General features: G+C 44.0%; 3 protein-coding genes across 3 annotated transcripts; 2 read left to right on the forward strand and 1 right to left on the reverse strand.

Annotated features, from left to right (window-relative positions):
- Positions 1 to 12,089: 12,089 nt before the first annotated feature.
- On the forward strand, positions 12,090 to 50,875 carry galm (galactose mutarotase). Its single transcript, XM_070890072.1, has 7 exons — positions 12,090 to 12,463; positions 15,768 to 15,922; positions 34,595 to 34,801; positions 39,310 to 39,391; positions 42,593 to 42,734; positions 47,700 to 47,874; positions 48,349 to 50,875. Exons 1-7 carry the CDS (start codon positions 12,277 to 12,279, stop codon positions 48,433 to 48,435), a joined length of 1,035 nt encoding a protein of 344 aa, XP_070746173.1. The 5' UTR covers positions 12,090 to 12,276; the 3' UTR covers positions 48,436 to 50,875.
- Positions 50,876 to 55,634: 4,759 nt separating this feature from the next.
- LOC139273314 (serine/arginine-rich splicing factor 7-like) lies at positions 55,635 to 94,864 on the reverse strand. Its single transcript, XM_070890073.1, has 9 exons — positions 94,796 to 94,864; positions 79,104 to 79,284; positions 74,659 to 74,835; positions 73,640 to 73,714; positions 73,466 to 73,543; positions 60,819 to 60,872; positions 59,648 to 59,710; positions 58,856 to 58,891; positions 55,635 to 56,051 (listed from the first exon to the last, which is right to left on the reverse strand). Exons 1-9 carry the CDS (start codon positions 94,821 to 94,823, stop codon positions 55,997 to 55,999), a joined length of 747 nt encoding a protein of 248 aa, XP_070746174.1. The 5' UTR covers positions 94,824 to 94,864; the 3' UTR covers positions 55,635 to 55,996.
- A 16,812-nt stretch (positions 94,865 to 111,676) lies between these two features.
- On the forward strand, positions 111,677 to 113,612 carry LOC139272747 (ADP-ribosylation factor 6-like). Its single transcript, XM_070888853.1, has one exon. It carries the CDS (start codon positions 112,128 to 112,130, stop codon positions 112,656 to 112,658), a length of 531 nt encoding a protein of 176 aa, XP_070744954.1. The 5' UTR covers positions 111,677 to 112,127; the 3' UTR covers positions 112,659 to 113,612.
- Positions 113,613 to 121,896: the final 8,284 nt, after the last annotated feature.

A 121,896-nucleotide genomic window follows, 5' to 3' on the forward strand; every position in this document is an offset into this window, starting at 1 on the left:
TCTCGTACTCCATTTTCCCTGCCCTAATCAAACCCTTTGTCCTCCTCTGCTGAGTTCTAAATTTCTCCCAGTCCCCGGGTTCTCTGCTATTTCTGGCCAATTTGTATGCCACTTCCTTGGCTTTAATGCTATCCCTGATTTCCCTTGATAGCCACGGTTGAGCCACCTTCCCTTTTTTATTTTTACGACAGACAGGAATGTACAATTGTTGTAGTTCATCCATGCGGTCTCTAAATGTCTGCCATTGCCCATCCACAGTCAACCCCTTCAGTATCATTCGCCAATCTATCCTAGCCAATTCACGCCTCATACCTTCAAAGTTACCCTTCTTTAAGTTCTGGACCATGGTCTCTGAATTAACTGTTTCATTCTCCATCCTAATGCAGAATTCCACCATATTATGGTCACTCTTTTTTGCCACATGAACCCGCTCAACTTCAGCGTCCATTGATTTGCCCCAAGAGTCATCCTGCCTCACAGACCCCTCTTCTGGTCCATTCACCTCGTAAATTAGCCTGGTTACAGGCTTCCTGCACATTCGAGCTAAATGGCCACTGAAGTTGCACTTTCTGCAGACAAATTGTTGAAATCTGCAAGTCTTGGCAAAGTGTCTGCCCCCACACCTCCAGCATGAGCTGAGATTCCCATTGTTGTGAACAAAGGAGCTATGACCTGGCATTCCTCGCTGATTGAACCTTTGACTGCTCTTGAGCACCCTGTTAGTGGGTGTCAATGGCCCCATCCCGGACCGCATTGTCCACTGGGATGGCGTAAATGTCCGTTCAGCCTGCCATTGTCTCTGTTGAAAACCTACTCTGGGGTCTATTGCTGCCTGGGGTGTGTCGAACTGCCCTTGCCTGCCTGTGGGGTGCTGAGTCGCGTTTATGATATTGACTCCCTGATCCACCGCCACGTTGGAGTCAGAGTTGCGCGCGTATATTATTTTGGTTTCCTCCTCCCCCGTCATAAAAGTCTGAGCCATCAACGCCGCCGCTTCCAAAGTCAAGTCCTTGGTCTCAATTAACTTTCGGAAAATCCCGGCATGACCGATGCCCTCAATAAAGAAATCCCTTAACATCTCCCCCCTGCAGGCGTCTGTGAACTTACAGAGGCTGGCCAAACGCCGGAGGTCTGCAATGAAGTCCGGTATGTTCTGTCCTTCACGACGTCGGTGGGTATAAAATCTGTGTATGCTGCTCGCCGGTTTGAGGTGCTCACTGATTAGCTTGCTGAGCTCTTCAAAGGTTTTGTCCGCCGGCTTCTCGGGTGCTAGCAGGTCTTTCATGAGCGCGTAAGTCTTAGATCCACAGCTGGTCAGCAGATGGGTCCTTCGCTTGTCGGCCGCTGCATCCCAGCCAGTCCTTTGTGACAAAGCTCTGCTGGAGCCTCTCAATGAAATTGTCCCAGTCCTCACCAACACAGTACCGGTGCTACCGGTGGCCATTCTCGTGGGTCGTTGATTCCCGTTTCTCATCGCCAATGTAATGTCCTTACTCAATAGCACAAAACCCACACGAGGCACATTCTATGGACAAGGTCACTCTATGACCTGAACCTTTATTCACAGGACCAAGAAGTGATGACCCTGTGTGGGACCTCCCTGATGACCAGGTAAGGAGTGTCTCCCACAAGTTCACCCCCTGTGGTCAAGGTGTGCATTGCTTAAGTATATACAGTATTGCAATGGTGTTACATAGAGGTTACTTACATGACAGAGCCTTTCACGACCATCGGACATCCCAAAGTGCTTTGCACAGGTACTATTTGAAGTGTAGTAATGTAGCTGTTGTAATGTGGGAAACGCATCAGCCAATTTGTGCACAGCATGCTCCCACAAACAACAATGTGATAATTGACCAGATAATTTGTTTTTCTAGTGATGTTGATCGAGGGATAAATATTGGTTAGGACACTCGGGATAACTCCCTTGCTCTTCTTCAAAATAGTGCCATAGGATCTTTTACATCCACCTGAGAGGGTAGATGGGGCCTTGGTTTAATGTCTCATCCAAAAGATGGCACCTCCAACAGTACTGTGCCTTCAGTACTACATTGGAATGACAGCCTAGACTTTTTGTGCTCAAGTCCCTGGAGTAGGAATTGAACTCACAACCGTCTGACTCTGAGGCAAGGGTACTACCAACTGAGCCACAGCTGATACTGCTAAGGAGATATTAGGAGTGTGTGACCAAAACTTGGTCAGAGATAAATTTTAAGGAGGGTCTTACTTATAGTTTAGGGAGGAAATTCCGGAGTATGGGCATGAGGCCTAGATCGCTGAAGGCATAGCCTGTCAATGGCAGAATGAAGAGGGGGGAGGGCTGCATAAGAAGTTAGAGTCAAATGAATGGAGAGTTTAAGGGGGGGTGTAGGGCTGGAAGTGGTTACAGAGATAGGGAGGGCCAAGGCCATGGAGGGAATTAAACACAAGGGTGTGAATTTTAAATCAGAGACGTTGGGAGAGCGGGATCCAAAGTGGGTCAGTGAACACAGGGGTGATGGGTGAATGGGACATGGGTGCGGGATAGGATATGGGCAGCTGAGGGTGGAGGATTGGAATAGTCGAGTCTGGATGTGATGAAGACATGGATGAGGGTTTCAGAGGTAGATGAGCTGTGGCAGGGCGGAGGCTGGTGAAGTTACAGAGATTGAAGCAGGTGGTCTTGATGATGGAGAGGGTACGGGGTCAAAAGCTCAGCTCAAGATCAAATAGGACATTGTGATTTCAGTCTGGTTCACCCTGAGACACAAGCCGGGGAGGGGGTTGGAATCGATGGTGACCAGGCACCTTATTCTTGCCCGTTCCAAATGGTAAATTTTTTTAAATTTCAAAATATACTTTATTCATATAAAAATTTGTACAGTATATTCAAAAGCAGTTCAGTACATTTAGCTGCGGTCAGCAATCCCATACACTACATTTGGGTGCTGACGGCAGTTCCGTTCGATACATTTCCTTGCTTTTCGGTTCAAGTACAATTTGGTACAATACGGGATACATTGTAGTACATTCAGCAAATTACATTACATGTGTCACTATACAGTACACGGAATGGGTGACGGTACATTTACATTTTTCTTTTCAACGTGCATTACGAAACAGACCTTGCATTGTACATGGCACTACATAGGTGTTTACAGATCATGGTGCTCCATGTACACAAAAAGTAAATTACACGTACAGCCCGAGGGGAGTTTTGTACTGATTCCTGCCCCCGGGTTTACCGTGACAGAAGGGCTTTAAACTGTGGCCCTTCCCCACCGTGCCTTTGCGGCGACTGCACCAATTTTAAGTGCGTCCCTCAGCACGTAATCCTGGATCTTGGATTGCGCCAGTCTGCAACACGCAGACGTGGACATCTCCTTGCTCTGGAAGACCAGCAAGTTTCGGCAAGACCAAAGAGCGTCTTTGACCAAGTTGATGGCCCTCCAGCAGCAGGTGATGTCTGTCTCGGTGTGTGTCCCTGGGAACAGCCCGTAGAGCACAGAGTCCTGTGTTACGGAGCTGTTTGGGATGAACCTCGACAGCAACCACTGCATCTCTTTCCAAACCTGCCTTGCGAAGGCGCAATCCTGAAGGAGATGGGTGACAGTCTCGTCCGCCCTGCAGCCGACTCGGGGGCACCGTGCCGTGCTGCTGAGACGTCGGCTGTGCATGAACGCTCTGACAGGTAAGGCCCTCCTCACTGCCAACCAAGCTACGTCTTGGTGCTTGTGTGAAAGCTCTGGCGATGAGACGTTCTGCCAGACTAGTTCGTCAGTCTGCTCAGGGAACCACCCGACAGGGTCCACCCTCTCCTTCTTTCGTAGGGCGTCCAGGACGTTACGTGCTGACCACTGTTTTATGGCCTTGTGGTCAAAAGGGTTTTTTGTGAAAAACTTTTCCACAAAGGACAGGTGGACAGGCATGGTCCAACTGGTGGGGGCGTTTCGCGGCAGCATGGCCAGGCCCATCCTTCGCAATACCGGGGACAGGTAGAACCTCAGCACGTAGTGACACTTGGTGTTTGCGTACCGGGGGGTCTGTGCACAGCTTGATGCAGCCGCACACAAAGGTGGCCATCAGGATGAGGGCCACATTCGGAACATCCTTTCCTCCACTGTCCAGAGATTTGTACATTGTGTCTCTGAGGACACGTTCCATTTTGGACCTCCAGACAAAGTGGAAGACGGCCCGGGTGACTGCCGCGGCACAGGAGCGAGAGATGGGCCAGACCTGTGCCACATGCAGCAAACCCGAGAGCACCTCACTCCTGATGACCAGGTTCTTTCCTGCCATGGAGAGGAAGCGCAGCTTCCACCATCCCAGTTTTTGCTTCACTTTGGCGATACGCTCTTCCCAGAGTCTATGGAATGTTGGAAAATGACTGTCAATGCATCCGCTATTTCCAAGGCCACCTCCTTAAGTGCTCTGGGATGCAGTCCATCAGGCCCTGGGGATTTATCGGCCTTCAATCCCATCAATTTCCCCAACACAATTTCCCGACTAATAAGGATTTCCCTCAGTTCCTCCTTCTTACTAGACCCTCTGACCCCTTTTCTATCCGGAAGGTTGTTTGTGTTCTTCTTAGTGAATACCGAACCAAAGTACTTGTTCAATTGGTCTGCCATTTCTTTGTTCCCTGTTATGACTTCCCCAAATTCTGACTGCAGAGGACCTACGTTTGTCTTTACTAACCTTTTTCTCTTTACATATCTATAGAAACTTTTGCAGTCCGTCTTAATGTTCCCTGCAAGCTTCCTCTCGTACTCTATTTTCCCTGCCTTAATCAAACTCTTTGTCCTCCTCTGCTGTGTTCTAAATTTCTCCCAGTCCCCGGGTTCGCTGCTATTTCTGGCCAATTTGTATGCCACTTCCTTGGCTTTAATACTATCCCTGATTTCCCTTGATAGCCACGGTTGAGCCACCTTCCCTTTTTTATTTTTACGCCAGAAAGGGATGTACAATTGTTGTAGTTCATCCATGCGGTCTCTAAATGTCTGCCATTGCCCATCCACTGTCAACCCCTTAAGTATCATTCGCCAATCTATCCTAGCCAATTCATGCCTCGTACCTTCAAAGTTACCCTTCTTTAAGTTCTGGACCATGGTCTCTGAATTAACCGTTTCATTCTCCATCCTAATGTAGAATTCCACCATATTATGGTCACTCTTCCCCAAGGGGCCTCGCACAATGAGATTGTTAATTAGTCCTCTCTCATTACACAACACCCAGTCTAAGATGGCCTCCCCACTAGTTGGTTCCTCGACATATTGGTCTAGAAAACCATCCCTTATGCACTCCAGGAAATCCTCCTCCACCGTATTGCTTCCAGTTTGGTTAGCCCAATCTATATGCATATTAAAGTCACCCATGATAACTGCTGCACCTTTATTGCATGCACCCCTAATTTCCTGTTTGATGCCCCCCCCCCAACATCACCACTACTGTTTGGAGGTCTGTACACAACTCCCACTAACGTTTTTTGCCCTTTGGTGTTCTGCAGCTCGACCCATATAGATTCCACATCATCCAAGCTAATGTCCTTCCTAACTATTGCATTAATCTCCTCTTTAACCAGCAATGCTACCCCACCTCCTTTTCTTTTTATTCTATCCTTCCTGAATGTTGAATACCCATGGATGTTAAGTTCCCATCCCTGATCATCCTGGAGCCACATCTCTGTAATTCCAATCACATCACTTTCTCATCCCCAATCTCCTCAAGGCAAAGTATGACCTCTTCAACATCTTCTGACCTAATTTTTCAGAAGGGGAAGAAAGTAGTTTTTTTTTGTTATTAGAACAAAGTCATACTTTAATTTTAAATCAACACATTTTCATATGTTTACATGAATCTATCTGACGCTTTTTCAGTTGGTCAAATAGAGTACTGAAGGCGAAAACCTGTTAATTTAAGAAATATTGCAACAGGGGAAGGGATGATAATTGAATCTTTCTGGGTGAATGAAATAATGTGAGCCAAATTGTCTTCCTCATCCCCATTTCCTACATTACCACAGTGACTATACATCAAAAAAAAGTATTTAATTGGCTGAAGAGAGCTTTGGGACATCTCAAAGCGCTTTACAGAAAGGATTACTTTCTCCTTTTCTATCCAGCCTGTCACCATAAATCTCATTCCTAATAACCTCCTAATATGATGGTACCTCCACCGCACATGGAACATCATCGCCTCCAAATTCCCCGCCCCCCCCCTCCCCCCAGTCACACCCATCCCAATTTGGGCGCATGTTGCCATTCCTTCATCATCAGCTGGGTCAGAATTCTGGAAAAAAATCCTCCACCCAAGAGCACCTACAACACATGGCTTGCAGCGTTTCAAGAAGATGCCTCACCACGACATTCTCAGGGGCAACTGGGAGACGGGCAATAAGTGCCGGTCTTGCCAGCGACACATACATTCCAGACATGCCAACTGTCATGTATCTTACATTATTATATATTACTGTATCCCAACATGCTATACATGACTGTAATAAGATATGACCAGTAACCACCAGCATACCTTACCACCAGGGGTGCACTTGCAAGAGACAGGTATATAAGGACAGGTCTCAGGCAAGTGCAGCATTCCAGAGCTGTGAAATAAAAGGTGCAGGTCCAGAGTGACCTTGACTTCACCATATGCCTCGTGTGAATCTGTACTGAGGGGACAGGACTTTACAGTGGCGACGGGTTACGGGATTACAGAATCCACAGAATGGCGAACAATGGATCAGATGAAAAGTACAATGCGGGAGACAATTAGGAGGACTTTATAGAAAGGCTCCAGCAAAGCTTTGTAACCAAAGACTGGTTAGGCGACGATACAGCAGACAAGAGAAGAGCCCATCTCTTGACCACCTGTGGCTCGAAAACATACGCTTTAATGAAGGATCTGTTGGCACCTGAGAAACCGGCAAGCAAGTCGTTTGAAGAATTGAGCACACTGGTAAGAGACCACCTGAAGCCAGTGAGCAGCCTACACATGGCCAGACACAAGTTCTACAACTGCAGACGCTGTGTGGGCCAGAGCATACCCGACTTCGTGGCGGAACTTCGGAGGTTGGCTAGTTTATGTGAGTTCTCCGATGAACTGAGGAGAGAAATGCTGAGAGACTTTTTCATTGAAGGAATAGCCCACGCAGGCATATTCCGAAAGCTCATAGAGACCAAGAACCTGACCTTAGAGGCAGCAGCACTGGTTGCACAGACATTCTTGGTAGGGAAAGAAGAAACTAGGTTGATTTACAATGCAGGTATGACAACTAACGAAATAATGGAACAAGGAATTCACAGCATTAGAAAAGCTGCTACCCCCATACACAGACAAAACCGGCAGAACAGGCTTTCGACAGCAAGCAGTGGCAACAGAAGCCATCAAGGGCCACAGGAACGGCCGTTCACACCTCATCAACCCACAATGAGAGCAATCAACTACAAACTGAGAAAAGCTCAAGAGAGATCAGCCAGACGCAGCTCATTCTTTGCAAGCAGTCTGTGCTGGAGGTGTGGGGGTGGGCACTCGTCAAGGGGATGTCGATTTCAGCAGGCTGTTTGCAGGAACTGTGAATATGCAGGGCATTTGGCCCGCATGTGCAAAAAAACGGCAGCTCAGCTGGTATACGAATCGGATGGGTCGGAAATAGGACCAGAAGACGGTGGGGACAGTACCTGGGACACCGATGTATAGCGGGTCAACACGATCAATGGCCGCTGCTCCTACGACAGGATGCCTCCTATAATGATGAGGGTCCTACTCAACGGGATATCTGTCAACATGGAGCTGGATACAGGAGCGAGTCAATCTCTCATGGGTGCTCAACAATTTGAACAACTGTGGCCGCATAAAAGAGACAGACCAAAACTCACAAGGGTCGACACCAAACTAAGGACCTATACCAAAGAAATCGTACCAGTCCTCGGCAGCACCATGCTCTCTGTCACACACAAAGGGACAGTGAACCGACTTCCTATGTGGATTGTCCCCAGAGAGCCCCCAGCACTGCTGGGGAGAAGCTGGCTGGCAAAACTAAACTGGAAATGGGATGATGTCCATGCCATGTCATTAGAGGAACGGACCTCCTGCTCAACAGTTATAAAATGATTTGAACATCTCTTTCAGCCAGGTGTGGGCACTTTCAAAGGTTCCAAAGTCAAAATCTACATCACACAGGATATTAGACCGGTCCATCACAAGGCCAGAGCTGTACCCTATGTGATGAGGGAAAAGATTGAACATGAACTAGACAGGCTTCTGCGGGAAGGCATTATATCACCTGTGGGATTTAGCGACTGGGCAAGTCCCATCGTCCCAGTCATGAAGCCTGATGGATCCGTACGAATCTGTGGGGACTACAAATCTACCATAAACAGAGTCTCCCTACAGGACCAGTACCCGCTGCCCAGAGCGGAGGACTTATTTGCCACACTGGCTGGAGGTAAACTTTTCTCAAAATTAGACCTCACATCTGCGTAAATGACGCAAGAATTGACCGAGGAATCCAAGCTACTCACCACCATCAACACACATCGAGGCCTTTTCATGTACAATCGATGCCCATTCGGCATCAGGTCGGCAGCTGCCATATTCCAGCGCAACATGGAGAGTCTGCTCAAGTCCATCCCGGGGACGGTTGTATTTCAAGACGACATACTTATCACAGGCAGGGACACCGACTCCCATCTCCGTAATTTGGAGGAAGTACTAAAGCGGTTGGATCAGGTAGGCCTACGAGTCAAGAAATCCAAGTGCCTGTTTCTCGCACCCGAGGTTGAATTTTTAAGCAGAAGGATTGCCGCTGATGGAATCCGCCCAACAGAGTCCAAAACAGAAGCAATTCGCCTGGCACCCAGGCCCCAGAATGTCTCAGAACTGCGCGCCTTTCTCGGGCTACTCAATTACTTTGGGAACTTTATGCAGAACTTAAGCACGCTGCTGGAGCCTCTCCACGTGCTACTCAGGAAGAGGTGCGATTGGTTTTGGGGGGACGCCCAGGAACGCGCCTTCAATAAGGCACGCAACCTTCTGTGTTCCAACAGTGTTTTGACTTTTTTTGACCCAGGTAAAAAGCTAGTTCTCACATGCGATGCGTCAGCGTATGGGGTCGGGTGCGTTTTGCAACATGTCAATAGTGCGGGCAAATTACAACCCATAGCTTATGCCTCCAGGTCACTTTCGCGGGCAGAGCGCGGGTACGGAATGGTAGAGAAGGAGGTGCTCGCATGCGTGTACGGTGTCAAAAAGATGCACCAATACCTTTTCGGAGCCAAGTTCACGTTAGAAACCGACCACAAGCCCCTCACGTCCCTCCTATCCGAGAGCAAGGCAATAGACGCCAACGCCTCGGTGCGAATTCAACGGTGGGCAATCATGCTGGCGTCCTACGACTATACCATAAGGCATAGGCCAGGCACAGACAACTGTGCCGACGCGCTCAGCAGGCTACCCCTGGCGACCACGGAAGGGTCTGACGAACAGGACTGTGAGATAGTCATGGCAATCAATGCCTTTGAATTCACAGGTTCGCCCATGACGGCTCGCCAAATCAGAGCCCGGACGGCCAGCGACCCCACGTTATCCTTAGTAAAAAGATGTGTCCCAACTGGTGACTGGGCAGAGGCTCACGATGCCTGCCCCGAGGAATTAAAACCCTTTCACAGGCGCATGCATGAGCTATCACTACAAGCAGACTGCCTGATGTGGGGCAGCCGAGTAGTCATGCCTCTGCGAGGCAGAGAGGCATTTGTCCGGGAGCTCCACCGCAAGCACCCGGGGATCGTTCTCATGAAGGCCATAGCCAGATCCCACGTCTGGTGGCCTGGTATTGACGCGGACTTGGAGTTCTGTGTCCGAAGGTGCACCATTTGTGCCCAACTCAGCAATGCCCCCAGGGAGGCTCCACTGAGCCCCTGGCCCTGGTCTATCAAACCGTGGTCGCGGGTGCACGTAGACCATGCGGGCCCATTCAAGGGCAAAATGTTCCTCGTAGTTGTAGATGCATTTTCAAAGTGGATCGAATGCACCATTTTAAATTCGAGCACAACCTCCACCACTGTGGAGAGCCTCGCAACTATGTTTGCAAAGCACAGAATCCCTGACATATTAGTCAGTGACAATGGTCCATGCTTCACCAGCGCAGAATTCCAAGATTTTATAATTGACCACGGCATAAATCACGTCAAGACGGCACCGTTCAAGCTGGCCTCCAACGGCCAGGCGGAGAGAACAGTGCAAATCATTAAACAAGACATGCTTAAAATCCAAGGTCCCACGCTGCAGGGTCGCCTGTCGAGACTGCTGTTGGCATACAGATCTCATCCGCACTCACTGACTGGGATCCCCCCGCGCAACTGTTGATGAAAAGGACTTTAAAAACAAGGCTCTCATTAATCCTCCCAGACATGCACAAAATCGTTGAGGCAAAGCGCCGTAAACTGACTGACTACCATGACAGAAATTCGAGGGGGAGATGGAATGAGATAGGGGACAAAGTGTTTGTACTAAACTATGGCAGGGGTCCCAAATGGCTTGCAGGGACAGTAACGGGCAAGGAAGGAAACAGGCTACTGGTAGTACAAATGGACAATGGCAAAACCTGCCGGAGGCATATAGACCAAGTCAAAAGCAGATTTACCAACAGCACTGCGGAACCAGAGGCAGACTACAATGTGGAACGCGCACCACACCTGGTGGACAGACAGAGGGAACAACCTGAGGAAAGGGCAATCCCAACAGACAGCCCAGGCGAGATACCAGCAACCACACCCAAAGAAAAACAGACACCAAGGCAAACAACTGAACCACAACTCAGACGCTCCACGCGAGAGTGCAGACCACCTGAGAGACTGAACTTATAAAGACAATAAGACCTTGGGGGAGGGTGATGTCATGTATCTTACATTATTATATATAACTGTATCCCAACATGCTATACATGACTGTAATAAGATATGACCTGTAACCACCAGCATACCTTACCACCAGGGGTGTACTTGCAAGAGACAGGTATATAAGGATAGGTCTCAGGCAAGTTCAGCATTCCAGAGCTGTGGAAAAAAAGGCGCAGGTCCAGAGTGACCTTGACTTCACTACATGCCTCGTGTGAATCTGTACTGAGGGGACAGGACTTTACACCAACTCTTGCAAATTTATCGTGAGAGATGCGATTTCAATGTAAAATTAAGCTTCACTTGTGACCTTTTTTCCTCTCTCTCTCTCTTCGAGGGAGCCAGGGCACGGAGACAGTTGAACTGCTGCGATTTCTCGAATGTGCCGCAAATGCAGCACCACGTGCGAGAATGAAGCGCGGTTTCCAGCTCAGTGTGAATATACTGCAGGCAGGCTCATTAGTAAGCCACCACTAGAGCAATCCTGCAAAAAAGCAACTATCTGCTCCAAATTAAGCTTACTTGCACTGGCTTCAACCAATTTGGAATTTTCTTTTCTTTTTCTTTTTCTTTGAAACGACAGCGATGGGGGCAATCAATAATTAATTCATACAGATTACCTATCAAAGAAACTACAAGTGAACCAGACTGGATTTACTTGGGAAAAAAACCACTTGTGTACGGTTTGCGTTTGATTTTAACGTTTGCGTTTTCCCACATTGGCTGTAAAGCGCTTTGAGGTGCCACCGCGGCGGTCGTGAAAGGCGCTGTATAAATCCAAGTCTTTCTTTTGGATACATGAAATCAAATAAAGCTTGAACAAAGCATGCGCAAGAGCGCAGGTGTAACTACCTGTAGCAGTATGGTACTGAAAATGAAAAGTGCTGGCTGCTCCCGTGTGAGCAACGAAATAAAACAGGTTTACACTTGCCCGCCTTTGTGGGCACAAGTAGAGGAATAAAGGAAACAATGAAATGAGGCACTTGTCAATCGATATTGGAACAAAATAGCAATATACCAAAAATCTCTTGATTTTTATTTTTTTTAAAGAGTTTGTCCCTTGATTGAAGGGAGGGTGGGGTTGGCATGTTGACCTGACTGGCAGCCTTTGGCCAGCAGCCTCCCTCCCCTCTGTCCCTCACACACTGACTGGGCGCAGGCTCAGTATTTATCCGCGGCAGGGGAGGCTTTCTGTTTTGTTTCAGTGAAGGAGCGGAGGCCGAGTTAGTCAGAGAGCGGCGCGGCAAGAGGACGGAAAATAGACTTATTTTGGCCAAAATCCGAATGAACTTTTGACCGTGGAGCAAACAAAGTGTCGCATCGGCGTGAGAGAAGGAACAGGGCGGAGAGAGAGAGAGAGGGATCCCGATTAACTGAGTGAAGGGGCTCCCCCCTCCCCCGGCCCATGGCGGAGGTGCACAGCGCCGTGCTCGGGCCGCTGGCCGACGGGAGGCTGGTGCGGCGCTTCACGCTGCGCTCCCGGGCCGTGACTCTCAGCGTCATGTCCCTCGGCGCCATCGTGACGGGCCTGGAGACCCGAGACCGGCGCGGGCTGGCCGCCGACATCGTCCTGGGCTTCGACTGTCTACAAGGTGGGGCCGCGGCCGGGGCCTGGGGCAGGGGCCGGGCTCCTGTCCACAAGCCCCTCACTACCAGGTCCCCTCACTACCAGGTCCCCAGGTCCCCTCACTACCAGGCCCCTCAACTACTAGGTCCCCTCACTATCTGGCCCCCTCACTACCAGGCCCCTCAATTACAAGGCCCCTCAACTACCCCTCAATTACCAGGCCCCTCAACTACCCCTCAGTTACCAGGTCCCCTCACTACCAGGCCCCTCACTATCCGGCCCCCTCAATTACCAGGCCCCTCAACTACCCCTCAATTACCAGGCCCCTCACTACCAGGCCCCCTCAATTACCAGGCCCCTCAACTACCCCTCAATTACCAGGCACCTCAGTGAAGCTGCTCGCTCTGAAACCAGGCAACCGGGAAGATCCTGGGTTTGATCCCTGGCCTGTGCCAACTGTTGCCAATTGCCGATTAAAAGTCGAGCATGAGCCCTTCCCCCACCCAAAGGTCAACAACAACTTGTATTTATATAAAAGCAAAATACTGCGGCTGCTGGAATCTGAAATAAAAACATAAACTGCTGGGCATCAAGGGGTATGGGGAGGAAAGTGGGAATATGGTGTTGAGATAGAGGATCAGCCATGATTATATTGAATGGCGGTGCAGACTCGAAGGGCCGAATGGCCTACTACTGCTCCTGTTTTCTATGTTTCTATGAATCTGAAATAAAAACAGAAAATGCTGGCAATCTCAGCGGGTCAGGCAGCATCTGCGGAGAGAGAAACAGAGTTAAAGTTTCGGGTCGATGACCCTTCATCAGAACTGGCGAATGTTCGAAAAGCACATATTGCACTGACCGGGGGAGGGGAGGAAAGAACAGAAGGGAAGGTCTGTGATAGGGTGGAAGGCAGGAGAGATTAGAGAGACAACAGGGATGATGGGCTGACTTGAAATGGTAATGGCAGAAGTTAGAAAAAGGTTAGTCTAGATAGTGTGTGAATTGTGGGATAATGACCAGTTGCCATTGGAGACAGAGAGAAAAAAATTACATAAGATCGGCGGCCCGGGGGGGAAGGGAGCCAAATATGGGCAGAGGTTACAGTCTGAAATTGTTGAACTCGATGTTGAGTCCAGAAGGCTGTAAAATGTCTAAACGAAAGATAAGGTGCTGTTCCTCGAGCTTACGTTGAGCTTCATTGGAACAGTGTAGGAAGCCGAGGACGGAGATGTCGGAGTGGGAGTGGAGCGGAGAATGAAAGTGACAGGCGACCCAAAGCTCGGGGTCACACTTACGGACTGAACGGAGGTGTTCCGCAAAGCGGTCACTCAGTGTAGCGCTGCGCATGGACGGAAACCCGGAACTTGCGATCTGTCAAGGTTCGCCTTGACAGATTTACCGCACCAACACAAAAATCACTTTTGCTGGCGTATAGCTGCCAACTGCTGCCCAGCAAATGCCCACAAAACCCTTACGGTAGAGTCTGCTTTCACCAGCATAAGGGTTAATATGAAAGTTAAATTAAAAAGCCACAAACATTTAAAATTTGTTTATTTAAATTTTGGCCCGGATTAAAATGTTTAAAATTAAATATCAAAAGATTACATTTTTATTGTAAATGCTTCATTAAAGGGACTTTTAATTAAATTTGAAAATGGCAACATTTATTTTTAATTCCAGTTGTGTAAATTCTTGAATTATTTGGGGATCCCTCAAAGCAGGGAGGTCCTGCTGCAACTGTATAGGGGATTGGTGAGGCCGCACCTGGAGTACTGCGTGCAGTTTTGGTCACCTTACTTAAGGAAGGATATACTAGCTTTGGAGGGGGTACAGAGACGATTCACTAGGCTGATTCCGGAGATGAGGGGGTTACCTTATGATGATAGATTGAGTTGACTGGGTCTTTACTCGTTGGAGTTCAGAAGGATGAGGGGTGATCTTATAGAAACATTTAAAATAATGAAAGGGATAGACAAGATAGAGGCAGAGAGGTTGTTTCCACTGGTCGGGGAGACTAGAACTAGGGGGCACAGCCTCAAAATACGGGGGAGCCAATTTAAAACCGAGTTGAGAAGGAATTTCTTCTCTCAGAGGGTTGTGAATCTGTGGAATTCTCTGCCCAAGGAAGCAGTTGAGGCTAGCTCATTGAATGTATTCAAGTCACAGATAGATAGATTTTTAACCAATAAGGGAATTAAGGGTTACGGGGATCGGGCGGGTAAGTGGAGCTGAGTCCACGGCCAGATCAGCCATGATCTTGTTGAATGGCGGAGCAGACTCGAGGGGCTAGATGGCCTACTCCTGTTCCTAATTCTTATGTTCTTATATGTCTATGGGGATTCCGTTTGTAAATTTAAGGGGAAGCTAGATAAACACATCAGGGAGAAAAGAATCCTCCTTTCTGAGGAGGACATGGCCCACAACATCTCCGGGTCGCTTTCGAACCACCTGCGTCCCTGGGCTGTGTGGGTACGCCTGTGTAAAGGACCGAAGTTCCCGAAGCCTGGGACCCAGCAGGTAGATGCAGATTTTTTTCCGGGTCGGAGGCGTACTCCAGAGCGGGAATTCACCACCACGAGGAGTAGTTGAGGCGAATAGCAGAGATACATGCTAGATAAACACATGTGGGAGAAAGGAATGGAAGGTTATGCCGATGAGGTAGATGAACTAGGGTGGGAAGAGGTTTTTGTGTGGAGCATAAACACATGCATGGACCTGTTGGACTGAATGGCCTGTTTCCATGTTGAAAATTCTATGTAACACACCCCCAGACAGGCCGTTCCTCAGTAGAGTTTTATTAGTTTTGTGGCAAACATTCCCCACAACCCTTTATGTTTTTATTTCAAATTCTAATGACAAAATAAGTGAGCAGTTTCCATTGCTCATTCCAAAGGGCAGTTTGGAAGAAGTAACATTTTTAGAGAGGAGTAAGCTGGGACGAAAGGGGACAGGGACAATAACAAGGTAATTTGTAGAGAACATCAAATTGTTATGAAACTCTTTTGAGTTTACCTGCGAAAACATAAAACATTAAACGGTGCCACCCGACCTGGGTGACACTCCAGACGTTTACAAGGCCCTTTTTTTTTTTTCCCCCTTTTTTTTTTGGGCACTAAAATCACAATTTTTCCCCAGTGCCCCCTATAAAAGGGAAGGGGACACTAAAAAACACCGGCAATTAAAACAAATTAACTTTAAAACGTAAAATCAAATTAAAATTTGGTTGCCGGGCGTGATGATGCACTCCAGTCCCTCCGGTGCTCAAATTGTTATGAAGTCAAAATCCCACACTCCATGGTGATAACAACTTGCTTCAATTATGTTTGCAGGATATGTTAACAAACACCCCTACTTTGGGGCAGTGATTGGCCGTGTGGCCAATCGAATTGCAGAAGGGAAATTCAGTATAGATGGGAAGGAATATCAGCTGCCCGTTAACAATGGGCCTAATAGTATACACGGTGGCCTGAAAGGATTTGACAAGGTAAGGCAGATTTATTACTGTACTGACCAATTAAATACAACAATTCAGTGATGTGAAGAAACTGGAGAAGCTGGGGTTCTTTAGAGCAGAGAAGGTTAAGGAGATTGGATGGAGATGGTCAAAATTATGAGGGTTTTTGAGAGAGGAAATGAGGAGAGACTATTTCTATTGATAGGATGGTCAGTAAACCAGGGGACACAGAGTGTAAGATAATTGGAAAAAGAACGAGAGGAGAGATGAGAATTTTTTTAACACAGCGAGTTGTGATCTCAAATGCGCTGCTTGAAAGGGCGGTGGAAGCAGAATCAATAGTAACTTTCAAAAGAGAATTGGATAAATACTTGAAATGGAAAGAATTGCAGGGATATGGCGGAAGAGTGGGGGAGTGGTACTAATTGGATAGCTCTTTCAAAGAATCGCCACAGGCACGATGGGCCGAAAGGCCACGTTCTGTGCTGTAAGATTCTATGATTCTATAGTAGCAAAATAATGATTTGTACTTTATTTTGTAAGTACTACACTAAAATTTAAATGTTCGATTTGTGAGAGGGGCTGTACAGTCTAACAGGTAAACCAGGTGGCCTTAGAAGAGGTCTGTGCGATGTCCTTTTTTTAGGACATTACACGTTTCCCGTACCAAATACACTTAATAGATGCCCATTAGAGGAAGACAGCTAAGTTAGAAAATAGAAGGATTTGGATTTGATTATTGACTCGTTGAAAGGGAGAAGGTCAAGAACTTGGGCCGGGGGAGAAGGACAGGAACGTGGGTGGGGGAGGTCAGGAACTTGGATCAGGTACAGGGTGGAGTGGGGCTAGGAGATCAGGCACTTGAGCAGGGTGGGTGGGGAGAATGTCAGAAACTTGGCGGGGGGGAGGTTACGCACTTTGGGGTGGAGGCAGGAAACTTGTTTGTGGGGGGGCGGGAGAAGATCTTAACCCATGAGAGTGAGTCCTGCCTGCTCCAAGTGAGCTTTGTTCTATCTGTACTCAGCAGTCAGAATGGCTCGAATTACACTTTACAAAGTCACTGATTACGTAGACAGGGCGGTTCTAATTACACATTCCTGAGAAACTGCTGGGTGTGTTTTATCCTCCAAGGGGACCAATCAGCAATCAGGTCTTGTGATCAAGGGGACCCAATCAGAGCTTTAGGTGTTGCAAACTAACGCGTCCAAAAATGGGTTCAGAGGTTATGGTTGGAAATTGTTCAATGCGATGAGTCCAGAAGGCCGTAAAGTGCCTAATCGAAAGATTGGGGGGGGTGCGGTTTGGAACAGAGGAGGCTGAGGGGAGACCTCATTGAGGTGTATAAAATTATGAGAGGTCTGGATATAGTGGATAGAAAGGGCCTATTTCCCTTAGCAGTGAGGTCAACAACCAGGGGGCATAAAGTTAAAGTAATTGGTAGGAGATTTAGAGATTTCAGGGGAAATGTCTTCACGCAGAGGGTGGAGGTGGTCTGGAACTCACTGCCTGAAAGGGTGGTAGAGGCAGAAACCCTCACCACATTTAAAAAGTACTTGGATGTGCACTTGAAGTGCCGTAACCTGCAGGACCTAGAGCTGGAAAGTGGGATTAGGCTGGACGAGTCTTTGTTGGCCGGAGCGGACACGATGGGCCGAAATGGCCTCCTTCCGTGCTGTAAATTTCTATTCTATTCTAACCTTTTTATTTATGCATTCAGTGTTTGTACAATAACATTGATAACCGTAATGTTTTACTGGATATTGTCTTGAGCTCATCCAATACTCTGCTGCTTGTGTGCTAACTTGCACCAAGTCCCGTTCACCCATCACCCCCTGTGCTCGCTGACCTACATTGGCTCCCAGTCTGGTAATGCCTCAGATTTAAAAATCTCATTGAATGTTGTGCAGGAATTTTGCACACTTTCTCATTAGAGAACCTGCTATAATACAGATTGCACAATAGTGGCAGGCGTATACAATGAAGGTCACGTAGAGTTTTACAGTTCTAGACAGTAGTGCTTAGTGATGGGACTGAGATCATTTCAAGGCAGGAGGATGGAGGCTTGATATATATATATATATATTTGTGTGTGTGTGTGTATCGCAGTGTGGGCTGGCCCGTGCTGCCCCTGGGTCCTCGCCTCTCGCCTCTTCTGGGCCCCAAACTTGCTAGGTGTGCGCGCTAGGTCCGTGCAGCAGAGCTGGTCTCCAGTTTGTCTTGGATAATCCTTGCCACTGGACCAAGACCTAGCTCTGTCAAGCCCGTGTGGTGGTTGGTGTGCAACAGTCACCACATTTTTTTTTAAATCCACGCACAGGCATCTTGCACCCTTCAAGATTTAGTTCGGACCTGGAATTTTAGGTCCTTCATTGAAACACCTGTGAACTTTTTGATGTGGAAACAAGTCATCCTCGATTCGAGGGACTGCCTATGATGTCTCCTTGACGGTGGCCTTTTGAAAGTAAATTGAAGAGCCGAGAGATGTTGTTTATGCCTCACGCCTTCCTGGCATGATAAGCATCTCAAACCAGTTTGAGGATGAAGAACAAAGAGCATTTTCAGTAGGCCAGACAAGCTGGCACTTGTCGGCCATCTTAATGGTTCAAGGCACATGTGCGTAAGCCAATCTGCTGCCAGGAGGAGGGCTATCTATTTAAATATTATAATGAGGCTTGGAGCCTCTGCCTTAACCTCTATTTTGAATTTATCTTTAGCTAGTCAGGTGTTGTAGGTCTCGTGAAACTCGCCATCTAAAGAAAGGCGAGGACTGCTGGATGCAGGAAGTAAGTGAGTGATACCCGCCTTCCTGCATGGCTCAGAGACATGGACCATGTACAGTAGACGCCTCAAAGCGCTGGAGAAATACCACCAACGATGTCTCCGCAAGATCCTGTAAATCCCCTGCAAGGACAGACGCGCCAATATTAGTGTCCTCAATCAGGCCAACATCCCCAGTATTGAAGCACTGACCACACTTGATCAGCTCCGCTGGGCAGACCACATTGTCCTCATGCCTGACACAAGACTCCCAAAGCAAGCGCTCTACTCGGAACTCCTTCACGGCAAACGACCCCAAGGGGGCAGAGGAAACGTTTCAAGGACACCCTCAAAGCCTCCTTGATAAAGTGCAACATCCCCACCGACACCTGGGAGTCTCTGGCCCAAGACCGGCCTAAGTGGAGGAAGTGCATCCGGGAGGACGCTGAGCACCTCGAGTCTCGTTGCCGAGTGCATGCAGAAATCAAGCGCAGGCAGCGGAAGAAGCGTGCAACAAACCAGTTCCACCCACCCCTTTCCCTCAACGACTGCCTGCCCCACCTATCACAGAGACTGTAATTCCCGTATTGGATTGTACAGTCACCTGAAAACTCACTTTTAGAGTGGAAGCAAGTCTTCCCCGATTTCCAGGGACTGCCTGTGATGATGATGTTGATGATGGATTGAGCTGCCTAACCGACCCCCCCTGCAATCAGAGACCTCCCCCAGCCTCTGAATCCCCCCCTCCAACCCTCCGACTTCCCTCCCCAGGCCTCTGATGCCCAGTATGAAGCCTCCACCTGCCCCCCCCCTGCAACCCCCATTCACCTGTGGCCCTCCGATCTTGTCTCTCTCCCCTATGCTCCTCTGACCGCCGATCTTTGCTGACAGCGCCCCCCTCCCCCCGGCAGCTCCTCTGTCCCTCCCTGCACTGCTCCTGGCCCCCAATTCTCACCCGACTCTCTTTCTCCCCCCCCCGTGCTCGTCATGGCCCTTGATCCGATCTCAAACCCCCGTCTGTTCCTCTGGCCGTCAATTAGTCCCACTCCCTCTGCTCGTTCCCCTTGGCCCTGCAATGTGCGTTTGTATAGCACCTTTAACATCCCAAGGTGCATCACAGGCTCCCAGTCCACCAGTGCCTTGATATTAAAATGATCATTACCTTGTTTCCAAAGCCCTCCATGGTCTCGCCCCTCCCTAGCTCTGTAAACTCCTCCAATCTTGAGATAATCTGCATTCCTGCAGTTCTGGCTACTTGTGCTTCCCCCACTTCGACACCCTTCCTGTGGCAGCTGTGCCTTCAGCCGTCTCGGACTTTACGCTCTGAAATTCCCTCTGCACCTTTCCACCGCCTCCTTTTAAGACTAGGCTTAAAATCTACCTCTTCAACTAAGCTTTTTGTCACCTGCCCTAAAGTCTCCATTTTATTTTGCGCAATGTCATTTTCTGCCTGATTAAACTCCTGTGACGCGCATTGGGATGTTTTACTATGTTACAGGCGCTATACAAATGCAACTTGTCGCTGAACTGGTTAACTAGGGATGTGGCAATGGCTTGATGTGATCCAAACGTCTATGCCTTGTTACCTCCTTTAAAACCCTCCTTAAAATCCAAGCTTCTGGACACCTGCCCTAATATCTCATTATGTGGCTGGGTGTCAAATTATGTTTGATAACGCTGTTTGATTACTGTGTTAAAGGTGGCTATATAATGCAAGTTGTTGAATATGGAGCAACAGAAAAATATGATCATACTTTAAGAGGACATTACTTCATATCCATTAATAACCACGGAACTATTTTCTGAGCTTGGGTAACTTTTTGTTAACATCAATTCTAATGTCAAGTGGAAAAGGCAGACTAAGTATTGGGTGTTTCAACATGGTTTTTTTGACCTGATGTTTACAGTGATGTTAAAAATGACCCTTAATAGATTAAAAACACTAACTGAGACAATTATTGGGAGAAGAGCCAATTAACTTTAGTAGGTCAGCCATTTTGCGATATTCTAATGTGTCTTTACACCATCTGCAGCATATTTGTCGTTGGGAATGACTGAAGTGACTTGTCCTGCAAGACTGAAGTTTAGCTAGGAGGCTGTGCTATCTGCTTAGAGCTGGCAGGCTGGGCTGGGGAAGGTGGAGAGCAGATCCTCGGGTGGGCAGGTGGGATTGTGAGAACAGGCCCCACCTTAATAATTAAAAAAGACGTAACCCTTTCTGAACAGTTCCTTTCATGACTCGCCGATTAGGCCTCAGTGCCTGGATAAAGTGGGACCAGCATGCTCCTCTGGATGTTCGTCCCAGGCAAATTGCACTCTGGGTCCCACAGCCGGCATAGGACCCCCGGTTGGCATATTTAAATAGCCTTCTGCCTGTTTTGGGCGGGAGCACTGGGCGCCTGCTTAAAGTCCCGCCTCAGAATTGAATCAGGCAGATTCATGGACGCACAAGGTCTTCACTAGATCTCCAACTGCTGATCACCAGTTTTTCAGACACCAAACAGACAGCCTCAGTTTAAAAATCCCCCACCTGCATGTTTAACAAAAGCTGCAAACTACTTTCAGTCTCTGGATTAATTTAACCAACTTTCTGACAGCTGAATAAATTTGCCCCACGCAAAACTAGGTCAAGAGAAGCACAGTGGTGTAAAGTTAGTGCCTTAACTGCTCCACTTGCTCTGTTTGCCTCATTAATTTGAGATTCCAGCTGTATTTACTGGGCCCTTTAACAGTGATGCAATTATGAATTAATTGTGTTTCCCTTTCCATTTAGCTGAGATCTCTGTGCATTCTCTGTTTTCTCTTGCATCAATCATTTTGGTTTGTTTCTAGATATTTATGCAGCATCCACCTGTCGGGTTGAAGTATATATAGAAAAAAGAAATACTTGCATTTATATAGCACCTTTCCCGGCCACAGGATGTCCCAAAGTGCTTTACAACTACTGAGGTACTCTTGATGTGCAGTCACTGTTGTAATGTAGGAAACGCGGCAGCCAATTTGTGCACAGCACGCTCCCACAAACAGCACTGAGATAATGGGCAGATAATCTGTTTTCGTGATGTTGATTGAGGGATGAATATTGGTCAGGACGCCGGGGTGAACTCCCCTGAAGAACGCAGCAGGGCTTGTCCTGGTGACACAGTTTTTGATGTTTTCTGGCCCATTATCATGATTAATTGAATGGGCAAAACTGTGGATTTCAATACAGGGTATAAACAAATGTGAGGTCACCCACTTTGGACCTAAAAAGGTATTTTTTAAATGGTGAAAAGCTAAAAACAGTCCAAAGAGACTTGGGCGGGGTGGGGTGGTCCAGGTACATTGATCATTAAAATGTCATGACAGGTACAGAAAATAATCAGAAATGCTACTGGAATGCTGGCCTTTATATCCAGAGGACTACAATACACGAGGGTAGAAGTTATGCTGCAGCTGTACAAAGCCCTGGTTAGACCACACCTGGAGAATGTGAGCCGTTCTGGGCACCACACCTTAGGGAGGGTATATTGGCCTTGGAGGGAGTGCAGCGTAGGTTTACCAGAATGATACCCGGAAGCCAAGGGTTACAGTACGAGGAGAGATTACACAAACTAAGGTTGTATTCCATGGAATTTAGAAGGTTAAGGGGTATTTGATCAAAGTTTTCAGGTTATTAAGGGGAACAGATAGGGGAGATAGAGAGAAACTATTCCCACTGGTTGGGGAGTCTAGGACTAGGGCCATAGGCTAAAAATTAGAGCCAGACCTTTCAGGAGTGAAATTAGGACACACAAAGGGTGATAGAAGTTCGGAACTCTCTTCCGCAAACGGCAATTGATGCTAGATCAATTGTTAATTTTACATCGGAGATTGATAGCTTTTCAGAGGTATTGAGGGATATGGGACATGGAGTTAAATTTTAGATCATCCATGATCTCACTGAATGGCGGAACAGGCTCGAGGGTCTGAATGGTCTACTCATTTTCCTATATTCCTTCTGCCAAACAGTCCTGTGCGACATCCAAAAGATCACCCAAGTGCAGAATGAAACCAGATCGAGCACACAATAGAAAAAATAACAGCACCAAAGACCGACAAGTCCCCAGGACCTGATGGTTTCCACCCCAGCGTTTTAAAGTGGGTGAGAGAATTGCATTTTGTTTAGCAATAACCCAAAGCACCCTCGATTTCAGGAATTGCCCCTTTTAGGTTGGAAAATTGCAAATGTAACTATTATTTAAGAAAGGTGAGAGAGAGAAACCAGGAAATTATAAACACATAGGTCTTATTGGAACCTATAATTAAGGACAGTGATTGAACACTTGGAGAAATTTGAGCTGATTAGAGAGAGCCAACGCGGATTTTTAAAGGATACGTCATGCCTAACAAACCTAATTGAATTTTTTGAGGAAGTATCTAAAGTAGTGCACAGGGGAATGTTTATGGATGTAGTTTATATGGACTTCAAAAAGGCATTCAATAAAGTTCCACATAAGAGACAGTTAGCTAAAATGAACGCTCACAGAATTCTAAGGTAAATTATTGATCTGGTTCGGAGATTTATTAGCTGGTAGAAGTCAGAGAGTAGGGATAATGGATATGTAATTTAATTGGAAGGCCGTGACGAGTGGTGACTCGCACATATCTGTGCTGGGACCTCAACTATTCACTATATTTTATAATGATTTGGATAATGCACCGAGAGCCATATACCCAAGTATGCCAGTGGCATAGTAAGTAGTGCGGACGGAGCATAAAATTATAAAGCGACATTGATAGATTAAGTGAGTGGCCGAAACTGTGACAAGTGGATTTCAATGCGGGTAATGTGTGAGGTCATCTATTTTGGGCCTAAAAAGGATAGATCCAAGTATGTTTTAAATGGTGAAAGGCTAGGAAATTTGGAGATCCAAAGAGATTTAGGGGTTCATGTACACATTATTAAAATGTAGTAGGCACATAGAAACAAATAATCATAACGCCTAATGGAATGTTAGCGTTTGTAACTAGAGGGCTAGAATGTAATGGGGAGGAAGTTTTGCTACAGCTGTACAAAGCCCTGGTTAGACCGTATCTGGCGAACTGTGCACAGTTCTAGGCACTGCACCTCGGAATGTATATATTGGCCTCGGAAGGAGCACAGCCTAGATTCACGAGAATGTTACCAGGCTCCACGGGTTAGATTGTTAGGAGATGTTACATAAACTAGGCTTGAATTCCCTGGAATACAGAAGGTTATGAGGTGATTTGTTTGAGGTTTTCAGAATTTTGAAAGGAATTGATTGAGTAGATAGAAAGGATCGTTTTCCGTTGGTGAGTGGGTCTAGGACCAAGGGACATAACTTTAATATCAGAGCCAGGCCATTCAAGAGAGAAGTTAATAAGAACGTAAGAATTAGGAGCAGGAGTAGGCCATACAGCCCCTCATACCTGCTCCACCATTCAATAAGATCATGGCTGATCTTTAACCTCACCTTCACTTTCCTGCCCGATCCCCATATCCCTTAGAGTTCAAAAATCTATCTATACTCAACGAATGAGCACCCACAGCCCTTTGAGGTAGAGAATTCCAAAGATTCACAACCCTCTGAGTGAAGAAATTCCTCCTCATCTAGGTCTTAAATGGACAATCCTTTATCCCGGGAATATGTCCTCTAGTGCTACTTCAACCAGGGGGAACATCCTCTCAGCATCTACCCTGTCAATCCCCCTCAGAATCTTACATGTTTCAATGAGATCACCTCTCGTCCTTCTAAACTCAAGAGTATAGTCCCGATCTACTCAATTTCTCCTCAATCATAAGAAACAAAAGGGGGGTAGAAGTGTGGAACTCTCTCCCACCAAAAGCAGTGGATGTTAACTCAATTTTAATTTTAAATCTGAGATCGATAGATTTTTGCTCGCCAAAGGTATTAAGGGATATGGAACCAAGATGGGTGGACGGCGTTATGATGCAGATCAGCCATGGTATCATTGAATGGCGGAAGAGGCTTGAGGGGCTGATTGGCCTACTCCTGTTCTATATTTCTAATCCAGATCAAGCACACAATCAAACCGAATCCAGCACACCGGACCTGGCCATAGCAAATTAGCCTCCTTCCCATCCCCAATGGTATGTGGGTAAGTGCTGCATAGGTGTTTGCAGAATACTGTTAGCCCCCTTCAGTAGCAGTGCGGGAGGTGTGTGGGTGTACGGCAGCAAGATAGAAGCATTGACTAGCCTTTAATTTGGAATCCTTTTATAGCATTTTATATAAAGAGTAACCGGGTAGCAAAAAATACATGCGTCAGGTCATAATGACTGTGGCTTTGAGTCACACTGATGGGTTAAATTTATAACGCAGTTGTTGTGCTCGAGTTTAATTGCAAACAGAGAAGTGCACGTTTATGGGAAATATGCTGAACTCTTTACCGGCCTTGCCTTGTGCGAGCACAGTTTCTTATAAACCAATATGGAAACTGGATCAGAGTGCACTTTGACAATGAAGGAGTACCATTGACAGCAAATGTTCCGTAATCCTGCTATCTATGGCACTTTGCAATATGGAAGACTCAATATCTAAAGACACAAACTATCGTAACTCTCAGAAGCTGTCACCAGGTCTACATTTAAAGTTAAACCTTGGGAGTTAGATTCCCTCCTTTTTTAGCAATGGGAATTACAAGACCGAAAGGGGTTGATCAGTCTAGTTGGTGTTTACCTGTCCATGAGCAGTCGTTCTAATCCCTTGTGCTTGCCCTGTTCTAAAACCATTTCTCTGCCTTTCCTTCAACCAGCCATCTAAACATAAAAATATTGACATGATCTCAAAATGAGAGCTAGGTCAGTTAGGAGTGAATTTGAGAAGCTCTTTTTCATACAATTGGTAGTAAAAATCTGGCATTCTCTCTCCCAAAAGACTGGATACTGGGGGTCCATTGGAGTTTTCAGGAGTGGAATTGATAGATTTATGTTGGGCAAGGGTATCAAGGGACATGCAGCAAAGGCAGCTAAATAGAGTTGAGCTCCAACACACAAACGTATATTTATATAGCGCCTTTAATGTAGTAAAATGTCCCAAGGCACTTCACAAGAACATTATCCAACAAAATTTGACACTGAGCCACATGAGATATTGGGACAGATGACCAAAAGCTTGGTCAAAGAGGTAGGTTTTAAGGAGGATCTTAAAAGAGGAGAGAGCTTTAGGGAGGGTATTCTAGAGCTTCGAGCCTAAGCCGCTGAATGCACTGCCGCCATTGGTGGAGCGATTAAAATTGGAGATGCGGAAGAGGCTAGAATTGGAGAAGCAGAGAGATCTCTGAGGTTTGTAGGGTTGGAGGAGATTACAGAGATCGGGAGGGTGAGGCCACAGAGGGACTTGGAAAACAAGGATGAGCTTTTTAAAATGGAGGCTTTGCTGGGAGTCAATGTAGGTCAGCGAGCACAAGGGTGATGGGGGAACAGAACTTGGTGCGAGTTAGAATAGCAGAGTTTGGATGAGCTCAAGTTTATGAAGGGTGGAAGATGGGAGACTGGCCAGGAGAGCGTTGGAATAGTCAAGTCTCGAGGTAACAAAGGCCTGGATGAGGGTTTCAGCAGCAGCTGGGCTGAGGCAGGGGTGGAGCCAGGCGATGTTACGGAAGTAGGTGGTCTTGGTGATGGAGCGGATATGTGGCCGGGATTCAGATAGGACACCAAAGTTGCGAACGGTCTGATTCATCCTCAGACAGTGGTCAGGGAGAGGGATGGAATCGGTGGTAAGAAACAGAGTTTGTGGCGGGGATCGAAGACGATGGCTTTGGTCTTCCGATATTTAGTTGAAGGAAATTTCTGCTCATCCAGTACTGGATGTCCGACAAGCAGTCTGACAAATTAGAGACAGTGTAGAAACATAGAAAATAGGTGCAGGAGCAGGCCATTCGGCTTTTTGAGCCTGCACCACCATTCATGGCTGATCATTCACCTCAGTACCTCATTCCTGCTTTCTCTCCATACCCCTTGATCCCTTTAGTCATAAGGGCCACATATAAGGAGTAACTTGGTAGCAAAAAATACATGTGTCAGGTCATAATGCCTGTGGCTTTGAGTCACACCGATGGGTTAAATTTATAACGCAGTTGTTGTGCTCGAGTTTAATTGCAAACTGAGAAGTGCACGTTTATGGGAAATATGCTGTTCCTTTTGAATATATCTAACAAACTGGCCTCAACAACTTTCTGTGGTAGAGAATTCCACAGGTTCACAACTCTCTGAGTGAAGAAGTAGGGGTTGAAAGAGGTGGTGGTGAGGTAGAGCTGGGTGTCATCGGCATACATGTGAACCTTTTGTGCTAGAAAAGAGAATGTCCTTGAGGAGTCAAAGAGAGAATCTATTTAGTTGGAGTTGAGAAACCACACAGGAACTACTTGATGTAATTTATAGGCCAACAAATAGTAGGAAAGAGCAGATTTGAAAAGAAGTTACTGAGGGATGCATGATCTATACAGTAGTGATAATAGGAGACTTTAATTACCCCAATATTGAATGCGGCAGTGATTGGGTCAAGGGCAGAGAAGGGGAGGAATTTCTGAAGTGTGTTCAGGAGAATTTTCATGTACAGTATGTTTCCTGTCCAATGAGGAAGGAGACAATGCTGGATCTAGTCCTGGGAATGAAGTGGGTCAACTGGAGAATGTCACAGTTGGGGAGCATCTCGGGAATAGTGATCATAATATCGTAAGGTTCAGATTAGTTATGGAGAAGGACAAGGCGCAATCTGGAATAAAATATTTAACTGGAGGAGGGCTAATTTCAGCGAATTGAGGAGGGATCTGGCCCGGGTAAATTGGAGTCAAAGACTTGTAGGCAGAAATGTAATGGAGAAATGGCCGGCCTTTAAAGAGGAGATGGTTTGGATGCAGTCTAGGTACATCCCCAGAAGGGGAAAAGTGAAGGCAACCAAAGTAGGAGTTCCCTGGATGATGAAGGAGTTAAAGAGTAGGATGTAGCAGAAAAAGGGGGCTATTACAGATATCAGCTTGATACTGATACCTAGCCAAAGACCGCCCTAAGTGGAGGAAGTGCATCCGGGAGAGCGCTGAGCACCTCGAGTCTCATCGTCAAGAGCATGCAGAAATCAAGGGCGTGCGGCAAACCAGTCCCACCTACCCTTCAACGACTATCTGTCCCACCTGTGACGGGGACTGTGGTTCTCGTATTGGACTGTTCAGCCACCTAAGGACTCATTTTTAGAGTGGAAGCAAGTCTTCCTCGATTCCGAGGGACTGCCTATGATGATGATACAAGGGAGAATCAGGCTAAATATAAAAGGTACAGGGAAGTGAAAAGGAAATAACCGAGACAAAGAGACAGTTGAATAGATTGGTGGATATCATAAAAGAGAATCCATACGTCTTCTAAAAGGGTTGTCGGAGGAGCGTTGGGGCTGATTAGGGACTGAAATGGAGATCTGTTGATGGAGGTAGAAGACATGGCTGAAGTACTGAATGAGTACTTTGCATCAGTGTTTACCAAAGTTATGGTAAACAAAGAGATTGCTGAGATACTGGATGAGATAAAAATAGATAGACGAGTTACTAGAAAGGCGGGCGGTACTTAAAGTGGACAAGTTATCCGGATGGATGGGATGCACCCTAAGTTGCTGAGTGAAGTAAGGGTACAAATTGCAGAGTCAGGCGAGTGCAGTCCCACCCAGCTGGACGATGGTGGCGAGGTGTTCGAGGAGGATTGTCTGGTCAAGCATGTCAAAGGCTGCAGACAGGCTCAGAAGGATGAGGACGGAAAGCGCACCATGGCCACAGTCACATAGGATGTCATTTGTGACTTTAATATGGGCCATTTCAGTACTGTGTGGGCGGAAGCCTGATTGGAGGGATTCATAAATGCGGGAAAGATGGGCACAGATTTGAGAGGGGACAACACGTTCAGGACTTTGGAGAAGAAAGGGAGGTTGGAGATGGAGCGGTAGTTTGCTAGGACGGAGGGGTCCAGGGCAATATTCCCAGTCAGTTATCTTTGGGCCACGTAGCCCCCTTTAACGGGCTGCATTGCCCATTTGAAAGGCTGCACATATGCGTTTTTTTTTCAATTTAAAAGCCAACTTACCGGCTGCATGAGACTCCAAGAGCATTGCATAGCCCCGCAGGTTAAAGGGAGCAACAGGGTGGGTTTTTTGTGGAGAGGGGTAATGACGGCAAATTTGAAGGGGAGGGGGACAGTACTTGAAGAGAAAGAACTGTTAACAACATCAGCTAACATGGGGGCCAGGAAGGGAAGTTGGGTGGTCAGCAGTTTGGTGGGAATAGGGTCAAGGGAGCAGGAGATGGGATTCATGGAGACATATGGGGAGATAGGAGAGAAACTAGAGAAAGATGCGATTTCAGGGCTAAGGCAGAAGGGGAGCCTTAGGGGAAGTTTGGCCCAGTGGGCTCGGGCAGGGAGGGGAAGTGGCAGAGGCAGCTGAAAGGTTGGTCTCAATCTTAATGACAAAGAAGTTGATAAGGTCCTCGCACTTGTTGCTGGAAGTGAGGATGGAGGAGGCAGGGCAGAGGGATTTAGGAAGACGATTTGTAGTGGACAAGAGAAGCTGGGTTTATCTTTGCATTCAGGATGATCCTGGAATAGTAGCAGTTTTGGCAGCAGAGAGCAGGACCCGATAGTGCTTTCTGTGGTCCAGCCAGATCTGGCGGTGAATCGCTAACCCAGTTGTCCGCCATAAACGTTCAAGTCTGCGTCTCTTGGACCTAAGGGAGCGGAGATGAGGGCTGTACCAGATCAGCTATAGTATAATTCAGTGGCAGAGCAGGCTCAAGGGGCTGAATGGCCTACTCCTGTTCCTTTTTCGCTGCTTCAATTACTACGGTAATTGTGGGTCTCCAGTCTCCAATGGGCCCTGATCAGGAGCAGTAGTACGAGCTAAAGAAAAGGGGAGTAGCACCTGCAGGTGTGGTTTCTGAACAGCGCACTGCTCAAAATCCTTTATACAGGCGCAACGTCCCGAATCCAGAATTCCGAAAACTGGAATTGTCCGAAAACCGGACATTTCGGCAAGCGGCGAGGTCCAAAATCTGGCATGGACTCAGTCCCAGGGATTCCGGATTTCAGACGTTGTACCTGTATTGGTGTATGTGTGTGTGTGCGTGTTACCTATATATGTCACATGATATTGGCTGTTGGCTTTATGAAGAATATGACTTTTTGCTCATTGAACTTGTGTGTCGCAGCCCTGTAAAGAAAGCAGTTGAAGATAGGTTTCTTTTAAAAGCTGATGCTGTTGAGTTGGAATTAGGCGAGAACAATACAAAACCTCAGCTGCACAATTGTGTGCCTCAGGTGCTTCCTATCGCAATGAGAGACTGCTACAAATTAATTATACATGTGGATTCTGCAGCTGTTGCTCGGGAGATGTGTGACAAAGATTGCATCTTTAGCCACAGACAATGAATAACATTTCCCTTGAAACCTAAGATAACTTCGATAAAGCACCTAAGCGCCTTCCGCCCTACTACATGCAGGTTTGCACAAGCTAACAGAGTGCATCTCCAACATGCCATAGTGAGAATCAAATCTGATCCACATTGCAGAAATGTGTTGTGCCTCTTCATTGAAAGTGTTTTTTAATATGGCTCTTAAGAAATGTTACTACCTCTAACTTGCAATTGATTAGCACCTTCCATAGCGTCAGGATGTCTCAAAGTGCTTTACAGCCAATGAAGTACTTTTGAAGTGTAGTCACTGTTGTAATGTAGTAAACGCGGTGGCCAACTTGAGCACAGTAAGCTCCCGTAAACAGCAATGAGACAATGAGCAGATAATCTGTTTTTTAGTGATGTTGTTTGAGGAATAAGTATTGGCCAGGACACCGGGAGAACTCCCCTGCTCTTCTTCGAAATAATGACGTGGAATCTTTTACATCCACCTGAGAGGGCAGACAGGGCCTTGGTTTATCGTTTCATCTGAAAAACAGCGCCTCCGACAGTTTAAACCAATTCATACAAAACTCTGCTGCCCATATCTTATCCCACACCAATTCCTGCTCACCCACCACTCCTGTTTTTGTGACTGGAAAGCTGTTTCCAGTGGGGTTCCGCAGGGCTCAGTATTAGGTCCCTTGCTTTTTGTGGTGTACATCAATGATCTAGACTTGAATATAGGGGGTATGATTAAGAAGTTTGCAGATGATATTAAAATCGGCTGCGTGGTTGATAATGAAGAAGAAAGCTGTAGACTGCAGGAAGATATCAATGGACTGGTCAGGTGGGCAGAACAGTGGCAAATGGAATTCAAGTGTGAGGTAATGCATTTGGGGAGGGCTAATAAGGCAAGGGAATACACAATAAAAGGTAGGACACTGAGAAGTGTAGAGGAACAAAGGGACCTTGGAGTGCAGGTCCACAGATCCCTGAAGGTAGCAGGCCAGGTAGATAAGGTGGTCAAGAAGGCATATGGAATACTTGCCTTTATTAGCCGAGGCATAGAATACAAGAGCAGGGGAGTTATACTAAATCTGTATAAAACACCACTTAGTCCTCAGCTGGAGCACTGCGTGCAGTTCTGGTCACCACATTACAGGAAAGATGCAATTACACTGGAGAGGGTACAGAGGAGATTTACGAGGATGTTGTCGGGAGTGGAGAACCTTAGCTATGAGGAAAGATTGGAGAGGCTGGGTTTGTTTTCCTTGGAACAGAGGAGGCTGAGGGGAGACCTTATTGAGTTGTATAAAATTATGAGGGGTCTGGATAAAGTGGATAGGAAGGACCTAATTCCCTTAGCAGAGGGGGCAAAGATTTAAAGTCATTGGTAGAAGGTTTAGAGGGGATTTGAGGGGAAATGTCTTCACCCAGACGATGGTGGGGGTCTGGAACTCACGGCCTGACAGGGTGGTGGAGGCAGAAACCCTCACCACATTTGAAAAGTACTTGGATATGCACTTGAAGTACCGTAACCTACAGGGTTACGGACCTAGAGCTGGAAAGTGGAATTAAACTGGATAGCTCTATCGGCTGGCACGGACACGATGGGCTGAAATGGCCTCCTGCTGTGCTGTAAATTTCTATGATTCTATGATTCTGTCCTTGTTGACTACATTGGCTCCCGGTCCCCCAATGCGTCCAATTTAAAATGATCAAAACCCTCCATGGCCTTGCCCCTCCCAATCTCTGTAACCTCCTCCTCCAGCCCTCCAAACTTCCATGAACTCTGACTTCCTTCAGTTCTAGCCTCCTGTCCATCGCCCACTCCTTTCAACCTGAACATTGGCAGCTTTTCCTTGACCCAAAACTCTAGAATTCCCTCCCTAAACTTTCCAGCTCTCCACTTCTGTCTCTTCCTTAAAACCCACCTCTGTGACCAAGCTCAATAAGGCCACCTTTGGTTTAACATCCATTTTTGTTTGATGACGTGTCTGTGAAGCACCTTGGGACGTTTTTCTACGTTAAGAGTGTTATATAAATGCAAGTTGTTAATGTTGCTGCCTGTAGGGAGGTTGCTGAGCAACAGGACACACGGCTAATAATGGGAGCTCTTTCGATTCAGACAAGAATCTCTGCGCCTTTGAGAGCGGCTCTGTGTGCTTTGACTGGGAATAATTGCTGCCATAGTTTCTGAAACATTGCTGCTCCTTCCTTCTCTTCCCGGCCATTGCTGGCCTTGCCTTCAGTTGTGGAATTCCCTCTCTAAACCTCGCTACCTCTCTCTCTAAGGCCCTCCTTAAAACCTACCATCTGCCCCAAAGTCTCCTTCCTTGGCTCGGTGTCTTTTTTTTTGTGTGATTACTCTCCTGTGAAGCACCTAGGGATGTTTTACAATCTTAAAGCCGCTATATAAATGCAAGTTGTTGCTGAGTTTGCATTGAGCACTGCCTAGGTTCAATGCATTCACCTGTCCTGCAGGAAATGGCTGAGTGAGGTGTCAATACAATACCCTGATAAAGAAACTTTTTCATGGAACATGCCATTTCTGGAGTCAAGAAGTTAAACCAGGGGATATAGTCTAAGGATAAGGGGTAAGCCATTTAGGACTGAGTGAGTGAAGAAGTTTCTCCTCATGAGAGTTGTTAACCTGTGGAATTCCCTACCGCAGAGAGTTGTTGATGCCAGTTCGTTAGATATATTCAAGAGGGAGTTAGATATGGCCCTTACAGCTAAAGGGATCAAGGGATTTGGAGAGAAAGCAGGAAAGGGGTATTGAGGGAATGATCAGCCATGATCTTATTGAATGGTGGTGCAGGCTCGAAGGGCCGAATGGCCAATCCTGCACCTATTTTCTATGTTTCTATGAGTATTTTACTAAAATATGATCACACCATCTTGCACTTGGATCACTGTAATTCAAACTGGAGTGTAACTGGACTTCAGTGTGATTACTCACTGACCACATTCAATGCTGTTGAGTTGTTTGACTATTCTGTGGTAACAATATAGAGATGGATTGTGCTGAGCAATTCTATATCTGGAATGTGTCAGCCATGGATCAATGGTAACGCTCTCGCCTCTGAGTCAAGTCCAGTCCCACTCCAGGGACCTGAGCACAAAATCTAGGCTGGAACTCCAGTGCAGTGCTGAGGGAGTGTTGCACCGTCAGAGCTGCCATCTTTTGGATGAGACGTTAAACCGAGGCCCCATCTGCCCTCTCAGCTGGAAAAGATCCCATGGCACCATTTCAGAGAAGAGCAGGGCCGTTCTCCCCGGTGTCCTGGCCAATATTTATCCCTCAACCGACATCACTAAAACAGATTATCTGGTCATTTGCACTTTGCTGTTTGTGGGACCTTGCAGTGTGCAAATTGGCTGCTGCATTTCCTACATTACAACAGTGACTACTCTTCAAAAGTACTTCATTTGCTATAAAGTGCTTTGGGATGTCGTGAAGTTGTGAAAGACTCTATATAAATCCAAGTCTTTCTTTTACTATTACTGTTGGTATAATTCTCCAACTTCCCCATATCAACCTCATTCCATTAGCAGGAATTTCTCAAGTCATTATATGTTGTGGTTTTCCAGTTAGGGATCATCATCATAGGCAGTCCCTCGGAATCGAGGAAGACTTGCTTCCACTCTTAGCATGAGTCCTTAGGTGGCTGAACAGTCCAATATGAGAATCCCAGTCACAGGTGGGACAGACAGTTGAGGGAAGGGGTGGGTGGGATTGGTTTGCCGCACGCTCTTTCCGTTGCCTGCGCTTGATTTCTACATGCTCTCGGCGTTGAGACTCGAGGTGCTCAGCGCCCTCTCAGATGCACTTCCTCCACTTAGGGTGGTCTTTGGCCAGGGACTCCCAGGTGTCAGTGGGGATGTTGCACTTTATCAGGGAGGCTTTGAGGGTGTCCTTGTAATGTTTCCACTGCCCACCTTTGGCTCGTTTGCCATGAAGGAGTTCCGAGTAGAGCGCTTGCTTTGAGAGTATCGTGTCAGGCATGCAAACAATGTGGCCTGCCCAGCGGAGCTGATCAAGTGTGGTCAGTGCTTCAATGCTGGGGATGTTGGCCTGGTTGAGGACGCTAACGTTGGTGCATCTGTCCTCCCAGGGGACTTGTAGGATCTTCACCTGTGACCTTTGGGTCAGAGCAGCAGAGTGGCTCAGTTTAATGCTGCCTGAAATAGCAATGGCAATATAAGAAACTACATATCATGTATCAAACTGCAATTCCCTTCTCCCAAAAGCTGAGATTGCAGGCCAGGGTCAATTGGAATTTTCAAGACTGAGATCAATAGATTTTTATTGGGTAAGGGTATCAAGGGATATGGAGCAACGGTAGGTAAATGGGGTTGAGGTACAGATCAGTCATGATGCATTTGAATGGTGTAACAGGCCCGAAGGTCGGAAACGCCTACTCCTGTTCCTAATCTTGAGATTAGATCCATTTCAATGTTTTGCAACCATTGTGTCGATTTAAATTGGTCAGTAATTTCAGTTGCTGTTTAATTATTTTTTTTGTTAAGGTGAATGCACATTTAATGTGTTTTTTTTTTAAATTGTAGGTGCTTTGGACACCTGAAGTTTTGCCGAATGGAGTGAGCTTTTCAATGACGAGCGCTGATGGTGACGAGGGGTATCCTGGGGAGCTGAAAGTCTGGGTGAAGTACACTCTGGATGGAGAAGAACTGGCTATTAATTACAGAGCCCAGACCACCAAAACCACTCCAATAAACCTGACCAACCATTCCTATTTCAATCTCGCAGGACATGTAAGATCAATTATTTTAACAAGTTAAAAGCTATAGATAGATCTGTTTTTAATACTGGCGTGGCTGGGGTGACGATACAGTCAGAGATGCTTTTAATAAGTCAGACCTTTCATTCATGAGCCATTGAATTTCCCTCACCGTGTCCATCTGTTTTGATTCACCTGAATCAGGCCCCAATATTTACGGGGAGGATGCGCAGTGGTGGGGGCAACTGGAAATCCCAGGGGTGTGGAAGTCCTGCCGAATTTAACCGCAGGGCCTCATTATCATTTTCTTCCGTTTCCCGCCCGGCAGACAGCCAGATTGACCGCCCGGCCAGCTGCCGGTCGGGATAGCCAGCAACCGTTGGGGACGGTCTCCGGTAATCGGAAGCGATTGGGGCTTGGTGGGGGTCTTTACCCGCTCGTAAGACACCAAGGGTGTGTAATATTCTTCATGTAAATGTGGAAAAAGCCTGTGCCAAAGGAACTGACTCTCACTCAACCATCAAACATTTGTCAGAGCCCGGTAAGCAGGAGGGAGGGCGGGAAAGATGGGAGCACGGTATTGGAGCTTGGTGGAGGTTGGAGGAGGGTCAGAGCCCAGCAATGCTGAGGGAGGGCGGGAGGAAAGATGGGGGGTGGGGAGATTTGACTGATTGCAGCAGTGAGGAGAATCCGGGGGAGCACTTGCTCCTCGTGGCCCACAAGGAGTGCTCTTATCTGGTCAAAGACCGCCCTAAGTGGAGGAAGAGCATCCGGGAGGGCGCTGAGTACCTCGAATCTCGTCGCCGAGAACGTACAAAAAACAAGCGCAGGCAGCGGAAAGAGCATGCGGCAAACCAGTCCCACCTCCCCTTCCCTCAACCACTGTCTGTCCCACCTGTGACAGGGACTGTAATTCCCCTATTGGACTGTCCAGTGGATTTCGAGGGACTGCCTATGATGATGATCTTACCCAGTGGCGACGGCTTCATTGCCCATCTTCATTTTGTTGCTGTTAAATTGAACGGAGTGACTCCTGCCAACGAACCTGGAAATTTCGATGATGTTTCTACTTGCCCCGCTCTGTTTTCCTGACATTTCAGCCCCAGCTCCGTTTTCCCGACATTTCAGCCACCGCTCCCTGTTCCTGACATTTCCGCCCCGTTCCCGACATTTCAGTCCCTGTTCCCGACATTTCCGCCCCTGTTCCCGACATTTCAGCCCCCGCTCCCTGTTCCCGACATTTCAGCCCCCGCTCCGTTTTACCGACATTTCAGCCCCCGCTCCGTTTTCCCGACATTTTAGCCCCGCTCCCTGTTCCTGACATTTCCGCCCCTGTTCCCGACATTTCAGCCCCGCTCCCTTTCAATTTTTTTCAAACTGAGCCTCCAAATTTTCTCTAGACGACATGATGTTCACGTTATTTTATAAAGTTTCATCCCAGTTAAAAAGTAATCAGAACCTATTAAAAAATAAGCACATCTGATATGATTTGACAGTCTTCACCGAACAACGAACAGTCGCTGCAAATGGCTTCACAGCATAGTTTCATCCAACAGTTTTTTTTTCCAAATCGGAACCATCAAAAAAAACACTCAGACTGCGCATACGCAACTACTTCCAGTTCATTAGGTTCTTCCAGTTCACTACTTCCAGGAAACTATAGGCCAGTTAGCCCAATATCTGTAGTTGGGAAAATGTTGGAGTCCATTTTTAAAGAAACAGTAGCAGGACATTTGGAAAAGCAAAATTCGGTCAGGCAGAGTCAGCATGGATTTATGAAGAGGAAGTCATGTTTGACAAATTTGCTGGAATTCTTTGAGGATGTAACGAACAGGGTGGATAAAGGGGAACCAGTGGATGTGATGTATTTGGACTTCCAGAAGGCATTTGACAAGGTGCCACATAAAAGGTTACTGCATAAGATAACAGTTCACGGGGTTGGGGGTAATATATTAGCATGGATAGAGAATTGGCTACCTAACAGAAAACAGAGAGTCGGGATAAATGGTTCATTCTCTGGTTGGCAATCAGTAACTAGTGGGGGGCCGCAGGGATCAGTGCTGGGACCCCAACTATTTACAATCTATATTTAACGACTTGGAAGAAGGGACTGAGTGTAATGTAGCCAAGTTTGCTGACTATACGAAGATGGGAGGAAAAGCAATGTGTGAGGAGGACACAAAAAATCTGCAAAAGGACATAGACAGGCTAAATGAGTGGGCAAAAATTTGGCAGATGGAGTATAATGTTGGAAAGTGTGAGGTCATGCACTTTGGCAGAAAAAAATCAAAGAGCAAGTTATTATTTAAATGGAGAAAGATTGCAAAGTGCTGCAGTACAACCGGACCTGGAGGTACTTGTGCATGAAACACAAAAGGTTAGTATGCAGGTACAGCAAGTGATCAGGAAGGCAAATGGAATCATGGCCTTTATTGCAAAGGGGATGGAGTATAAAAGCAGGGAAGTCTTGCCACAGCTATACAGGGTATTGGTGAGGTCACACCTGGAACACTGCGTGCAGTTTTGGTTTCCATATTTACGAAAGGATATACTTGCTTTGGAGGCAGTTCAGAGAAGGTTCACAAGGTTGATTCCGGGGATGAGGGGGTTGACTTATGAGGAAAGGTTGAGTAGGTTGGGCCTCTACTCATTGGAATTCAGAAGAATGAGAGGTGATCTTATCTAAACGTATAAGATTATGAGGGGGCTTGACAAGGTGGATGCAGAGAGGATGTTTCCACTGATGGGGGAGACTAGAACTAGAGGGCACGATCTTAGAATAAGGGGCCGCCCATTTAAAACTGAGATGAGGAGAAATTTCTTCTCTCAGAGGGTTGTAAATCTGTGGAATTCGCTGTCTCGGAGAGCTGTGGAAGCTGGGACATTGAATAAATTTAAGACAGAAATAGACAGTTTCTTAAACGATAATGGGATAAGGGGTTATGGGGAGCGGGCAGGGAAGTGGAGCTGAGTCCATGATCAGATCAGGCATGATCTTATTAAATGGCGGAGCAGGCTTGAGGGGCCGTATGGTCTACTACTGTTCCTATTTCTTATGTTCTTATTGGCAGCAGTCGCGTCCCAGCTGCATTGTGGTAGGCTGATTTAAATATGAAAATGAAGTGTCCCCAGATGGAACATATACACGCCATGCCACCATAAAAATGGCGGCAGGCAGTTTGGAGACATGTTTTCCAATTTTCCTTATTTTTAACCCCTGACCCTCTCCCTCCCCACGTGGGTGTGGGATATCGACCCCGTAGAACCGTAGAATCACACAGCACAGGAGGAGACCATTCGGCCCATCGTGCCTGGGCAGCCTCTTTGAAAGAACGATCCAAGTAGTCCCACTCCCTCTGCTCTTTCCCCACAGCAATGTAAATGTTTCCTTTTTATCTAACTCCCTGAATCAAGTTACTACTGAATCCACTTCCACCACTCTTTCAGGCCATGCAGTCCAGATCATCATAACTCGCTGCGTAAAAAAATGTATCCTCATGTTCCCAAGTTGTTTTGCAAATTACCTTAAATCTGTGTTCTTTGGTTATTGACCAGTGGGAATAGCTTCTCCTTATTAACATTTTTTTTTAAATGGTGTGTGCTCGAGGGGCCGATAATTAGGTCGGGGATTGGGATAAGCCAGAGTCGGAGTATCTGAGAGTGACTCCTTGAGGAGCAGGGAGCCTATAACTGGCCCCCAAACAAAGCTATCGGGGCAAGAGGGAGTGGGGAATCCCTGTGTTGGGTATACCCGCATCCCCCGTCCTTAGTGTCCGCAGAGGTGAGCCTGAGCGTACCATACATGTCGCCGGCAGATGTGCGCCTACCTAGGGTACCTGGCCTGGACCCCTGAAAAAAGGTATTCGTTTATTTTTGGGAAACAAAATTGTTCCCTTACAAAAGGACTGTTTGATTGCGAGGGCCAGTTTCCTTTTGGTTCACTCGAAACCTCCTCTCCACCTTAAACCTCTGACAGTAAAGTCGCTTGCAATCAAAGGTGAAGGAAAGAAAAAACTTGCTTTTACATCACGACTTCAGGACATCCCAAAGCACTTTCAGCCAATTAAATACTTTTTGTGAAGTGTCATCACTGTTGCAATTTCTTCTCTTCTCAGTCCTGAAAGATCCCAAGACACTTCACAGGAACATTATCAGAGAAAACTTCACGCCGACTGCACCAAAGGAGACATTAGGAAAGGTGACTAATGACTTGGTTCATGAGGAAGGTCTTGAGGAGCATCTCAAAGGAGGAGAGTGAGGTGGATGGCTGGAGAGGTTTAGAGAGGGAATTCTGGAGCTTAGTGCCTGGAGGGCTAAAGGCACGGCCACCAACGGTGGACTGAAGGAAGTCGGGGTTGTGCAAGAGGCCAGAATTAGAGCAACACAGATTTCTCGGAGGGCTGGATAAGGTTACAAAGATAGAGAAGGATGAGGCAACGGAGGGATTTACACAGCAGGGTGAGATATAATACTATTAATGTTGAGGAAGCAGTTCTAATATTTGCATTTTCTCCTCTTCCTCTTTTTCCTCTTTCCATTTAGGGAACCCCTAACATCTACGACCATGAGGTTTCTGTAGCAGCAAAGAGCTATCTGCCTGTTGATGAGACATCAATTCCAACTGGTAAAAATATACACGTTATTTTGTTTATCTTTCAGCCCCTATATGGGGAATTATCAAAGAACAGAAAAGTGGGAATGCTGAAAGTGTATTAATTGAATGAAACTGGAGAGATGCAACCGGCCAAACGCAGTGTAATTTGGCTATTTCTTTTTCTCACTAAGCACATATTTGTTCAGTAAATATTCCACCCATCCATCTTGTTGCTGCTACGTTGCGTAGGATTACCAGAATGATGGGAATGTGCTTTTATGAGGTGAGCCTTGAGATATTTCCATTGGAGCATAGAAGACTAAGAGAAGATTTAATGAGGGATTTTAAAATGTTGATGTGTTTTTATGGGACGCACAGGGAAGAACTGTTTGGTCTGGTTGGGATTCAGTGATGAGGGGTCATCACCCAGAGAGTGAGGAGAGAGGTGAGGGTTTATGCAGAGGGTTGTTGAAGCACGGAATGCTTTAGAACAGGAAGCAGTTGAGGTTGTGAACATTGCACCTTTTCAGGGAAAAGTGGATCGAAGCATGGGGAGACCACGGGGCAGTGGGGAGACCACGGGGCTGTAGGAATAGTTTTGGCAAAGAGTGGGCACAGACAAGATGGGCAGAATGGCGTCCTTCCAATGCTGTAAATTTCTATAACAACAACAACTTGTATTTATATAGTGCCTTTAACGTACTGAAACGACCCAAGGCGCTTCACAGGAGTATTATGCGTTAATAATTTGACACTGAGCCGCATAAGTAGAAATTAGGACAGGTGACCAAAAGCTTGGTCAAAGAGGTTGGTTTTAAGGAGCATCTTGAAGGAGGATAGAGAGGTGGAGAGGTTTACGCAGTGAGTTCCAGAGCTTGGGGCCCAGGTAACAGAAGGCACGGCCACCAGTGGTTGAGCGATTGAAAATCAGGGATGATCAAGAGGGCAGAATTAGAGGAGCGTAGACATCTCGGGGGGTTGTGGTGTAGTTCTAATGCGTGTCAGTAATGTACTGTAACATGTGTATATATAGCACCAGCTATCATGTACTGCTTCTCAAATGGAACCACGTGTTGGAAATGTACTGTAATGTGCACATCGCTAGCAAGGCCAGCATTTATTGCCCATGTCTAGTTGTCATGAAGAAGGCTCACCACCATTTCTCAATGAACCGCTAGTCCATAGGGTGAAGGTACTCCCACAGCGCTGGTAGAGAGTTCCAGGACTTTGACCCAGCGCTGCTGAAGGAATGACAATATCTGTCCAAGTTGGGATGGTGTGTGACTTGGAGGGGAACTTGTACCCACTGCCCTTGTCCTTCTAGGTGGTGGAGGTCACAGGTTTGGGGGATGCTGTAAAATAAGCTTTGGCGAGTTCCTGTAGTGCATCCTGTGGATTATTGTTGCTTGTTATATGCAGTCACTGCCTCTTAACAACTTTGTAACAAAACTTCCCTCTTAACTGAAATAGCTCTTGTAAATTCACCTCGTCACCATCGGCAGTTGATCTAAAAACTTGGCATAATTCAATAAATTACTTTTTAATCCCCTTGCTTTTAAGTAGAGTGACTCGTAAAACCATGGTAGTGGATTGCTAAAAACTAAAGCACGAGTGTGTGTTGGTCAATGAGTCATTCTGTGGGGGGAAATTGGAGATGTTGCAATATCTGTTGGCGGAGCTTTGCAGTATGTCATGTGACACTTGGAAACTGATGCACACCATGTCGTGAAATGAAATGTGGTTGAGAACGGGTTCAGGCTTCAATGTATTGCTTCCTCTGGTTAATCGGTCATCGGATATTCACCGTCCAGACACGCACTTGAAACAGTGGCCCCTTGGGCAAAGTAGCAGAGGACATCCAGCACCCAGAGGATCACACCCTGCTGAGTGGTGTCAATATCTTTAGGGGAGAAGCTGGCACAGGATCACCAAAAGTTAGCAAAAAAATGTTTGAAATGAAGGAAAGAAAACCTATTGAAAGCATTCCTGCTATAAAATAAAGCACTTTGTTTCACCTCTGCGGGATGTCCCAAAACGCTTTACAGCCAATGAAGTACTTTTGAAGCGTAGTCACGGTTGCAATGTAGGGAAACACAGCAGCCGATTTGCACACAGCAAGCTCCCACAAACAGCATAGAAACATAGAAAATAGGTGCAGGAGTAGGCCCTTCTAGCCTGCACCGCCATTCAATGAGTTCATGGCTGATAATGGCCAGATAATCCGTTTTTAGTGATGCTGATTGAGGGATACATATTGGCCAGGATATCGGGGAGAACTCCCCTGCTCTTCTTAGAAATGAGCCAACAGAGAGGGCAGACAGGGGCTTGGTTTAATGTCTCATCTGAAAGAAGGCACCTCTGACAGTGCAGAACACCCTCAGTACTGCACTGGAGCATCAGCCTAGATTTGTGCTCTGGAGTGGGAATTGAACCCACGACTTTCTGACTCAGAACTGAAGAAGAAACTTCTTGCATTTATATAGCACCTTTCATATTATCTTGGACTGCCAATCAACGGCTGTTGAAGTGCAGTCACTATTATATAGGCAAACACTGCCAACCAGTTTGTATAACAAGTGGAGCCTATAAACAGAAAGTGAGATAAATGACTAGTTAGTGTTGATTCAAGGATATACAGATGACCTTCAGAGAAGGTAAACATTAGGACACTGGTTACAAGTGCACTACTGTGAAGGATTAAAGAAAGACTTGCATTTATATAGTGCCTTTAACGGCTTCAGGACTCCCAAAGCTTTACAGCCAATGAAGTACTTTTGAAGTGTAGTCGCTGTTGTAATGTAGGAAATGCAGCAGCCAATTTGTGCACAGCAAGCTCCCACAAACAGCAATGTGATGATGATCAGATAATCTGTGATGTTGGTTGAGGGATAAATATTGGCCAGGGCACCGGGGAGAAGTCCCCTGCTCTTCCTCGAAATAGTATCATGGGATCTTTTACGCTCACTTGAGAAGGCAGACTCTGTTTAACTTATATTACCAAAGACGGCACCTCCGACAGTGCAGCATTGGAGTGTCAGCCTAGATGTGCTCAAGTCTCTGGAGTGGAACTTGAATCCACCTTCTGACTCAGAGGTGAGGGTGTTACTCACTGAGCCAAGGCTGACACCTGAAGGTTATGAAGAGTATCAACATGTTTATTCCTTTTTTACACAAGGTAAGCAGATTGTTTGTATGATGCAGTGCTTTAATACATATTTCTGGTTTATAAAGGGGAAATTGCCTCCGTGGAGAACACATGTTTTGATTTGAGAAACCCAGTGGTGCTTGGAAACCACATTGAGAATAAGCTAGCCGGAGGCTTTGACCACAACTTTTGTTTAAGTTTCTCAAAGCAACGATCTCCTTGTGCAAGGTAACCTGCCTGGGAAAGTGGATTACAATTGTTTTAAACTTATTTCCAGATTGTTTTTGCGCAACCCATTTTCACAATGGAACTTTTTGTGTTGTTGCTAACACTTGTGGATTTTGTTCGTTTGTTTGGATTGGCGTCGTTTTTTTTTAAATATATGCAATTCACAGATTGAAGGGCGAGACAAAAAATGTCTTTCTAACACTAATCGTGATAGATTGCACACATTATAGGAGCAGCGCAGAATCAACAAAACCACGGGTGGTGATATTGCTGCACTTGCGTCAATCTTCTCACAAGGCAAGCTATGTTCTGTGTTTTTTTCCCCAAAGTTGGCTGCTGGGATTCATTTGCAATAGTTTAGGGGACAGTAATTAAAGAGAAAGAAAGAACTTGCATTTCAATAGCGCCTTTCACCACCCCAGGGCGGCCCAAAGCACTTCACAGCCAATGAAGTACTTTTGAAATGTTGTCACTGTTGTAATGTAGGAAACGCGGCTGTCAGTTTGCGCACAGCAAGCTCCCACAAACAGCAATGCGGTAGTGAACAGATAATCTGTTTTGGTGATGTTGATTGAGGGATAAATATTGACCAAGTCACAGAGAACTTCCATGATCTTATTCAAAATAGTGCCATGAGATCTTTTACGTTAGCCGTGAACCAACATCTTTCTCCTAGTTTCTCTCCTTATCTCCTCGCGTGCCCTCTCCAAGCTCATCTTGTCTGTGAGACCAACCGCCTGCTCTCTCAACCCCATTCCCACTGAACTGTTGATCACCCGGCTTCCCTTCCTGGCCCCCATGCTAGCTGATATTGTTAATGGTTCCCTCCCCCCCCGGGTTTGTTCCCCATCCCATCAAATCTGTCGTCGTCAACACCCTTGATCCCCTCTGGCCTTGAAAACTACCGCTCCATTTCCAACCTTTTCTCTCCAAATTCATTGAACACGTTGTTGCCTCCCAAATCCACGTCCATCTTTCCCGCAGTTCCATGTTTGAACCTCTCCAATCAGATTTCCACCCCTGCCACAGCACTTAAACAGCCCTAATCAAAATCATAAATTACTTCCTATGTGGCTGTGACCATGAACCTTTACGGCTGCTGACCAAGGGCCGTGCGACTCTTTGTCGCCCGGCACGGACACGATAGGCCGAAATGGCCTCCTTCTGCGCTGTAAATTTCTATGTTTCTATGAAGCACTATCCCTCCTCATCCTTCGCGACCTGTCTGTAACTTTTGAAACGGCTGACCACACCCTCTTCCTCCAACACCTCTCCTCTGTTGTCCAACTGAGAAGGGACTGCCCAAGCCTGATTCCATCCTTATCTATCCAGTCGGAGCCAGAGGAGCTCAGGCAATGGCTTCTCTACCTGACCCCACACCATTAGCCCAAGGATCTACCTCTTATTTTCCATCTACATGGTGCCCCTTGCTGACATCATCCAAAAACATATGAGGTTCCACATGTATGCTGTCAACCCCAGCTTTTTTTTATTATTCAGTGGATGTGGATGTGGATGTAGCAGGTAAGGCCACATTTATTGTCAGTCCATAATTGGCCTCGAGAAGGTGGTGAGCCGCCGCCTTGAATACAACTGACTGGTTGAGGGGCAGTTAAGATTCAACTTCTTGTTGTAGGTCTGGAATCACATATAGGCCAGAATGGGTAATCCCAGCAGATTTCCTTCCCTTAAGAACATTAGAGATGGGTTTTTACAACAATCCGCTAGTTTCATGGTCATTGGCTTAGAACATAAGAACATAAGAATTAGGAACAGGAGTAGGCCATCTAGCCCCTTGAGCCTGCTCCGCCATTCAACAAGATCATGGCTGATCTGGCCGTGGACTCAGCTCCACTTACCCGCCCTCTCCCCATAACCCTTAATTCCCTTATTGGTTAAAAATCTATCTATCTGTGATTTGAATATATTCAATGAGCTAGCCTCAACTGCTTCCTTGGGCAGAGAATTCCACAGATTCACAACCCTCTGGGAGAAGAAATTCCTTCTCAACTCGGTTTTAAATTGGCTCCCCCGTATTTTGAGGCTGTGCCCCCTAGTTCTAGTCTCCCCTACCAGTGGAAACAACCTCTCTGCCTCTATCTTGTCTATCCCTTTCATTATTTTAAATGTTTCTATAAGATCACCCCTCATCCTTCTGAACTCCAACGAGTAAAGACCCAGTCTACTCAATCTATCATCATAAGGTAACCCCCTCATCTCCGGAATCAGCCTATTGAATAGTCTCTGTACCCCCGCCAAGGCTAGTATATCCTTCCTTAAGTAAGGTGACCAAAACTGCACGCAATACTCCAGGTGCGGCCTCACCAATACCCTGTACAGTTGCAGCAGGACCTCCCTGCTTTTGTACTACATCTCTCTCGCAATGAAGGCCAACATTCCATTCGCCTTCCTGATTACCTGCTGCACCTGCAAACTAACTTTTTGGGATTCATGCACAAGGACCCCCAGGTCCCTCTGCACCGCAGCATGTTGTAATTTCTCCCCATTCAAATAATATTCCTTTTACTGTTTTTTTTCCCCAAGGTGGATGACCTCACATTTTCCGACATTGTATTCCATCTGCCAAACCTTAGCCCATTCGCTTAACCTATCTAAATCTCTTTGCAGCCTCTCTGTGTCTTCTACACAACCCGCTTTCCCACTAATCTTTGTGTCATCTGCAAATTTTGTTACACTACACTCTGTCCCCTCTTTCAGGTCATCTATGTTTTTTGTAAACAGTTGTGGTCCCAGCACCGATCCCTGTGGCACACCACTAACCACCGATTGCCAACCCGAAAAGGACCCATTTATCCCAACTCTCTGCTTTCTGTTAGCCAGCCAATTCTCGATCCATGCTAATACATTTCCTCTGACTCCGCGTATCTCTATCTTCTGCAGTAACCTTTTGTGTGGCGCCTTATCGAATGCCTTTTGGAAATCTAAATACACCACATCCATCGGTACACCTCTATCCACCATGCTTGTTATATCCTCAAAGAATTCCAGTAAATTAGTTAAACATGATTTCCCCTTCATGAATCCATGTTGCGTCTGCTTGATTGCACTCTTCCTATCTAGATGTCCCGCTATTTCTTCCTTAATGATAGCTTCAAGCATTTTCCCCACTACAGATGTTAAACTAACTGGCCTATAGTTACCTGCCTTTTGTCTGCCCCCTTTTTTAAACAGAGGCGTTACATTAGCAGCTTTCCAATCCCCTGGTACCTCCCCAGAGTCCAGAGAAATTTGGTAGATTATAACGAATGCATCTGCTATAACTTCCACCATCTCTTTTAATACCCTGGGATGCATTTCATCAGGACCAGGTGACTTGTCTACCTTGAGTCCCATTAGCCTGTCCAGCACTACCCCCCTAGTGATAGTGATTGTCTCAAGGTCCTCCCTTCCCACATTCCCGTGACCAGCAATTTTTGCCATGGTTTTTGTGTCTTCCACTGTGAAGACCAAAGCAAAATTATTGTTTAAGGTCTCAGCCATTTCCACATTTCCCATTATTAAATCCCCCTTCTCATCTTCTAAAGCTTGATTGAATTTAAATTTCCCAGCTGCCGTGGTGTGATTTGAACTTGTGTCTCTGGATCATTAGTCCAAGCTTCAGTAACATAACTACCTTACCTCCTGCTCTAGCTCATCATCACCTCTCTAGACCCCTCCTCTGATTTGTCACACTGCTTGTCTGACATCCAGTATTGGATGAGCTGAAATTTTGCTCTACTTAAACATTGGTAAGACTGAAGCCGTTGTCTTCAACCTCTGCCACAAACACCATTCCCTAGCCACCGCCTCAGGCTGAACCAGACTGCTTGCCGCCTTGGCGTCGTATTTGACCCGGAGCTGAACTTCTGACCCCACATCCCCTCCATCACCCAGACTGCCTAATTCCTCTTCTGTAAGGTCACCTGTCTCTGCCACTGCCACAACCCATCTGCTGCTGAAACCCTCATCCATGTCACTTCTCGACTCGACTATTCCAATGCTCTCCTGGCCGGCCTTCCATCTTCCACCCTCCAGAAACTTAAGCTCATCCAAAACTCTGTTGCCTTTATCCTAATTTGCATAAAGTCCCGTTCACCCAACATCCCTATGCTCTCTGACACCAGCACCTCCATTTTAAAATTCTCATCCTCATATTCAAATTCCCTCCAGACCTCGTTCCTCCCTATCGCTGTAAGCTGCTCCAGCCCTACAACTCTCTCAGAACTCTGCATTCCTGGCCTCTTGTATATTCCCCCACTCCCCTTCACCCCACCATTGGTGGCTCTGCCTTCAGCCACCCAGACACCAAGCTCCAGAATTCCCTCCCTAAACCTCTTTGCCTTTCCACTCCTACTTTAAGACTCTCCTTTAAACCTACCTCTTTGACCCAAGCTTTTATTCATGTCCTAACATCTCCGTTGGCTGTCAAATTTTGTTTGAGTTACGCTTCTGTGACACGCCTTGGGACATTTTCCAACATTAAAAGCACTATAGCAATGCAAGTTGTCTACCTGAGAAGGCAGGCAGGGCCTCGGTTTAACGTTTGATCTGAAAAACAGCACTTCCAACAATGCTGCACTCCCTCAGGACTGCACTGAAGTGTTAGCCTGGATTTTGTGCTCAAGTCTCTGGAGTGGGACTTGAACCCATTGTATTAGCGAAACAAGGTAAGTTGGTGCAGACGAGCTATGTAATAGAATTATTAAAGCAGAGCTGTGTGGGGGCAGCTGAATAATGGAGAATTGTCAGTTTTACCGTGAGGGATATTGGACAGAGAAAAAGTACTGTCCATGGATGTGTCCAGGTATCAGTTGCTGATGGCCAGGTTAGAGCAACCTGCTAGCACGAAACTCACGTCCCATCGAGCCATGAGTAGAATGTAGACTAGGGAGAAAGTTTGGGGAATAAATCTTAAAACACTCTCAAAAACGAGTAGCCAGCGAAACATACTGTTCTTGTTCACAGGGTTTACCATCGCCCAAGTGGCAGGCTACTGGAGGTCGAGACTACACAGCCGGGAATTCAATTCTACACTGCCAATTTTCTTGATGGGAGCTTGAAGGGCAAAGGAGGGGCCGTATACCCTAAGCATTCGGGGTTTTGTCTGGAAACCCAGAATTGGCCTGATGCTGTCAACAAGGTTAGTTGAAGGCAAAAGAAACCGTTGAATATTTTTTGTGTGTGTGTATTAATTTGGATATATTCTAAGAATTTTGCTTGAACAAAGTATCTAGTAACGTGCTCTAGCTTGCCATCTGGATCATTGCCCTAAACCATTATCTCTAATTTGCAAACAAAACTTGTTACCACACTGCTCTTCTGCAACTCATCACCGCTAAAATTAAGAAAAACAGACGATTTGGTAAATTAGGACCAGTTGAAAATTGTTGCACAACTTGCATTGATAGCATCTTTAATGTAGTAAAACATCACAGGCGCATTATCAGACAAAATTTAATACGGGCAGCAGAGATTCTGATGAGCTTATGGAGGGGACTAGGCACGAGGCCAGCCAGAGCATTGGAATAGTCTGCATATTGCTTTTTGCGCACAATGTTTACTATTTCTGAGAGTTAGATTTTAGTTTCATGCTTTCAAATGTTTTATGTTACAGACAAATTTCCCAGATGCATTGCTGAGACCTGGCGAAGAATATAACCACACAACATGGTTTAAGTTCTCTGTACTTCCGGAGCAATAATTTGAGCAGCTATGTTGCAGTTGCCATATTTTAATCAAAACACTTATTCTTAAATTACATTAGTTAGAACAAAAAAATAAAATCACGCTTAGTGGAGGGGGTGGTAAGGAAAGAATTTAACGCTCTTTTTAATAAATACCGAGGAAAGTTAAATCATGCATTTACCCGATGTGTCCACAGAGGGCGTGTTCATACAAAGACACCCAAATTGAGCAGTGCCAACCTAGGATGAGGCCCAGCTTAGATCTTAATTTAATGTTTTTCCCCAACATCAAAGTTGCCACTAGGTTACATAGCTGTTCCAATTCAGTTTATTTGGGAAAGTAGGAACAGATTAGAAGACTGGATGTTTGAAGTTAGCTAAGCACTTGGGTTAGTATTTGGCACAAGACTTAGGAACAGGAGTAGACCATTTAGCCCCTCGACCCTGTTCTGCGACCTTACTCCATATCCCTTAATACGTTTGGTTAATAAAAATCTATCAGTCTCAGATTTAAAACAACAATTGATCTAGCATCAATTGCCGTTTGCGGAAGAGAGTTCCAAATGTCTATCACCCTTTGTGTGTAGAAGTATTTCCTAATTTCACTCACTAACCAGAGTATCTCTAGCTACCCATTCTGTTCCCCTTACTATCTTTGAACACTTAGATCAAATCACCCCTTAGCCTTCTAAATTCCAGGGAATACAACCCTAGTTTGTGTAATCTCTCCTACATTGAAATTCATTTGCTCATTTGTTTACTCTATCAGTATGTCTTTATAATTTTATGCTTCCATTTACACTGCTTACAATGCCGCCTATCTTTGTGTCGTAGAAAAATTTGGCTTTCTGTCCCAACATGTATGTTAATAAGTACAGTTAATATAAGGCCCCAACACAGAGCCCTGTGGGACACTAGTCACATCCTGCCAGTTAAGAGTACCTGCCTATTATCACTACACTTGTCTTCTGCTGCTCAGCCAATAATTTGCCTTCAGTTCCATGGGCTTCAACCATAGTTAACAGTCTCTTATGAGGGACTTTGTCAAATGCCTTCTGGAAGTCCATATAAATACCATTCATAGACATTCCCTTGTCCACTACTTTAGACACCTACAGAAAATTCAGTCAGGTTTGTCAAGCATGAACTACCCTTTACAAATCTATGCTGGCTATCTCTGATCAGCTGAACATTTTCAAGGTGTTCAGTCATTCTATCCTTACAGACTTTAGTCATTTCCCAACAACCAATGTTAGGGGTTGTATGTGTAATTTCCAATCTAAAGGAACAGTTCCCGAATAGAGAGAACTTGCATTTATATTGTGTCATTCATGACTTCCGGATGACCCAAAACACTGCACAGACAATTAAGTACTTTTGAAGTGTAATCACTGTTGTTATGTCGGAAACACACAGATAGGTCCAACAAACAGCAATGAGATAATGACCAGATAATCTCCTTCAGTGGTGTTGATTGAGGAATAAATATTTATCAGGAAGAACTCCCCTGCACTTCTTCAAAATATCTTTCACGTCCACCAGAGGGCCTTGGTTTAATGTCTCATCCTAAAGACGGCACCTCCGACAGTGCAGCACTCTCTCCATACTGAACTGGAGTGTGAGACTAGAGCTTGTGCTCAAGTCCCGTGTGCACAAAAATATCCTCCAAACGCAATTGATTACGCTAAAGATATTGATTCAACTATTTGTATTAAACATAGACATTCTCAAAAACATAAGGGAAGGCCAGAGATATTTATGGCAAGAATGTTGGCTAGACCTTTGGCCCATTACATCACCCCACCCTTTGTCTTTGAGCGTTACAAAATGACAGAACTCTCAGAAGAAAAAGATAATTCATTTAAAAAAATAATAAAATCTTATCACAGGAAGTCAGTAGCAATCACAAGTGTTACTTACATTGCTATTTCTGCTTCACCTACTGCATTCTAAGTGGCAAACTTAATACCCTACCTGCCGTAGGTCATTGTACTTCCCCTAGAACCAAAACAAATGAGTAAAACTGGTACAAAATTTTAGCCTATGTAAATTGGTGAGGCTCTTTTTAAAATACTTTTGTTTAAATTGAAAAGTAATTCTGTTTTCTTTCACAAATGAAAGGGTAATGTCAGATTTCAATGACCTTGCAACTTGATGGTTTTCCCAGTAGTTGTTAAAAGCAAGCAACTCTGAAATAAGTAGCCTTGAATGTTGTAATAGTTCCTTTTTCAATGATAAATGGCATAAACTTTATGCCCAGTGACCATGACTTTTTAAACAGTATTTCCACATCACATCTATACTGTGCAAGGCACTTTTATTTTTCTGTACCTCTTTGATCATTGCCCTGTATGGTTAAGTGACAGCACATTAACGAAAGAATGAAATGACAATATTAATTCAAAAAGTGCATTCCAGATTATAACATGCTGCATTAAAAAAAATCTTTTCATCTCTCCTCTTTTGCCATGTGATGTGACTTTACATTGGATAGCTCTGGCACAGGCATGGTGGGCTGAATGGCCTCTTTCTGTTGTGTGTGTTTGTATGATTCTATGAAACTTTTGTCCTATTAGTTTAGGTTGGATTTGAACTTAATCTGTGACTCAGTTGACCTCCCTAGACAGACACTCAGCTATTGCAACTGCACTGCTATTTTGGTGAGCTGAGCATCACCCATTCCTTACATTAGGCTGCCCTATTTCTTACATTGTTCATGAAAAGGTTCATTTTCCAGGCTATCAAGTCTGTAACTATGAATATATAGCGATGTATATCCAAGTCAGGATGGTGTGTGACTTGGAGGTGACATTACCGCTGCATGTCCTTTTTGGCAAGGGATCGTGGAGGTGCTGTCAAAGTAACATTCCATGGTTAGCACACACTGCAGTTAGTCTGCCAGTGGTGGAGTGGGAATTTAATGGCAGGAGCAAAATGTTCTGTCTTGGATGGTGTTGAGTTTCTTGATGCACCTATCGAGACAAGTAATGTGGATCCTATCACACTCCTAGCTTGATACGAATGTCTTCACTGGCAAGGATTCCCAGTGAAAAGGATGGCCGAGCTTAATTCCTGCACTCAAAAAAGGAAATTACCATCTATAAAGGTTTCTCAGCAGGGACGGCGTGATAGACTGGTCACTTCCAAGGTAATATGGAGAAACAATTAAAAGCAAATCGAATGTAGATGCACAAGCAGAACTGTGGAGACTGTAAGGCAGACCAAGACTTGCAATGCACTAATCAGACCTCACTTACAATACTGCTTGTATTCTGGTCATCTCACTTCAGAAGAATTGTTTAAGTATTTAAAAGTTCAAAGACAAGAACAAGAACAATGATGTGTGTCTAAACTATTAAAGAGTAGGCAACTTTAAATTCTAGTCTCGATAGATATAGCACCTCACGCCATGTCTGCGACTGTTTTAGATTAATTGAGATTGATGGCTATTAGTCAATAACTCCATTATCATTGGATTATGCAACTACCACAATTGTAGAAGGCAAACTAGATAGACCGTAGGTTTTTTAAAAAAAAACTAGCATTTTTATACATTTATCCTGCATGCTCAAATTATGCCTTTAAAGATGGTTCTTTGGTTCCTTTTATCATGGTCACCTGAGTCGGTAGCACACTCACCTGAGTCAGAAGGCTGTGGGTTCAAGTCCCACTCCAGGAACTTGAGCACATAAATCTAGGTTGACACTCCAGTACAGTACTGAACTGTCGGAGGTGCCTCCTTTCAGGTGAGACGTAAAACCGAGGCCCTGTATGTCCTCTCAGGTGGACGTAAAAATCCCATGACACTATTACAAAGGAGCTGGGGAGTTATTCCTGTTTCCCACATACTTATGTGCATAAAGGGCGGTAGATGTGTTTGGGGAGAAGGCTGATGGGGTGGAGGTTTGATGGTTCAAAAGGAGCCAATAGCAATTTGGGTCCTAGTAGCCTGGACCCCGCTACTTTCCTCCCGCACACTGGAAGATCCCAGCAACTGCAAATATTTCTGCACTTTGGTCCCTAGTGTTAAAAACACCCCTACCCAATTACTGCACAACCCCAAGATACGCTTCCTTCTCCCTCAGCGTTCACAATTCCCTACATAACATTTCCACTAATCATGATTCCACAACTACCCCGATGCTTCCAAATCCCAAAATTGCCCTCATCAGTATTCCCAGATCCCCCTCCCAATGATCCCAAGACCTGCCCCCATGTGCAGTAATTCCCAAGACCCCTGCTCATTCCCAGAGCTGTTCCCAAAGACAGAAGTCAGTGTCTCTGGAACTGCTTGGCATAACACCCATTCCAAAACCTCTAACTCCCTATGAGGTGGACAAATTAACTGCGCAGATAGCTGTTAACGGATACGATGTAATTGGCATCACGGAGACATGGCTCCAGGGTGACCAACATCCAGGGGTATTCAGCATTTAGGAAGGATAGACAGAAAGGAAAAGGAGGCGGGGTGGCGCTGCAGGTTAAAGAGGAAATTAATGCAATAAGTAAGGAGGGACATTTGCCTGGATGATGTGGAATCGGTATGGGTGGAGCTGCAGAATACCAAAGGGCAGAAAACACTAGTGGGAGTTGTGTACAGACCACCAAACAGTAGTAGTGAGGTTGGGGACAGTATCAAACAAATGAGGGATGTGTGCAATAAAGGTACAGCAGTTATCATGGGCGACTTTAATCTACATATTGATTGGGCCAACCAAACTGTCAGCAATGTGCTGGAGGAGAATTTCCTGGAGTGTATTAGGGATGTTTTCTAGACCAATATGTCAAGGAACCAATTAGAGAGCTGGCCATCATAGACTGGGTGATGTGTAATGAGAAGGGACTAATTAGCAATCTTGTTGTGCGAGGCCCCTTGGGGGAAGAGTGACAATAATATGGTAAATTCTTTATTCAGATGGAGTGACAGTTAATTCAGAAACTAGGGTCCTGAACTTAAGGAAGGGTAACTTCAATGGTATGAGGCGTGAATTGGCTAGAATAGACTGGCAAAGGATACTTAAAGGGTTGACGGTGGATAAGCAATGGCAAACATTTAAAGATCACATGGATGAACTTCAACAATTGTACATCCCTGTCTGGAGTAAAAATTAAACGGGGAAGGTGGAACAACCATGGCTAACAAGGGAAATTAAGGATAGTGTTAAAACCAAGGAAGAGGCATATAAATTGGCTAGAAAAAGCAACAAACCTGAGGACTGGGAGAAATTTAGAATTCAACAGAGAAGAACTAAGGGTTTAATTAAGAGGGAGAAAATAGAGTACGAGAGGAAGCTTGCAGGGAACATAAAAACTGACTGCAAAAGCTTCTATAGATTAGTGAAGACAAACGTAGATCCTTTGCAGTCAGACTCAGGTGAATTAATAATGGGGAACAAAGAAATGGCAGATCAATTGAACAAATACTTCGGTTCTGTCTTCATAAAGGAAGACACAAATAACCTTCCGAATGTACTAGGTGCCAGGGGTCTAGTGAGAAGGAGGAACTGAAAGATATCTTTATAAAGCTGGAAATTGTGTTCGGGAGATTGATGGGATCGAAGGCCGATAAATCCCCGGGACCTGATAGTCTGCATCCCAGAGTACTTAAGGAAGTGGCCCTAGAAATAGTGGATGCATTGGTGAACATTTTCCAACAGTCGATCGACTCTGGATCAGTTCCTATGGACTGGAGGGTAGCTAATGTACCACCACTTTTTTAAAAAGGGAGAAAACGGGTAATTATAGACCGGTTAGCCTGACATCAGTTATGGGGAAAATGTTGGAATCAATCATTAAGGATGAAATAGCAGCACATTTGGAAAGCAGTGACAGGATCGGTCCAAGTCAGCATGGATTTATGAAAGGAAAATCATGCTTGACGAATCTTCTGGAATTTATTGAGGATGTAACTAGCAGAGTGGACAAGGGAGAACCAGTGGATGTGGTGTATTTGGACTTTGAAAAGGCTTTTAACAAGGTCCCGCACAAGAGATTGGTGTGCAAAATTAAAGCACATGGTATTGGGGGTTATGTACTGACATGGATAGAGAACTGGTTGGCAGATAGGAAGCAGAGAGTCGGGATAAACGGGTCCTTTTCAGAATGGCAGGCAGTGACTAGCGGAGTGCCACAGAGCTCAGTGCTGGGACCCCAGCTATTTACAATATACATTAATGATTTAGATGAAGGAATTGAGTGTAATATCTCCAAGTTTGTAGATGACACTAAGTTGGGTGGTGGTGTGAGCTGTGAGGAGGATGCTAAGAGGCTGCAGGGTGACTTGGGACAGGTTAGGTGAATGGGCAAATGCATGGCAGATGCAGTATAATGTGGATAAATGTGAGGTTACCCATTTTGGTGGCAAAAACACGAAGGCAGATTATCTGAATGGCGGCAGATTAGGAAAAGGGGAGGTGCAACGAGACCCGAGTGTCATGGTTCATCAGTCATTGAAAGTTGGCATGCAGGTACAGCAGGCGGTTAAGGTGGCAAATGGTATGTTGGCCTTCATAGCTAGGGTATTTGAGTATAGGAGCAGGGAGGTCTTACTGCAGTTGTATAGGGCCTTGGTGAGGCCTCACCTGGAATATTGTGTTCAGTTTTGGTCTCCTAATCGGAGGAAGGATGTTCTTGCTATTGAGGGAGTGCAGCGAAGGTTCACCAGACTGATTCCAGGGATGGCTGGACTGACATATGAGGAGAGACTGGATCAACTGGGCCTTTATTCGCTGGAGTTTAGAAAGATGAGAGGGGATCTCATAGAAACGTATAAGATTCTGACGGGGCTGGACAGGTTAGATGTGGGAAGAATGTTCCCGATGTTGGGGAAGTCCAGAACCAGGGGACATAGTCTTAGGGTAAGGGGTAGGCCATTTTGGACTGAGATGAGGAGAAACTTCTTCACTCAGAGTTGTTAACCTGTGGAATTCCCTGCCGCAGAGAGTTGTTGATGCCAGTTCATTGGATATATTCAAGAGGGAGTTAGATATGGCCCTTACATCAAAAGAGATCAAGGGGTATGGAGAGAAAGCAGCAAAGGGGTACTGAAGGAATGATCAGCCATGATCTTATTGAATGGTGGTGGTGCAGGCTTGAAGGGCCGAATGGCCTACTCCTGCACCTATTTTCTATGTTTCTATGAGCAACACCACAGGAGATCCTCCAGCCAGTAATTTTTTCCGAACACAATGGAAGTACAAAAATTTAGACACACCGCTCAGGACAATTTATTTATTTCTATTTCCAGATACAAAAATGTGATACACTTCAACTGGTTTGAGAGGAATCTGACATTAGAACAAAAGAATACAACACAGTTATGCAGGAAAAAAATGCAGGTTACTGGATTTAGTCTCTACTCTAAGATGTGTACTCTTTTTTAAAAAAACAAAACATCAGTCCTACCCGCGCCATATATTTTTTCCACAAAGGAGGAAAAAGGAAGCATGAAAAATTAAGTTAGAAACAAGCCCTTACATTTAAAATCAAATCAAAAAACCCACAAAGAATCAAAAGATTCCCGTACAACTTCAAAGAATGTAAACAAAAAACATTCATTCTAAAGTTTTGCCTTGCAACTTAGTCATTTCTGTTGGGACTTGCACTTCTACGAGAATTTTCAGATGGTGTGCGACTGAGGAAAAAAAACAAAAAACAGTAATCAGAACAGTATTTCAAAATAGTTCATCTTCTACATCATCATAGGCAGTCCCTCAGAATCGAGGAAGACTTGCTTCCATTCCCAAAGTGAGTTCTTTGGTGACTGAACAGTCCAATACGAGAGCCACAGACTCTCACAGGCGGGACAGACATTCGTCGAGGGAAGGGGTCGGTGGGGCTGGTTTGCCGCGTGCTCCTTCCGCTGCCTGCGCTCGACCTCTTCATGCTCTTTGCGTTGAGACTCGAAGAGCTCAACGCCCTCCCAGATGCACTTTCTCCACCTCGGGCGGTCTGTGGCCAGGGTCTCCCAGGTGTCAGAGGTGATGTTACACTTTACCAGGGAGGCTTTGAGAGTGTCCTTGTAACGCTTCCGCTGCCCACCTTTGGCTCGTTTACCATGAAAGAGCTCCGCATAAAGCATTTGCTTAGGGAGTCTCGTATCTGGCATGCAAACTATATTTCAAGGGACCGTCAATTCCCCCTCTGCTCATTCTCAAAATAAAAGTATTTCTCAGGCATTTCTGACCAATAAAGCAGTCAGGTGTCCCATTCCAAGGCTTTTGCCAATATTGCTTTATAACCTATTAAGGCAACAATAACAATACAAAAGGAATTTGGAACTGAATTAGTTGCAATGACAAGGAGCAGTAATGCACAATTCCATAAGCCAAAACAACTGAGTTAAGCAGGAGTATAGAATTTGTATGCCATAGCTTCATGTGGATCCTGTTTGTATGTTGGGTAATTTATGTGCTACTGAAATAAAATGTAGATGATAAAATAGCTGATGGGGCAGCGTGTAGTATTTGACAACTCCCCTTCCATCCTATCCTAAGTAATGTTGGTTTGTTAGAGAAAATTTTTTGCAGAGATGCCACAAGTAAATTTTTTTTTAAGGTAGCAGTCAATTTTTTAAAGCAATAAAATTCCTTACATCCACATAAGAATTTGCTGGCGTGAAATAAAGCACAATTATTTCAGAGGTTTTAATAAATAACCTCAATCAATGGGCCATACAAATATTTACAGAAATTAGGGAAGGAGAATCCACTGCATTCTCAAAATCTGAATCACTAACAGCAAATATCCCCAAGTAGCACACAACCTTTACAATAACCACAGCAGTTAATGCAGCGGACACATCTGCAACACTTAGTTTTTATCTAAAGGATGCGATTGCTGCCAATGACGAAGTAGTTGCGCATGCGCCGTTCCAGTGGTTTTTCCTGTTTGTTCTCGCTCGTCTGCCCAAATTAGTGAGAAAAAGGCAAGTGGTGGGAAATTTCAGGTATTGAGAGGTCTGTGGCCTGTAATGAGACTTGAGGGTGCTATTAGGATGTTGTCAGCTTGAGAGAGTTTAATTGTACTGTGTTTATCGCCATCAGGTCTTGTGTCTTGTGATTTGAACACGCGCCTGGTGAACAAAATGCAGACACAGGATATTAGGATTTGATCGGCTGGGAAAAGGATCATTGAGAAAAAGAGTAGACAGTGTGGAGAGAGAGAGAGAGAGAGAGAGGGAGGGAGGGCAGAGAGTGGCAGCAATGTGATTCTGATGAATTAATGAACTGCTAAAATTTCCAGTACAATTTAATGAGGAAATGCAACTTGAAGGTGATATTTAGATGTTGTCAGCTTGTGAGCATTTCATTGTACACTGGTTGAGTGTGCTTCTCGCTATCAGCTCCTCTGTTGTGGTGAATGTTACTTTTTCGTATTTGGGACTTGACACTTATGCGCAGAATGCTTCTTCGCAGCTTCCGGTTTGTTGGCAGCAGTCACTCCGTTATCTAAACACCAAGTGAATTCACCTAACCAGATTAATGAAATATCACCTCGGTCACATCCAATTTGACACATAGCAGGTAGGTCTTAGATATAATTAAGTAGGACTTGCAGCCCAATACTTCAGGAGACACATCTTCAATGTTACATTTTCTACTGCTTCCATTTGCTAAATATGATGCCTAATAAAAAAAACACAAAATTAATGTAGGGGGACTATTTTATGCAAGTGCCGTTATTGAGTGGGTGGGGGAGAAGTACTGCGTGCAGTGTTCCAGGGCTCAGTAGTAAGATCACTGATTTCTAATTTACATGAACGACTGATTCAGAAACTCAATGCAAATTTGTAAGTAACAGCAAACTAGATTGGAGAAGTGGCTTAAGAGGCAATTTAGAAATTACAGAACGAATTGGATATCATACGGATTTGGGTAAACAATGGCAGGTGAAATTTAATGCAGACAAGTGTAAAGCACTGCACACAGGGAAAAAAAACCACTTAAGCAATCATGCATCAGCAAAATGTTCTAAAATCTCCTTATGCTTTTGAGCAAGTTAAACACCCAGCCTCCACAATGAACAGCAATAGATGGAAAGTGGAAACAGTCTCCAAGAACAGCAGCACAGTCCCAGTTGGCTCTCAAAATGGAAGGCTGCCACCGCAAATTGCCAAAGAAAACAATTCAGCAACAAAATAAAACCACAAATTATGTACAATTCTCAATGCACAAATTTTCCATCTTTAGACTTAGATCTTCTGTTTTATGTTTTAATTGCCAATTACTATAATAAATGAAAAATATAAAAGACCAGAAATGAAACCCATTCAACCTTTTAAATTATTTTGGAATTCCACGCCTTTCTCAGTCATTCCTTCCTCTGACCATGTTCAGGCTTTTAAAACGCAGTCACCATTTACCCCACCCTCATTGTGCCCCACACTGCAGATACTTCACCTCGCTTTCTAAATTAAAAAAAATAGTAATTCCTTACCTTCGCTTTGGTGAAAGTGATCTAGACTTTGAGCGACTGTTTTTGGAAAGGAAGGTAAACAGGTTAGCAAAGCATCTAAAGACCAATAATACCACAAATATTTCTGGATAGAGAGAGACGAGGGGATACTACCAGTTGTGAGAAACTGAGTAAGTATCACTCCCCAGGTCAGGTACAGCACAGCAAACTGCAGAGTAAAGCTCCCTCTACTCTGCCTTAACAACAAGTCTCAACTCTGAGAAGATTCTACCAATATAAATTTCCCTATACAAGCCATCTTCGACATTTAATCTAGATAGCCAACTTACAGACAATGTTGTGCTGTCCACCTATTAGGTTCCAGGTTCACACTGCCCACACTTACTTCACAAAGAGCTCAAAGATCAGTCTGGGCTAGATTCAAATCCAGGTCCCAGATGAAACAATATCCAATTAGGACCTCGTCCCCATAACGTAGGAGCAGCACAGCAGTATTCCAATATACTATGACCAGAAATCCCAGCATCACAAGTTCATGATTGCAGTTATGTCATCAATATTATCAACACTCTCAAATGGCACCAAACGAAAATAGTCAATCCATACTATTTTCACACACCTAGCAACTGGCTCAAAAATAATTTTAGACAGCTGGGAGCAGGCTAACCATTTAGTCTGTGGCTCGGGAATAGCATGCACCACAGGAAATCCCATTTAAAAATTACTATGGGAGGGGGAATAGGGTAGGAAGACAGAAAAATGTTTAAATTGAACAAAAGCAATTGGTAAGAATGCTGGTTTTGGTTTCCTCACCTTCGAACAGGAGATCCAGACTTGGATCTTTTTACAGGAGATCTTCTTACAGGAGATGGAGACCTACAAAAAAAAATCAAACTGTTAACAGACAGCAATAAAAACATACTCAATTTATCACACACGTGAGGATCAATTATTTCACAACTACAGAAGTCTCAACTATAATTTCCCATCCTTGGCAGCATGGTGAATCAACAAAGTTCACAATGGCCTTAATGTCATTTCTGCTTGCAGAACACACTGTACTGAATTATAGCCAGTTTTCATCTCTAGCCTGCTTGGACCAGATACTTTACTCTGTGGATGCTGCGACAGGGTGAATCTGGCGTGTGAGCTCCCATTATTCAGCCCCAAAATACCCAGTTGTAGTTTCAATTCAAATTTAAATTCATAGGTAACTGCAAATTTTGTTTCTCAAACTGAAAACAGTTACTCCCCAATTAGTAGATTCAGACTAACCAAGTTACCTTTACCAGTCCTCCAAACTTAGTGTCAAATATTTTACATTTAATTTTGAGAATAAACGTATGCTGTATAACTACCAATAAATTCCCTTTCTGCTCATCCAAATTGCTGCATATGTAGTGTGTGTTGCATCACTGCAATCGTATTCATCTCTTCAAAATTACATGACCAACATATCTGATGTAGTTACAAGTCTTGCATATTCACTAAGTTCCCGCATGTAATATTTTATCTCAAGTTGTCAAGTTCTTTGCACTTTTGTATTTTTCTGCCTCTTACCCATACACCAGCCAAGATGACAGTTCTCAAGACTCTTCCAGTACAGCTCAAAAACATGAAATGACGGGTCTCATTTTCCCCCCTCCCCAGAGGATTTTGATCTCTGCTCACTGCTTCTCCTCTTCCCCACCCCGAAAGACAGCAATCACAATTAAAAGAGCAAATCTGCACCGTCTCACCATTGAGAGCACCTTGATGAGTATCCCCCATACACTTTCCATATTATTGTTAATATTGAACACAAGTTTTCTTTTAACTTGTTTCCAAATGTTATTGCAACTAATCAATATTCACTCCCAAATGTATCTAGCAACGCCTACATAATTCACAACAGAACACATATCGACAACTGATCAAATAGATACATATTTAATATATTTAGCAACTCCTTGAAAGAATATTACATGAACTAAATTAAACCAACCTGTTTCGCTGCCTCGATAGAGACCTGGATCTGGACCGTGACCTCGATCTAGACCTGTAATGACAAAAAGACTGATGTAGGGGAAATGAAATAGGAGAAAAGTAAGCTACAGTTGAACCTTCCTTATCCAGCACCACCCCTCGTCCGGCACCATTCCCGGCCACTGGGTGGCGCATGCGCAGAACTCTGATATAAACAAATTGAAGTCCTTCCTCGTTGCCGACTCCCGCAATCTTTGACGTGACCCCACGTTCAACCCCCTCTCCCCGATCTCTCTGCCGCACTCCCAGCCCCGATTTCCCCTTGCTCAGCACCTGTACTGACCTCCCCTCATTTGGCAAAATCCCGTATCTGGCGCAGGCCAGGCCCCAAGGGCGCCGCATAAGAACGGTTCAACCTGTATTAGGAAATACTTACAGGGTACTTAATTTAACTAGCCCTTCCATAGAGCCTAGATGTCATCCATTTCTTCCATAAAGAACTCGGAAGTGAACTCTGACAAGGCAATGCCTGCACAATCTTAATCAGTGAGTATTGTCATTTGGTTTGTTCTCCGTTTTTAAAACCCAATTTGTTTTTAGAAAAAAACTTGACCAAGAATATGCTGTAAACAAAATAAAGCCCATATTGCGATCTGTTTTCAAACAATCCAAATACACAACCTTCCATGCTTGGAAGGTGTGCTCCATGGGAAATCACGATGGCTAATTTCTACTACAGTGGGCTCTCTAGTTCAGACACAGCCAACCAGCTTCTGGTCTTTATCAAAACTGTCTGACCAGTGATTCTTAAATCGGTTTAAAAAAATCTATTATCTATAGTTCATATTCTAATTACTTATTCACAAAGTTTCCTTCCATTTTAAAGCACATTACAATTAAGGCCATTTGTAACAATCTCATTACACAACTAAAGGTACAAAAGGGATCAATGGGGAAGAGGAAGGAAAGAGGGGGGGGGGGGGGGGGGGGGGGGAGGAAATTGGTATGATGTACAGGGTAAGTCCACATCACTGAGAATGACGGGAATAGCATGTTTAGTGAGTTGGCCACAACGAAGGTAAAGGATACACAGCCAGATAGGGTATGGGTGACCAACAGGAAGAGCAGTGGAAGGAAGGTAGTGCAGGGGTCCCCTGCGGTCATCCCCCTGCAAAACAGATACACCGCTTTGGGTACTGTTGGGGGGGGGGGGGGATGACAGCAGCAGCCAAGTTATGGTACCATGGGTGGCTCTGCTGTCCAGGAGGGGAGGAAAAAGAGTGGGAGAGCTATAGTGATAGGGGATTCAAGTGTAAGGGGAATAGATAAGACGTTTCTGCAGCCGCAATCGAAACTCCAGGACGGTATGTTGCCTCCCTGGTGCAAGGGTCAAGGATGTCTCGAAGCGGGTGCAGGACATTTTGAAAAGGGAGGGTGAACAGCCAGTTGTCGTGATGCATATCAGTACCAACGATATAGGTAAAAAAAACAGGATGAGGTCCTACAAGCTGAATTTAGGGAGCTAGAAGTTAAATTTAAAAAGTAGGACCTCTAAAAAGGTAGTAATCTCAGGATTGCTACCAGTGCCACGTGCTAGTCAGAGTAGGAATCGCAGGATAGATCAGATGAATACGTGGCTTGAGGAGTGGTGCAGAAGTGAGGGATTCAAATTCCTAGGACATTGGAACCGGTTCTTGGGGAGGTGGGACCAGTACAAACCAGACGGTCTGCACCTGGGCAGGACCGGAACTAATGTCCGAGGGGGAGTGTTTGCTAGTGCTGTTGGGGAGGAGTTAAATTAATATGGCAGGGGGATGGGAACCTATGCAGGGAGACAGAGGGAAGTAAAATAGGGGCAGAAGCAAAAGATAGAAAGAAGAAAAGTAAAAGTGGAGGGCAGAGAAACCCAAGGTAAAAATCAAAAAGGGCCACATTGCAGCAAAATTCTAAAGGGGCAAAGTGTATTAAAAAGACAAGCCTGAAGGCTCTGTGCCTCAATGCGAGGAGTATTCGTAATAAGGCGGACGAATTAACTGCACAGGCAGCAATTAATGAATATGATATCATTGGCATCATGGAGACATGGCTCCAGGGTGACCAAGACTGAAAACTCAACATCCAGCAGTATTCAATATTCATGAAGGATAGACAGAAAGGAAAAGGAGGTGGGGTAGTGTTGTTGGTTAAAGAGGAAATTAACAATAGTAAAGAAGGACATTAGCTTGGATATAGTGGAATCTGTATGGGTGGAGCTGCGGAATACCAAAGGGCAGAAAACGCTAGTGGGAGTTGTGTACAGACCACCAAACAGTAGTAGTGAGGTTGGGGACAGCATCAAACAAGAAATTAGGGATGCGTGCAACAAAGGTACGGCAATTATCATGGGTGACTTTAATCTACATATAGATTGGGCTATCCAAACTGGTAGCAATACGATGGAGGAGGATTTCCTTGAGTGTATTAGGGATGGTTTTCTAGACCAATATGTCGAGGAACCAACTAGAGGGCTGGCCATCCTAGATTGGGTGATGTGTAATGAGAAAGGACTAATTAGCAATCTTGTTGTGCGAGTCCCCTTGGGGAAGAGTGACCATAATATAGTAGAATTCCTTATTAAGATAGAGAGTGACACAGTTAATTCAGAGACTAGAGTCCTGAACTTAAGGAAAGATAACTTCGATGGTATGAGACGTGCATTGGCTAGAATAGACTGGCAAATGATACTTAGAGGGTTGACGGTGGATAGGCAATAGCAAACATTTAAAGATCACATGGATGAACTTCAACAATTGTACATCCCTGTCTGGAGTAAAAATAAAACGGGGAAGGTGGCTCAACCGTGGCTAACAAGGGAAATTAAGGATAGTGTTAAATCCAACGAAGAGGCACAAAAATTGGCCAGAAAAAGCAGCAAACCTGAGGACTGGAAGAAATTTAGAATTCAGCAGAGGAGGACAAAGGGTTTAATGAGGAGGGGGAAAATAGAGTATGAGAGGAAACTTGCCGGGAATATAAAAACTGACTGCAAAAGCTTCTATATACATGTGAAGAGAAAAAGATTAGTGAGGACAAAGGTAGGTCCCTTGCAGTCAGATTCAGGTGAATTTATAATGGGGAACAAAGAAATGGCAGACCAGTTTAACAAATACTTTGGTTGTGTCTTTACGAAGGAAGACACAAATAACCTTCCGGAAGTACTAGCGGACCGAGCGTCCAGTGAGAAGGAGGAACTGAAGGATATCCTTATTAGGCAGGAAATTGATGGGACTGAAGGCCGCTAAATCCCCGGGGCCTGATAGTTTGCATCCCAGAGTACTTAAGGAAGTGGCCCTAGAAATAGCGGATGCATTGGTGATCATTTTCCAACAGTCTATCGACCCTGGATCAGTTCCTATGGACTAGAGGGTAGTTAATGTAACACCACTTTTTAAAAAAAAAGGAGGGAGGGAGAGAGAAAATGGGTAATTATAGACCGGTTAGCCTGACATCAGTAATGGGGAAAATGTTGGAATCAATTATTAAAGATGAAATAACAGCGCATTTGGAAAGCAGTGACAGAATCGGTCCAAGTCAACATGGATTTATGAAAGGGAAATCATGCTTGACAAATCTTCTGGAATTTTTTGAGGATGTAACTAGTAGAGTGGACAAGGGAGAACCAGTGGATGTGGTGTATTTGGACTTTCAAAAGGCTTTTGACAAGGTCTCACACAAGGGATTGGTATGCAAAATTAAAGCACATGGTATTGGGGGTTATGTACTGATGTGAATAGAGAACTGGTTGCCAGGCAGGAAGCAGAGAGTCGAGATAAATGGGTCCTTTTCAGAATGGCAGGCAGTGACTAGTGGGGTGCCGCAGGGCTCAGTGCTGGCTCCCCAGCTATTTACAATATACATTAATGATTTAGATGAAGGAATTGATTGTAATATCTCCAAGTTTACAGATGACACTAAACTGGGTGGCGTTGTGAGCTACGAGGAGGACGCTAAGAGGCTGCAGGGTGACTTGGACAGGTTAGATGAGTGGGCAAATGCATGGCAGATGCAGTATAATGTGGATAAATGTAAACACAAAGGCAGAGTATTATCTGAATGGCGGCAGATTAGGAAAAGGGAGGTGCAACGAGACCGGGGTGTCATGGTACATCAGTTATTGAAAGTTGGCATGTAGGTACAGCAGGCAGTGAAGGCAGCAAATGGTATGTTGGCCTTCATAGCTAGGGGTTTTGAGTATAGGAGCAGGCAGGTCTTACTTCACTTGTACAGGGCCTTGATGAAGCCTCACCTGGAATATTGTGTTCAGTTTTGATCTCCTAATCTGAGGAAGGACATTCTTGCTATTGAAGGATTGCAGCGAAGGTTCACCAGACTGATTCCCGGGATGGCTGGTCTGACATGAGGAGAGACTGGATCGACTGGGCCTTTATTCACTGGAGTTTAGAAGGATGAGAGGGGATCTCAGAAACATATATTAAATTCTGACAGGACTGGACAGGTTAGATGCAGGAAGAATGTTCCCATGTTAGGGAAGTCCAGAACCAGGGGACACAGCCGAAGGATAAGGGGTAAGCCATTTAGGACTGAGATGAGGAGAAACTTCTTCACTCAGAGAGTTGTTAACCTGTGGAATTCCCTACTGCAGAGTGTTATTGATGCCAGTTCGTTGGATATATTCAAGAGGGAGTTAGATGTGGCTCTTATGGCTAAAGAGATCAAGGGGTATGGAGAGAAAGCAGGAAAGGGGTACTGAGGTGAAAGATGAGCCATTGATCTTACTGAATGGTGGTGCAGGCTCGAAGGGCTGAATGGCCTACTCCTCCACCTATTTTCTATGTTTCTAAGTCACTTATAAATGGACTGGTTCATCATTGGGTACTTTTTCAGTTATCAGTGGCTGTCCGAATTATACATTAGTGATAATCACCGGGAAGATTTTCGGGAATGTGTTTGCAGTGGTTTTGTGTTGTGATGCACTGAAACAACTGCAACTGATATAAAAGGTTAGATAGGTGGTTGAAGGAAAAGGAAATAGGGCAGGCACATGGGAATAGGAATACTGCTCATGGGTAAGAAACACAGACCAACCGGCTTGTTTGTGTTGCAATTTCTAAGTAATTCTTTGCAATGTAAACTGAAACTATACGAGATGCACATTATGAAAGTCTTTTAAAAGTTTAAAAAAAGAGGGCACACCCCTTGTATGACTGGCAAGAACCTCAAATACTGTACTCCCGCCAAATTCAAGTTTTGGCAACTCATTAACGGCAGTAAATGTCCTCCCTCCAAAAGTCAGTTCTCATAGAAACGTAGAAATTTACAGCGCAGGAGTCCATTTTGGCACATTGTGTCCGCGCCTCACCCAACTGCAGGAATAAGGCATCCAATTTGCAGAAGGCTCTAGCTTAATTTCTGTTCCATCAACCTGAAGAAAGCTCAGCAGAGATGGGTTAAGTATTTGTGATCAGACAAGACAGCTACAGCAAGTTCCAAACTAATACTCTTGATTATACAGGGTAAAAGGGATTTAAAAATTCTGTAAAACTGGTCAAAAAAAGCAGGTATACCACAGACAATTTTCACACATTTGGTCTGTTAGATGATAATTTACAGAACAGCTAAATGAAGTGCTGAACTCTAGTCACATGATGTATACATTTTATATACACACATATACGTATACAAGTCCCAGTATCAAATAAAATAGCAAGATACTTGTAAAATAGATAAGGACACTTGTATATTTAAGCACATTGGATGGCACCTGCTTTAAATCTCGTGTCTGTCCATAAATACCAACTCTGCAGTTTGCTTTAGATGGGAGGGCCAGAAATTAAGTTGAAGATTTTACATAAGAGATAGGTAGGTACAGGAGTAGGCCATTTGGCCCCTTGAGCCTGCTCCACCATTCAATAAGATCCTGGCTGATCTGATCATGGACTCAGCTCCACTTCATTGCCCGCTCCCCATAACCCTGCTCTGAGGATTCCAGAGATATACAACCCTCAGAAGAAATTCCTCATCTCAGTTTTAAATGGGCAACCCCTTATTCTGAAACTATGCCTAGATCTAGATTGCCCCTTGAGTGGAAACATCCTCTCTGCATCTACCTTGTCGAGCCCCACATTACCTTGTATGTTTCAATAAGATCGCCTCTCATTCTTCTGAACTGCAACTACAGGCCCAATGTGCTAAACCTTTCTTCATAAGTCAACCCCTTCATCTCAGGAATCAACGTCGTGAACCTTCTCTGAACAGCCTCCAATGCAAGTATATCGTTCCTTAAATACGGAGACCAAAACTGTACGCAGTACTCCAGGGTGTGGCCTCACCAATACCCTGTACAGTTGTAGCAGGACTTCTCTGCTTTTATACTCTATCCCCCTTGCAATAAAGGCCAACATTCCATTGGCCTTCCTGATTACTTGCTGTACCTGCAAACTAACTATTTGTGTTTCATGCACAAGGACCCCCAGGTCCCTCTGCACTGCAGCATTTTGTAATTTTACTCCATTTAAATAATTTACTTTTTTTCTGCCAAAGTGAATAACCTCACACTTTCCCACATTATACTCCATTTGCCAGATTTTTTCCCCCACTCACTTAACCTGTCTATATCCCTTTGAAGATTTTTGTGTCCTCCTCACAGCTTGTTTTCCCACCCATCTTTGTATCAGCAAACTTGGCTACATTACACTCTGTCCCTTCATCGAAGTCATTAATATAGACTGTAAATAGTTGAGGACCCAGCACCAATCCCTGTGGCACCCCACTAGTTAGTGTTTGCCAACCGGAAAATGACCCATTTATCCTGACTCTGTTTTCCGTTAGTTAGCCAATCCTCTATCCATAACAATATATTACGGATGCAGCGTCCAGAATCCGGAACACTCAGGTTAGAGGTTGTTCCGGATTCCGTGTTTTTCCGGACTTTGAATCGTCTTTCTGACGTCACGAATCTGGAAACACCAGAGCCCAGGTTCGGGAAAGTCAGAAAGGGGGCAGGGGGTCGCCGCTGAGGAGCTGTTCGGGCCGGCAGGCACCTTCACAGAGGAGCTGTTCGGGCCGGCGAGAAGGCCCCGAGGCAAGGGCAGCGGCAGCACGGCGAGGCCCGAGGTCAGTGGGTCTGGATTCCGGAACATTTTACGGATTCAGGACGACCTTGTCATCAATCGGTCCGGAGTCTGGAACATTCCGGATTTTGGACGCTGCACCTGTACCCCCAACCTAGTGTACTTTTATCTTGTGCAGTAACCTTTTATGTGACACCTTATCGAATGCCTTCTGGAAATCTAAATATACCACATCCATTGGTTCCCTTGTCCACCCTACTCATTGCATCCTCAAAGAACTCCAGCAAATTTGTCAAACATAACTTCCCTTTTATAAAACCATGCTGACTCTGCTTGACTGTATTATGCTTTTCCAAACGTCCCGCTACTGCTTCCTTAATAATGGACTCCAGCATTTTCCAAATGACAGATGTTAGGCTAATTGGTCTATAGTTTCCTACTTTCTGTCTGCCAATTCCTCCCTCCCTACAGCCCCTTGATTATCCATTATTGGGATGTTTATAGTGTCCAACGAAATAGGTAAAAAAACAGGATGAGGTCCTACAAGCTAAATTTAGGGAGCTAGGAGTTAAATTAAAATTAAAAAGTAGGACCTTAAAAAGGTAGTAATCTCAGGATTGCTACCAGTGCCACGTGCTAGTCAGAGTAGAAATAGCAGGATAGTCAAGATGAATACGTGGCTTGAGGAATGGTGCAAGAGGGAGGGGTTCAAATTCCTGGGACATTGGAACCGGTTCTGGGGGAGGTGGGACCAGTACAAACCAGACGGTCTGCACCTGGGCAGGACCGGAACCAATGTCCAGGAATGTTTGCTAGTGCTGTTGGGGAGAGGTTAAACTACTATGGCAGGGGGATGGGAATCTATGCAATGAGAGAGAGGGAAGCAAAATGGGGGCAAAAGCAAAAGGTAGAAAGGAGATAAGGAAAAGTGGAGGGCAGAGAAATCAAAAAGCAAAAATCAAAACGGGCCACATTACAACATAATTCTAAAAGGACAAAGTGTTAAAAAAGCAAGCCTGAAGGCTCTGTGTCTCAATGAGAGGAGCATTCGTAACAAGGTGGATGAATTAACTGCACAGCTAGTTGTTAGCAGATATGATGTAATTGGGATTATGGACACATGGCTCCAGGGTAACCAAGGCTGGGAATTCAATATTCAGGAAGGATAGACAGAAAGGAAAAGTAGGTGGGGTAGCGTTGCTGGTTAAAGAGGAGATTAACGCAATAGTAAGGAAGGACATTAGCTTGGATGATGTGGAATCTGTATGGGTAGAGCTGCGGAATACCAAAGGGCAAAAAACATTAGTGGGAGTTGTGTACAGACCACCAAGCAGTAGTAGTGAGGTTGGGGACAGCATCAAACAAGAAATTAGAGATGTGTGCAATAAAGGTACAGCAGTTATCATGGGCAACTTTAATCTACATATTGATTGGACTAACCAAACTGGTAGCAATGTGGTGGAGGAGGATTTCCTGGAGTGTACAAGGGATGGTTTTCTAGACCAATGCGTCGAGGAACCAACTAGAGAGCTGGCTATCCTAGACTGGGTGATGTGTAATGAGAGAGGATTAATTAGCAATCTTGTTGTGCGAGGCCCCTTGGGGAAGAGTGACCATAATATGATAGAATTCTTCATTAAGATGGAGAGTGACACAGTTAACTCAGAGACTAGAATCCTGAACTTAAAGAAAGGTAACTTCGATGGTATGAGATGTGAATTGGCTAGGATAGACTGGCGAATGATACTTAGAGGGTTGACGGTGGATAGGCAATGGCAGACATTTAAAGATCACATGGATGAACTTCAACAATTGTACATCCCTGTCTGGAGTAAAAATAAAATGGGGAAGGTGGCTCAACCGTGGCTAACAAGGGAAATTAGGCATAGTGTTAAATCCAAGGAAGAGGCATATAAATTGGCCAGAAAAGCAGCAAACCTGAGGACTGGGAGAAATTTAGAATTCAGCAGAGGAGGACAAAGGATTTAATTAGCAGGGGGGAAATAAGAGTACGAGAGGAAGCTTGCAAGGAACATAAAAACTGACTGCAAAAGCTTCTATAGATATGTGAAGAGAAAAAGATTAGTGAAGACTAATGTAGCTCCCTTGCAGTCAGAATCAGGTGAATTTATAATGGAGAACAAAGAAATGGCAGACCAATTCAACAAATACTTTGGTTCTGTCTTCACTAAGGAAGACACAAATAACCTTCCGGAAATACTAGGGGACCGAGGGTCCAGAGAGAAGGAGGAACTGAAGGAAATCCCTACTAGTCAGGAAATTGTGTTCGGAATATTGATGGGATTGAAGGCCGATAAATCCCCAGGACCTGATAGGCTGCATTCCAGAGTACTTAAGTGGCCCTATAAATAGTGGATGCATTGGTGATCATTTTCCAATATTCTATAGAATCTGGATCAGTTCCTATGGATTGGAGGGTAGCTAATGTAATCCCACTTTTAAAAACAGGAGAGAGAGAAAACGGGATTACAGACCGGTTAGCCTGACATCGGTAGTGGGGAAAATGCTGGAATCAATTATTAAAGATGTAATAGCAGCGCATTTGGAAAGAAGTGACAGGATTGGCCCAAGTCAGCATGGATTTATGAAAGGGAAAACATGCTTAACAAATCTTATGGAATTTTTTGAGGATGTAACTAGTAGAGTGGACAAGGAAGAACCAGTGGATGTGGTGTATTTGGACTTTCAAAAGGCTTTTGACAAGGTCCCACACAAGAGATTAGTGAGCAAAATTAAAGCACATGGTATTGGGGGCAATGTATTGACGTGGATAGAGAACTGATTGGCAGACAGGAAGCAAAGAGTAGGAATAAACGGGTCTTTTTCAGAATGACAGGCAGTGACTAGTGGGGTACCGCAAGGTTCAGTGCTGGGATCCCAGCTATTTACAATATACATTAATGATTTTGACGAAGGAATTGAATGTAATATCTCCAAGATTGCAGATGACACTAAGCTGAACGGTGTGAGCTGTGAGGAGGATGCTAAGAGGCTGCAGTGTGACTTGGACAGGTTAGGCGAGTGGCCAAATGCATGGCAGATGCAGTATAAATGTGGATAAATGTGAGATTATCCACTTTGGTGACAAAACCAGGAAGACAGAATATTATCTGAATGGTGACAGATTAGGAAAAGGGGAGGTGAAACGAGACCTGGGTGTCATGGTACATCAGTCATTGAAAGTTCACATGCAGGCATAGCAGGTGGTGAAGGCGGCAAATGGCATGTTGGCCTTCATAACGAGAGGATTTGATTATTGGAGCAGAGAGGTCCTACTGCAGGTTGCACAGGGCCTTGGTGAGGCCACACCTTGAATATTGTGTACAGTTTTGGTCTCCTAATCTGAGGAAGGACATTCTTGTTATTGAGGGAGTACAGCGAAGGTTCACCAGACTGATTCCCGGGATGGCACAACTGACATATGAAGAAAGACTGGATCGACTGGGCTAATATTCAATGGAATTTAGAAGAATGAGAGGGGATCTCATAGAAACATAAAATTCTGACAGGACTGGACAGGTTAGATGCAGGAAGAATGTTCCCGATGTTGGGGAAGTCCAGAACCAGGGGTCACAGTCTAAGGATAAGGGATAGGCCATTTAGGACCGAGATGAGGAGAAATTTCTTCACTCAGAGAATTGTGAACTTGTGGAATTCTCTACCACAGAAAGTTGTTGAGGCCAGTTCGTTAGATATATTCAAAAGGGAGTTAGATGTGGCCTTTACGGCTAAAGTGATCAAGGGGTATGGAGAGAAAGAGGAATAGGAAATGGGGTATTGAAGTTGCATGATCAGCCATGATCATATCGAATGGCAGGGCAGGCTTTAAGGGCCGAATGACCAGCTCCTGCACCTATTTTCTATGTTTCTACTGTGAAGACCGACACAAAATACTTGTACAAAGGGCAAGTACAGCAGATTTTCTATGCATTAACTTACCTTATATCATTAACTAAACAATAAAAGAACCTAACATACAAGTGAAGCTCCATACAGACTTGCCTCCAACAACATTAAAAGCCAGCACAGCTTATTTATGCTGCTTAATATTGGTAAAACTGTTATGCAATTATCAAAGTAGTAGCATTAGCCCCATTTTGCTTTCCTCCCCCCCACTCCACTTGTGGATTCCAAAGCATCTGGACCCAGAAAGGTTTGCCTACATAATCAGGAATCACAAGTCAGCAAATCCACAATCATCCCAGATGACTTGCAAGGTATATTCTCAGGGATGCTGCAACTGAGAAAGATAGATTAAGAGTCTACACCCATGATTGCTAGTGGAGCTCTCAATTTCAGTCATACCTCAGAGCTGTTGGCAAGTGAAGGCCTGGCACTTCCCAGAACGAGAAATTACAGAACCACTAATAAACTATTAAATAAGGCCCTTTTGATTTACTGTATGCAAGCTGGAATGTCCCAATAGCTTTTCCATGCCTCATCACCTTGAAGAAAAGTAGCTCAGTCAATAGCCCACAGCAAAGTGGAGGTAGAGAGGCATACAAAGCAATTAGACTGGCAACAGCCAAAAAGTGAAATGAAGACAAGCCACAAATTGGCCTGGCTATATTGTGAGTACAGATTGAACCTCCCTTATCCAGAACCACGCCTCGACCAGAACCATTCCCGGCCACCGGGTGGCGCATACGCAAGAACTCCAACATGAACAAATTGAAGTCCTTCCTCACTGCCGACTCCCGCAATCGCTGGCCTGACCCCGCAATCCACCATCACCCCACACGATCCCTCTCCCAGCCCCAATAACCCCTTGCTCAGTACCTGTACCACCCAATTTAACGTGACCACCCCTTGTCCGGAACAGGCCATGCCTCGAGGGTTCCGGATACGGGAGGTTTCAACCTGTACCATTAAGTTACTGCATGGACCTTTTTGGCGTGGAAGCAAGTCATCATCGATTCGAGGGACCGCCCAAGACGATGTTGCATGGACCGAACTGTTGTCATCTAAATGCATGCAAATTAAGGGGTAAATTATTTGCATACGACTCAAATTTTCTTAAATTAGCTCAATTTTGCAACACCAGCACCTGTAGCACCAGTTTTACCCAAATCATAATAGGCGGTCCCTCAAACAAGAGTTCACAGATGTTTCAATGAAGGACACGATGTTCCAGTCCTGAACTCCAATTGAGAGGGTGGAAGATGCCTGTGCGTGGATTTTTTTAATGTGTGGCGACCGTTGCACATCAGCCACCACACGGGCTCGACAAAGCTAGGTCTTTATCCAGTGGCAAGGGTTGAACCAGGATGACTGGAGACCAGCTCTGCTGCACGGACCTAGTTCGCACACATATCGCAGTGTGGACTGGTCTGTGCTGCCCCTGGGCCCTCGGTTTCTTCTGGGCCCCCAATATGCTTCCCATGATGGCAATTTCTCTGTGCTCTCTTTGCAAGGCCAAATTTTGTTTTTAAATTGGCAGACAGAAAAGCACATTTGTAACCACTAGGTTTTAACCAGCAACAATGAAAACAGCATCATTCACAGCTCAATACATTTTGAAAGGTTATTTCAATTGCAAAGAGGAAGGGAGAGAAAGGGAAAAACACTCACTCACCTGGACCTTTTAGGAGAGAATGACCGAGACCTTCTTGGAGAAAAAGACCTGGACCTCCGAGGAGAAAAAGACCTGGACCTAGATAAAAGTTAACATTTTTAAAAAATTGTACAGGGCATTCTAGAAAACTGAAGGCATCATTCTTCAAAACTAAACCACTCAATAAAGACTTACCTTCTGCCACGGCTACGGCTGTGTGAACGGGTATACCTTCTTCCCCGCGAGCGTGAACGTGATCTGGTCCTGGACCTGGTTTAACAAAAGAAAGCGGTGTTAAATTTAGCCATCTCAGCATTATATTCTTGGAATACCTCTGCTGGAATCAAGACAAGATTTCTATAATACAGTATGTGTGTCTGTCAGTTTGAAGACAACTTGGGGACCTATTATTTGTTTTTAGATTAAATCTACATAATGTAGATTCAGTTAAAAAAATTTAACATATTTTTTAGTATTTTGTGCATCGTAAAAACACTTTGTAAGTGGTACGTAAAGTAAACCTTGCACGTTTGCAGGTCAGTCGACCCTCTCTTTGGACCAAGGTCTAGCAGATCTAGGCGATCTAGAAGTATCTATCAGACCATCGCAGCTTCTAGATGTTCTTCAATCTAACGACGATCAAACTGACAGCCAAATGAGCCAAAGTGAGGCTTGATTGACGCAGGAAGGTTTGTCTACGAGGGAATGCGGTCAATCTGGCGTTCCTCTAGAAAGGGGCCCAATTGAAAGCCAATTTACAGCATAACGGCGATCACCTTGTCTCATTCTCAAACTTTTTCTGCCCTCAAAAGAATCTTAAGGTGAAGCTAGTTGTAGCAGGCTCTCGAGGGGATCTGGCCTCATGCCAATCACCGTATGCTCTAGGCGCATCAAAACTGTTGGATTTGCTAGATGCCTCAGCCTGATATCATGAGGCTCACGACATTCTGAATCGCGGTGACTGACTCAAACGAAGAAACCTGAAAGGTTCGGACCAGGTGGATCATTAATATTCAAAACATTCACAGTGAAACTCAAAAAAAGTCAAGCAAAAAATGCCACAAGGCCTGATTATCACTTAAATGTAAAGAAGCAAGAAGCAATGATAAAAGCACTGCATTTCTTTATTCAGTTTAAAGTAAAGTAGCTTAGATATACTTAAATAAAAATGTTTTTAAGCAATATTAAAAGCCAAAGAGATTGGAAACACATACCTGCTCCTTCTGCGTCGGCTATAGCGATGACAGTCATAAGCATAATGCCCCTTTTCTCCACATTCATAGCATCGATCATTTGGGTCAAAGGGGCGGCGTGCTGGAGGCCGCTCAAAGCGCGAGCGCCGTGGCATTCCTGTTGATTGTTCCACTCGAACACGTGAACCACAAATTATCCTTAATTAAAGAAATTAGTGTTTACACTAAGTCAAAAACAACCCAACACAAAGTACCAGTTAAAATGTATAACTAGAACAATACGGTCACTATGAAATGACTGGCACTTTTAAAGGTTTCGGCTTCAACCTGTACCTCATTTTATCTTACATACAATGAAATATGTTTTAGTTGGCCTTCTACCACCCTTGGTCAGATTCCCTTACCGTACAAGTTTTATATTTTGCAACAGGGATGTGAACACTCGATCACCACTGTATTAAAGGCCAAATGTAGAACAATGCAAAATTACGACAAAGCCCGTAACATCACAAGCTGCTTGGAAGTATTTACATAAGTCGACCCGTCTGGTATTAGAAAATTAGCAGGAAAGGCAGTTGAAGATCTGACCAAAATTTCAAAAAACACCAACATTATCACCAGCCTGAAAAATCTAATTCAAAACAACTGGTTGATGGGGGAGAAAAAGAGGAGACAACAAACAGTACCTACCTCCCTTGAAACTAGAGTGGAAAAAACAGGAACACAGCTGAGACAGAGAATCAAAAAATACACAAAATTAAAAGAAAACCAAACAGGAGCAAATCAAGAATACTTGTAAGGTTAAAGGCACTGCACTGTTTAATGCCCAGGGAGCAGCAGAAAAACTCCATCCATCCTAATAAAAATGATATGTAAACAGCTGGAACAGTGCTATATGGACAGTAAAAGAGTTAAATATCAGGTTCACAAATTAGCAAAACATGGTGTCTAACAGGGACCCACTGCCCCTACTTTTTAAAAGGGAGATTAAGCATGGCAACATATTATCCAATGACTTTCAGCAATGCAGCTGTACAAGAACTGTTCACCTTGGTTTGAAGTTTAGGGGCAGGAAAGGAAAGCAAGCAGTCATGAGGGGGGTCTGGTGAGAAGTCAGAGTCACAGACACCAATTAAGCGCTGACAGAAGCCAAAAGAATGCAACATTAATAGAAGGAAAACTACTGTAGAATAATGTTTAACTGGGACTGTGCCAAAACCTGTGCACTAAAGCGAATCCAAAATTGTTCTTTAAGATATGTTTTGATGGTATTTACCACTTATTACAAATCAAGAATAATACCCATTTTGCAATGGAAAAAAGGGAAGGGGAAGAGAAAGCAGAGACAAAAAGAAAAAAATAAGCATAGCCCTGTATGTGCATGATGCATCAAAAGTTTATTTATGAAGCTGCAGTTCAAGACAATTGGGCAATTATCTCATGCTGTATATGTGGTCCTGAGGAAAAGCTGGGGTCACAGATCAGAGTTGATTTAAAGATGAAATCAATTTAAATAGCCTATTAATGACAACTGACAGAAGATACAGGATAGAAAGCGAGAAATATAATTTGTCCACAGGCAGAGTTAACAATTCACGAGCGACTAAGTCGCAGGAGAAATTAGTCTGTCCCAAAGTGCAAATAAAAACTGTATTTCACTTCCCTCCATAGCCTATTCTATTTATAACACTCATGTGGTCACAATTTTTTAGTATTAATAAAATTAGTTTCAAATCAGGACTGTTGCAAATGCTGAGGGCACTCCAATACACATTATTTGGTCACATAAATCTCTTCTTGCAAGAAACAACTGGTTGCTACTTCAAATCACCTAAACTGTGATGAAACATTAAACTTACAACATCTTAGCTATAGATCTTACTTATTTCACCAGTGAGCACTGAAGCAAGGAAGTCCTCAACTCGACAACTCAATACAGAACATAATCTAATGAAATATCTTTCCAAAAGGATGGGAGAATTTGGCAGTGTGCCAAAGTGCTGCACTATGAAGTGCAAGAAGTGTTCAAACCTCCAGTTCCATCGTACATTCCAAATCTCTGGCATGCAGTAAAGGGATTGGGACAAGTGGAATCCAGGTGCTTCTCCACTAGAAACCAGAAGATCCAGAGGAATCATCCCATGTCACTCTTAAAATACCTAAAAAAAGGTTCAGTTACAGAGCATGAGCACAAGCATAGGAGCAGATCCCTGCTGTGAAAGTGATAAATCGAATCCAAGGTTTGACAACAGAAACAAATACTCCCAAAGCATATTTTCAGAAATAGGCAGCCCGTGCCACAGGGAGTGATGGACCAACTATCGACGACAGCAGTTCCCAGGAGCAACAAGGATATCAGGGATGGGCGCGAGGAAGATAGGCTGGCCGCGAAGGTGAGCCACCGATGCAAAGTCACATAACCAAGAGGAGGTGCATCAAAAAAATTTAACGAAATTCAGATTTAAGAAATGAGAACATTTCAGTTGAAATTCAAAGAAAAATTTCGCATAGGGCAATCTCAGGACAGGACGTTTGAATGCATGCTGATTTCTAGAAGCAAAAGTTGGACCAGAGGTGCTCTGCAAGTGATTCAAATATTGCAGGCTGTACTGAGATCACCCTATGCGAGGCTACATTAGGACTATATTCCCAATATTGTCTTATTATGGTCTGCAAAATGTCAGTCCTAAAGATGTAATTGTGGAGCATATGTCTCAGCTTTGCTCAAAATTCAGCAAATATTTCCCCAAAAGAGGGGCAAATAAATTGCACGATTTTGACTGGGTTCGAAAACCATTTTCAGAGGATTTTGTAGCAAATCCCAAGATTGTCATAAGTCTAAAAGAGAGTCTGAGCAACAGTGCTAGTGATTCTGTTTTGAGAATATTTTAAAGTTGCGCCTTTTGATCAGTTCTGGCTCTCAATTCAAAAAAGTTCCCGCGTTATCCTAAAGAGCCACTGAATTATTTGTCCATGTTGCCTCAAAGTATCTGTGTGAAATAGGATTTTTTTCCACTTATTGACATCATGAACAAGTATAGAAGCAGCTTGAATGTAGAGACTGATATGCAGTTGCAACACTTCAAAATCAAAGATTCCACAAATTGTGCGCTAGCAAACAGGCTCATCCTAATGACTGAGATAAGGGCAAGTCAACAAGTGTTCGTTTAATGTTTAAGTTTATAGAATTAGTACAGCGCTGTTTATGTTACTTTAGGCCTTAAACAATATATTACGTTAGCTGAGAAAATAAATCCTCTATGCAAAAATACGGGTTGGGGAGGGGGGGGGGTATTAAGATTGGTTTTCGGCAATAGTGCTAAAACGGGCCGATAACAAGTCACTACACTATTTTCTTTTCCATTGACTTCCATGAGCAATCTAAAATGGACTGCCGATTTGCTACCGCCTGCTTTGTGCTACGAATTACCCCCTCTACTCTTACTCAAGATGGGGGTGCCCATGGAATGTCAAGTCTCTAAGGGGGGGCCTCATCAAAAGAAAAGTTTGGGAACTTCTGATCGACATCAATGCAGATATATGCTCCAGACTGCCCACACAGTAACTTCCCAAGATGAACCCAAACACTTCCCAGCAAATGGGAAGATTGCAGAACAGTAGACACCAGTTTAGGAGCAGCTATCTCCATTCCTCCTCACCATTTGCTGCACAGGGAGAATCAAACAGGAAAAAAGCTAAGCATTTACACCAGGAAGAGAAGGCTCTTAACTGCTTACAATTTGACTGCAAGATAGGCTCTAAACAGGGCAGAAGAGCAGTCGTGCGTGGCTTCAGTTACTGGACTGGCTGTCTGATGGGAAAAATAGTACCGGTATGCTGGCGAATGACATGACAACTGTGGAAATTGTGTGTCATTTCCACAGTTGCCAGACCACACGAGTGTTTAATACAGGTTTGGTTACAGTAATGGCAGCTGTCATAGGTCTCTTATCCATACACTATTGTATTTACAGTAAAATAAAAATAATGTATGGATACCAAGCACACCAATCACACACACATATATACAATTTTGTACTTTTGTCACTCATCGACAACTGCCCATTATTTAAAGGGGAGCTAAATCCAAATGGTAAAGTCAGTCCTTTCATTATTCATTCTCTCCATTTAAAATAATGTGAATGATTCTCAGATGTTCTGCTTTCCTCTGATCAGAGCACACTATGCCCACCAACTATGTTCCTAAATAATGAGTAAGTTCCTGCAGACATCGAAATTGATTTCATGGGACAGGTTACACATGCGCCATTATATTATTTCCATCACTACTTTTACAGGAACAAAAACCTGCCCTTCAGTACCTACACAATCTAAAAAGTGTGCTCTGACCAGAATTTAAAAAAACCAGCTGAAAACATTCATTATGTAATTAGAAAGAACAGCAAACAACAATGAAAGCAGTGACTTTACCAACAGGGTTTAGTTCCCCTTTAAAGTTTACTTACTTGCCATCCAAACCACGAACAGCATCTTCAGCATCTCGAGGCTCCTCAAACTCCACAAAAGCAAAACCAGGGGGATTCCGTGCTATCCAGACAGTCCTCAGTGGTCCGTAGTAGCTGAATGCACGCTCTAGTTCCCCTTTACCGGCACCTGTTCCCAAGTTACCTACATAGACCTTGGTTTCTGTTGAGATGCACATCAGACATCATTAGTCTACAAAACAAAACACTAAATAAAACTACTTTAAATAATATACAAGTCTTAACTATCTGCGATAACTATAGGGGCTCTCAGCTTTAGATACATACATACATACAAACAGAATAGACCTTACTGTACTGTTTCAATGTATACTAAGGGAGATAGGGAAGGGTGAAAGCCTCAGTGACAAGGTCAAATATTTAACTAGAAAATGTTTAGCATGCAGACATTATCTGTTAAAGGGCAATACAAGATTCTATTTCACAAGTAGACTGACTTAATAATTCAAGTGAAAAATATATTATGCTACTATTTTTTTTTAAAAAAAAAGGTTCTCAGTTAATGAATGCAAAAATAATTTGTTATGGGGGCAGGTGAAGTGCAACAAGACTGTGAAATGCCTATGCACTAGATATATATTTTTGACAGCAGAGAAAGCTGCATAAGGGATGCAAAGGAAATGTTTGGTACGAGGCTCATTTGAAACCAGAATGCCACTGCCTCAATGACACACAGGAAAGAAAAAATAGTCGACTGAAGGCCATATTAGAATTGGTGTTGGCAACAGTAAGGACTGATTGGAAAGGGTTATGTATTCTTGATCAAGGAAAGTGGACAAAATAGCAAAAGAGCACAGATTTTAAGAAAGACAAGTATATCTCGTACTTGCACGAGTTGGAGAGCTACAAACCCAAGAACATGAGGTCTGTCAGAGAACAGAAGGTCCAGGGTGAGGGCTTTGCGAGATGATGGGAAGGGTGAAGGAAAGAGACCAAGTAGGCCTGGGGCAGGTTAGGTTGTGATCGGAGTACTGGCAGGCTGGTGAGAAATATGGCTGTGCTGTGTGTTGATATGGAAGCAATTCACGGTGAGATTTGTCCATGGTTAGAATAATCCAATCAGAGACTATCAATTTGGCTCAGCTGTCAGCACTCATCTTGGAACCAAGGTTGCGAGTTCAAACTCTACTCCAGGATTTGAGTACATGATCTAGGTGAACATTTTGGTGCAGTGCTTAGGGAATGCTTGTTGGATGTGCCAATTAGATAAGACATTAAACTAAACAGCTTCCAATAGTTAGGTGGTCAATAAAAAGAAACATGGCACTACTCAAAAGAATTATTCTGATGTCTTGACCATTCGCCCATTACCAAAAGTTATATTTTATATATTATATAAAATTTGTAACAGCAGAGAAAGCTGCTTAGAGGATGCAATGGGAGTATTAGCGGCTAGCTGTAGAACATTTGAACTAAGTTACACTGTTGGACAGAGAGTCTATAATGGGACAGCAACTGTACTTAGAAGCTGTATAGTCATTAATTTCAACATACTTGAACATTGCTGCCTGCAGTAAGTTGCCGTGAAATTGTGGAATATATGTTGAGATATATCCATATACACAAAATTAATATACCAAAAGGACTCACTAAAATATGGGAAATATATTATACAACCCACCATTACCGCAAGTACTGGTTAAACTGATTGCATACAACTGGTGATACTTTGGAACCCTAGACAATTGTGCACTGTAAACAAGGGCAACTTAATGCCTATTTGTTTATAGTTTGTCATTTTGCTACAAAATGCAGTCTGGATATTGATTCATTCAATATAGATAACTTCCAAGATTTGTGTCCATAGCGGTGAATACAAATTGGTTTAAAAATGCAGTGTATTATTTCAGTAAACCAATCACGTGGACAGGTTTTAAATCTACATCCTTTAGGTTCATACAGCTACTTTGTAATCTGTTTGATATCAGAAATGCAGTCTAACACCCAAGTGTAGAAATGGGTCACACAATTTACTTGCCAAAGTCTTGTAATTCCCTAATTTCTGTCTCTGCTGGAGTTACTTGTGTCACTCATCCATGCTCTTTTTCACACAGCCAATACTAACTAAATTGGAAGGCTAGAGCACACATCTCTGACAACCTGACAACAATCTGGTCACACAAGACCCCATCTTACTTGTTTCATAGCATGATTGGTAGTCCTGCATGTGCACAAAGCAACGGTCTATGAAAATATAGAAGTGCACAAGCAGACTGAGTGGAGGAACATGACATATGTTGCCGAAGTCCTGAGACGGCAAACAGGTATAAAAAGAGCAATCCAAAACAGAGGGAACCAATCAGATAATCGCAGCAATTTAGATAGTGAACCCTTGACCCTGAAATGCATCAGTCAAAAACCACGTTTAAGGTAAAGTAACTTAAATCTGATGACGGAATTTTTTTTAAATTGAGAGAATTCTTTGGTCAGAGTGGATTAAACCATGGCTCAGTGGTACGCTCTTGTCTCAGAGTCAGCAGACTGTGGGTTCAAGCCAGAGTTCCTCAGTACTGCACTGTCAGAGGTGCTATTTTTTTGGTATGACTTTAACTGAGGCTCAGCTGCTCTCTCAGGTGGACGTAATAGATCCAAATTTGTTGTAAGTTTTTTGAAGATGTACCTAGTAGGATGGATAAGGGGGAACCAGTGGATGTAGTGTATTTGGATTTTGAAAAAGCATTCAATAAGGTGCTAACATGAGGTTATTACACAAAATTAGTACTCATGGGATGGGGGGGGGAGGGGGAGGGGTAATATATTAGCATGGATTGAGGATTCGTTAAGGTTCAGAAAACAGAGTAGGAATAAAAGGGACTTTTTTGGGTTGACAGGTTGTAACTGGTGAGGTATCTGCAAGGATCAGTGCTTGGGTCTCAGCTATTCACAATCTATATTAATGACTTGGAGAAGGGACTGAGTGTAACGTATCCAAATTTGCTGATGATACAAAGTTAGGTGGGAAAGTAAGCTGTGAGGAGGAAGCAAAGAGGCTGCAGAGAAATATAGACAGGTTGACTGAGTGTGCAAGAACATGGCAAATGGAATATAATGTGCCGGAAATATGAAGTTATCCACTTTGCTGGGAAAAAACAAAAAAGCAGAATATTTGTTGAATGGTGAGAGACTGGAAAATGTTTGCATTCAGATAGACCTGGGTGTCCTTGAAAATGAATCACAGAAAGTTAACATGCAGGTACAGCAAGCAATTAGGAAAGCAAATGATATGTTAGCTTTTGTTACAAAGGGAATAGAGTATACAAGAGTAAAGAAGTCTTACTACAATTATACAGGGCATTGGTGAGGCCACACCGAGAGTACAGTTCTGGTCTCCTTACCCAAGAAAAGACATACTTGCCTTAGAGGGAGTGCAACAAAGGTTCACTAGACTGGTTCCTGTGATGAGGGGATTGCCTTATGAGAAGAGATTGAGTAGACTAGGCCTACATTCCCGAGAGTTTAGAAGAATGGGGTGATCTAATTGAAACATAAAATTCATGGGACTTGACAGGTGAGAAAATGTTAATGCTGAGAAAATGTTTCCCATGGCTGGTGAATCAAGACACTGGGTCAATCTCAGAATAAGGGGTCGGCCATTTAGGACTGAGATGAGGAGACATTTCTTCGCTCAGAGGGTAGTGAATCTTTGGCATTCTCTATCCCAGAGAGCTGTGGAGGCTCAGTCGTTGCGTATATTCAAGACAGAGGGTGATAAATCTTTGGAAACTAAGGGATCTGGGGATAGTGCGGGAAGATGGAGTTGAGGTAAAAGATCTTGAATAGCAGAGCAGGCTCAAAAGAGCCAACTGGCTTACTCCAGCTCCCATTTCTTATGTTCAAATGCATTTAAGTACTATGGGCCCAAGTTTCCACAGGATAAAAAACGGGCGCCCCTCCGAGCCTAAAACGGCGCCAGAAAAAAAAAACGCGCTTTTCTCGAGCGCTTTGTACCTCCTTGTCTGTTTGGCCGACACTCGCGCCAATTTTGTAAGTGGGAGGGGGCGGGTACTATTTAAATTAGTTTTTTTCCTGCCGGCAACGCTGCGCGTGCGCGTTGCAGCGTTCGCGCATGCTCAGTGTGAAAGAAAAATTGGCACTCGGCCATTTTTGTAGTTCTTTGTAGCTGTTTAATTTTTGAAATTTTTTTAATAAAACCACATTGCCATCAGCACTGAGGCTACCCTTCTCACTGTCTCCTCCGCCCCCCCCCCCCCGCCCCCTCCCCTACACGGCAACAAACGGCGGTTTCCTCCCCCTCCCTCCCCTGCGCGGCAACAAGCCGCTGTCTCCTTTCCTTCCCCTCCCTCCACGGCAACAAGCCGCTGTCTCCTTCCCCTGCGCGGCAACAAGCCGCTGTCTCCTTCCCCTCCCTCCCCTGCGCGGCAACAAGCCGCTGTCTCCTTCCCCTCCCTCCCCTGCGTGGCAACAAGCCGCTGTCTCCTTCCCCTCCCTCCCCTGCGCGGCAACAAGCCGCTGTCTCCCTCCCCTGCGCGGCAACAAGCCGCTGTCTCCTTTCCCTCCCTCCCATGCGCGGCTACAAGCAGTTGTCTCCTTCTCCTCCCTCCCCTGCGCGGCAACAAGCCGCTGTCTCCTTCCCCTCCCTCCCCTGCGCGGCAACAAACGGCGGTTTCCTTCGAACGATGGCTGAAGCACTTTCACACAGGTAGGAAGATGGTTTATTTAATCTTTTCTTTGCTTATAAATGTTTATTCAGGTTGGATTTTTTTGTATAATATTTGTAGAAGTATAAATAAGGATTGATTATAGAATTTAATGAGTTCCCTTCCCCCCCACCCCCTCCACCTCGTTCTGGACGCCTAATTTGTAACCTGCGCCTGATTTTTTAATGTGTAGAACAGGTTTTTTCACTTCTACAAAAATCTTCACTTGCTCCATTCTACTTTAGTTTGGAGTACGTTTTCACTGTGGAAACTTTCAAATCAGGCGTCAGTGGTCGGACACGCCCCCTTTTGAAGAAAAAATTCTGTTCCAAAGTAGAACTGTTCTACCTCACTAGAACTTCAGAAAATAAAATGCGGAGAATTGCGATTTCTAAGATAGTCCGTTCTCCACCAGTTGCTCCAAAAAATCAGGCGCAAATCATGTGGCAACTTGGGCCCTATATTTCATCGAGGCTGAATGAGCATTAAAAATACCAGCCAGTTAAGGCTTCCAATGGCATGGCTGACCCTGGCTCCTCTTTGAATGCAAGCTGCATTCGATTTTTGAAAAAAATCTTCCTTGACTACTCTTTCTTCCCCCGCACCCCCCCCATCCATCTAGATTGTCTGCTATTACCTCTTATTCCGAGGGCAAGCATGTTTTGTTGCTCAGAGAAATTGGCTCACTAACCACTATTTCCTATCTAGACAGCCACATGAGTTAGAGAACAGCTCTCTGAAGACCTCCTTCCCCCTTTTAAGAAATGTTGACCACTTTTTCCATCTCTCTGCAGCAGTATGGTTAAGAAATGAGTTACTATGGACTGAGGGGAGTGGAAGAGGGCTGTATTCTAGCACCATACAATAGTACACCAAAGCACTGTGCTTGATTAAAAAGAGTTTAATAAAACCTATGATGAATTGGAAATCAACACTTGTTTGTACTTATATCAGTAAATCTCATTGATTTAGAGTGAGAATTACTTTGGTCTCTTGCAATAGCTCAGTTGGCAAAGGAAACTTTTTTTGAGGATGTTTCCAGTAAAGTGGACAAGGGAGAACCAGTTGATGTGGTGTATTGGGTCTTTCAGAAGGCTTTCGACAAGGTCCCACATGAGATTAATGTGCAAAGTTAAAGCACATGGGATTAGGGGTAGTGTGCTGACGTGGATTGAGAACTAGTTGTCAGACAGGAAGCAAAGAGTAGGAGTAAATGGGTACTTTTCAGAATGGCAGGCAGTGACTAGTGGGGTTCTGTGCTGGGGCCCCAGCTGTTTACATTGTACATTAATGATTGAGACGAGGGGATTAAATGTAGTATCTCCAAATTTATGGATGACACTAAATTGGGGGGTGGGCAATGTGAGCTGCGATGAGGATGCTATGAGGCTGCAGAGTGACTTGGATAGGTTAGGTGAGTGGGCAAATGCATGGCAGATGAAGTATAATGTGGATAAATGTGAGGTTATCCACTTTGGTGGTAAAAAGAGAGACACAGACTATTATCTGAATGGTGACAGATTAGGAAAAGGGGAGGTGCAACGAGACCTGGATGTCATGGTGCATCAGTCATTGAAGGTTGGCATGCAGGTACAGCAGGCGGTTAAGAAAGCAAATGTCATGTTGGCCTTCAGAGCGAGGGGATTTGAGTACAGGGGCAGGGAGGTGTTACTACAGTTGTACAGGGCCTTGGTGAGGCCACACCTTGAGTATTGTGTACCGTTTTGGTCTCCTAACTTGAGGAAGGACATTCTTGCTATTGAGGGAGTGCAGCGAAGGTTCAACAGACTGATTCCCGGGATGGCGGGACTGACATATCAAGAAAGACTGGATCAACTGGGCTTGTATTCACTGGAGTTCAGAAGAATGAGAGGGGATCTCATAGAAACGTTTAAAATTCTGACGGGTTTAGACAGGTTAGATGCAGGAAGAATGTTCCCAATGTTGGGGAAGTCCAGAACCAGGGGTCACAGTCTAAGGATAAAGCCATTATGCCTTAATGCAAGGAGTATCCGTAATAAGGTGGATAAATTAACTGTGCAAATAGATGTTAACGGATATGATGTGATTGGGATTACGGAGACGTGGCTCCAGGATGATCAGGGCTGGGAACTCAACATCCATGGGTATTCAACATTCAGGAAGGATAGAATAAAAGGAAAAGGAGGTGGGGTAGCATTGCTGGTTAAAGAGGAGATTAATGCAATAGTTAGTAAGGACATTAGCTTGGATGATGTGGAATCTATATGGTAGAGCTGCAGAACACCAAAGGGCAAAAAACATTATTGGGAGTTCTGTACAGACCTCCAAACAGTAGTAGTGATGTTGGGGAGGGCATCAAACAGGAAATTAGGGGTGCATGCAATAAAGGTGCAGCAGTTATCATGGGTGACTTTAATATGCATATAGATTGGGCTAACCAAACTGGAAGCAATACGGTAGAGGAGGATTTCCTGGAGTGCATAAGGAATGGTCTTCTAGACCAATATGTCGAGGAACCAACTAGGGGGGAGGCTATCTTAGGCTGGGTGTTGTGTAATGAGAGGGGATTAATTAGCAATCTCATTGTGCGAGGCCCCTTGGGGAAGAGTGACCATAATATGGTGGAATTCTACATTAGGATGGAGAATGAAACAGTTAATTCAGAGACCATGGTCCAGAACTTAAAGAGTAACTTTGAAGGTATGAGGCGTGAATTGGCTAGGATAGATTGGCAAATGATACTTAAGGGGTTGACAGTGGGATGGGCAATGGCAGACATTTAGAGACCGCATGGATGAACTACAACAATTGTACATCCCCGTCGGGCGTTAAAATAAAAAAGGGAAAGTGGCTCAACCGTGGCTACCAAGGGAAATCAGGGATAGTATTAAAGCCAAGGAAGTGGCATACAAATTGGCCAGAAATAGCAGTGAACATGGGGACTGGGAGAAATTTAGAACTAGGCAGAGGAGGACAAAGGGTTTGATTAGGGCAGGGAAAATAGAGTATGAGAGGAAGCTTGCAGGGAACATTAAGACGGACTACAAAAGTTTCTATAGATGTGTAAAGAGAAAAAGGTTAGTAAAGACAAATGTAGGTCCCCTGCAGTCAGAATCAGGGGATGTCATAATGGGGAACAAAGAAATGGCAGACCAATTGAACAAGTACTTTGGTTCGGTATTCACTATGGAGGACACAAACAACCTTCCGGATATAAAAGGGGTTAGAGGGTCTATAAGAAGGAGGAACTGAGGGAAATCCTTATTAATTGGGAAATTGATGGGATTGAAGACTGATAAATCCCCAGGGCCTGATGGACTGCATCCCAGAGTACTTAAGGAGGTGGCCTTGGAAATAGCGGATGCATTGACATTTTCCAACATTCCATAGACTCTGGATCAGTTCCTATGGAGTGGAGGGGAGCCAATGTAACCCCACTTTTTAAAAAAGGAGGGAGAGAAAACAGGGAATTATAGACCGGTCAGCCTGACATCAGTAGTTGGTAAAATGATGGAATCAATTATTAAGGATGTCATAGCAGCGCATTTGGAAAGAGGTGACATGATAGGTCCAAGTCAGCATGGATTTGTGAAAGGGAAATCATGCTTGACAAACCTTCTGGAATTTTTTGAGGGTGTTTCCAGTAGAGTGGACAAGGGAGAACCAGTTGATGTGGTATATTTGGACTTTCAGAAGGCTTTCGACAAGGTCTCACACAAGAGATTAATGTGCAAAGTTAAAGCACATGGGATTGGGGGTAGTGTGCTGACATGGAATGAGAACTGGTTGTCAGACAGGAAGCAAAGAGTAGGAGTAAATGGGTACTTTTCAGAATGGCAGGCAGTGACTAGTGGGGTGCCGCAAGGCTCTGTGCTGGGGCCCCAGCTGTTTACATTGTACATTAATGATCTGGACGAGGGGATTAAATGTAGTATCTCCAAATTTGCGGATGACACTAAGTTGGGTAGCAGTGTGAGATGCTATGAGGCTGCAGAGTGACATGGATAGGTTAGGTGAGTGGGCAAATGCCTGGCAGATGAAGCATAATGTGGATAAATGTGAGGTTATCCACTTTGGTGGTAAAAACAGAAAGACAGACTATTATCTGAATGGTGACAGATTAGGAAAAGGGGAGGTGCAACGAGACCTGGGTGTCATGGTACATCAGTCATTGAAGGTTGGCATGCAGGTACAGCAGGCGGTTAAGAAAGCAAATGGCATGTTGGCCTTCATAGCGAGGGGATTTGAGTACAGGGGCAGGGAGGTGTTGCTACAGTTGTACAGGGCCTTGGTGAGGCCATACCTGGGGTATTGTGTACAGTTTTGGTCTCCTAACTTGAGGAAGGACATTCTTGCTATTGAGGGAGTGCAGCGAAGGTTCACCAGACTGATTCCCGGGATGGCGGGACTGACCTATCAAGAAAGACTGGATCAACTGGGCTTGTATTCACTGGAGTTCAGAAGAATGAGAGGGGATCTCATAGAAATGTTTAAAATTCTGACAGGTTTAGACAGGTTAGATGCAGGAAGAATGTTCCCAATGTTGGAGAAGTCCAGAACCAGGGGTCACAGTCTAAGGATAAGGAGAAAGCCATTTAGGACCGAGATGAGGAGAAACTTTTTCACCCAGAGAGTGGTGAACCTGTGGAATTCTCTACCACAGAAAGTTGTTGAGGCCAATTCACTAAATATATTCAAAAAGGAGTTAAATGTAGTCCTTACTACTAGGGGGATCAAGGGGTATGGCGAGAAAGCAGGAATGGGGTACTGAGGTTGCATGTTCAGCCATGAACTCATTGAATGGCGGTGCAGGCTCGAAGGGCCGAATGGCCTACTCCTGCACCTATTTTCTATGTTTCTATGAAACATACTGAGATCAGAAGGTATCAGGTTGGATTCTTGAGCTGTCCCATTAGCTAAACTAAGCTAGGGCAGGAATAGGGATAATAATTAGTCTCAACAGTCTTTGGCCAGGAAGACAAAACTCATTAGGGATCCTGCTCACTATGATCTTTGGTGAAAAGTTAACTTATGGACAGTTGCCGATTAGATTCCATTACCCCCTAGTTAAATAACCTATTGATACTCAATCTAGGCTCTTGTGAAAAATGGCCACTTGGGTGAGATACCAGAAGACGACCACTGCCCACAGAACCATAACCTGGCATCAGCCTAAGGAATAGCTAATTTTGACATATCCCATTGTGAAAAATAAACAGCTCTATTTGTGCAAGTTAACTTCAAATTAGTCTTTGTCTTTTTAAATCAAATATCATTTAACATTCTCTACCATCAACACTAATGCAATAGATCTTTCACATATCTTGAACCTAAACAGATCGCAACTGCAGATTCAAACCGAACGATAAGTTTGGCAGTGGCAACAAAATTTGGTTTGCCTTTCGATGCAATAAATGAATGAGTAAAGTATATTAATTCAAACTGCAAAACTGAGTTGCATATTGGAATATTTGCACGCCAAATTGTCAAAATTAAAAGTTTCTTACATATGAGAATTAATGAGGAGCACGATAATGGCAGTAGCACGGGGTCCTTGCAAATTAGGAAATCTTCAGAATCTCATGCTTCAGGGACTGAAAAATGCATCTTTTCACACAAGATCCCTAGGATAGCACTCCCTTGGCCATAGATCTGCAACTGAATGGCAGAAACCTGGCCCCGACCAGTATTGTTACTTCTAGACAGTCATCAAAAGCCACACAACTACAGCTCTATGGACATTCGCATCCAAATTTCCTTCCGACCATCTTTGGCTTGGTGCCACTCTGTACAACTGCAGCCAAGATTGGAACTCATGGAAGTGAGGTAAATCAAACATGTGCTCAAAACCGAACACAGGAAGTTTTATGCAACTTTTCACCGTAAACATTAAGTCCCACTATTTAGTATTAAAGACCTCCTCATTCCAACACAATTTGCTAAATAAAAAATGCATCTTGCACACAATACACAGTAAAACATAAAATGGTACTTTTGCTTTCCCAAACAAGATATTCAAAACAGGCCAGGATTTAATTTCATGCACACGATTACAAAGACAGCTACAGTACTTACATTCATCATTGCAGATGTATAGTAATCAAGTTTGACAATCTGATTTAGGAAGGAACTGTATTGCTCTCTGCAGCCAGCCTGACCCTAGACTTCTCGCCCACACATACCACTCAAACAGGAAAATAAGGGTTGCACAACAGCCTAGTTGTGTACGCTCCTACTTTTCCTTGCTGTGGAAGTGTGACTACTGCTTAGTTTTTCTCTACAGCAACACACCCAAGACCAGGACCATGATAAGATCTGTATTAAAAATTAACAGCACACCAGATTTACAAGATATGCTTTAGAGCAATACCATGTTAGCAAATAGTTAGATTAGATTCATTTTGGTACAGAGGATGAGGACCAGAGTAGCCAATTCCTTATTTAAATATTAAATACACTGGGTTATTTTAAACCACCAACATAAAAATAGATTCTTGGACTTTTATAAACTTTTATAAAGGTTATTGCAGAAGATAAAGGTACACACAGAGTCAGAGGAAATGTATTAGCATGGATAGAGAATTGGCTGGCGAACAGAAAGCAGAGAGTCGGGATAAATGGGTCCTTTTCGGGTTGGAAATTGGTGGTTAGTGGTGTGCCACAGGGATCAGTGCTGGGACCACAACTGTTTACAATATACATCGAGGACTTGGAAGAGGGGACAGAGTGTAGTGTAACAAAATTTGCAGATGACACAAAGATTAGTGGGAAAGCGGGTTGTGTAGAGGACACAGAGAGGCTGCAAAGAGATTTAGATAGGTTAAGCGAATGGGCTAAGGTTTGGCAGATGGAATAAAATGTTGGAAAGTGTGAGGTCATCCACCTTGGGGAAAAAAAAACAGTAAAAGGGAATATTATTTGAATGGGGAGAAATTACAACATGCTGCGGTGCAGAGGGACCTGGGGGTCCTTGTGCATGAATCCCAAAAAGTTAGTTTGCAGGTAATCAGGAAGGCGAATGGAATGTTGGCCTTCATTGCGAGAGAGATGGAGTACAAAAGCAGGGAGGTCCTACTGCAACTGTACAGGGTATTGGTGAGGCCGCACCTGGAGTACTGCGTGCAGTTTTGGTCGCCTTACTTAAGGAAGGATATACTAGCTTTGGAGGGGGTAGAGAGATGATTCACTAGGCTGATTCCGGAGATGAGGGGGTTACCTTATGATGATAGGTTGAGTAGACTGGGTCTTTACTCGTTGGATGAGGGGTGATCTTATAGAAACATTTAAAATAATGAAAGGGATAGACAAGATAGAGGCGGAGAGGTTGTTTCCACTGGTAGGGGAGACTAGAACTAGGGGGCACAGCCTCAAAATACGGGGGAGCCAATTTAAAACCGAGTTGAGAAGGAATTTCTTCTCCCAGAGGGTTGTGAATCTGTGGAATTCTCTGCCCAAGGAAGCAGTTGAGGCTAGCTCATTGAATGCATTCAAGTCACAGATAGATAGATTTTTAACCAATAAGGGAATTAAGGGTTACGGGGAGCGGGCAGGTAAGTGGAGCTGAGTCCACAGCCAGATCAGCCATGATCTTGTTGAATGGCGGAGCAGGCTTGAGGGGCTAGATGGCCTACTCCTGTTCCTAATTCTTGTGTTCTTATGTTCTAATATGCTAACTCCTGCAAAACCATTTTTGATTTAGGTTTATTCTAAAAAGTGTTAACATTCTCTATGATGTATACAAGAGGCATACTTCGACCGAAATCTCCTACTGTTTTGCAAATTTGTAGGACAGGTCACTTCTTTGCTACACAAGATATTGAAAATTTTAGTAAATGATCAGAATCATCACATGAAAAGCCAGTATGTTTTCCAGTAAATTCAAAAAATGTCAAGTCTACAGTCAAAAAGTACTTGAAGATTAAGTTTTTTTTTTGCAATAACCGGATAAATTGCTAGAACCGTACCCTGTTTAAAATGTTATCAGAACTCCTCAATTATGTCAATTCTTACCAATAGTTTTATTTCTTTCATCAACTATAGACTAATTGCTCATATTAGTCATTCCATCACACATTATGACTATACTGCCTTGCAAAATAGTGACCATAATTTTCATCTGAATGAAAATTTCATTGTATTTACTCCCATTACCTAACTATGCTTTAAGCATCCTTACTGGAAAGTTGAATTCTCACTGCAAGATTACAAGAATGTAATATGCAGCCAATAACATTGCTCTATTATAAGATCATAAGAAATAGGAGCAGGAGTAGGCCATACGGCCCCTCGAGCCTGCTCCGCCATTTAATACGATCATGGCTGATCCAATTATGGACTCAGGTCCACTACCCTGCCCGCTCTCCATAACCCTTTATCTTATATATTATAAAATGGCTTTATCGAAAGCATCAAATAGAGGAAATGCAGAACTAGAGATATATTTGGACTTAGGACAGAGATAAAGAGAAACTTCTTCACTCAGAAAGTTGTTAACCTGTGGAATTCCCTACCGCAGAGTTGTTGATGCCAGTTCATTGGATATATTCAAAAGGGAGTTGGATATGGCCCTACGGCTAAAGGGATCAAGGGGTATGGAGAGAAAGCAGGAAAGGGGTACTGAGGTGAATGATCAGCCATGATCTTATTGAATGGTGGTGCAAGCTCGAAGGGCCGAATGGCCTACTCCTGCACCTATTTTCTACGTTTCTGTAAGTATTTGATGTAGTGTCACATAGAATTATGGCCATAGTATTAACCATAGAGTTGTAGAGGGACATCTCTTGGATTAGTAAACTAACTAGTGGTTTACCCCAGGAAAGTGGTGGGACTTCTTGTTTATATATAAAGGAATAAGCATGTGATAGAGGGAATACCAAAACTAACTGGTAAGCTGTGAGGAAAGTGAAACAGTACAGGACAGGCAGATTACAGTCAGTAGATTTGCGGCAACTGCAGTCAAATACAAATATGAAACATATTTTGGGGAAAACAAAGGAAATATATCCTAAAATGATCAAAAAGGAGGTTTTGAAGAGCAGGATATAGTATCTCAAGAGGGTCAAGAAGGAAATTCCAGAATTCATATATTTAAAAGCTGAACATGCCAGCAATGGAGAAAGAATGAAAGGATAGAGTTATCAAACAAAGAAGTGTTTGGTGTAGAGATGCTGAAGGAGGAACCTAATAATGATAAAATTAAAGGGTTTGAATGCACAATTAATGCAAAACCTTTTGCTGAATCTGAAACGAGGGGCTCCCAAGCTCAGGATTAGTAAAGAAAGAACTTGCAAGTCCTTTCACAACCTCAGTATGTTCCAAAGTGCTTTACCACCAATGAAGTACTTTAAGTCTAGTCACTGTTGTAATGTAGGAAACATCGCAGCCAATTTGGGCACAGCAAGGTCCCACAAACAGCAATGAGAGAATGACCAGATAATCTGTTTTTAGTGATGTTGGTTCAAGGATAAAATGATGTCCAGGACACCAGGAGAACACACCTGCTCTTCTTCGAAATAATCCCATGAGATTTTTTACATCCACTTGAGAGGATCTCTGACAGTCCCACAATACTGCACTGAAGTATCAGCCTAGATTATGTGCTCAAGTCCCTGGAGTCGGACTTGAACCCAAAACCTTCTCACTCAGATGAGAGTGGTATCACCAAGTCGAGGCTGACATTTTTTAGTACTAAAAACAAAGAGGATGGCTGGAATGAATTTTCTCAGATTAGCAGAAAATTGAATTCTTTACTAATAAGTGACAATAAAGGAAAAAGCAGCATTTAGGAGAGAATTATATAAACACAATAAAAATATGGACGTTTATGGAAAAGAGCAGCGAAAGAAGTTTAGAGTAGATTAGAATGTGGAGCTAGAACCAGCACAGGCATTGTGGGTCAAATGATCTGCTGTACCAAAATTTCTGATTCTGTTATAAGCATAATTCACAGTTTATGACATAACCTGAGCCCTTTATCATCTTGCAATCACTAAGTATCTTATTTATATTACATCATAAAATAACCTCATCACATAAGGCAACCAATTTCTTTTAAGAATTTCCTCCTCGCCATCGACCATAACATTTAAAAACTATCCAGTCAAATGAAGGTCACAAAGCAAAGCTCAATTGTCACAATGGGTACATCAAAGATATAAAATAGTAGTGGGACAAGCTCCAAATGTCATTTTTTTTTAAAAATAGAAGCATTCTCAATAAACTCTGATTTCGAAGATCCCGAGTGTATTAGGACATGTCCTAAACCTGGGTCACAGCTTCAATGGTGCATACGATCATCTTATATAAATTACAAGGCATCGATAAATCCCTACAAGGAACATTGTTAAATCGTATTTTACTGGACCGGCCGATAACAGCTAACGGTGCTCGGAGTGGGGGTGGAGGGTAGAGAATGTTGCACTGGGGTACAATCCGCCTTGCGCATTGTCAAGAGTCTCCATTTGCTGCTCTGCCCAAACGCAGGGTCGCCAGGACGGTCTGCACGACAGGGTCTACCGCCCTCACAATTCTGTGGTCGCCTCTCCCACCCACCCCACACACTTTAACCACCAAGCCGCGGGGAGGACCCTTCAACAACATGGAGGCAATGCCGCCTGGCACGGCCCGCCACAGAGCGCGCGCACAACTGCTTTCCTTTTCAGTTGCTGCTCTCCATGTTCCTCACAACCAAACCGTCGAGGTAAAAAAGCGCTTTCAATTGTTTTTTTTTTTAAAAACCCACACATTTCAATCGCAGGGGGGCTGCGGGAAACGGCAAACAACGTTAGGAAAGACTTAAGAGAACAAGCGGCCGCCATTACGCAGCTTCGACCCCCGCCATGCTGAAGAGGCTGGCGTGCCACCATCGCGCCGATGGCAGCTTCCGCACCTTTCGGAATCGCACAGCAGCGTCCAACTTCGGGGGTAGGGGGGTGGGGACGCTGGCTTGTTTCGGTGTTGGGCTTTCCTTCAGTGCTAAGGTTTTTTTTTTGGGGGGGGGGGGGGGTTCCTCACCTCCACCGCACCGGTTGTATCGGGACATAATAACACACTCACTCTTCCCTCCGTCCGTTCTCCATTAACTGAGAGCCAACCCCGCGCGCGCCTGCGCATGTGCGCTGGGGGCATCGGCACATCCGGGCACTGGGCGGAGGGCCCCGCGAGCTGCCAGAAAGGGTTGGAACCGATGGCGGTTGGGAAGCGCGCGCTAACGTGCGCATGCGTCGTGCGAGGCGTTCGCCGGAATCCATATTGATGGCCGCGCTTTCCTCTCAGCAGCAAACAGCTTGCCTACCCAAAATGGCTTCCCAACGCGCCACAAAAGCTTGGGGGCGAAGGCGTACGTATCCTAATTTGTAGTTTTTAAAAAAAAAGATCGGGCAGGGGAAGTAGGCGGAGTTAATACCCAATCCTTGAAGCTGGCTGTGTGACCAGGTTTGGCAGATTTCTGCATTTTGCTGTGTTGTGTGCTTTGCACGGATTTGAACAAATCTTTTACCCCAGCTGCTTCACACTATATTGTGTGTGTGTTTTTTTATGTTCATAATTGAACCAGGAAGAAAATAATTAAAAACTCCCTTTTAAAATAAAAGAAATAAAAGAGGAACTTGCACTTGCGACCTCTCTCAAACCATTTCACTAAAATTAATTACTTTGAAGTGCATCGTTGTTATGGTAGTCGTTTTACACATGGCAAGACTCCACCATCAACAGTGAGATAGTTGAATGACCACAGTTAATCTGATTTCTGGTGGTAGTTTTTTTTAAATTTCAAAATATACTTTATTCATATAAAAATTTGTACAGTACATTCAAAAGCAGTGCAGTACATTTAGCTGCGGTCAGCAATCCCATACACTACATTTGGGTGCTGACAGCAGTTCCGTTCGATACATTTCCTTGCTTTTCAGTTCAAGTACAATTCGGTACAATTTCTGGTGGTAGTGACTGAGCAAGGAATGTGGGCCAGAAGAAATCTCTGCTATCTGAACGGGACTGAACTCCAAAAACAAGTAGAGAGCACCTCATTTTAATAACATAACGACATTAGAAGTAGGAGCAGGAGTAGAAATTTAGAAATAGAAACAGAAATTTACAGCGCAGAAGGAGGCCATTTCGGCCAACAAAGCCGCACTGCCCTTGGTCAGCAGCCCTAAAGGTTACATATAAACCTATGAACAAGGACGGAAAAGCAAAGAGCACCCAGCCCAACCAATCCGCCTCACCACAACTGCGACACCCTATACTGCAACATTCTACACTCCACCCCAACCGGAGCCATGTGATCTCCTGGGAGAGGCAAAAAACAGATTTGGCCCCTCGAGCCTGCTCCGCCACGCAATAAGATCATGGCTAATCTGATCTTGGGCTCAGCTCCATTTCCTTGCCCGCTCCCCATAACCCTTCTCTCCCTTTTTGTTAAGAACATAAGAAATAGGAGCAGGAGTAAGAAATAAGAGCATCTTGTGCAATGCATCATCATAGGCAGTCCCTCGGAATCGAGGAAGACTTGCTTCCACTCTAAAAATGAGTCTTTAGGCGGCTGAACAGTCCAATACGAGAACCACAGTCCCTGTCATAGGTGGGACAGATAGTCGTTGAGGGAAAGGGACTGGTTTGCCGCACGCTCTTTCCGCTGCCTGCGCTTGGTTTCTGCATGCTCTCAGCAATGAGACTCGAGGTGCTCAGCGCCCTCCCGGATGCATTTCCTCTACTTAGTGTGGTCTTTGGCCAGGGACTCCCAGGTATCTGTAGAGATGTTGCACTTTATCAGGGAGGCTTTGAGGGTGTCCTTGTAACGTTTCCTCTGCCCACCTTTGGCTCGTTTGCCATGAAGGAGTTCCGAGTAGAGCGCTTGCTTTGGGAGTCTCGTGTCTGGCATGCGAACAATGTGGTCTGCCCAGCGGAGCTGATCGAGTGTGGTCAGTGCTTCAATGCTGGGGATGTTTGCCTGGTCGAGGACGCTAACGTTGGTGCGTCTGTCCTCCCAGAGGACTTGTAGGATCTTGCGGAGACATCGTTGGTGGTATTTCTCCAGCGACTTGAGGTGTCTACTGTACATGGTCCATGTCTCTGAGCCATACAAGAGGGCGGGTATTACTACAGCCCTGTAGACCATGAGCTTGGTGGCAGATTTGAGGGCCTGGTCTTCAAACACTCTTTTCCGCAGGCGGCCAAAGGCTGCACTGGCGCACTGGAGGTGGTGTTGAATCTCGTCGTCAATGTCTGCTCTTTTTGATAAGAGGCTCCCGAGGTATGGGAAATGGTTCACGTTGTCCAGGGCCGCGCCGTGGATCTTGATGACTGGGGGGAGCAGTGCTGTGTGGCACGGACAGGTTGGTGGAGGACCTTTGTCTTACTGATGTTTAGCATAAGGCCCATGTTTTCGTACGCCTCAGTAAATACGTTGACTATGACTTTCCCAGTGCAATGCAGGACCCCCTCAGTAACTATACTAGACTTCAGCCTAGATTATGCCTATTTCTGATCGAACAAATACAGGTGACACTTGGTTACACCAGCATCACTAACTGGAAAAAAAATAGCTCTACAAGTGACTCCTCATTTGAGGAGGCTCCACTAATGTAATAATCTGAACATGAAGTCCAATCAAAACTGAAGAAGCTTGCATTAAAACTACATCACAATATTATTGGCCCTGAATCTGCGGTCAGCGGCTAAGCGAAGGCATTCGTCCCTGGCCCCGAAGTAAGCTTCGCACAAAGATCTCGTGATCTCTGTGTTGATAAGTTTGGGTTTTCTGATGTTCAATTCAAATCAACAGAGTATAGTGGGGATCCCCTTGTGCAAACTGCTGTGTCGTCAATAGGTTCTCTAAGCATCCAATTAAAATGTAGAACTCTCACAGACAGCAAACAAGGAAATGGGTAAGCTCTTTAAATTCTAACTTTTTAGAAAATGAACAAAACAAAGATTGGGAAATGGCAAATCTAAAATAAAGATGAGCAAACTTAAAAAAAAATGTTTTAAGTTTCTTAATTTTTATTTTTATTAACACTGATAAATTTCAGACTACACAAAATTAAAATTCATTTTTCAGGCCCATAACCATGGTTTAGCAGTCAATACTGTTAAAACCCAAGTTATACCTAATCCCTTTGGGTCTAACTTTTAGTTGGGAATTTAACAGCGTTTGGCCTACTCCTGCTCCTATTTCTTATGTTCTTATGTTATCGCTCTTAAATACATCAAGGCATATTTTTTAAAGCAAATGAAAAAAACACAATCACATTCTATTACGCTACCCCTTGCGCTGGTTCATGGAAGATTTTTCATTTGGCGATATGCAAATTAGTTTGAACTAGAAAACATGCGCAATTTCAAGCACAATTTGCGCCTGAATTGCTGATTGCGCCCAAAACGAAAACTCTACTAATAATTTTTTTTCATATGAGAGACTATACCTCTCTGAGCTTGTCTGTAAACAGTAATGGTGAATCATGCACATTTCCCTACGTTACAACAGTGACTACACTTCACAATTAATTGATTGACTATGAAGTACTTCGGGATGTCCTGAGGGCATGAAATACTAGATGCTTCCTATCTTGTGATAAATAAAATAATGTACAGGCACCTCTTTTGTTTCTTGCTCTACCATTATACTTCTTTGAACCTAACAACTACTGTTGCCAATACCACTTCTTCTTTCATATGGTGGTAGCAAAGCAAATCAAATGTCAATATCTAAATTGGATATCCAGGCCCAAGCTTCCGGTGTAACTACATGGATATCTTGTAGGCTGCCAGCAAATTCCCTCTGAGGGCAGTGCTCAATGATGTGCTCCAGGGTCTGATTCCACAGTTACATGATGGTGGCAGCATCTACTGTGACCAGTTCTGAGGCGGTTGATAGTTGTCCACTGTTTGCGAGGAAGGCTTGATCCTTCAGGTTGTACTGTGGAGTCCTCGATAAGAAATCCATTTCGTATGTCGCAGTTACATAAGAACATAAGAAATAGGAACAGGAGTAGGCCATACGGTCCCTCGAGCCTGCTCCGCCATTCAATAAGATCATGGCTGATCTGATCATGGACTCAGCTCTACTTCCCTGTACGCTCCCCATAACCCCTTATCCCATTATCGTTTAAGAAACTGTCTACTTCTGTCTTAAATTTATTCAATGTTCCAGCTTCCACAGCTCTCTGAGGCAGCGAATTCCATAGATTTACAACCCTCTGAGAGAAGAAATTTCTCATCTCTGTTTTAAATGGGCAGCCCCTTATTCTAAGATCATGCCCTCTAGTTCTAGTCTTCCCCCATCAGTGGAAACATCCTCTCTGCATCCACCTTGTCAAGCCCCCTCATAATCTTATACGTTTCGATAAGATCACCTCTCATTCTTCTGAATTCCAATGAGTAGAGGCCCAACCTACTTAACCTTTCCTCATAAGTCAACCCCCTCATCCTCTGAACTGCCTCCAAAGCAAGTATATCCTTTCTTAAATATGGAAACCAAAACTGCACGTAGTATTCCAGGTGTGGCCTCATCAATACCTTATATAGTTGTAGCAAGACTTCCCTGCTTTTATACTCCATCCCCTTTGCAATAAAGGCCAAGATACCATTGGCCTTCCTGATCACTTGCCGTACCTGCATACTATCCTTTTGTGTTTCATGCACAGCTGTACTGCGGCACTTTGCAATCTTTCTCCATTTAAATAATAACTTGCTCTTTGATTTTTTTCTGCCAAAGTGCATGACCTCACACTTTCCGACATTATACACCATCTGCCAAATTTTTGCTCACTCACTTAGGCTGTCTATGTCCTTATGCAGATTTTTTGTGTCCTCCTCACACATTACTTTTCCTCCCATCTTTGTATCGTCAGCAAACTTGGCTACATTACACTCAGTCCCTTCTTCCAAGTCGTTAATATAGATTGTAAATAGTTAGGGTCGCAGCACTGATCCCTGCGGCATCCCACTAGTTACTGATTGCCAACCAGAAAATGAACCATTTATCCCGACTCTCTGTTCTCTGTTAGTTAGCCAATCCTCTATCCATGTGAATATATTAGGGTTAGAGTTAGGGTTAACTCCAACCCCGTGAACTTTTATCTTGTGCAGTAACCTTTTATGTGGCTCCTTGTCAAATGCCTTCTGCAAGTCCAAATACACCACACCCACTGGTTCCCCTTTATCCACCCTGTTCGTTACATCCTGAAAGAATTCCAGCAAATTTGTTAAACATGACTTCCCCTTCATAAATCCATGCTGACTCTGCCTGACCGAATTTTGCTTTTCCAAATGTCCTGCTACTGCTTCTTTAATAATGGACTCCAACATTTTCCCAACCACAGATGTTAGGCTAACTGGTCTATAGTTTCCTGCTTTTTGTCTTCCAAACATTTCGCCATCAGTCATCAAGGCTGAGGGGAGATAGCTGAAGGGCTTCGACAACGGTCCAAAATGGCCTAGATTTAAGACGAGGATGGTGGTAGGTTGTTCAAGTTGGCCTGGATCAACATGTCTTTGCTGGTGTAGCGGTTGTATTCTCTGGAGACTGCATATTCATGGCATAGGTGTGCTGGTGCGATGTTTGCAAGCACGGGGTGCCAAGGTGTTGGTGTCAATAAAAGCGTACCGGTGATAATTCTCAGAGTAAAATTCAGCTGGACATCAACGGATTTGACATGCGGACGATAGCCAATATCACTACAATATTCCTTTGTCTACTATTTTAAATGGGTTATCTCCTCTGCTGGATTCGTGGATAAAGGAATATTAAAAGAACACATTAAGTGTTCATCCACTAACATTGGCCACATTAATTTTAAGGCTTTTGTCTCAAAATTAATCACTGAGAATAGTATAGTATAAAAGTAGTTCTTCATTATGGTAACTAACATAGCCTTATGATTATCATAAAGTGCTTGCCCATATTGCTTAGATCTTATGTGATTTGCTAACTCGTGCTTTTGATGCTGGAGGGGTAGAATTTCCATTTATGCCATTTCTCCAGGGTTTGACTTCAATGAAAAAGCTCTTCAATAAACTGCAGCCAATTCACTATCGACCATTTTGTGCTGCTGCCCCGGACCAATTTCACCTCCAATGTTTGATCCAGTTTGGTATTAGCCCAGAATTGCCTGAGTGGGACATAAGCGAGATTAGGCAGTGTGGAGGTGGGGAGAGAGAGAGAGAGAGAAAGGATATAATTGTATTGGAGGCAGTTCAGAGAAGGTTCACTAGGTTGATTCTGGAGATGAGGGGGTTGATTTATGAAGATACGTTGAGTGGGTTGGGCACATTGGAGTTCAGAAGAATGAGAGGTGATCTTATCGAAACATATAAGATAATGAGGGGACGCGAGGATATTTCCAATCATAGGGGAAACTAAAACTAGGGGACATAGTCTCAGAATAAGGGCTACCCATTTAAAACTGAGATGAGTGTTGTAAATCTATGGAATTCTCTGCCCCAGAGAGCTGTGGAGGCTGGGTCATTGAATATATTTAAGCCGGAGATAGACAGATTTTTGAGTGATAAAGGAGTAAAGGGTTATGGGGAGCGGGCAGGCACATGGAGCTGACTCCATGATCAGATCAGCCATGATCTTATTGAATGCCGGAGCAGGCTCGAGGGACCAAATGGCCTACTCCTGCTCCTTTTCTTAAGTTCTTAAATCGGAGCCCTATGACACCTCGTGTTAGGGCTCTACTGAACTGTGTTGCCTTCATTACTAGGGCATCTCTTGCTTTCTGAAATAAAGGAAAGTAAAACAAACACCTGAACACCTTCAGCATAGATTATATTAGGAATAACATTTTGAATGTGGGCCTTGTAATTAATACTTTTTTGCTAAGTTTTGTTGTATTAAAGTCTCAACTCGGACAACAATTTGGAGTTTAGGATGATTACCTAATCTTATGTCCAATATTTTTAGCTGAGTAAAGAAAGGAATTAAAGACTTGCATTTATAAAGCACGTTTCATGATCACCGATGTCCCAAAGTGCTGTACAGCCAATGAAGTACTTTTGAAGTGTTACTGTTGTAATGTCGGAAACGAGGCAGCCAATTTGCACACAGCAAGATCCCACAAACAGCAATGTAATAATGACTGGAAAATCTGTTTTAGTGAAGTTGATTGAGGAACAAATATTGGCCAGGACACAGGGGTGAACTCCCGTGCTCTTCTTAGAAATAGTGCCCTAGGATCTTTTACGTCCACCTGATAGAGCAGACAGGGCCTCGGTTTAACATCTCATCCGAAAGACGGCACCTCCAACAATGCAGCGCTCCCACAGCACTGCACTGGGGTGTCAGCCTGCATTTTTGTGCTCAAGTCCAAGAGTGGGACTTGAACCCACAACCTGCTGACTCAGACACAAGAGTGCTACCAATTGAGCCACAGCTGACACTGCAAAGAACTACAAAAGTCAAGATTTGGCCAGCTGAAAACCGAACATGGAAGCTAAAGTGGAATTATTTCAAGATTGTGGCAGTTTGAAAAGGATCATCAAGCCTACTGTAAATTAAATTGTGGAAGTATGATAAAGGGACACAGGTCACAGGTTCAAAATTAATGATATCATGAAGTTCTTCTTCATGCAGAGTGTGATCAACACTTGGAATTGACTTCCAGGCAGAGTGGTGGAGGCGAAAACCTTCGACTTATCTAAAAGACAATTAGATGCAGCAATGGGAGGAGCATAAATTGTCTCTAAATTGTCAGACCGCTTGTCCAACATCCAGTTCTGGATGAGCAGAAATTTTCTCCAATTGAATATTGGGAAGACCGAAGCCATTGGTTTCGGTCCCCACCACTAACTCCGTTCCTTAGACACTGACTCCATCCCTTTCCCCAACTCCTGTGTGAGGCTGAACCCGACTGTTCGCAACCTTGGTGTCATATTTGACCCTGAAGTGAGCTTTCAACCATATTTCCACCTCCGTAACATCGCCCGTCTCTGCCCTTGCCTCAACTCATCCGCTGCTGAAGCCATGCCTTTGTTACCATGCTTTTGTTATCTCTAGACTTGACTATTCCAATGCACTCCTGGCTGGCCTCCCACATTCTACCCTACATAAACTAGAGGTGATCCAAAACTCAGCTGCCCGTGTCCCAACTCGCACCAAGTCCTGCTCACCCATCACCCCTGTGCTTGCTGACCTACATTGACTTCCGGTTAAGCAACGTCTCGATTTCAAAATTCTCATCCTTATTTTCAAAGCTCTCCATGGTCTCGCCCCTCCCTATCTCTGTAATGTCCTCCAGCCCCACAACCCCTGAGATGTCTGCGCTCCTCTAATTCTGCCCTCCTGAGCATCCCTGATTGAAATCGCTAAACCATTGGTGGTCGTGCCTTCTGTTGCCTAGGTCCCAAGCTCTGGAACTCCCTTTCTAAACCTCTCCGCCTCTTTACCTCTCTTTTCTTCCTTCAAGACACTTCTTAAAATACATCTTTGACCAAGCTTTTGGTCACCTGCGCTAATTTCTACTTATGCAGCTCAGTGTCAAATTTTTATAGCATTATACTCCAGTGAAGCGCCTTGGGACGTTTCACTACATTAAAGGTGCTATATAAATACAAGTTATTGTTGTTGTAAGGTCATTCTGGATAAATGAATTACAATGGGCTGAATGACATTCCTCACCTGTAAGTATGTTGTGACCTTATGACCTGTACTGACCATTCTTCATCTCCCGCCTGCCCATGTTATATTCCTCTACTCACTGCTGATTCAGAAATTCCTTGGAAGTTTCAACTGAATTTTTGACACGGTAGGTGGGATTTTACCCAATAACTTGATACTAAAGGATATATTTTATACTATGTACAAAGTTATGTGAAAATATTTAATAAACAGTCATTGTAACCCATGGGTTTACAATAACAGTTGAGTAAAAGAAACAATATCCTGGCTAAACCAGACCAATTGTAGCACCGCTAACTGCTGCCTAGCTGAGATCAGCCAGTTCCTAGGTTCAATCTCTGCTCTGTGCTGAGTTAGTAATCTCTGCGAGGGAGCAGTAAAGGTGCTACTCACTGGAAATACTGACTGGGTGCCAGTCAATCAGACTCAATAGTCCAATGAATCAGTCTTTCTGCAGGAATTTGAGATATTTATTCAGAATACATGATGCCTTAGACCTAATTTAGGTGCAAGAAATCTCCTTCAAACTATTATTTTCTTTATAATAAAGGTCTGATTAATCTCCTTCTTGAAAAATGAGCTTTCAGATGTTGGTCAACCTGCATTTCTAGTATCTTCTCATTTTTATTTCGGATTTCCAGCACTCATTTTCTTTTTGGTACCTTCCCTTTATAATTTATGGTTGCGTAGGGAAAAATTAAATTTTTAAGTCTAAACCAATTACAATTATAAATAAGTAGCATATATTTTTCATCCTGTAAAGATGTTGATTATTTATTTCAGGCCTGATTCCTCTGTTCAAAGTCATATATCTGAACTGTTAATGTCTGTTTGTATGTTTAATGGACAAAAAACAATAGTGTCCTCTTTGTAAAGAAAGAACTTGCATTTGTACAGCTTCTTTCCCAACCTCAGGACGTCCCAAAGTGCTTCACAGCCAATTAAGCACCTTTGAAGTATAGTCACTGCTGTAGTGTTTGTGCACAGCAAGGTTCCACAAACAACAATGAGATAAATGATCAGTTAAATTGTTTTAGTAATGTTGATTGAGGGATAATTGTTGGCCAGGACACTGGGAGAAGACCCCTGCACTTCTTCAGTCAGTGCCATGGGATCTTTTTACATTCACATGAGAGGGCAGATGCGACCTCAGTTTAACGTCTAATCTGAAAAATGGCACCTCTGACAATGCTGTAGTCTGTCAGTACCGGACTGGAGTGTCAGATCCTGACACGGGGCTTGAACCCATGTCATTTTAACTCAGAAACAAGAGCACTGACACCTAAATCTTTCTCTAAATTTCTTTCCCTCCCTGGTCTCTTCAGACTTTGCACAATTCACCAAATGTGCCTGAGAGAGGAAGTATTAAGGGGTTTAGCATCTTTGAAAGTGGATAAATCCCCAGGCCCGGATGAAATGTATCCCTGGCTGCTAAGGAAAGCAGAGAGAAAATAGCAGAGGCTCTTACCATCATTTTCCAATCCTCTCTGGCTACAGGTGTGGTGCCAGAGGACTGGAGGACTGCTAACGTCATACAATTGTTTAAAAAGGGAGAAAGGGATAGACATAGTGGGGCCAAAATTGCCTCTTCCCTTAAGGCTGTTACAACCGGAAATCGGCGGCCACGCTGCGGAGTGCAGTGGCCACCGATTTGTCGTGTAATGGCCGCCATTTTGAAAATTCTGCTCCAGTGGTGACCCACACCCCCCCACCGCTCCTCTGCTGCAGATCCGTCCTAAGTGCACCATCAGAACGCGCACAGCCGATGTTCCCTCCTGATGGCGAAATTCCACTGAAAAAATCTTCCTCCCGCCGCTCGGTGCCATCGGCAGCTTTTTCTGCCGGTGCACTGCCATGTGGGGCCAACAATTATGCCCCGGGTTCACACCCGCTTGGGTGCCAGGCCGCTGGCCCGGCCGAAAACCCTCCCTGCTGGCCCAGTGAACCGAACTTAAAGAATCGGGCAGCCTCTCTCCTTTAAGTGAAGGGGAGAGCCATGGTGATATGGCACTGTGATGACATCATCAGCGCTACGCTGATGACTGACAGCGGCGGACACTACACCCGCCCCAACATCTGCCTCTCCAGAGTGTGGACTTCCGCCCCCATTATGACCAACTTTCGGTCCGCTGGGAAAAAAAGCCAAAGAGCGGAATTTCACTCAAAAGGCCACCGCATCCACCGCGCCGGTAAAAACAACAGAAACATGGTAGGTGTGCCCCGTTTCCATCGGTGGGCAATTTCGGCCCCAGTAATTACAGGCCAGTCAGCCTAACTTCGGTGGTGAAAAATTATTGGAATAAATTCTGAGGGACAGGATAAATCTTCATTTAGAAAGACACAGATTAATCAAGGACAGTCAGCATGGATTTGTTAAGGGAAAATCTTGTCTGACTAACTTGATTAAATGTTTTGAAGAGGTAACAAGGAGGGTCGATGAGGGCAGTGCGTATGATGTAGTGTATATGGATTTTAACAAGGCTTTTGATAAGATCCCACATGGCAGACTGGTCACGATTGAAAGTAAAAGCCCATGGGATCCAGGGCAAAGTGGCTCAGAGGCAGGAAGCAAAGGTTAATGGTCGATGGGTATGTTTGTGACTGGAAGGCTATTTCTAGCGGGGTTCCGCAGGGCTCAGTACTAAGCCTCTTGCTTTTTGTATATATCAATGATTTAGACTTGAATATAGGGGGTATGATTAAAAAGTTTGCAGATGATACAAAAATTGGCCGTATGGTTGATAATGAAGAAGAAAGCTGTAGACTGGAGGAAGATATCAATGAACTGGTCAGGTGGGCAGAACAGTGGCAAATGGAATTAAATCCTGAGAAGTGTGAGGTAATGCATTTGGGGAGGGCTAACAAGGCAAGGGAATATACAATAAATGGTAGGACACTGAAAAGTGTAGAGGAACAAAGGGACCTTGGACTGCAGGTCTACAGATCCCTGAAGGTAGCAGGACAAGCAGATAAGGTGGTTAAGAAGGCATACGGAATATTTGCCTTAATTAACCGAGGCATAGAATACAAGAGCAGGGAGGTTGTGCTTGAACTCTATAAAATACTAGCTAGACCATAGCTAGAGTACTGCATGCAGTTCTGGTCACCACATTACAGGAAAGATCTGATTGTATTAGAGAGGGTGCAGAGGAGATTGACGAGGATGTTGCCAGGACAGGAGAATTTTAGCTATGAGGAAAGATTGGATAGCCTGGGGTTGTTTTCTTTGGAACAGAGGAGGCTGAGGGAAGAACTTATTGAGGTGTATAAAATGATGAGGGGCCTAGATGGGATGGATAGGAAGGACCTATTTCCCTGAGCAGAGAGGTCAACAACCAGGGGGCATAGATTTAAAGTGATTGGTAACAGGTTTAGAGGGGACTTAAGGGGGAAATGTTTTCACCCAGAGGGTGATGGGGGGGGACCGGAATTCACGGCCTGAAAGGGTGATAGAGGCAGAAAACCTCACCACATTTAAAAAGAATCTGGATATGCATTTGAAGTGCAGTAACCAACAACTATTTTAGTTGCACCCGTAAAACAATAAATCATTAAATCAAGTGACCCTGATTAAAGGGGGGGGGTGGGGGAAAGGCACTAAAACCGACAAACTTAAACAAATGAAACTTTAGACATTACGTGGTTCAAATTAAAATTGATGATGCTCTCCAGTCCCTGCGGCGCCCACCTCTCGCAGAAGGCCGCGAGCGTACCGGTGGACATCGCGTGCTGCATCTCCAGGGACACCCTGGCTCGGATGTAACTGCAGAAGAGAGGCAGGCAGTCGGGCTGAACAACCCCCTTGACCATCCGCTGCCTGGACCGGTTGATGACCACCTTGGCCATGCCCAGGAGCAGTGCCGTAACCTACAAGGCTACGGACCAAGAGCTGGAAAGTGGGATTAGGCAGAATAGTTCTTTGTTGGCTGGTGCGGACACAATGGGATGAAATGGCCTCCTTCTGTGCTGTAAATTTCTATGATTCTATCAATAAGGCAGATAGGCATCCATCTCCCAGTTATCTGCATATGGCTCTTGTTTTTTGACCACTAGAGGGTGTATGAGGGTCTGCCTGGGAGTCGCTGATTTCCCCAAAACCTGCTACAATTAACTCTGATGGTAATCATTAATCCATGCCTGACCACTATATAGCAGCATGAGCCGTGTCATTGAACTGCTGAACAAATTATTTATAATGTTTATACATTTTAAAAGAGAAGGACAAAATGGAATAGGCACAGAATACTAAGAATACACGAGAATGTAAATATTAAGCCTGAATATGAATGTCTAATTGTAATAAAATTTTGACATGGTTAAGTTCATCTTCTAGTGTAGTCACTGTCGTAATGTGAGGATCCACAGCAAACAATTTGCGCACAACAAGGTCCCACAAACAGCAACGAGAGAAATGACCAAATATTCTGTTTTTAGTGGTGTTGGTTGAGGGATGAATGTTGGCCAGGACACCAGGATAACTCCCCTGCTCTTCTTTGAACAGTGCCATGGGATCTTTTACATCCACCTGAGAGGGCAGGTGGGGGCCTCCGTTTAACGTCTCACCTCTGACAGTGCAAGACTCCCTCAGTATTGCACTGGAGTGTCTGACTAGATTATTTAAAGGAGCTGAGGCAGCAGAAGGTTATGCCACCAATGATGGAGTGTGTGGAGGGGGCGGGGGATAGGGAGCCAGAGCATGTTGTGGGAGGGAGTATAGGGATGAAGGATATTGCAAAGATAAGAGGCCATGGAGGAGTTTCAATCCAAGGACAAGTATTTTAAATGTAATGCATTTGGGGACATAGAATCAAATAGATCATCAAGAAAAGGGGATGGGTGAGTGGGGCAGCATTTGGGTGGCAAAGTTTCGGATGAATTGAAGCTTATGCTTGTCCTGCCAAATGCAAACAGTCTGTTAGAATGGGAGAGAACTTGTATGTATTTAATTACGCAAAGTTAACTTTTAATTTATAAATGTAGTTGATTGGCGTAAATAGCTTTGCAACAGCCAAAAGACAGCTAAATTGACGATGAATATGCAACTACATGACATGGCCTAGTGAGGCAACATTAGAAAGTCAACACTGCGCTAGAAATGCAATGAAACAATTGAAATCCTGTAAAATCCCAGAATATATAACCAAATCTACAAAGATTATACTAAGGCTCGACAAGACACTAGTCAGACCACACTTGGAGTACTATGATCAATTCTGGTCACCGTGCCACAAGAAGCCCACAAAAGCAATGGAAAGGGTGCAGAGTCTCACAACAAGACTGATCCCAAATGAAAAGGGAATGAGCTATGAGAAAAGTTCAGAGAAACAGTGAACAAAGAGATATATTAAATAGTATTGATAAGGTAAATTAAGATTGTTTCAAAGTAAGTTAAGTAGGACCAGAGGACATAAATTTAATTCAGTGAAAAATAAATAGCCAAACAGATATATCAGGAAACATGTCTTGTCCCAAAAGGTGTTGAGTTCTGACAGGCAATGTAGCAGAAACAAAGGGAATCAAAATGCAGTTGGTAGCTAGACTGGGGCGGTTGGGGTACCAGAGATCATGAGGTTGGGAGTAATATATTAGCCTGGATAGAGGATTGGCTAACTAACAGAAAACAGAGAATCAGGATAAATGGGTCATTTTCCGGTTGGCAAACGGTAACTAATAGGATGCCACAGAGATCGGTGCTGGGGAATCAACTATTTATAATCTATATTATTGACTTGGATGAGGGGACCGAGTGCAATGTAGCCAAGTTTGCTGATGATACAAAGATGGGTGAGAAAGCAAGTTGTGAGGAGGACACAAAAAGGATATAGACAGGCTAAGTGAGTGGGCAAACAATTGGCAGATGGAGTATAATGTGGGAAAGTGTGAGGTTATCCACTTTGGCAGGAAAAATAAAAAAACAAATTATAATTTAAATGGAGTAAAATTACAAAATGCTGCAGAATAGAGGGACCTGGGAGGTCCTTGAACGTGAAACACAAATAGTTAGTATGTAGGTACAGCAAGTAATCAGGAAGGCAAATGGAATGTTGGCCTTTATTGCAAGGGGGATAGAGTATAAAAGCAGAGAAGTCCTGCTACAACTGTATAGGGTATTAGTGAGACCACACCTGGAGTACTGTGTACAGTTTTGGTCTCCTTATTTAAGGAAGGATATACTTGTATTGGAGGCAGTTCAGAGAAGGTTCACTCGGTTAATTCCTGAGATGAAGAAAGGTTAGAAACTTAAAAACATAGAAATTAAGTGCAGGAGCAGGCCATTTGGCCCTTCAAGCCTGCACTGCCATTCAATAAGATCATGGCTGATCATTCAACCTCAGTACCCCTTTCCTGCTTTCTCTCCATACCACTTGATTCCTTTGGCCATAAGGGCCATATCTTGAGGCCCTTTTGAATATATCTAACGAACTGGCCTCAACAACTCTCTGCAGTAGGGAATTCCACAGGTTAACCACTCTCTGAGTGAAGAAGTTTCTCCTCATCTCGGTCCTAAATGGCTTACCCCTTATGTGTGAACCCTGGTTCTGGAACTCCCCAGCAACGGGAACATTCTTCCTGCCTCTAACCTGTCCAATCCCATCAGAATTTAAATGTTTCTGTAAGATCCCCTCTCATTCTTCTAAACTCCAGTGGATATAAGCCCAGTTGATCCAATCATATGTCATATCCCCTCATATGTCAGTCTTACCATCCCGGGAATCAGTCTGGTGAACCTTCGCTGTACTCCCTCAATAGTAAGAACGTCCTTCCTCAGATTAGGAGACCAAAACTGAACACAGTATTCCAGGTGTGGCCTCACCCAAGGCTCTGTACAATTGAGTAAGACCTCCCTGCTCCGACTCTCTGCTTCCTGTCTGCCAACCAGTTCTCTATCCACATCAATACATTATCCCCAATACTATGTGCTTTAATTTTGCACACTAATCTCTTGTGTGGGACCTTGTTGAAAGCCTTTTGAAAGTCCAGATACACCACATCCACTGGTTCTCCCTTGTCCACTCTATTAGTTACATCCTCAAAACATTCTAGAAGATTTGTCAAGCATGATTTCCCTTTCATAAATCCATGCTGACTTGGACCGATCCTGTCACTGCTTTCCAAATGGGCTGCTATTTCATCTTTAATAATTGATTCCAACATTTTCCCCACCACCGATGTCAGGCTCACCGGTCTATAATTCCTTGTTTTCTCTCTCCCTCCTTTTTTAAAAAGTGGTGTTACATTAGATACCCTCCAGTCCATAGGAACTGATCCAGAGTCAATAGTATGTTGGAAAATGATCACCAATGCATCCACTATTTCTAGGGCCACTTCCTTAAGTACTCTGGGATGCAGACTATCAGGCCCCGGGGATTTATCGGCCCTCAATCCCATCAATTTCCCTAACACAATTTCCTCATTAATAAGGATTTCCTTCAATTCCTCCTTTTCGCTAGACCCTCAAACCCCTAATATTTCCGGAAGGTTATTTGTGTCTTGCTTAGTGAAGACAGATCCAAAGTAGGTTGGGCCTATACTCATTGGAGTTTAGAAGAATGAGAGGTGATCTTATTGAAACATATAAGATACTAAGGGGGCTCGACAAGGTAGATGCAGAGAGGATGTTTCCCCTCGTGGGGAAATCTAGAACTAGGGGACATAGGACATAGTTTCAGAATTAGGGGTCGCCCATTTAAAACTGAGATGAGGAGGAATTTCTTCTCTCAGAGGGTTGTAAATCTATGGAATTCTCTACCCTAGAGAGTTGTGGAGGCTGGGTCATTGAATATATTTAAAGTGGAGACAGACAGATCTTTGAGCGATAAGGGAGTGAAGGTTCACAGGGAGTGGGCAGGGAAGTGGAGCTGGTCCCAAGATCAGCCATGATCTTATTGAACGGCACAGCAGGCTCGAGAGGCCAAATGGCCGACTCCTGCTCCTATTTCTTACATTCCGAGGAGTGAGTTTCAATGGGCTGAATGGTCCTTTCTCGCTTTGACTGTTTTTATGCAACCATACACTATCTGAGGAACTACAGAAATCTCTGTTGGGAATTATCTTAACTCAGAGTTCCGTTTATAAGAATTCTTTAATAGAATATCAGTGGCAGTTGATTGAATTTGTATTGCCATAGTTACATTTTGTTAAACAGATTAGGCGCAAGAGCCAAGAAAACAGTTCTATATCTCATCCAGCAGGTGGCGGTTATAGGCCTGAGTAAGGCCTTAAGCCTATTACATAGAAGAACAAGCAGAGAATGAAGGAGTCGTTTCAGATCAGTTACAGTCTGCTCTTTTCCTGTAATTTGTGCTGTTAATTTGGGGTCATTAACCTTACAAACTGACAGTCGCTCAGAAATAGCAAGGCCGATGGATCTCAGAAGCTATACAACTTCCTTTTCTAGCGTAGAGATTAACTACTACAGTCTGAGCTGTTAGATCAGGAGGAAAACTTTTTTTTGTTAACATTAGCTTTGGACTGAAGGAGCCAGAAGGAAGTGGCCGAACAGTGAGAGATCTTGCTTCAGTGCTGCCTTTGCCGGAGCTGCAAAACTTCTCCTGAAGCAGCTTGTCACTCAGCTCCTGTGTTTTCTTCTCCCTCAAATACTGAAGAGAAGGCTGGTGTTCAATAGTTCTTCAGAGGAGCCTGGATGGGCAGACTCTGTTAAAGTTATCATTGTTTAAATACAACATTGTTTCCGGGAATATATTTGGCATTGATTGAAAAAAAATGGGGAAATTCCTGTCGAAGGTTTTTGGAAACAAAGAAATGCGGATTCTGATGCTGGGCCTGGACGCATCTGGGAAGACTACGGTGTTGTACAAACTCAAACTGGGACAGCCCGTCACTACTATCCCAACCGTAGGCTTTAACGTGGAGACAGTGACTTACAGGAACGTTCGGTTCAATGTCTGGGATGTAGGTGGTCAGGATAAGATCCGGCCTCTTTGGAGACACTATTACACGGGCACCCAGGGGTTGATCTTCGTGGTGGACTGCGCCGACAGAGACCGCGTGGACGAAGCCAGGCAAGAGCTCTACCGCGTCATAAATGATAGAGAAATGCGCAATGCCATCATTCTGATCTTTGCAAACAAGCAAGACCTGCCCGAGGCCATGAAACCCCACGAGATCCAGGAAAAACTGGGCCTGACTAGGATACGAGATCGCAACTGGTACGTTCAGCCTTCCTCGGCAACCACAGGAGATGGACTTTACGAAGGACTGTCCTGGCTAACTTCTAATTACAAGACATCTTGAGGACAAAGTTCAATCTTCACAGAGATGCAGCATTAGAACTGAATTCCTTACTGGTTGCTTTCAGCTTGCAACAGTTACAGTGGAATTGGTTCAGACAAAGGAAAGTGCTTTTAACAATATAGCAGGAATGGCTATACCAGTATAAAGACAAGAGCATCCAGGGACTTGGTAAAGATTTGCTTATAGCAGCTATATTATCAGAGTTAGCTTCAATTGTAGGCGGGCTTTGACTATGTTTAAAGGTCAGTCTTACAATATGATTATCTTTCCCTTTTCACTGTTGATTGGTTAGCAGGAACTGTACTGATATCTGGCACTCCAGTAAAAGTGCTTATGTTACATTCAATAGATAAGCTATAGGATGAAAAAGTATTATAAATACATCGGAGGAATGTTGCTGGTTATAAAGAACTTCAGAAGATTGCTAAAAAGCAACTATATTCACCTCAGTCTCCGAACGTTTAAGCATCACACAATACTCAGGAGTTTAATTCAGTAATTCTATGGTTATGTTATAGTAATAATTCTGGTGCTTATTTTGTAATACATCAAAATACTTAAAACTGAATCACAAGGAATCTGCAGGTTTTGAGAACACAGATTTGATATCATTGCTTGATAATGACAGTGATAGGAATACATATCCTTATAAATTAAACAATTGTTAGCTATGATCAATCATTTAAAAAATATTTTACTGACACTGATATGTGATAGCAAGTATTGAGTTAGAAACAGTATGCTGTGGTAATACTCGTGTTTTATTATACTAGAGTGTAAAATCGCAAAAAAGTACTTCAGCAGGTATATTTATTTTAATAGTTTGCTCGTGAATGTTCTCTGTAATTCATAAAATAATGTGAAATCCTAACAGTAATAAACCAGGAGATTGCATCATCGGAAACAAAATGAATGTACATCCTAACTGAAACTCGAGATCATTGCTGCATTCCCTGTCGATTATAATGCACAATTGATTGTTTAAACAGTGCATTTAATGACATCAGTGGGAATGGACCTGGAGCCGTTACTGAGCCCGAGAGTGTAAGTCCAAAATTAAGAACAAAAAAGCAATGAGCTTGGACCAGGTCCTAAAGGAACTCTGTTTAGTTGCCTAACGACGGTCGTCAATTTGGGAATTTGAATTTACCTGGAACTGTGTGTTAAGGTGTGCCAAAGGTTACTGAATGCAGTCTTTGTATAGTTTAAACTCTGCTGTGGTAACAACAAAAAGGGACGCTACATATTTCTATAATAGTATTGACACAATAGTCTCATATTTGTCATTCAAACAGTCACATTCTTTTGTTCCAAATGTTGTGTTTGACACAAGCACCACCTTTCATTGATAGTTGCCATGTTACAATTCAATGGGTTCGACCAAATACTAAAAGGACTCTGTTGTAGCTTATATGGACCGCAATGATATATTGGTTATAAAGGACCCTGTACTGGAGAAAATATTGCCCCTATTTGCGTAAAGTTAATAAATATTGCCCCTATTTGCGTAAAGTTAATAAATAAATATACATTTTAAAAAATCCTAGAGTGGCGCATTTGAGCATTAACACAAAGTGGCACACTGTGACAAGATGCACAATCAGTATCCACCTCCACTGAGCTCCTCATCTCAGCTTTGTCACTATAGGGAGGCAACAAGCAAGAGAAGGCGGAGAATGGCATAACATGCTTGCCTCTTGGTACTTGACTTAGAGAGGTAATGACGGAGTCTTAGAAAATCCTGGAAGCAAATCACCCTCTGCCCCTTTGGTGCCAGGTGTTGCCTGGCTAGGGAGCAGGGAGGGAAATAATTAGAAGGTAAATTATATATATTTTTAAATAAAGTTCTTGTGCCATTTACATACAGTTCATGTCGACTAGCCATCAAAATAGTTGTTGGCATCTGTGAAAAGATTTCAGGATATCAACCAAATCTGAAATTTCTTTGCAGCCATTTTTTGTCTTGAAATCTTAATGACTGGTTATTTTTAGATTTTGTTGGACAAACACCCTGAACTTGCTAATGCAACAGTGATTAAGCCACCCAGTGATGTGGCATCACATAATCTATTGAAATAAAAACAGAAAATGCTGGAAATACTCAGCCAGTCAGGTAGCATCTGAGGAGAGTGAAACAGAGTCATCGTTTCAGGTCGATGATCTTTCATCAGAACTGGGAGAAGTTACAGATTTAACAGTTTAGAAGCAAATGCAGAGCCAGGGAAAAGGGGAGAGGAAGAAAGAACAAAGAGGAAGGTATGTCATAGGTGGAGGGCAGAAGTGATTAAATGACAAGAGAGATGATGCACTGAGACAAGGATAGGTCTAGAGGAGCTGTAAATGGTAATATTACCAGCACCTGCTGTCCAAAAAAAGGGAGCAGCAGTTATTGAAATCAATGATGAGTCCGGAAGGTTCTAACGTGCCTAATTGAAAGATGAGGTGATGTTCCTCGAGCTTGCGTTGAGCTTCATTGGAACAGTGTAGGGGGCCGAGGTCAGAGTAAGAGTGAACTAGTCATTAATGTCTAGTCACAAACAAATACAACTTCATGTGACTAGGATCATTGTGATCAGAGCTACATCTGTTGCTGATCATTTTTTAGGTGCTTGTTTAAAACAAATGGAAAATAAGTTATTAGCAAAAGGGTGATCATGTAAAACCTTAGCTTTTACTGGGGAATCATGTCCATTAGGAAAGTTTATTTGTGGGCAGCGGTGATGCTACAACATGTTAGCGCATTGATATATTTTTGGTACAGAACAGAAGGAAGTAGGTCTCCTAAGGATAATTTCGGTCATGGTGGCACAAATGTATCATCACCATTAATAGACATGATTCCCCAATAAAAGCTAAGGTTGCTTACTCTGAGAAGGAAAATTCTTACTGGGCCAATTCTAGTTAGAATTAATGGAGCCAAGAAACAGATCGTCGCTCCATTTTCTTGGATAAAAACAGAATCTACTGCATCATGGGAAAGTTTAAGGACCACCAAAGAAACAAGGGACTAAACATATGGTACAGAAATAAAAGCTCATTCACAGATTAGTGTAAAAGGCAGAATTCTAGCTTCTTCGGAGATAGCAGAATTTCATAATTTACTCAATATGTTAACGTTTAACAAACTTCCATATCTTATTCTGACATCACTTAATCATGAAGTGTTTGTTATTTGTAAGGTGAATTTTGAGAATTTTCACTGTACAACTTGGAAGAGCTTTCTCCTAATGCTAATTTAACCACGTGAGGCTTTATTCGCATTTTTGCACCAAAATACAAAATGTAACAAGATTATAATTTGATTCATTCTGGACCTGTGTGGTAGAGTAGGTTAGAGACTGGCCTTTGACCTCCAGGACCTGGTCAATTCCAGCCCAAATGAGTAGGACAAATGTCCCCCCTGTCGACTGGCTGTAAAATATCCTCTGTGAAATTACTTTGGATCGGTCTCAGACTAGTTCCTACAGATAGAAATTTTAAAAATATCACACCGGTGCAAGTAACATGCCTTTCTGAGGTTGGGCAAAGGAGAGCATTACACGACTTTGCTATATCTGGGTGTGCTTGCTGATACTGGAGTCCAAAATGGAAAGTTCTGCACTTCCCAGCACTAATATCCTTCACCGTGAGGACCACAAAACTCGCTAAAAAATGAATCTGTTTCATTCACATAGTTAAACTAAGTGTTGCGATTATGGCTCCTGATGTTTCTTCAAATAGGTTTGCCAAACAACTAATGTGATAAACAATAAGAATATTTCAAACTCTATAAAACAGCATTCAGTATTGAAAGGATTAAAAAGGGTGTTGTCACTTTTTAAGGGATTTTTTGGGCAGACTAATAACAGCCTACACGGAAAACACGAGTCAAATCCTGTCATGTTGCCAGCAGGAAAAGTATACGCTTTAACATCTGCTTCGGTGTCAGGCTTTTTCAATGTGGTTTCAACATTTTGGTCCTAGTATTTGTTTAAAGTTTTAAAAATGAAAATAATTTGTGCAACTGACATTGCATCTGATTGCATTTCCTCTGTATACATGCTAAAGGAAATGCATTACCATGGCAACCATGGTATTTTTAAAGCTGCAGTTTCAAAGATTTCCCTATTAAAAATTGTCCAAGCAGCAATTTTTGTAGGTCTAGTTTAATCTGCAAATAGTGATCCATCCAACAGGACTGTCAGTAAATCGTTTTTTTTTCTTTCTTTCATAGAAACATAGAAAATAGGTGCAAGTGTAGGCCATTCGGCCCTTCGAGCCTGCACCACCATTTAATAAGATCATTGCAGATGCAGTATAATGTGGATAAATGTGAGGTTATCCACTTTGGGGGCAAAAACACGAAGGCAGAATATTATCTGAATGGCGGCAGATTAGGAAAAGGGGAGGTGCAATGAGACCTGGGTGTCATGGTTCATCAGTCATTGAAAGTAGGCATGCAGGTACAGCAGGCGATGAAGAAGGCAAATGGTATGTTGGCCTTCATAGCTAGGAGATTCGAGTATAGGAGCAGGGAGGTCTTATTGCAGTTGTACAGGGTCTTGGTGAGGCCTCACCTGGAATATTGTGTTCAGTTTTGGTCTCCTAATCTGAGGAAGGACGTTCTTGCTATTGAGGGAGTGCAGCGAAGGTTCACCAGACTGAATCCCGGGAAGACTGGACTGACCTATGAGGAGAGACTGGATCAACTGGGCCTGTATTCACTGGAGTTTAGAAGGATGAGAGGGGATCTCATAGAAACATATAAGATTCTGACGGGACTGGACAGGTTAGATGCAGGAAGAATATTCCTGATGTTGGAGAAGTCCAGAACCAGAGGATACAGTCTAAGGATAAGGGATAAGCCATTTAGGACTGAGATGAGGAGAAACTTCTTCACTCAGAGAGTTGTTAACCTGTGGAATTCTCTACCACAGAAAGTTGTTGAGGCCAATTCATTGGATATATTCAAAAGGGAGTTGATAGGGCCCTTACGGCTAAAGGGATCAAGGGGTATGGAGAGAAATCAGGAAAGGGGTACTAGTATAAAGATAAACACCAGCACAAAATAATTGTAAAACTTAAAATAAGGGAAATTAATTTTTATTTTCTCATAAACTTTGAGGTCCCAGTGGGAAAATTCACCAGCTGCACCCGTGTCGCACTACGCCATACAGGCCAGAAGGGCCGTGGTTAGATTTCTGGTCTACGGTGAGTTAGCTGATGCAGTATCTATGATGTTACAATTAGCCTGTGTGACTCTGGGCTGAGAAAAGGTACAAATCTCCCGATTGCTATTTAGCATCCCTTTCATGGAAGTTGCATGTGTGTGGATGAATAGTGAGGCCAGGATCAGGCTCAATTGTGATTCCCCCTTTAGTTGAATAGCTTGACAACACTCACTTGCCAGGGTCACACATCAAGAATGCTCATTTGAGTGAGGTGCCTTCATCCATGTCAACTGTACTGTAGCAAGAATTAGGAAGGAAGAAGAGAAAATCATGGGTTATAGTTAGAGTAGTAGCATCTTGGAGTTTCAAATAGCCTATCTTGTTAAGCTTTGTCAACAATCTTTGTTAAAATGAAGCCTTACTGAGACTTAGGATTTGTTTCATTTATCTGCAGATTGCAGTTCAATATTTTTCTTGGCTTTTTTAATTAAACTAATGTGTAACAAGTGGTGGTGTGGTGGTGAAGTTGTTAGTGTGAGCTTTAGCTCAGTGGTAGCACTCTTCCTTTGAGTCAGAAGGTCATGGATTCAAGTCACTTCAGAGACTTGAGCACATAATTTAGGCTGACACTTCAGTGCTGCACTGAAGAAGTGTTGCAATGTTGGAAGTGCCTTCTTTCAGATGAGACATTAAACTGAGGCCCTGCCTGCCCTCTCTATGTTGTAAATATCACGGCACTATTTGAAGAAGAGCAGGGGAGTTCTCCCGATGTCCTGCCAATATTTATCTCTTAACTAATATCACTAAAACTATTTATTTGGTCATTTATCTTGGTTTGTGGGTATAAGATCTTGCTATGTGCAAATTGGTTGCTGTGTTTCCTAAATTTACAATAGCGACTACACTTAAAAAATCCTTAATTGGCTGTAAAACGCTTTGGAACATCCTGAGGTTGTGAAAGACACTATATAAATGTTAGTTCTTTCTTTAGTGTACCAACAGTGTTAGCTATGGAGTGTTAGGACATTTTAGGAGTGAGTTTCTGAGCTTTTAAAGGCAAGGTGAACATAACATAGAAACATAGAAAATAGGTGCAGGAGTAGGCCATTCAGCCCTTCTAGCCTGCACCGCCATTCAATGAGTTCATGGCTGAACATGCAACTTCAGTACCCCATTCCTGCTTGCTCGCCATACCCCTTGATCCCCCTAGCAGTAAGGACTTCATCTAACTCCTTTTTGAATATATTTAGTGAATTGGCCTGAACTACTTTCTGTGGTAGAGAATTCCACAGGTTCACCACTCTCTGGATGAAGAAATTCCTCCTCATCTCGGTCCTAAATGGCTTACCCCTTATCCTTAGACTGTGTCCCCTGGTTCTGGACTTCCCCAACATTGGGAACATTCTTCCTGCATCTAACCTGTCTAACCCCGTCAGAATTTTAAACGTTTCTATGAGGTCTCCTCTCATTCTTCTGAACTCCAGTGAATACAAGCCCAGTTGATCCAGTCTTTCTTGATAGGTCAGTCCCGCCATCCCGGGAATCAATCTGGTGAACCTTCGCTGCACTCCCTCAATAGCAAGAATGTTCTTCCTCAGGTTAGGAGATCAAAACTGTACACAATACTCCAGGTGTGGCCTCACCAAGGCCCTGTACAACTGTAGCAACACCTCCCTGCCCCTGTACTCAAATCCCCTCGCTATGAAGGCCAACATGCCATTTGCTTTCTTAACCGCCTGCTGTACCTGCATGCCAACCTTCAATGACTGATGTATCATGACACCCAGGTCTCTTTGCACCTCCCCTTTTCCTAATCTGTCACCATTCAGATAATAGTCTGTCTCTCTGTTTTTACCACCAAAGTGGATAACCTCACATTTATCCACATTATACTTCATCTGCCATGCATTTGCCCACTCACCTAACCTATCCAAGTCACTCTGCAGCCTCATAGCATCCTCCTCGCAGCTCACACTGCCACCCAACTTAGTGTCATCCGCAAATTTGGAGATACTACATTTAATCCCCTCGTCTAAATCATTAATGTACAGTGTAAACAGCTGGGGCCCCAGCACAGAACCTTGCGGTACCCCACTAGTCACTGCCTGCCATTCTGAAAAGTCCCCATTTACTCCTACTCTTTGCTTCCTGTCTGACAACCAGTTCTCAATCCATGTCAGCACACTACCCCCAATCCCATGTGCTTTAACTTTGCACATTAATCTCTTGTGTGGGACCTTGTCGAAAGCCTTCTGAAAGTCCAAATATACCACATCAACTGGTTCTCCCTTGTCCACTCCACTGGAAACACCCTCAAAAAATTCCAGAAGATTTGTCAAGCATGATTTCCCTTTCATAAATCCATGTTGACTTGGACCTATCATGTCACCTCTTTCCAAATGCACTGCTATGACATCCTTAATAATTGATTCCATCATTTTATCCACTACCGATGTCAGGCTGACTGGTCTATAATTCCCTGTTATCTCTCTCCCTCCTTTTTTAAAAAGTGGGGTTACATTGGCTACCCTCCACTCCATAGGAACTGATCCAGAGTCAATGGAATGTTGGAAAATGACTGTCAATGTATCCACTATTTCCAAGGCCACCTCCTTAAGTACTCTGGGATGCAGTCCATCAGGCCCTGGGGATTTATCGGCCTTCAATCCCATCAATTTCCCCAACACAATTTCCCGATTAATAAGGATTTCCCTCAGTTTCTCCTCCTTACTAGACCCTCCGACCCCTTTTATATCCGGAAGGTTGTTTGTGTCCTCCTTAGTGAATACCGAACCAAAGTACTTGTTCAATTGGTCCGCCATTTCTTTGTTCCCCGTTATGACTTCCCCTGATTCTGACTGCAGGGGACCTATGTTTGTCTTTACTAACCTTTTTCTCTTTACATATCTATAGAAACTTTTGCAATCCGTCTTAATGTTCCCTGCAAGCTTCTTCTCGTACTCCATTTTCCCTGCCCTAATCAAACCCTTTGTCCTCCTCTGCTGAGTTCTAAATTTCTCCCAATCCCCGGGTTCGCTGCTATTTCTGGCCAATTTGTATGCCACTTCCTTGGCTTTAATACTATCCCTGATTTCCCTTGATAGCCACGGTTGAGCCACTTTCCCTTTTTTATTTTTACGACAGACAGGAATGTACAATTGTTGTAGTTCATCCATGCGGTCTCTAAATGTCTGCCATTGCCCATCCACAGTCAACCCCTTAAGTATAATTCGCCAATCTATCCTAGCCAATTCACGCCTCATACCTTCAAAGTTACCCTTCTTTAAGTTCAGGACCATGGTCTCTGAATTAACTGTTTCATTCTCCATCCTAATGCAGAATTCCACCATATTATGGTCACTCTTCCCCAAGGGGCCTCGCACAACGAGATTGCTAATTAATCCTCTCTTATTACACAACACCCAGTCTAAGATGGCCTCCCTCCTAGTTGGTTCCTCGACATATTGGTCTAAAAAACCATCCCTTATGCACTCCAGGAAATCCTCCTTCACCGTATTGCTTCCAGTTTGGTTAACCCAATCTATGTGCATATTAAAGTCACCCATTATAACTGCTGCACCTTTATTGCATGCACTCCTAATTTCATGTTTGATGCCCTCCCCAACATCACTACTACTGTTTGGTGATCTGTACACAACTCCCACTAACGTTTTTTGCCCTTTGGTGTTCTGCAGCTCTACCCATATAGATTCCACAACATTCAAGCAAAGAACATAAGAATTAGGAACAGGAGTAGGCCATCTAGCCCCTCGAGCCTGCTCCGCCATTCAACAAGATCATGGCTGATCTGGCCGTGGACTCAGCTCCACTTACCCGCCCGCTCCCCATAACCCTTAATTCCCTTATTAGTTAAAAATCTATCTATCTGTGACTTGAATACATTCAATGAGTTAGACTCAACTGCTTCCTTGGGCAGAGAATTCCACAGATTCACAACCCTCTGGGAGAAGAAATTCCTTCTCAACTCGGTTTTAAATTGGCTCCCCCGTATTTTGAGGCTGTGCCCCCTAGTTCTAGTCTCCCTGACCAGTGGAAACAACTTCTCTGCCTCTATCTTGTTTATCCCT

The sequence above is a fragment of the Pristiophorus japonicus genome, chromosome 9 (assembly GCF_044704955.1).
Source record: "Pristiophorus japonicus isolate sPriJap1 chromosome 9, sPriJap1.hap1, whole genome shotgun sequence".
In the NCBI taxonomy this organism is placed as follows: domain Eukaryota; kingdom Metazoa; phylum Chordata; class Chondrichthyes; family Pristiophoridae; genus Pristiophorus; species Pristiophorus japonicus.

What these genes read in the sequence shown, in the direction of transcription:
- galm (XM_070890072.1), top strand. Translation starts at nt 12,277, where the DNA reads ATGGCGGAGGTGCACAGCGCCGTGCTCGGGCCGCTGGCCGACGGGAGG. An exon ending in GGGCTTCGACTGTCTACAAG is followed by an intron (nt 12,464 to 15,767) that starts GTGGGGCCGCGG and finishes TTATGTTTGCAG; the next exon opens with GATATGTTAACAAACACCCC. An exon ending in GGCCTGATGCTGTCAACAAG is followed by an intron (nt 47,875 to 48,348) that starts GTTAGTTGAAGG and finishes TTTATGTTACAG; the next exon opens with ACAAATTTCCCAGATGCATT.
- LOC139273314 (XM_070890073.1), bottom strand. Translation starts at nt 94,823, where the DNA reads ATGTCCCGATACAACCGGTGCGGTGGAG. An exon ending in ATACAACCGGTGCGGTGGAG is followed by an intron (nt 79,285 to 94,795) that starts GTGAGGAACCCC and finishes GCATCTCAACAG; the next exon opens with AAACCAAGGTCTATGTAGGT. An exon ending in AGCCGTAGCCGTGGCAGAAG is followed by an intron (nt 73,544 to 73,639) that starts GTAAGTCTTTAT and finishes ACTTTTATCTAG; the next exon opens with GTCCAGGTCTTTTTCTCCTC.
- LOC139272747 (XM_070888853.1), top strand. Translation starts at nt 112,128, where the DNA reads ATGGGGAAATTCCTGTCGAAGGTTTTTGGAAACAAAGAAATGCGGATT.